We start from the raw sequence: 144179 nt of genomic DNA on the forward strand, positions 1-144179 counted from the left end.
TAAGCCTCAGTTTTGAGAAATTAGTCTAGTTTTATTAATGTGACTCAGCCAATGTTACTGGTAATCAGAATTGAAACAGGTGTTGTTTCATTGGGTTGAGGCTGTTTTTGGGGTTTTTTTTGTTTGTTTGTTTGGGGTTGTTTTTGGCTTTTTTGTTTGGTTTTTTTTGTTTTTTTGTTTTTTTTTTTTTTATGATTTACATATGCCACAGATTTTTTAGAAGATTTTTTATTTAATTTTTGAGGGGTTCCAGATCCTAACACACAAATATAAGAGGCATCATGTTGTAGGATGTATATACAGAAAGGAACTTAGCTTAAAAGAGATGTCTGGATCATAGATTCATAAGATATCCTGAGTACAAAGGGAAAGGGATCTACAAGGATCACCAAGTCCAGCTCCCAGCCCTGCAAATGACCACCCCAAAATCACACCATGTGCCTGAAAACATTGTCCAAACACTTCTGGAACTCTGTCAGGTTTATGCTCTGATCACTTTCCTGAGAAGCTATTCTAGAACCCAACCACTCTTTGGGTAAAGAATCTTTTCCTGATAGCCAGCCTAAACCTCTCCTGACACAACTTCAGGCCATTCCTTTGTGTCCTGTCACCACTCACCACAGAGAGGATATCACTGTGAGAGGAAGGATACCTCTTCCTCTCATAAGGTATTTGTAACTTCAATGAGGTCTTCCCTCTGTCTCATTTTCTCCAGGCTGAGCAGACCAAGTGACCTCAGCCACTCCTCATATGGCTTCCCCTCTAGGCCCTTCACCATCTCTGTATCCCTCCTTTGGATGCCATTACTAAACAAGATAAGATATCGTAAAAACTTCTGCAGAAGACCTTTGTTCACAGAAATATTGAATGCTTCAGTCAAGGCCACCCTTGAAATTATATTGTTTACTTCTAAGTGATTTTGTCAGAGACAAAAACAACTTCCTGAATAGCTTTTAGGACAATACATTAACAGTGAAAATGCTGTCCAGGTATTTTTCTTTCCAGTCTTGCTTTCATGGAGGTAAAGAGTGTGTTTTGGATTAATTTATTTACTGTTAAATTTGTCATTTAAATGACTTGACTGCAAGAGAACAGTTCCGTATGTGGCAGACAGATCTGTGGTAGTGTGGAAAGAATTTGAGTTGCCTGGATTGACTATAATTTGAAAGAGAAGAGGTGGATTTGAGGTCTCTGGAGTGGAAAAGCAAATATAATATAGATTTGATTAGAAATAAAGTGCAGCCCACTCTGCGTGTAAGTTTTAGGTGATGACATGGTTGGTTATCCTCCAATAAAATTACTAACACCAGCCATCACCAAGTGAGTTAGGTTTTTCTAAAAAATCAAGTTGACAATTACAATATTTTCCAAAAAATAGGGAGTTTAAACTCTTTATACTTGTGCCATCAAAATGGCTTCATGACCTGTCTTTCAACCTTTGAGTTCTACCTTAAGACAGAAAATTTTGTCTTGTGTGAGTTCTTACTATAGCAAGTAAGAGAGTCAGTCTGACTGAAGAAGTCAGCTGCACCACAACAGGTTTTATGAACCCAAAACCTCACAGATGTTTGATGGAGACATAGGTGCATTTAGGACAAAAATTCTGGCCTCTCTTACACCTGTGTGAACTCAGAGTAAATGTAATGAGATGCATCAGGGATGAGGAAGCAATGTCATGCAGGTAAGGATTCTTCTGGATTGTAATGCTGGGACAATGGCTTGCTCATTGTGTGTACAGCTCCTAAAAGTGATAGCTCATAGTTTTGAATGTACTCTCTCTTTAAAATGGTGAAATAATTACCTGTGGGTAGTGACTATTAGGAAGTATATGAGCAGCAAATAATTTACTGCTGGCATTATCTAATAATTGTCTCTAGATGAAATTGCAAGACTGAGTGGGTTTAGAGCCCATTTGTGACCCATAAAATATGGGTTAAAACCTCACATTCCACCACTTGCTTTTTTTAATTATTACTTCAAATGGTGGGAAAGTACAAAGCAATCACCAGTAGAAGAGATCTTTTAACTGCTATCATTTCTAAAACTATTAAAAAAGATAGAACTTACCCAAAAACTTGATAGCTGATCTCATTACACTAACTAGTGAGACAAAATAAATGTAACTTGTAGTATTAGTTTAGATAACTTTCCATATTAATCTTCTTCTAAGTGATAATATAATCTTTCTGTCATAAGAGACAATTAGACAGTCTAAGTCTACATTTAGAATGGAAATTAAGGCAGTAAAGCAAGGTCCAGAAGCCTATCAGGCCAATTATAGGGGAAATCAGAGAGTTTCAGCCATGTCATAAAATAAGTTTTTCTCATAATAAATGTATGTGACAGATAACAATAGTTTCTTCTATTGATTACAGCAACAATAAGAAAGCTTTCCCACATGAAAAATGGGGACAATGCTCCTGAAAGAGCAGTTTTAATGCAGAGTTTGTCAAATTCATGACAGAGACCATATATTCTACCCAGTCATCATCAGTAATATTGAATTGGAGTTCTAAATTTTTGTAATGAAAATAAAACCAGTCAGGGAATATTATGCAAGGGGGAAACCTTATCACTAGCAGTGCCTCCTACAAGGGATATTCATGCTCTTGGAAAGTTCACAAAATGTAAAATTTAGAGAATGTATCTTGGGACTCAAGATACACTCAAGAAAAATTTAGGAGCCCAGTTCTTGTGCCCTAGTTCTGAGGCTAATTTTCACTTTATTAGATCAGATTCAACAAGCTACATCTCAGGTCCAAAGACAACTTTGGACACAAAATAGGCTGCAGGCAAAGCATGAGAGAGAGATGTCTGAAACGTTGAAGAGGATGTGTAAATACACAAGTGAAATGCTTTAACCTTAAAGGCATGTTGACTTCAACCAGTAATAACCTTACAAACTCTGATGACTGGAAGCAAAAAGTTATTTCCAAGCTATCTGTATAAAAAACCAAACCAAATCCAGTTGAAACCAAAACAAATCCCTGTGCCCCCGCCCCCAGCAGAGTGAAAATAAATGGGCTGGTTTATGGCAGATGTCTGCCCTTTCATGGAAACTGGGTTCCTCTCCCTCGCCATGCTGCATCCCTATCACTGAGTGGCACTGTGTTAAAGGAGATCCACAGGCAGGCCACAAGTGTGTGCTTGCAAAGCTCTATAATCCAAAATGGTTACATGCCAAGGTCGACTTTCCCTGACTCCACAGAAAAATACTGACCTATCGATGTAAGAAAAAGTTTCCCGTGCCTCCACCTCTTGAGATCAAAAGTATTTAGAAGAAACTGGCTAAGAAGCACAGTGACTTTGCAAATGGATTCATGCTTATTTCACAAGAAATTTTGGAAGAGGTGTTACTGGGAAGTATTGAAACAGTAGAAGCATTGAGATTACTTCTTGGGAGTAACTGTAACTCATACTGACCTCACTGGGAGCATATTTTATGATAGCATCCCAAGCTACTCAGGTAGGATGAGCCAGGCAGACTCAGCAGGGACCAACATAATCTGTGTAGCTGTGGAAGAGTCTTCAGCCAACCCGCAGTAGAAACCATCTCCTCCAGACTTAGAAGAAAACATGTTTGCACACAGCCAGTGTTTTGCTGGTGAAGTGTATTGGGATAGATACAAGCCAAGTCACACACTGTGGATTTGGTTGTGTTTTTTTTTTTTTTTTTTTTTTTTTTTTGAAAGATACCTGACCCTCTCTTTTAAGAAAGGAGCCCAGTTTTAATTGAGACATCATTGAGTTTTCCACAATTTCTCATTTGATCATTATTGCTACATCCTTTCTTGAACCTCTTTGGTTTGAGCCATAGCTCAAAGGAAAGGCACTTTTGTTATACAGTTCAGTGTATGAAATTTTGACATAGTAACACCCATTTGCAGCTCTAGATACCAGAAACAGTGGATACAGTGTCTTCAACAAGGAATTTTGCTAGGCAGCAAGGAAGAGGGAAGCAGAAAGGAGAAGGAAGGAATTGGGATCCCACAGTTTTGTCTAAGCCATTGATGAATCATGAGCAGGAATCTCAGGCATGTCACCTGCAGCATCACACATGCTTTATGAAGATCCGTGTTGGGATAGACCTGTTCAAAACACATTACAATAGATGCTGTCTCTAGTGTCATCAATTACTCCATTTCTCTTAAAAACATGAAAGGACTGATATTACCTACATTAACTCCATCAAAAGAGAGTGAGATGAGGTCAGGTATCACTTATCTCTGACACTGTTATGATGAGTGCAATGAAAATACAATATCACTGTCCATGCATCATGGTCCTTGACTGCTGATTCTTAAAAGACAATTTCTGTTGCCTCATGCTTTAAAAATTACTTCATAGTGGCAATTTGCTAGCATTTTTGAACTTTTCTATCTATAGGTTCAGTAAGATAGGAAAAACTCCCAGTTAAGCTTTGTGAATAAAATATGAACCTTTAAAAGCAACACAACCCAAGCACTGCTGAAACCTGAAACAGTGCAACACAAGAGAAAACTGATGATCTCTCTTTGCACGTGAAAGTGGCACTTGACTAAACATATTTCCATGGAGGAGAGAGGAAGGATGGAACTGACCCTGACATGTATGACAGGGGCTTAATAGTCACCTATTCCACCCTCATATCTTGCAATGCTTTTTTGTCTTTCCCTGTCCAGTCTAGCTCTCACAGGAAGAATGTATTCTAGGATCAGCGTAACAGTTTCAAGAGCTCCCACAGTCATCGGGCACAAATTCCCACAGATGCTGCTTGTCTCCACACTCACTTTGGGGAAGGGAAATGGGGAAAATCCTTTCTCCAGAAATGATGCTGCCTTGTCCATCTAATTGAGAGGACATTGGAAGGCTGCATCATCTATTCCTCCTCTCTGACAGAAAGACATCCTGATCTCCCAGAGACTCTAAGTGCCACAGCTTGGAATGGGAGAGAGAAAATATTGTCTGGAAACCTGCTTCCATATATAGGGTTCTTTTGCTTTTCTGCTTTTTTTCAGTAGGGAGGGTTTGGGGTGTGTGTGTTTTTTCAGATTTACATTTAATTTTTACACCAGAGTTTTGGAATGGGCTGAGAATACAAAGTTGGCAACACTAAGGTAGCCTTGCAAATACTTTGGGGTAAAAAGAAAGTCTGAAAATATTAAAATACCTAGTTAATTTCCAAAATTCTGCATTTATTACAACCTTATTGCTACTTTTCAAACAGCTAGAACTCTCAGCCTTTCAAATCAACAAACATAATTAGTTTCTTTGGAATGAAATGTAATTCATCTGGTTTCCCAAGGATATGAAACTCACATGATTGTGTTCTGTTATCAGTTGTGTATGTTCACATTGTCAGGCATGTATGCATACTTATCTGCATGTATGCATGCTTGTCTGCACTCTTCATGATAATAGTTTACAAATATGTTACCCAGTTTTAATGCTATTTGATAAGTTGCTATATTTTTATAAGTGTTGTAGAATGAAATGGTTATAGATATTGGCAGGAGTTCTATTCCTTCCTGAGAGGAAAGGCTACAATGCAAGTACTGACACTACAGGTAATTCACACAGGAGCTGAGGTTGAAGATGTAAATTCTTAACAAATGAGACATCATCTACTCTGCTGGTTTTGGAATGACAAGAAAACCAGTTGATAACTTCTTTGAGAAACAAGTCTCTGCTATAAAGTATCTTGAGACCATTTGTCTTTCCTGAACCTGGCCATCTTTTCCATCCAGAACCCTGAATGGCCCTTGGGTTTGGCTTCATTTTAGAGCTAGTAACACATCCTTTAACATAGGACAAAAAATCCCATTAGTAATGTTGAAGGGCTCACTCCTTCCATATTCCCCCAAGACCCTGTCCCTTATTCCAGTTCAACCCCCAGATGAACTTCTTGCGGGGCAGGGTTGTTACTTTGCTGAATGGTAGCATCAAAGAATATTAGCTCCTGGTGAAGTTCTATGTTGGAACTCTGCCTCCTACGTCAGTTCCCCCTTTATCTGTAGCATTGGTTTAAATGTGCTTGCTCAGTAGCAATATTTCCACACTGTGCATGTGCATGAACACCACAACATTGACTGCATTTTCCTGTGGGCACCTCTCAGCAGAAAGCAGTTGATGCTCCAGACTAGGGAGTCCTTGAGGGCAAAATGGAGATTCGTGGTACTGAAATAAGTAGTTTATAAGTAGTTTAACAAGGGACAGTGTTGACCACAGATCTCTGTCTGAAAGGTTTCAGCACACTGTCTAGAGAGAGAAATTTTCTACCCTTGTATTTCTGACATTTCTACCAATTCCTTTACTTCACATGCTGTTCTCACCTTCCAACAGCTGACCTTATCCCATTTACCTCCCTATTTAACAAGTCTCTCTCCCTCCCTTTTGCTATCGGAGGATGTACTGCCACTTGGCAAACTGCTTGACATCAAAGCTGTGCGTGTGACTTAGGGAGGATCTGATTTCTGGCTCCATTAGGTCAGCCCAGACCCCTTCTATATTCTTCAGATACCAAGCTGGCTCACTCTTCTGCATAGAGCTGGCAAAGAAATGTTCCCTCCCTCTCCTCTTCATTTTATGTGCACATTAAAAGTATCCATGACCAAATCAAAAATTGTGCAGCTGTTTCAATAGCTGCAAAACTGCTTAGAACAGAGAGCCCAGAGTATAGAGAAAGAGACCTTTGTGAATTGAACACTCTCTGATCTAACTTGTTTGTGAAAACCCATGTATAATTAAAGCCTCTCTTGTTAGTGAAACGGAGCCATACTTAAATACACACAATGTATATCTTTATTTCCAGCTCAGATTTTTTTATGGGACATTTTCCAGCAATGCGTATTATGTGGCTTTGGCAACTGCAGTGCATCATCATCATCATCATTCAAACAGTGGAGCTCCCTGCTTCATTATGAGCATCTTTCCCCTAAAATACTTTTTGATGGACTGCAGTATAGGCAGTCTAGACCTGAACCGCATAATAAATGGATGCTATGATTCCTCTAATGGCAAGGTCCTTTTTCCCACTGCAAATGGAGATGTAATTCAGATGCACACTATCTCACCCTTTGCATGCTGAGAGACAAAATAAACAGCAGCATTCATTTGTCTGTTTCCATTTCCCTTACCAAAAAGTCAACTTCCAAAGAAAATGTTTACCAAAACATTTCCCTGAACAATCTGAATAATATTTTAATGGACCACTTACTTAGTTAGTATCTAATTAAATTTTGCATCATGAAGAGTATAGTCAAGTCACTGTGGTATTGTGAATAAGGTTTCAATAAAGAATACAGAATAAAAGAAATCTGCAAAATAACCACCATTAAACTAATGAGTAAAAATTCAGCAGCTATAATAAAATCCACCAGAGAGCAAATAAACTGCAAACAACCACATTACCAAACAATATTAGTCAGGTTTCATCTTGTTCCCTCATGCATCCCAGCACAGAACAGGGAAAAAAAGAAATACTCAGAGGAGAACATTTTGATGGAAGGGCCAAACACACATACACAGGGAGAGGCAGTAAACCCTAGCAGCTGCATGGCTTAAGGTACAAAATAGTATAACATCTCTTAATTAAAAAATGAATTAATTGTTGTGAGTATATTTCTCTTGACAAAGCACATTTTCTCTTCTGTAGAATGCAATTGTTATCACATTAACAAAATAAACTCAGTTATTTAGACAGTTGTACTTGTAATGTAAGGGTATAAAATTAAGAAAGCAAGCAATCAGTCTTCCTCTCTCACTTGAACTTGGGCTTATCACACCCCACCTGGATCCTATAAATATTTTCCTAAAGGTTGCTCGGTTTCTGCACCTCTCCACAACCCAATTCAGCAATAGACATCCATAATACTAAGCTTGAGCTGTGACACTGAAATCGATCCTCACATGCCTTAGTGCTTTACTGTGAAGGGGACTGCTATAAGGCCATTGCCCTGTCACTCCACGTGGAGTGATTTCCCTGCTGTGCAGTATAACTCTGTAAATGTAATCTGTTCAGTGCTCCAAATAAATACCTCCATTGGAACATTCACCTAGGGCTTATTTGTGATGTGTGTGGATGTTATTTATTAGAAAATGTAGACATTATTGCAGCCAATTAGAAAAGCACTTTTTATTACTTGAAGCCTTTGCTGCTGCCAGTGCCCCACATCCTCCCCCTTGACACCACCATTATATACTGGCTCACTTAAAAGGCACAGCCAGCAAGTGTGCCCAGCTCTGCAAAGGACTTCTGTCACCTGAGCCCCAGGCGTGCTGGTAAGCTGATTTCAGCGGTGCTGGCGGTGCTTAAAATCAAGCAGGCAAGAGCACAAGTGTTTGCAGGATCCAAATTTCTACAGATTGGTAAATTAGGAGTTCAACCAGCATAAGGGTGGTGTTCCCTCCTCTGAGCTGTAATTCCAAATACAGAACGTATTTCTGAAAGAGTAAAATCCTCTACTCCATGCTCCCAATTTTTGGGATGCTTTCCAGTCCACTTCCTCTTGGCCCATGTTTGGGCAAAATCCAAACTACAGATATCAGAAATACTGGATATCAGATATATTGGTTTTCTGCAGGTAAAACAGTACTTGCAGGTAAAGTAGTACTTCCTGAAGAATGTCACTTTTATTGCTGTTTGCCCAAGTTTTTTTTAAATGTCTGCTCATTGAGGAGGTAGGGGAGGCTGCCAGTTTGTAAAAGCACTGTTGCAAAGTCCTATAAAGAATGGCATATCATCCCAAAAATTTAAATACACAAAACGTATATTTTCTTTTGCATAGACATCCTTAGTTGTATAAACAAGAAAGCGGATTTCTGAGAAAAAAATCTCAAAATCAAGTAATTTGGATGAATGTTTGACCTAAAGAAGATAATTTTCATTCCATCTTCATGCATACTTATAGTCTCCTCTGAAAGGTATTGTGATAGCAAAATGCAGACAGCTTTGACTCCAGCTGTCAGCCCACAAAATCAAAATTAAATATGTAGTAAAATTATGCATATTTGTATCCCAGACTCTACCTGTAGAAGCTGTAGAGACAAAACATTAAAAATAATCTGCTTAACACAGACACTTAACTTTGCCTGAAACCTTAGTATGAGTGGCTTAATCCTACATCCAAGGCAGCTTCATTTCTCAGTAATGTCAGTGGAAGGGTGGAGATGTTTTCAAAGGATTCCAAAGGAAAGAACCCTAAATTTGGACATAATTTCCTTCTCTCTGAGACCTTGCAATACACCCGCTGCTTTCCACTGAGGAAACAGTGCACCTAACTGCTCCAACAGGCTGGGAACAGCTACCTAACTTAAGGGGACTGCTTTCTCTGCACCTTACAATTAAGTCAAGGCTAGGTGATTTCTGCCTCAGGATCTGAGTGAGGTTCTGAGCAGTTTTCTTCTGTTTGGTTTTGAAGTCTCTGTGTCTGGAACTGACCAAGGAGTCAAATTTAGTTTAGGGAGGTAGAAAGTAGGAAAAGGATTGCTGTGGATACACTCAAACCAATTGATCATGCCTGTTTGTTTGTAACTCTAAATATGTACATTAATTTGTTGCTCATTAACAATTCTGCTTGATAATACAGAACAGAATATGCTGCATATAACAGAAAGACATTCTAACTAAAAACATTTTCTATTGGTGAAAAACTTAACAGAAAAAGGAAAATAAGCATAGCTAAAAGCATATATATGCCATAAAATACATAGAAATATTTACATATAGGTACTATTTATACAAAAGAATGGATGAACAGTTATCATTCTTAAATTCTGAATTAATACTGCCTTTAGTTATTTTGCCTGTATTCTGTCTAGTTGGGTTTTTTAAAGAGATTTATTTAAATTTAGCTGAGAGCTTTCCAACTCTTTTCAACTCATTTTCCATGAAACATACAGTAATAATTTGAATCCTAATGGTGTTATTTTTGTTATACTATGTCTACACACCTCTGAAACCGCTCCCTAGCAGTACTGAGCAATGGCATAAGCAATGTTATGAACCTTGTATATTATGTTTCATTAATTCTTTGTCAGATGTGTAGGTCTCATTCTTCAAGCACTCTCCTGACCTGTTACCTTGCAGTAAACAAGGCTGAAGAAAGAGAGGAGAGTTGGTAAACTTTGGTAGGATATATCAGCAGAAAAGGTGCTCCTCCTTTACTCAGTAACCTCACATTTAGGACCTGCCAGGGTATAAGAACCCTAGGTTCAACTCACTCTTCTGTGTGGCAATATTTGACTGTCAGTCTCCCATTGCCCCAGGGTCTGTCTTGCCGCTGCAATAGTGCCAGGTTCTTAATTTCTCTTTAGCTGCTTTTTCCTTCTGTATAATTATTAAATATTAATGGGAGAAGGAGCTGGTGTCCAGATCTCTCACACTCTGGATGTATGCCCTAATCAATAGGTTACCACAAAAAAGGACAGACTCTTTTCTCTGCAAATGTATCTTTTCATGTCCTTGTTTTTCTCCTAAGCTCCTAAAAGGTATTTTATTGTATTCAGCATAAAATCGAGTTCTTACACTATTCTTTAATGGAAAACTTAAATTAAACTTCAAGCTCAGTTTAATTTAAACTTTTATTCTTGGCACCACAAAGAACCTCACCTTCCCCCATACCTCAAATCAGGGTCAATTCAAGACGAGAGAGTAGACACAAACAGAATGGGAAATGAGGGGCAGCAGCATAAATGAAGCAGCCATGAACAGAGCTCCTGCCCAGACTTGTGTCTGCATGTATGATATTTCCTAATTAAAAAGTACAGTTTCTAGCATCTCTGCCACTCACAGTAAGAGAAACGTTATTCTGCAATTGGCTAACAGGAACTGACAGAAGGATTGCTGTCACTGTCACAAGAGCGAGGCATCCTTTGAGGCACTCTACAGCCTCAGCTGAATACTCTTCTCAAGTAAACTCTGCTCCCAGGCTGGAATATATCCCTTTGACAACATGGTTGTTCCTATTTAATAAAAAAACTTATTTACTCTTTAAGCCAAAATCAAGCACAAATACTATCTGCTACTACTGTCTTGCCCAGGTGGAAAGACACCTGGGCTACAGTAAAAGAGGCAGAACTGCCACCAAACTAACTTTGCAATTATCATGTTAGATTTTTTATATGCATATATAACTGTTAGATTAGTGATTCTCTCTGGGTTATTTCTTTATTTGCTGTTCCATTGCTTTATGTTTTCATATATTCAGCTAAAGAATTTTTCCACAAGGTATGCCCTTGAGCATGTCACCCATCTTTACTGGATAGTAATCTCTGCAAAGACAAAATGATAATTACAATATGGATGGTGGAACCTCAGTCTTATAGAAAATCTGAAATGTTTGAAATGCCAAAGCAGGTGAGTAGTAACAAGAAGATGTCTTAAATAGAAATCACTCTTACTGTACAATCACCATTAGAGATTCATCTCTAATTAGCTGTTTGAGATATAAGCTGTTGAGAGGAGGGTGCCACACAGTCCAACACAGTTTCAAAGTTCTGTTTATTGTCTTTGTGAGGGTGAGGAAACAGAATTTTCAGACTCTCTCAGATTTGACTACAGCAGCCCCAGCTGAAATCTTTTTCACATTCTGGGTAAAACTCTGCCAGTGTCTTTAGGGACTGGGTGGCTTCTTCCTCATCCATTCTGTCCCCAGTAGCTACACAGTCCAATCCAGCAATAGAAATCCTGTATCTCACCAATACTGAAATTTGCAAGAAAGGTATTTGGGGTCTTTTTCTGCCCTAGCCCCTGTTTTGATGGCTTAAAATATATTCACCCGTGGCTGAAGATATTTTGGCATTAATTCCAAATCATATAGCGTTTAATTTGCAATGTAAATTGATATAGTACATGAGCAACAGCCATACTGAAGAGTTAACATAATTATTTCTCAATACTTAACATAATTATTTCTCAATACAATTTTTTAGGGACATATGTATGGATTTTTTCCTCAGAAAGATGTTTCAGTGGGAAGACAGAAAATGTAGTGGATCTGTATGAGCCTTTACAGTTTCTCTCATGCAAAAAAAGAGAAAGAGTCTCAGTTTTAATGTATATCAACACAAAATCCTACCTTTTACTTCCACTTAGCAACCATATTGTGATTAGAATTATGTAAAATCCTAATAAAGATAAAAAAGAGAGCTTGCCATTTTCACATACTAGCAGATAAAACCTTTTTGGAATATGGTTGATTTATATCAGTGTACTCAAAGACCAGAGAAGCTAACATCTTGTCCTGAACAAATAATGTATTTTATAAATAAAAACATATATTCCTAGAGTTGAAAATAATTTGTGTCGACCAATCATGGATTTGCATTGCTTCACACAGAAGAAAAGAGCACTAAGAATTTGTTTCCCCACTTGGGACATTTTCTATCCTAGTCACAGAAGAGAGCTAGTACCACTCAGTAAGCAAAACTGTATTAAGAGCAATTGATGAAAATGCTTACTTTCTGTTTTTAAAAATATACTAATATCCATCAACAATAAACCCTCTTTTATGCTATATATGCTCAACTGATGCAGTTTTGTAACCTAGATGACATGTACATGCTTTGCAGAATTTAATTCAAAATATTCTCACCCTAATTGTGGGAAGAAGGCCCTAATTTATAGAAGGACCTCCAGGGGGTACTTGATTGTTCAGCTAAAGAAGTGAATTCAACTACTGACGCCTTTAGAAGGAGCCTCAAAATACTGAATTGATTAGAAAAAAATGGAGCCACCTATAAAATGGTATTTAAGTATGTCAAGAAAAATTCTGGCAACTTATTTCTTTCAAAGAAATATTGAAATACTCATGAGTTAGAACATTTCATTTTAAAATGGCTCTTCAGAAGATTTGATATTACATCAGAATATTTTATTCTACAATTATTTTAACATGAAATATATCTCTCTCTCATATACACACACACAAATCAGCCATCACAGTAAACCACTGAATTATTGCTTACTTGGTTAGACCTAATACTTCTTCCTTCCTAGCCACCCCAGTGGATAAAGATAACTTTCCCTCTGTTCTTTATAAGCATTAGAAATATTGGAAAGTTATTTTCAAATGGAGCATTTTCAAGAACAACCTGTCATAACTGCCTGGCTTTGGAACTCGCCTCACACTTTTAACATCATTTTATATGACAATTTGCACAGAGCCTTGTTTCCTCCCTTTAATATGTCCACACTAACCATGTAAAAGCTGTAATAAACAGCAGTTGCTTATTCATGCTGCCATCACACCTTCTTTTACTGCACAAGGAGAGACCTAAGGAATCCAGCTTAAAAAATTGCTTCTGCAGTTCATGATAACCAAAGGGATCAGCTCATGTGTCAAGGTGAATTATCTACAAAGCAAAAAAACCCCACAAACCCAGAAAAATCTTCTCCCAGTGTATATAGTTAGTAATAATAGTATGAAATTAGAAAATAATAATGTGCATGATATTTAAAATAAGGTGGTAAAACTTGCTTTGATAAACTATTACCAACACCCAGTCTACATCATGAATTTGCTATGTTGGGATCCATTTTGTCTATTAAAAACTGAAAACTTACAAAGTAATACTAATGTACTCCAACCCAGATTATTATTTTTAAACATTGAAAGGAGTTCAAAGCTATTGAAAAACAAATAACAGTTCAGAAGCTGAGAATATGCTTGGTTTTCTACAGAAATAGGTCCCTTTTGCAATGGGTAAAAACTTACAGACAAGATTGACTTTGCAATACCTAACAGTGTGCATACTCCAAGAAAAGAAAGAATTTAAAAGAATTTTTATGATTTATAATGAACACTATAATGAAAATGTATCCAGTGAGATCTTTTGAATCTTATCAATCTTTGTTACAAATTATTAGATTTTTTTAGAATAACATATATGCCTCACATAATCTATAATTAAATGAATTCCATTAGTTAAATGAAGTTTCATACATAAATTGAATTTGAAAAATTATGAGCCAGTTATAATGAAACAGTTACTAATACCCACTCTATTAAGTGGTTACAATCACCATATTCAGGTAACTCAAAAGTGAATCTTTTGAGACATGAGCACTAACACAATAAAATATTGTCTTCTCTTGTAAATAACATAAATAGAAGTATTTTACTAAACTCAGTCAGCACAGACTCAACTTGTTTGCTCAGTAGATTCATTTTCTTCTCTATTTCTGCTCTTTAAATGATCTGCTTACAGGGCTACTGGCAATTAAAGACACATTTAGGGCACCTGTGGGCTCGCTGGTTGTTTTTTCCCAGGAAACAGCACAGGTGGGTGAAAAGAAAAAGAGCCAAAAACAGTCAATGTGAAAAAAATTAGTATTTTTTTCAGCCTCCCCTTTCTAAGACTATTGGGTTTGGAATGTTTTCCCCCAGAAAAAAATAGTACAGTGAAAAGTGAAGACTAGAGGTTTTACTTTTTTTGGCAGATTGCACCAATGCAGTGTCACAGGTGCTTTTTAACTCCAGATGCTCGTTGATGATATTTTGAGATCCAAAATAATCCTTTAAGGCACTGCTTGTTTCCTAGACTGCTGGCTCTCCAGCTAAAGTATGAGGTGTAATTTTTGTTGTGATCTCTCAGAAAAATTAGATGGTAAAAGAAGGTCTCTCAACCAGAAATAGGATGACACTGCTGGACATTCAGGAATTACCAAAATCACGAGGCATGAATCATGAATCATGATTTCAGAAATTGCTTCCTTAACACTGTATGGTGTGCCTCACTCACACTGTCACTGTCACTATCTCACAGTGCTCCTTTGCATTAACTGTATACTTATCCTCTATATTCAGGAAAAACTCTCTAGGAGTTTTCCTCACATATATTTTTGACTGCTTTTCCCACAGTTCTTCGATTCGCCTATATAACCACAGTAGAGTCAAGATTAAAAATTATGTGCAAGGTTTCCCTGGTGAAAGGTTGTCATTTCCCCCACATCTCTGAACCCACAGTGTGAAAGAGAAAGGTCCTTCCTCCCGTTCAGAAGCTTATACTGACCCTCACAAGAGACCCCGGCTCAAAAGCATCAATAGTGCATTCAGATAGGAAGGGGGGAAATTTGTTCACTAATTTTGATCAAGTGGATCATAATCTTTTCTTCCCTCAGAAGAGTTTTTGATTGCTGTGGAAACTCCCACAGCAACTTTCAACACTTGATTGTGATCCACAGACTGCAGTGGATAGATTTGCAAGGAAAAGAAAATTCACTAGTTATTTATTTCCAAACTTAAAGGGGAGTTTTCCTTTTGCATTTTACTTTCTACAAGGTGAAGGCTCTTGTTGTAGTAGTGAGCTGTGCAGGCTTGTGTTTGAGTTGAAATGCCTCGCAAGGATGGAGGGGGAACCTGCACGTTTGTCTCTTCCTCCTGTTGCTGCTGCAGCCAGGCATGTGCTGATTTATTCAAATTACAGCAGACGATCAGCAGTGAGCCACTAATGGAGTAATTTACGTCTCCCTTCATTCCCCTGATGTTTGTAGCAGTAGAAAGCATTGAGACAATGCAACGAAAAAGAACAGAAGAAAAGCAGGGGAGAAGCAGAAAAGCAAATGAAAAGTGAAATCCTGACTGAGGAACAGACTGACTCCTCTAGTATGTGTACCAAAACTTCTGATATATTTGCTGGGCTTCTGAGAGGAACAGAATGGTATGTTGTTCCTAATGCAAACATCATTCCGAGGCTGTTCGTTTTCATATTTAGTCATATCACAGCAAAGCTAAGGGGGTGTCAATCACACTCAGTACATCTGACTGGGAGAGCGCTCCCTTCACAGCTGCATCTGGCAGAATACACTCCATATTTATTATATTTTTAGTAAGGCATGCTATCTTGTTCATGTGTGAGAAACTGTAATGCATCTTTCACATTTAAAGTGCCCTCTGAAGCTTTCTGCCTCACAACCTCCTGCCTACTTTCACTGTTACCACTAAATTTTTTATATTGTCTTGAGCATCTCTGAAAGAATTGCAAATTCCAGCTAGAACATGATTAATTTAGTACTATCGTCTCCTACAATATAGTGTACAGCCGTCCATCCTGCTTCTGTGCGGCTGTGTCTTATCTCAGCTCTTAGTGAGAAACTAAATTAAGGCAAAGGCTGAAGTCACTCATGTGTACTACTTTTAAAATTAATTTTTGCTGACAGCACCACAGAGTCAAAAGCATGTAGTTGCATTATGAAAGCCAGAAGAGAGATTAAAATATATGTGTATTTTTGTTATTCCAGGAAAAAGAGTCTTTTGCTCCTTCTACATTAGTCATTTTCCCAAAGGACTCTACATCCTTCCTTATTTGGGGAGTAAAAGTTGAAACATCACTCTTCTTTCCATTTGCTAAAGATTTTTGCTTTTTATTGTGTTTAACTCCTTATACTTGCTATCTTTTTTGTAAGATGTGAGTGAAGTTTTATGATGGGCAATTTGGGTGAGGGAGATGAAGGACAATTTGAAGATACTAACATTGTTTGCAATGTGTCTCATTTTCAAAAAATGATTTAATTTGAGAGGAATTCTCCTTGGTCTCTAAAAGCTTAAAATGTTCCGTTCAGTGCACTTGAAGCAATTTTCTCCCTAAAATTGACTTTTATTTTAACTTTAAAGTTGTAAAATGTTCAGAAATGAAATATTGGCTTTCCAACTGAACTTTACATTTTCTCAACTTTTTGACTATCTGGGAACACAATATTCTCTCTTATCTTGTCCTAAAGCAAGTCCAGCATTGTAGTTTTTAAAACGATGTCAAAGCCCAAGTCTGTATTTATCTGGATTTATTTCCTTTTTCTTCCCTGATATTATTTTTCACCACTGTGAAGCCACTTTTCACCTCTGTGATGCAGAGATGAAACTGAAAGAAAAGCAATGGGGAAGCTAATATGTTTTCTATGCTGCAGCTGCTTCCCCGAACCTACATCATCCCTGTTGCAGCTGATATGAAGTGCAGCACAGGAAGACTCTGCCATTCCTTGTTTATTGCTCTCTGAAGCAGGGTGAACTGTATGTTCATTATTTTCCAGATTACCAGTGAGGTTTAGTTGATGCTTCTTAGTCAGATCAAAGATGGAGAGAATTGAGACAAGCTCAGCAGCAGCCTTGCTCATCCAGCACTCCCTTTTAACACAACTAACGTCAGGCAACAGTGTGGCTTTTCTCATAGTGACCACACTTACAAGAAGCCTTTGCAACAGCTCTGAAGAGTGTCTCTTCCAGGATGGTACAGCAGGAACAGCCCCTTTGAAAACATGTTTGAAAGCAGAGAGTGATGTGCCATCAAGCTGAGCTCCTCACAATACAAGCATCAAAGGGAGCAGTTAGAGCAGCAAGAAGACAGCGTTGTGAAGACTTAACATGACTGCACGGACTCCCCATGCTGCAGTTGCACTTGTCAAGGGACATTAAAAATTGTATCCTGGTATATGAGACCCTGCGTGTGACTCTACTGTAAAAAGACTCTACTTTCAGGAATGAGTAAGGAATCATAATTATTTTGATGAATAAGATCAACATTTTGCATAAGACATAGAAAACTACGTATAAATTAGGATCTGTAATAGATCACAAAATAAATGTGATTGAAAATATCTTTTAGAGAGCCAAACTCACAATGTTATATATCAATAAGAACACAGCTTTCAACACACTTCAGTACATCCTTCTGGTCTTGACAGCCTTGATAAAGCCTCTACTGTAAAATTTTTCTGCTTCCAAGTACTGTATTGCAAGGCAGATGTGGGCTAAGGCAAGAAGTGCAGTGAGTTTCAAGAATTAGAAGAGATTTAGAGAGCTTTTTGACTTCTATAATTGGGATTGTTCCATCTAAGGAACAGCAGTTCAAATGGGGACATGGTAGGAATTTCCAAGAACGTGAATTTTATTCTCATATAATTATTTTTCAGGAAGAAAAAAGAGACTTGTTTTCACATTCATGTGACCAGGAAAAGAAGGAATGCATTGCATTCATAACAGAAGAAGCTTTTAATGGCAAGGGATTTTGAAGCACTAGGGTAGTCTGTGTGCCTCTCTTGTGGATTATTTCTCTGTGGGAATCCAGGACATCCTTCTGGCTTCCCTGGCTGTCTTGAGACCCTGGTGGGGGCTCGGAGACCTTGGCACGAAGTCAAAAACACCTGTGGCTTCAATTTTATCCCGTGGAAAAGAATTCCAACTTTGTATGAGGAATTACAAGTCACAAGGGTCTGAGTAGTGTAGTAGTTGAATTAACACAGGGTGAAAAAGTAGAATTTTGGGGCCTTTTAGAATGGGGTTCAAGGGGACAAGATGGAGGGATTTGGGTGTGTCCTGTCCTTCTTCTCCTTCTTCTTGCCCTCCATGTCTTGGTGTGATGGTGACACTTTTCTATTGGTTTAAGGTAGAGACACACTGTCCAACATAAATGACAGATATTGGCACATTATTGTAAACATAGTACACATAGCTGTTGGTATAAAATGGTAACACCGCCCTAGAGGGCAGACAGAATGCTATGGCCGACTTGCTAGACAGAGCTCAGCAGGTCAGAGGAGGAATGTTATAGATAAGAGAAAACAAACAACCTTGAGAAGCCGACCCTACGCATTCACACTTCTTCTTTGGCTGTGTGGGCTGGGAAACAAGGACTTTTACAATCTTGGGGTCACCTTGACACCAGGACCCGCAGATTTCTCATTGCAGAGCATATTAGAGAAATAATGGTCAGGAATGATGTGAACAGAGCTGATCCTCTACTGCAACAATGCAGTGGACAAGATAAAGTCTCCAGGTCCTTTTCCTATCTACTTTTTTATTATATTCGTCCCTGAGAGACTGACTGTGAATATTAGGGTTTAATATTACATTGAGCCACTTCCAGTGGGTACATGTACAGGTCAAAAGTGACTGGGAAAAGTCTGCTGACAGAAAGCTTATAGTGGTATTTTGGATGAGATTCTTTTGCACTTTGTTCTAAAATGCATATCAGATTATGCCCTGGCCTCTAATGGATAAAACCATTATCCTTGTATAACAGATGGATAAAAAGCTTCCCTGAGAAAGGAAATTTTTTTCACGTATTGGAACAGTAAGACATTAGCTAACACATGCAGAGAAGCACAGATCAGTGACAAAGGCCTAGATTTTTCTTTTAATAAAACCCAGAAAACCTTGAGCAAAGCATGCAGGTATCTTGAAGCAACCAAGACACAAAAAGCCCTGTGTGACAAAAGGCTCATCCTGGCAGATGCCTATCCCTGCACAGCCACTTGGCTTCTGCTGAAGTCCATGAATGGATATCTTCCAGACCTAGATATAAAGGAAAGAAACAACTCAATCCAGAATTATTAAGGATGAAACCTTGCATTGTGTAGGTATGGGCAAGAAGTGCTCAACTCATGTTGATCTCTGTGGCAACTGGAATATATTGGGAATACACAGGAATCAAAACAAGACAGAAGACTATTTTGGAAAAAACCCTAAACTTTTTACTCATTAATCTTTGGGAATTCTCTAAAGGATGATTCTTTTTTGACTTTGAATATCTCAGTGGAAGACTGAAAACACTGAAATAAACAGAACATCGGAGCTTTCATTAAACTAATTCCATTAAAAGTATGATCTGGAACAGTAGCACTTTTTTTTGTGGACTTTTCTCTTCTATTAAAAATTATCCACAAAAATATGTTGGATTGTTTTGCAATAATTGGACAATTTTGCCAAGATACCTACATGATTTAGGAGTCAAACTCTCATCTTCAAATGCAGTGAAGCAATAATTAAAAAAAAATAGTCTCAGCTTCTTATAAGCTCATCAGGCCACACTTTGTATCTACTTGATTAAGACTCAGAGGGGTGATCAAGTATTTTTCTTATGGAAAGGAATTTGGTATTGTAGTTAGGATTTAGGAGATCTGTTTCAGGTCTTAATTTTACCTCCAAATTGACAGTAAGACAAGAAGCACATAATGAAACTTAAGGGCCCACAGTTAAGTTTTACATGCCTAAGGGGTCATTTTTCATGAGGAAACAGACTCACATAATTATTTGGAATAACAGTGTTGCTGCAGTGATTATAGTTTCAACACCGGATGTACAAATATTGAGAAAAAGAGAAGTGATTTAGAAAATAAAATAATTGCAAAATTTATGGAATAAGTGTGAATGACAGGGTTTTAGCATGCCAAATAAGTGGGGAGGGTGGGGGGAAAAGAGATAACAAACCTCTTATTTTTCTTCAGGCTGAAAAATAAAACCAAGATATTTCCTTACAGGTAGACTTGAAAAGATTTTTCACTAAAAAGATTCAAATTAAAAAAACAATATATTTCACCCTAAAAAACACTGAAACACTGAAACAAAAACTTCTCACTCGATAATTTATTTACTGGCTGCCTCATTTTTCTGTTTATTTACATCACAAGGCACTATACTGTCTATTGAACTACATCTTTTGTTGGTGTTTTACAAAGCCACAAATTAAGGTAACTTATTCCTAAATTTCTGGCCATATATTTGTTAGCTCTAGTGTGCACAGCTTTCATTACCTCCCAAAAAAACCCCTTTATCCATCAATTTCCTTGGAAAAAAATAGCTTAAAATATAGCTCCCCTGAAAGTCAATAAGACTTAAAGAGTCTATGTCACTTCCTCATTTTAGTAAATTGCCCTCCAAACTCCTGCACATACATGTGTGTATAGATTTCTCTATACTGAATTTATTATAAATGTATTAATATTAAAACAACATTATGGGAAAAAATAAATTACAAGAAAATGTTGAGATTTCCCTATCATATATATGAGCTTTAAAAGGAATTAAATATGTAAATGAGAGAAAAATGCTACCATAAGTACCTCAGTGTTAACTTTTAGGGTTCCAGATAATTTTTAATTAGCTCACTACAACCCCCTGCCCATGTTCCCATTCTCCTCCCCAGGCAAGCAGCTAAACAAGAGAAATAGCAGCAGTTTACCCACTGAGTTTGTGATTTCACAGACTCTAAAGAAAATATTATAAATGACAAATTGTCAAGAGTGAATTAAGAGTAGTATTTGCACATTTTTCTGCTTGGCTGAGTTCATACTGTTTCTTTGGGAATAAGCTATCAGTTTTTAACATATCCTTTGCCTTATTCCCCTAGCACAGCATCACTCGCCTTTTACATTTTCTGCTGTTTTATCTCTGTGAGAAAGAGGTGTAAGTTAATTTTGCTCTTGGGATAGAGATGTGTAAGAAGCAAAATTTCCAAACTTCTGATTAATGGCTGGAGGCAACCACAGGATCGTATTTGTCCCGAGATTAAAGAACTGTTTCATGCTGAGTGAGGCTTTCAGGCACTTGGAGTTTGCACCCAAAGCCTATCATTTAAATTACTGGCACCAAATTGGTTGCTTGAAAGAGAAAGGCCTGCACTGTTTCCCCACCCTTCACTTAAATCTGTAAAGAAATCCCTCAGTGTCTGCAGAAAAGTGCTGTGCCACTGGTATCACTGTTCTGATCTTTTCCTGTTAGAACATCCAGTTAGAACATCCAATCCTGTAAGTGTGTGAAATCTGTTTGGTACCTCCTAAATTTACAGAATCCTTTAATTTTTGTCTTCCTTTTCACTAATAATGGTGGTTTTTGGATAACACTGGCACAGAGGAAATTGTAGCACACGTCAGATGGGGAGTCTTCCCACTACAGGGTGTGAGAGGAGATGCATTATTCTTAGATAAGTGCGATCATCTCCACAGAGCAGAGGATCAGTTGGGAAGAACATGATGCCTTTTTGCTTCTCTGCCTATAGAATCAAGCACTTTCCTAAGGTGTTTTCCTTTTTGGGAGATTCACATGACTAGTGCAGCAAGGTGTGAGATGTTTCCCAATCTCAAGCAAGAGTTATTTCCCAAGTTCTTTCTTTCAGCACACCTTTTGTTTGAAGTGAGGGATGAAAGGGTCCAAAGTCTTTGTGTTCTTCCTCCATTCTCGCACCAGCAAAAGCATCCAGCCTTTTCAGGCCCAGGGTAGGCAGTAGAGATATTAAGTCAAAGCCACGTCAGGTCTTGGTGTGTTTCTAGCACAGCCAAATGTCAGAGGAGGACTTTTGTGTTGAATTTCAATCACAGGGACTGCAACTCTCACGCAAGGCACCTTCCTGAGCAACAGGAAGATAGCACACAGAGATGATTTTGCTCAACTCATGTTTTAAAAATTAACCAGTATGTAATAGCTTTCAACTTACTGCTGGAGGAAATGCAGAGTCCTTGTCTGGATAGGCAGAAGAAGCTAAACCCACAACAGACTTGAGGTGCTGTGCCAGAGAGGGCGCCCTCTCTCAGTACAGGTCCATTAGCACCACAGCAGGCTCTAAAAGCCCTTGTTCAATTCCAAGCAGCAAAATGTGAAGTATTTTAAGGGCGTCTTCACTTTGTCCTGTGCTGCAGGAGAAGCCTGTGCCTTTTGACCCTCTAGCACAGTTTGTGGGTGACAATGTCAGGATTTTGGCTGAGGGTCCTTGTGAGAAACATGCTAGAAAAGCAACCCTCTCATACCCAGGTAACTCCCCTTGTCACTCACCAGTTTCTCAGCATTTTATGCCTCAGAAGTCTTCAGGTCTGTAACAGGACCGGTTGTGATAACAATATCTAACAAATCCTCTGCAAAATCTCACAAAGGCAATTGGTGCTATGAAAAGTTTACTCTTCAGCTTAATGGCAAAGCAACAGATATGTGAGACAGAAAGCTACACATAAGAATGATGACAAAACTACATTTCCCACAGTAACAGACATTTCTCTGCAGGTTACCCCAAAAGAAACTCCAGAAGCCTGAGACTGTGTAAGTGAAAATGCTAATGGAATTTTTTCAATGCCTTTCAATGGGATGTACATGGAAAATACAGAAATACATATGTGATATTTAGGTCAGTGGGCAGTATAGGATGAGCATTCAGTTGTGCTGTGAGGTTGTGGTAATGATCAGTAAAATCCCATCACATTTAAACTTAGAGTTTTCATATGAATATATACTTAAAAATTTTAGGAAAGAAATCAAGAAAAATAAATATATCCCTGTCACATAAACTGACACTACAAGGCACTTTCTATAAGATTTAATGTTTGCTGAAACACTGTATTTAATTTTACATAGTTATGTGTCTTTTTAAGAGAAAAAGAAACATGTCTTTCTCTGATGGCAAGAAAACCATTTCAGTAACTGCAAACACTGAGTTGTACTTTCAATGCAGATACTACCAGATGTAAAACTGTTTGGTGCACATAGTGGGAGTTTACTGCAGTTAAAGCTAATATATACTGTTTAATTTGCCTAGTAAAATTTGTGCAATCGAGGGTGCTGTGTAGTGACTAATGTGATAATACAAAGGAATTTTATTATCTGTTTAAAATGGTCTGTGGGAAGATGATTGATTTATACAGACAAAAATGTAGAGTTGTCTGTAAGCAACCAACTTTTCACAGATGTTCTCCTCTGACAAGGTCTGGCAAGCCAGAGTCTTTTTTGTATGTAGCTTCTTGAAGGCTATGCAGCAAAATGAAGCCTGTTACACCACCATCTAATCCCACCTCGCCCCTAGAATCTACAGATTAAAAGCTAATGGTTTCAGTAAAAGCTAAACTGTGCATCCCCAAAATAAATTTGGCCTCTTTGAAATGAAGGAATCTGTTCAGAAATTTTTTCCCCAAACTTTGAAAGTATGATAAAATTTTTGTGTTACAAATGCAATCACAAAGGGAAATCATTAACGACATGTTATACAGAAGACACGTTCTTTCAGCCTGAGAAGTTCAAGTCATCTTGTTTGAGCTGGCTGTAGGTTCCCAGAAGGAAGTGTAGAGCTTTAACTGTACAGGGATTTGATAAGACTTTTTAAAATCAGTCTCTCCATAGGAGGAAGTATAGTGCTGCCTGTTAGACTGAGGGGGCAGATGTAGAAAGATTCTCCTCATTGTTACAAGGAAGAAGTGGTCGCCTTAGCTGCACCTCGTGTGTCCAGCTCTGAGGTCTTCAGCACAAGAAAGACATGGACCTGTTGGAGTGAGTCCAGAGGAGGACCACCAAGATGATTAGAGGGATGGAGTACTTCTCATAAGACTGAGAGAATTGGGATTGTTCAGCCTGGAAAACAGAAGGCTTCAGAGAGACCTAATTGCAGCCTTGAAGTACCTAAAGAGAGCCCAGAGGAAGATAAGAGAGGCACTTATTACAAGAGCCTGTAGTGACAAGAAAAGGAGCAATGGATTCAAATGAAAAAAAAGTAGGTTTAGATTAGGAGGAAGTTCTTTACTGTGAGGGTGGTGAGACACTTCTCTGGAGAAGTTGTGGATGCCCCATCCCCTGAGGTGTTCACAGCCAGGCTGGATAGATCTCTGAGCAACCTGGTCTAGTAAAAGGTGTTCCTGCCCATGTCAAGGGGGTTGGAGCTAGATAATCTTTAAGGTCACCCCCAAATCAAACCATTCTGTGATTCTGTGATTCTATGATCTGTACATCAGATGCTGCTAAGATGCACAGTGTTGTTGTCCCCCCAAAAGCAGGTGATTTGGGGCCTTCTACATGAATACACATTTAGCTTGGGCATTAAAGGTTAGTTCTCTTTGTGGAACTTTCAGTTGCATTCTTGCATGGACTAGATATGGAACTTCATCTCTGAAGTCCTGCTTCCCTGTGTAGGGACAACTGAGATGCAAATCAGGTATCTCAGTTCATCCAGAGAGATTAGGTCACGTACTTTGCCTCTTGCAGCATGTATGAAACATTTTGGGACCTGTCACTGCCAAGTGCAGTAAAAAGCAGGAGACTTTAACAGGATTGACTGCCAGTCCAAACGTCATCAGTGCTGGCAACCTGCTGATTCTTCTTTGAGGACAGCCTTTCGAGGCCTGTTTCTCCCATCAAGCAGAAATCCCAGTCTAGCATTTCAGCTAAATTAAATTTCTTTCAAAAAAAAGTTTGCCTTTACAACCCAATTAAAACACTATTCAAACACCACTTATGCATTATGTTATACTTTTGAGGCAGCTAATCATCATTCCTTGAGTCAGGTGATTCATGAAAGAGCAGATGGATCAGTTGTCTAACATTTCTCACTGAGAGAGTGTCATAACCTTGATTACACCCCAGAGCTTCTAACCTCACAACTGCCAACATTTAGCATCTTCGTGCCCACTCTCCTTTCACTCATACTGTATCATACTCATATGTATCGCAAGCACTTGGCTTTACAACCTTACAAAAGTCTGTAAAGCCAACCAAGGGCAAAATCAGTTTTTCTTTGGGCGTAGCAAAGGCTTCCCAAAAAAGTAAACCAGAGAGGGAGAGTCAAGATTGATCTTTTGACTTACTGAATAGTCATGGCCCTCCACAGAGGAGAGATGTCTTGACCAGCCAACAGTGAGAAAACTTTAAAATGGGATTATATTTAGCAAAATACCTGAATTCAAATCTCTACCTACTCGGTAGCAAGCCTGGCTTTCTTTTTAAGGAGTCCCCATAGAAAAGATGATTATTTTTTCTTAAAAATAAGTTTAAAAATTAATTGACTGATTATGCTTGCAAAGAAAAGTTTGAAGAACTAAGGCTGAAAGCTAAAAAGCCATGAAGGAAATAAAAAGACATATTTTTATTTTGTGAGAAAAGCCTTACAATCTGTATGCCTGTGTTACAGTTTTATCTGCTTGCTTGAAAAACTTGGACTGCCAGCACAATGACATTGATCATTTCTCATGCTACTTCTTAATTAGATTAAATGAAAGACAAAGTAATTTGCTTTGCCACTGTTGCAGTACTGAGGGGGACTTTTGTGCAGCTTCATTGAGAAGAGGTACAGATCATCCTCAATTTTTTTTTCCTGAAACCTAAAGTTCAAACTCTTGCTATCACATTTCTAGACCAGGCCCTAACTTCTGGGGAAATTAAAAATATTTGGATGTCTCAGAAAGTCTCTTGCAATTGTTTATGCATTTTCATCTCTACAAGTAAACTGATTTTAGGTAGGAGTAGGATTAAGATATGGCCCTCTGTATATGCCAATAATTTCAGAGTGTTAAAAAAGTTTCCATCCTCAATTTATTATTATAAATAATAGTAATAAAAAACTCAGGGCTGGAAACAAAAGAGAGAGAGCTAAGGCTATTACAATTTTAAAAGTAAAAAACTGCCAAACTACTTTATAACAAAGTTATATTGTATCAGAAATAACTACTCAGCAAGCATGTCAAGTCCACAATGTTTTTTACCTCAGAGTAATCCCCCACAGACTTCTTATCTATTTATCTTTAAGTGCTTAAAGAAATTTTGTACAGAGTTTTACACTCTTTCCACTGTGAAATGTGTCACCAGTGGTCATAACTTCACCCTAACATGTGAGGTCCAACTGCAATAACCATGGCAAAATTTTTTTAGAACATGTTATTCCTATATCCTAGAAATATTTTGTTGATCAAGCATCTTTCAGAATACTGTTTTGCAGGAAAAAAAAAAATAAAAATAATTAGAACAACTTAGGCTAGTTTTGGGAAGAAAATATCACCAATGACCACATGGCTTTTATGTAACATTTGGACCTCTCAATAACAAAAAAAATATATGCAAGTCTTAAAATTCATTGTTTTAGGGAATCCTTGCATTGCAGCCATTGTTAGTTCTGGTTCAGCAGAATTGATTTCAAACTAAATGTTCAGTTTGCTTTTATTGGTATTGCTCTTGTGCTGACAATAGCTATTTGATTTCAGTTGTCTTTTCCCTTGTTTTGGTTCATGAATACCTGTCACAAGTAACTCCCCAGGCACTTTGTTTATCTGTCTTCTGCAGATTAAATGTACCATTACTCTAGATTTTAAAAGATCACTTTCCAAGCAGAGGTCAGCAGCAAGACAGAGAATTTTCTTCTAGCATCTTTCTGCCTCTTTTAAATATCAGAGCTGAATGTCTTCATAAGGGATGTGCTATCCCCCACAGGAGTCATCTACTCTTTATAGAGTTTAATGAGTAAAGCACTCAAGCCTGTATTAATCCAAATTCCATTACATGGTTATAATAGTCCTTTTTTCAATTTTAAATGTGTGCAGTTTAATTTTCAGTAGCAAAGAAAGATCTCTCAGTCTTTACTCTCAGGCTGATTTTGCCTCAGTTTCACCAGAAGTCCAGCAGTGCAGTCTGCATCAGCAGGTGAGTCTAGACCATAACTTTCCCTCCTTAGCTGAGTGTCCATCACTCAATAATAAATGAAAGTGGCCCTAGAAAGGTGTTGCCAAATATTTAATGTATGGCTATTTCCTCTATTTAATGCAAAATTAATTCTTAAAATATCTGAAATTCTACATCTTATTTAAATCTCAATAGACAGGGATGAAGAGTTTAGTAGATAAAAGAGCATTTACCTGGGTAGTTATTTAACTTTTCAGGCTCATTAATCAAGTAGGACAAACCTCATTCAACAAACAGGTGTTTAATTGAATAGGTTTTTTCATCCATCCAATTTATGTTAAGATACCCTGTGCTAATTAGTTCACAGTTACTCCCAAGTTGATTCACAATCAATCCATGTTATTCACAAACGTTGTTGCTGTTTTTAGGTGAGAACAGTATTTTGAACAGACCTAAGATATTGCCAGGGTGCTGGAAATGTTGAGGCAAAATGCTAATCTCATAGTGACCACAGAGAGTCAAACCAGGCAGAACAAACAATACAGATTTAATTGTGTGTGGGGGGGGAGGGGGCGGGGGAAATGTCCTGCTTCACTGATACCTCTCAAAAACCATGTGGGCTTTGTAGCAGGGAGCAAGGAAATTAATTTGAATGGTCTATGAGAAGAAAGGGAATGAACAGGGATTTTGAGATGAAGGATGAACACAATCATAGTCTTCAGTATGTAAGTCCCAAACTGGTTGTGAGAGGACAGAAGCATTATGGAAGATCCTGGAAAGACTGAAGTTTAGCAATCAAAGGACAAAGGAAAAAAGCCTGGCATGTATAGAAAGGACATATAAGTGACTAGCTTGTAGGCATTTGTATTGCAGGTGAGGATACTCAGTATTCCTGCCACCTCCTCCAAACCACCTTCACGCAAATTCCATTCTTTGTTTTTGATTTTGGGAAGGTTGCTGCAAGTTCTGCTGTGAAAAATATTCCTGGTACTGGCATATCTCTCACATCTTAGAGTTTTTAGAGGACAATCAATCAGCTCTTCAGAGAAAGGCCAGCTGCTACTATGTTCTGATTTTGAGGGTTTGGTGGGTGGTGGCTCACTAATGGTTTCTGGCTGAACTCAGCAAAACTCACAATACTTCCTTTCAAAATGATTTTGAGTACAAGCTTATGGAAAGAATATGTTTTTGGACCTTGATTCCTTTTGGCTTTTAAGATGCCAGCCTCTGATTTAACCATGGTAGAAAAATGTGTAGGTGCAGAATGAGTCAGTTTCCTACTTGTGGGAACAACACCAGAATCCTAGGTACATAACCACTCTTTAGAGATGAACAGTATAGCAACTGCATACTAAGGAACACTGTGCAAAAATAAGGAATATGAAAGCTTGGTGTGGTGGATGGGGAGGATCTGGAACATCAGAATGAGTGACTTTTAACTTCTATCTCGATTTAAATTAAATCAAATTAAATTAAATTTAATTTAATTTAATAACTATGTTTGAAATACTTTGAGATCTCAGCTGCCTTAGAGAGGTAGGTGAGCAGAGAAGGGAAACCAGGAGGATGAGTTTTCAATGTCATCTTTACCTTAAGTTGTTTGTGACACAGCCCTTCAAGAGTGAACATACATGATGAAGATTTCTGAATTCTAAAATGGAAAATAAAACTGAGAGGTACTGTTTTAAGACACTAAAGTCCTCAGCTTAACACAGGCTTTTAGAGCTGCTTTTTCAGCTCTGTAAATAAGAAATTATCCATGCCAAGAGACAAGGAGACAACTCTTCTTTTCAAAGGAGCAGATGGCAGAAGCATTGGAGGCATCCTACTTCGTTCTTCTTCTGTGCAAATAAATAAATTTTAAAATGCTGAACCTGATATGAAGTTTATTTCAATAATTAATGTAAGTGGTATGCACTTGGAGTCTAGGAATTCCCATCACTTCTGGGCAGTGTCCACAGAGAGATCTTAGAACAGAAGAATCCTGTGTCCTTCAAACTGTCACAGATGTTTTTTTCATACAGAATGCATTCATTTGTTCTATCAGCATATTTGTGGAGATGTTAGAAAAATGCATAATATAAAACAAAAAAGTATAAAAGCAACTTTTCCTATTTTGAAACCTAAGAATCCCCTCAAGTTTTGGCTGTTGCTTTACTCTCCCCACCCCACCCCCCAACCCAGCTGCTCTTTGATCTGTCTCTTCCTAAGCAGATAAATATTTTTTAAATTATTACTAGCCCCAGGGGACCCGAACTGGTGTTAGCTACCAATGAGATGCTTTTAGGAAATGTCACTAATGTAGGTGGCGAAAATGGCAAGGAACTGTTCAGGACTACAACATCTCAGGTAGTTGTGAGCCAAACTTAGGCTGAAATAAATGAGTGCAAGGTTCAGTGTCTTCTTTGGGATATTCAGCCACTAAACATCTCTGAAATTTCCTGATTGTTCTGTCTTCTCATTAGGAATTGAAGAACAGGAGCTTCTAAAGAGAGCAGTTTACTCTCATATTCAACTTTTGCTTAAAATACACCAGGCTTACTGAAAGCTGGAGTCTGTGGAAATATACAGACTTGGAGCTTCATTTTTATTGCCTTTTGTCACCCATAAAATAGCAATAAGCTGTGATCATTCTAATTTGTTGACTACTCCCATCAATTAGGCTAGTTATGCCTAATTATTGCCAAAGTTTTAAAAGAAATCCAACACCTCCTTGGGTTAGAGGCAGAGGGACATGTTCAGTGGCCTATGTAGGAACATATGCACCACATTGCAAACATCAAGAGTGGATTTTTGGCCTTTGTACTGATTAAGACCTCCTGAATGAAAAGTCTAGGTAGCTTACAGGGTTAAAAGGATAGCTTACAGGGTTAATGTTTCTGAAAACTAGTTAAGGGGCAGCAAGACAGAACTCTACTCCTTTGCATCAACCACAAAGGGATGCAAAGCACCTCTGTAAGAGGGACTCAGTGTCAGGGCACTGAGCCTGGAACAGCCTGGACATAACTTTCAGGTGTGAGCAGATCAAAGGCTGAGCTGGATGCATCTCACAGAGGCATTCTCACCTGCTGGGATGCAGAAAGTTGATGGAAGATGCCTCTCAATATGGAGAGAAGAGGTTCCTTCCTCCACAAAAAATTTATTCCCAGAAAATAGGTTTTTTTCTCCTGCTGCAGTTTTTGATTTTAGAAGCAGTGGCCAGCTCAGTGCTCTTTGAGGAAGTCACTTGCTTATCAAGCTATAGTCTCTATTTTTGGTCTTCACCTTTGTAAATCCTATATGCCATTCTACACATCAGAATCAGAATGAAGAATGAAGATACATCCATCTAAGGTGGCATTCCTCTTGTCCTACAGTTGTGTACAGCTTGGTGAGTAAGGGATAGTCATACTATGCCGAGCCAAGGTCTGAAAAAATCCCCTGGACAGGAACAAAAAGTGAACCATAGCACTGGTTACGCTTTTTGAGATCAACATAGTGCTATTTCACTAATTTGCACAGAATCTGATTGCACTGAATGAATCAAACCCTCCTGTAAAGTGAAGTTTCCCTCTTCCCAACCGCAGGCATTAGTGAGCATGCACAACCTTTTTCAACAATATGTAAAAATTCTTAAAACTATCTTAAATATAAGGTGAACAACATTGTTCATTTTTCTTCCAGTTCTGCCCTCAGTACTAGCAAAAGTGGCAGCAGCTTTAACCTCTCCTTGTTTCCCTGTGGGAAGAGACCACATAGATTGAGGCTGGCAGTTGTAGGACTGCTTATTTGATATACAAAATGTTCTATGATATTGACAGCTGTGCCACAATTCTGGAGAACTGCTGTAGCTTTTTGCTAAAAACAAATGGCTTATCTCCCTTGCAAATTTTATTTCGGCTATATGAAGGGCTTTCTAATGCTCTATCGAGTACTTCACTGGTTTTCTTGAAAATATATGTGGCTGGTGGTGATTCATCTTGCAGAGAATAATTAATTGGCATCTTCAAGTGATCAATCTAGAGTGATGTGGTTGGGATTATTTGCTTAAAATAGTATTTCACTTATTGACAGTGTGTGGTTTCTGTCATTATTTTGATTTGTAGTGGTAGAATGCTCCAAATAAATACAGCTGAAGCTGCCTGTTACAGACAACAGGAAAAGATCTGTATTCTTTTGAAACAATGGGATGGTTTTCATTGAATTCACACAATGGACTCCTGGACATAATTAAACAACATGTGGAATTCATAAGCTCACGAAGCTCCCTTCACAAAGCTGTTGCCCTAAAATGTGTAGTCTTAAACCTCTTTAATGAAATCCTCAGAGCAACAAGTAACTCCCTCTCCCTACAAGTGGATTATTACAGTCTTCACAGCCTTGTGGAAGTTTTAATTGAAGGGCACTACTTAAAGAGCTGGTGTGGGATGACTCTAAGGTAAGATTGATCAGTACAGGGCAGAATTTTATTACAAGTGTCAATTAGATTGAAAAGTGTTATAAAAAAAGATCATTTGCATAGCTTTAGGGGACAAGGAGACACATTATTCTGAAATCTCCTTTGCTGATTGTTTAGTGATTCTCTAAGGGTAACAGGGAGGAAATATTCCCTCCTGCAAGTGGAGATAGTAGCCACTTTCTGACTGGCTTTGATTTAAAGCTCATTAATGAGATATGTGCAGCTAATTAAGAGCAGGGAGAATTTAGCTATATACCACCGTGGAGAAGAGCATTTATCAGAGAGGATTGGACTATTGCCCTATGGAAGTTCAGTGCTGTGCTACCGGGAACAATTCAGTTCCAGTGCTGCAGAGAAGGGCAATATAGCAAATAGCTAAAACCGGTTGAAGATATGTTTTTCCCCCTAGAAAAATAAAGTTGCACTGACAATACATTCTTTTAGTGAAAACCCTCATTTTTATTAATTCAACACAGTAAGGACAAGATCTTTCTTTTCATTTTCACCCTTTTTTACCTCTGGAGGGAAGGGACAAATTAGAAGACAGAAAGCCTTTGGCTGCTACAAGTACATTTTTTTTGTGGAACCTGAGATAGATAACATGAGTGTCTACAGTAGCATTTTAGTTGGAGCTTCTACCAAATCAAAGCTTGCTGCAGCACCCCATTTTCTATACTTCTGTTTCATCACAAAAAATGAAAATGCAATCACAGAAATGATTGTGCATGAATTAGATTTCTTTTCAGACTGAAACATGTCTGAAAGATGTGCTCCAGACATGCACCTTCTCTGCTCCAGCTGCTAGTAAGCATCCAGGCCCTTCAGTATATAAACATAGGCATCTGTGTATATTTGTAAGCTTGTTATTTATATTCCACTAAAGTCAGTGGAAATAGATGACCTAAATATCGTGCCATTTTTGGACATCCTGAGCACCTACCTGGCCTCCAGGACACCTGTTCTGTCAGCTAGTACATGTGGTGTAGAGATCACACGTGGTATAGGGTAACTGAAGGTGCTGAATCCTGCACACAGTAGAGACAGTGGAGCCTAGAGAGCCATTCAGTTCACCTGAAAGTAGATGTGTGATGGGCGGAATGAGCCAAGACCTGTGTTTAGCAGAACAACAGCAAAATGTCTGTTTCACAGACAGTGCAGCACACTGTGAAAACAAGGATAATATATTTTGTCATTTGTTCTGTCACTTCCCATTTCACTCCAAATCCAATCATCCAAAATTTTCCTCATTTTGGGAAAGGTAGTGAATATTTATTGCCAGATGGAAATCATGAGAAAGTGAAATATTCTGGGGAAAATATTCACAACAAAATATCAAACTTCTGCCTTCAGGTCCTTTTCTTTCTGTGTGTTTTTCAACAGATGACTTCCAATCAAGACCAAAATGTATGTTAAGAAAAAGTAAGTTTTTTTGTGTGACTTTAGAACTCCTCTATGCAAGGTAAAGCTAGGCATATCACATACTCCCAGCCTAGAATATGAATATAATTTCCTGGATGTATTTTTGTCCACAGATTAGGCACAGTGTTTCTTTAGGAGGATGAGATCATCTTCTTGGAGGGAAATTAAAACTAGAGATCTATATTAAAGTTTTTCCAATACAGTGCATATTTGATTTATTCAATTAAAATTTTTTTATTCATTTTTCTGTGGTAGTATTGTAGTTTATGGTAAATACATTTATTGTCAGAAGAAACTGATTTTTTATGAATATTTGCAGTTTCTAAATTATACTTTTGGCTGCTTACCTAATCTCAAACAGTCATTCCTTTGAAACTCTAAAACTTCTTTAAAATTAAACAGAGGTTAATTTGAAATAATACATTTGATATTTGTAGGTAATAGAGTGATATAGTCACACTGTGGGCAGTTGCTACATACAGGTATCTCACTTCTGTCATTTCTAGCTTGCAAACTTATAACTGTTAGAGCAGTTCTTGGTATTCACCTCTCAGTGCATCACTTTGCACTTCATAAAATTAATTTTTAAACAATTTTCTTTATTGAAATCTCCAGAGTAATTTACCTGTTTCTAGAAAATATTTCAACATTTCTTTGTATTGATGTGTGATGTGACTTCATGTCACCAGCAAATGTCTCCTCAATGCAGATAAATCTTTTGCCTAACTCAGACATTAAAATATTAAATAAGTTTGGTCTCAGAATTTTGGGAAAGCCTAGAATTTCCAGTAAAAGTATTCTTTTCCTTCTATTCCAGTAAAAGTCCTTGTAGCACAATCCTAGAGTTGTCAGTATTTTATCAAATACATATTTTTTGTTTTCTATGAAAACTTACTCTTTTGGCAATTTTTTCTCCTAGTAATGGACATAGTACAAAAATAAGCAGCTACTCAATGACATATTTGCCTCTTAAAATGCAAAAATTTGTATTGCTTTTCTCTCAATCATGGCAACTTCTTCAGTTGAGAAATTCATGGAAAAATATTGTTCTGATGGCACAGCTTATGTAGGCAAGTCAGCTCAGAGCGACTTGCTAGTGGTCAAACTAAGTGTGCTGTTCTGAGAAACTTAGCTATGCATATTCCCTTGCTGTTGGCTTTGATCATTGACTAGAATGTAACATAGAGATTGGTGTTGGGTTTTGTGGATGTGAATTTGCATACTTTTTTGTGTGGAAATCAGCTTCAGAACCACAGAATCATGCAACCATAAATTGGTTGGAAGACAATCTGGGCCAGCTCCCTGCTTCAAATGGGAATATGGTCAGTGCTGGATTGGGTCAGACATGTCTCTCTGCCTGGTCTTTGTGGATACAATTTCACATGTATTTGCTTCAGTGCTTTAACGTTCAAGGAAAGCAAAAACAAATGGGTCATGAGAAAGGGTGATATGAAATTCAGATTTGCATTTGAATGAATATTCTTAGATCTCTTTCATATTATTCCCTTGGGCCATGAAAATTACAGACACAGATTGCCGAGAAGTCTCTCGACTGACTGATTGATATGGTTTGTATTTGCCATGTAAATGTATAATGTTTAATACTGTATCTATACAAATATAATGCTGATTGACAAACCTGCCCAGAAACAGTCATCTCCTAGGAAGAGGAAGTCATTAACATTTTAAAAAGCAAAATCCTAAAGGAAGGCTGTTCAGGCACTGCAAAGGAAGGTGCTACTTTGAAATGTGCAAAGGTATGAACAGTCAATATTAAGGATTCCTTTGTTTTTATTGGAACAAAATTCAAGGATTTTTTTTCCAGTAGGAGAAACACTTGATATGCTAACTAGAAGAATTCAAAAAGGATTGTGGAATAATTAATTTTATGATATATATTGGAACATAAAAACAGAATTGTAAATTGCATATTTAAATTTTTAAAAATGAGAAAATGTACATCATGTTAAAGAAGCCTTTAGCATTCAAGCTCCACAGAGAACTTCTAAAGGGGAAGGACACTAGCTCTAAACATAGCCTACTTGCTCACAAGCTTCCAGAGAGCAATCCTCTAAGTCAAACAGTATGCTGGTGCTCAGGGGAAAAAGCTAGGCACAATTATTAGGTAAGGTTTTTTTGGCCAAGGTAACTTACAGCACATGAGTAAAATTCCAGTTGAGATAGTCACCATTTATTGTAGTGCCCTGCCTTGAAGAATGTGAAAGTAGTTTCCATTATAATGAGCAGTGGTAAAGGAGGATGTTAATTCATATAGGGACAGAATTGCTGACACCATGAGCAAGAAGTATAATGAGTTTTGTTTTTATCAGCAAAGTTTGCTGCATCCTTCAGTTTCCTTTTCAGTCCCAGTGCATTGTCTTTTCAGAAAGGGTTATGGAACTTTTCTGGATGTCCACAATCTACCTTGCCCCTGTTGATCCTATATATACCATCCATTTACTTTGGCTTTTTGACTCCCTTCAACATTTGTCTTTTTGCTGTTTGCCTTCCCACACACTGCTTTCTCTCCTGATGGCTAAAATGGATGGTAGCTTCTTCAAGGGCATCCCAGACACCATAAATTTTAAAACAATGGAGTTTGTGAACATCTTTCCTGGGTTTTGCAAGTCAAAACAGAGCACAAGTCTTATGACAGAACAGAAGTCTTATGATGAGTGGCTGAGGGAGCTGGAGTTGTTTACCCTGGAGAAAAGGATGCTCAGGGGAGACCTTATTGCTCTTTGTTACCAGAAAAGAGGCTATAGTGAGCTGAGGACTCGTCTTTTCTCCTGGTTAACAAGTTATAGGACAAGAAGAACTGACCCCATCTTGCACCAGCGGGTATTTAGACTGGATATTAGGAAGAAATTCTTCACTGAATTGATGTTCAAGCTCTGGAACAGGCTGCACAGAGAAGTGGTGAAATCACAATCCCTGTAAGTGTTCAAAAGGTGTGTGGATGTACCATGGTTTCATGGCAGACCTGCCAGTGTGAGGTTAATGGTCAGATCCTATGATCTTAAAGGTCTTTTACAACTTTAATGAGTCTATGATTCTATGAAAATGAAAAGATTAGCCCAACTATTTCGATCAACTGTACAGAACACTTTCATCTTCCCCAAAACACTGAGGAGGATGATCAATAGCACATCAAAAGCTGTGCTTGATTTAATCTGCTGCATGATCACACAAACCTATAATACACATCATTTATTGCAGGACTTATAATTAGCTTTTAAAATTGTAACTTTGTGAGACTGCATAAGCCAGACATGGAGCTCCAACAGAGGTACAAAGTTGATCAAGGGATGGGATCATCTCTTTTAAGAGGAAAGGCTGAGGGAACTGGGCCTGTTCAGCCTCAAGAGGGGATGACTGAGAGAGGACCTCATCAATTTATACAAGTATCTGAAGAGAGAGTGCTAAGACAATGGACGCAGCCTCTTCTCAGTGGTGTCAAGCAATAGGACAAGCAACAGGACAAGCAACAGGGAGAAACTGGAACACAGGAAGTTCCACCTGAATGTGAGGAGGAGCTTCTTTACTGTGCAGCTGAACCTGCTCTGGAAGACATTGCTTGCAGCGGTTGTGGAGTCTCCCTCACTAGAGATATTCAAGAACCCTCTGGACACAATCCTGTAACTTTTGTTCTAGGGTGACCCTCCTTGAGCAGAGAGGTTGGACCAGATGTCCCACTGTGGTCCCTTCCAACCTCACTCATTCTGTGGTTCTGTGATGAGTCAGTTCCTCACTTTGCTGTAGCACATCTGAAACAGAACACGAATGCCAAGCAACAGGCCTGCTACATATGATGCCTGCAAGATCCATTTCCTTTCCAAAAGCAGGAGATGGTCCTGTGAGCCTTGCACACTAGCTCTCTGCAGGGTGGCCAGCAACAAGTAACACATGGCATCAAAGGTCACACAGGCTGTGCTTGAAGGTAAGTTGCTGTCCTTGCAGTTCAGTAACAACTAAAAGTCGTTTTGAAACACACCAACCCTGGAAAGTGGAAATGCAATGTCTAGAAGGCAACATCATCACTTTTTCTTTCTAGAAAGAGTAGCATTTTTCTGTAGCACAAGGACTTCTTTATTTTCAGTGAAATCAATGTGTTGACTTGTAGATAAGATTGATAATTCTGCTTCTCAGTCAATAAGTTTCCTAAAAATTTCAGCCTTCTTACCAGGAAATCACTGAAGGTGCAGTTTTGCTTCCTGATTTCTCTGGTAGGCACAGTTTCCAGAGGCAATCTATTTGCTCTTCTTCTGCATTTGCTATGAGTTATGGCATAAGCAGCAGTATTTTTTCTGATGCTTGCACAGTTATGACCTAAAATGAGTCACTGTAGTGAACACATGTTTTACAAACCTTCCAGAAGACTGGGGCATGATGCCAAAGCTGATTTCTTAGCATTGGTGACTAGCATATTTATTCAAAGCCCATTCATTCAATATTATTTGATACTTGCAATATTCTAGGCTTAATGCCAACCAGCTGCTTGCTGGTTCCAGACTCTCATAAATACCCGTAAAGTTTTCTGCTCCACTCCTGCTTAATCCTTCAGTCTTCCCCCCTTATCTTCTTATCTTATGCCCTTCTCCTTCTCATCTGATTTTAATACACATATTACCTCTCCTTCTTGAATTTCAGGTCCTCTACTTTACACTGTTTGGCCACTTATATGAGGCTGGCACAGGAAAAAGCCTTTCCTGTAGGAAAGGCTGAACTCACAAAGAAGAATGCAACTTCTTTTTCCACCAGGATATTGGTCCTTGACAGCCCTACTAATTTCTTACACATGGCAGACTTTTTTTTAAGAGTGTGTCATGGTTTGACACTGGCGCAATGCCAGCGCCCCCATGAAAATACACCTTCACAAATAAATGCTGTGAGATGTTATCAGGAACAGAGCAGAGCAGGCCCAAGCTTAATAACAAAGGAAAAAAAAACTTTATTAAACTACTGCTACACAAGACACACAGACTAAATCCAGGATGAAGACCTTTTAAAACACACCCCTCCTCCTCCCAATTTCCAAAACATCCTCCATGAAACATCACCTGGGATTCCTGATCAAATTACCACCCTTCAGATAATCAATACTCAATCTATCAAGGGAGAGAGAAGTCTCTCTTGTGCCACAGACCCCCCAGGAAACACAGTTGCCACCTCCTGTGTTTCCCTGTCACACATGGCAACCGCCCGGAGAAAATCTGCCAGTGTGACACTCTCCTTTCCATGTCACAGTGCTCTCACCACTGTGCATGGACAGACTGCTCATAGGGCTCCTTTAAGAATGCTTTGCCACGGACCCAAAGATACAACAGTTCAGCTTCTCATCTTGGGACTACAGTCCCCCCCATTTTCCCCTGGGGCCAAGGGTCCAAGAACAGAGATCATCTTCTTCCCGAAGACAGAGGGCATCACCATTCCCTCCTCAGCTTTCTTCTGTTCTTGCCATTCCTGTGCTTTTAGAAGCTGAAGCAGGTCTCCTTGGGTCACCACTGCATCCCCATAAATTGCAGTCTCTATTGCAGGAGAATTTGGTTCAGTCCATGGCTAACAAGAAAAGTCCAGCCAAAAGCTATTTCATCATCTCCTCCCCCCTAAATATTTCTTCTTCTAACATCTCAGGTCCCGGACTGTCTCTCTTCCACTACAAATCAAGGAGAAGTAATATTTTACAAAGCCCTCATTTCCTGGAAAGGGTTAAAAGTTCAAACTCCCTGGACAGCTGAAATCTCTGCTCAGCATTCCCATCTCCCACACTGGGCATCATCCCCGCCCCGTTCTCTTTCTCCTCTGCCAGCAAATCTCCAGGTGCCGTCAGGTTCTCTGTCTCTTTCTCTCTGGGGGCGGGGACAAAGGCATCTCCGCTTCTCTCCACCCTTCCGTCCACAGGAGCTGGCTCGGTTCCAGACCTTCAGCCCCCTCGGCCTACCTGGACAAGGCCGCGTGGCTTCCCCTCCCCCACCCAGCCCATGGCTAGGCAGGGGAGAGTCTGCACTCTCTGACGACTGGAACCAAAGAGACAGTTCCCCTGGGAGTTCTTGCTTTTAACCCCCTGTGTTCTCAGAGGTGTGTCCATACTTTCAGTGGTCACTCCAGGTATCCATATCCAAACCTGACCACTGATTGGTTTGACCCAACTTCCTGGAAAAAAATTCACTTCCATGTCAAACCACGACAGAGTGGCATTTATTGTTACATGTAGAGCAATGGATAAGGATGCAAATCAGTGAAATATCCCATTGGTTTAAGACAGAGAGAGCTCCCCAGTGATCTGTGTGCAGGAACACAAAGTTTCTCCAAAGACCACTTCATACCTGGCTCTAAGTCCACTGGAGGCAGCTGGAATCTTTCAAGAGGAGTGGGATCAGTTATGGCAGAGGACAAACCTTTGTTCCCCTTGGTCTATCTGCTCTACTTACACATACAATTTCAGAAACAAAGGGGTAGCCTTGCACTGTTTGATTACTTATTGCAAATATAGGTATTTTAGATTTATGGGTGAAAAGTATTAATCTCATACCAGGTAATCTTGTTTATTGTGATTCAAAATTACAGAAAGTAAAAAGAAGTAAGTAATTAAGTAAATAAGTAATTAAGTAAAAAAAGTAATTAAGTAAATAAGAAGAAATAAGTAATTAAAATTTATTCTGCAATAACGAACTACCTAGAGACAGAAGTTTTCTTAGGATCTATTTGCTGCAAGAAGCTTAGTGTAGCAGGTCTAATGCTGTTTAATGGGACTTACACCCACAGATATGCCCAATATATTTTAAATACAAAATGAGTACCAACTGAAATATGAAATCTATTGCTTCTTCCTTGCAATTTCAGTTAATCATATAATTGAATCTCAATATCTGCATTGTGGGTTTGTCTCAGTTCCTCCCTAAGAGTACTGGCATTATAGATGTTTTGAAACCAAAAATCTTAATATTTTGATGGCATCAATAGATATCATTGAGTTTTGCCAAAAAATAAATTAATATTTACCTTATTTAAGTGAGCTCCCAATGAGTTTTATCTGTTGTGAGCAGAATATACATTTGTTTATATGCTAGAATCATCATATTTTGCAAGGGTGAAAAGAGTTTAACAAATAATTTTAATTATTTTTTAAAGAAAAAATTGATTTTGCATTTTTGCTTGCCACCTTAGAATATTATGCCAATTTCTATGAGGCAGATATTCTAACAGCTCTTCCCTAATAAGGTGAAAGTTGTAAAACACATGCATTTGAGATTTTGTAATTAAGTACTCAATTTGAGCACACTTGCAAGTGCTAGAGGTAATGATTCTTTGAAGTTTATTGTTCATAGTAATCTTTTCATACTACAAAAAAAGGCAAGTAATACTGTGACCAAACAAAATTAGAACCATAAATCAGATTAGCCCCGTGCTTAGTTTTTCACCAAACAACCAGTTCAATAAATCACTCTGCATGTTCTATACATTATGCTTACCGCTTTTCCTGTATCTACATCAGCACAACAGTGGCCCACAGTTATTTGATATCTGCAAAGTCAGTTAATGGGTATTTTTAAGAGAAAAAAAAGATAAGAGAGAGACTATTTTTTTACTATTTTAAAAGCAGCACTGTTTTCAGATGATATTGGGTTGGAGAATATGAACTGGCTGTAGCTGTGCAGCAGGAGCATGCAGTAAATCTCTTCACTGTCATGCTTCTACAGATATGGTCAGTGACTGGCTGCTACCCTAAGCCACAGGGCCAACTTCACCTATCTATGAAGGTTAAACTCTGTGATTCCTATAGGTAAACCTGGAATGAACCATCTACAAATTCCTTTGGAGATTTTTGTATTTGGAATGTTCCTGTTGATCTCTGGTTCCACAGGTAGAGCCTGTCCATGACTATACTTCCCCTCTTCCATTCTGCAGTCCTTCACAAATGATTAGCATGCTTGCATTTCGCCGTCCTTTGAACACAGCCCTGCATATAATTCTGCATGTTTCAGCTCACACTTTTTACAAAATGCAATACATCTGTGCATGTGTTTTCCTGGTGTCGTCTAGAGACAGCAGGAGTGATCTGCAATGCTCAGTGAAAGAGAGAGGTTAGGTAGTGTTGGAAATGGTGGTCGGTAGTTGCAATCAAAATCAAAGATCCATTTTCTATTCTCCATGCTTCTAACAGTAAACAAATTGCAAAGACCTCAAATTTAACTGGCAGTAAGGAGAGTTGAAAAATTACTGTCTTTCAAGCATCCCAAGGTAATAATAATGGATAAACAAATAACTAAAGAAATAAGAATTGATCCTTGATGCATTGTTGATTAGATCCCTTGTCTCCTGACTATTTCTATGCTATCTAGTTGGCGTCTCTAAATAGTTAGAAACAACAGTAGACACAACCTAAGTCCAAACTGAACTGATGAATACCTTGGTGTTGTAAATCAACATTCCTTCTTTTTGAAGCTGAATCATTAAAACTGCTTAGCATGGAATATTTTTATTTATAAGCACTGATTTTTATGTGAGTATTTTTCTGAAATCAAAACTATTCTTATGAACAATGATTCTGATATGGCTTTTTTTGGAAAGGTACCAAGATAGAGCTTGAGACTATGCAGCAGCTCAGCACTAGCAAATACGAATTATATGAGCTATAACTCACCACTAACTATCAGTCTCAACTAAGGACAATGGTAAATTGTTTATTTAGATTGCAGGAGATCCTTAATCTGCATTTGTCAAAGCAGGGACTTACATGGTGATTATGCATGTCTTGGTTTAAGATCTTTGGATTACAGAGGATTTTTTGTCTCATGTGCTTTCAGAAATTTTTGTGAACAGATCTAGATTTTATTCTGTATAATTTTTTTAAACATTTAATTCTAGAAATACTTCACAAAATTCAGCTTGTGTTTTCCTGTTACATTCATCTGGAAATTGTCTCAAGAAAGAGACATTATAGACACTGTGAGAAAATGGAACATATTCTCCTCTCTAATATGCATTTTACTTATTGAAGATATTTATAACCAGAGATTAGAGTATCAAACAACTTGAACAATCTTTAGTAAAATGCTTTTTGTTAACTATGCTACTTTTATAACTAAGCCTTTTTATGAATTACTCAGTTGTCTTCCCTTTGTTTTAGAAACGAGGCAGCCGGGAAGTCACTTACTCTTGGTTTGGTCCTGGCTGGAAATAGAAGCCAAGACTGTAAAAGAGCTGACCTGTGTATCATAGTGAGTCTTCTTGAGTTATACTGGGTATGCTAAATCTTGATATTATTGATAACCGTTTTTTAATCTTGAATTTCAGAATGCTCAGGGTGAAGCCTAAACAGGCTAAACTTCTGTCTCACAGCAGTTTCCCATAAACTGATTTCTTAAAGACTACATGATCCCAGTCAACAGCTGTCCTGTGATATGCTTTGCTAAATAGAAGAGCTGAACCTATCAACAATTATCACTTGCATTACATTATTTTAACCTTTTTAATACAACACATTATATAAATGTTTATTTATAAGACTCCTTTTTGGTGCTTACTTGGGAAACATGGATTTGTTGACATTTACTGATTAATGCAAACTAATTTTTACAGTCCTTTTGTTCCTTCATGACCAGAAGGTAACTCAGTCATTTGAGATTTGAAATTAATCATTTCTAATGAGACTTTGATCACTGTGACCTCTTCAGGAAAAAATTTGCTGGCTTCAGATTTTAGATCTGTGTCCTAAACGCACTGCTGTGGCTGAGATGTTTGGCACAGTGCTGCTCCATACAAAACCAATCAAGTTCATTTACCAGAGTGTCAGTCTCACCTCTTTCTCTAGTGTTAGAATTTTTCTTTAAATAGCAGATGTTTATAGGCAGGTTTTTTTTTTTTTTTAAATATTGTATAGTATTTAACAATGAGAGCCATAAAATATGTGAACCATTAGAATGAACAAATCACAAATTTACAGTGTAGCAAATTCTTAGTGACATGGTATATTCCCGCTAGGATTATAATGTACTAGGTGGGTTGGGCATAAAAATGTCTGAATATGGAAAGGATTCTTTATCCTTATTTTCATTTTTTCATCTATTTGTATAAGGCAAAATACTACTAATTATATAATAATTGGAAAATGTATATATATATATATATATGTATGTATGTATATGAATATTGTTAGTGAAATAATTTTAAAAACAAGAGATTTTGTTGTCTAATACTGCCTAGATTCCTAGATACTTGACTTTTTATCTCCCAGTCAGTCAACATGAGCCAAAAGTGGCCTAAAGGCTTAGATGTTCCAGTGGTTACTCCAGCACAATCTAATCTGTGACCTCTATCCCTTTGGTTTTTATAATGTCCTTATAAAAACATAATACATTTAAGTATGCTTAAAGTGCTACTGGCTATAATTAAAGTTCTGTCAGCCTTTCCATTATAAATCCCTCTTTTCAAGGTTTAATATCTCAGCGGTTTCAATTCCCACTGGGCTAAACTTGATACAGAAGCTGTCAGCATGAACACAAATCCCTCCTACCTTCAAAAATATTTTCAATTCATAAAGTTGCTGGTTTTTATTGTTACAATCCTACAGATTGCAAGAGCATTTCTGATAAGATCCCCTCCCAAAGTCTCTCACACTGCCCTGTCTCATCTCACACAAATCGAGACAGAAATGTGTCCTAACTTTGAAATACACAAACAGAATGATGGAGTTTCCTTTTCCCATGTTTAGGCTATAGGTTCAGTGCACCTTCTACCCATTTTGAAAACTACTGACTTCATGTTAGATCCCCAGACTCCTCCAGACTACGTATGCTAGGATGTGGAAAGCAAAGTTGATCACCTTTGCCATAAAGCAGTATATCACACATCTACCGTTCCCATCTTTATTTCTAAATACTAGACTGCATTTGCTAAACCATTGATTAAAGGGAAATAGGTGTCTCTTGAAGAAATTAACAGGTATCCTCTTTAGTGAATTCTTCAGTCTGGGGATAAGTCTAGAGCTATTCAGCACCACTCTGCCATACTATCTTCAACGTTATATTGCAAGTTGTATTTCCAGATAAGAATCACGGTTCTTGATCTTCAGTATCTTTGAAACTGAAGTGCCTTATGCAGAGTACCTTGGAACTGGCCTAGACCAGAAATAAAACAATTGTCAACAGTTCAATGATCTTTCAATTTTATTGATGCCCACTTGTCAAGTCACTATAGAATATTATAAATAAAAAGTGTTGGATTTCCCAGTTTCTTGGAGATGAAGCATGTTCATTCTCTTTTATGTTTGAACTCCTTCAAGACTCTCAAACAATTGAGGCTGTAATCAAAAAATATTGCATCATAATTTCTTGTTCTCTTCCATTCTGGGTCCATGAATATTACATTTCCGAACAACAAATATACTTCTCTCCTTCTCCACTCTAGGCTTGTGACTGGAGTTTATTTCTGGAAGCAGAGGTGATTTATGGGACTAAAGACCTCAGAAATAGGAGGACTTTGGTCATGCCACTCTGGGTGACTGCTCAAACTTTGGGATCTTAAAAGAAAGGACCTGTCAGTGTGGAGGACATCAGGGTTTGGAGCTCAGTTTCACAACCAGAAAATCTCTCACTGAATCTGCAATATGTTATCACATACACAGATTTTTGAAACTGTATTTTTATCTGGTCTTTAATTGGCTTCCCTTGGCATGCCAGCCATCATGAGCTCTGCTGCTCTGAACCCCATTCTAGGCAGTGTGTCCAAAGACACACCAATGAACAGGATTCATGGCTATCTGTTTAAACTTAAATTTTAACACTGTAAAAGAAAGAAAAATGCCTTTTTGTGCGTGTGTGTGTGTGTGTGTGTGTATATATATATACACACACTTGTGAATGTGGCTTGATATTACATGCTTATACATACTTACATGCTTACATGCTTATACACATGTACTTTGAAGCATACTTTGCCTTAGAGTTTGTTTACACTGTGGCAGATTTGAAAAGGGAAAACTCTGTAAAAATAACTCAAATGTTATCATGTTTCTTTTTTATGACTGTCTTAGATCTAATAAGGACCTGCAATTTTGACTAAAACTATGGACTAAATTGAAAAGACTACTTGTTTGCAAAAGAACCCCTAAATTTTCTTGCATTGCAAGTCAGGATATTTTCGCCAATTATAATTTACTGGCCAAAGTTATGTACACTGTGTGTTATAGTAAAAATTATCTCTGAAAAATAATAGAACATTCTGTTAGAACCCAAAGATAACTGACATTCCTGAATAAGAACTTGAACTAGGCTCATATGTGGAGCCCAAATTAGCTGGGGAGTAGCAGTAGTAAGAGAAAAAGATGCAAGAGATGAAAAGGCATACACCATAAAATAGTAAGGAGTGAAAATGAGTCAGAGGGACGGTCAGACCAGTTAGAACTAATGCTTGTTAAATCTCAAATAAAATATGCAATCAAGAAAAGTTCAGCGTCCTACTTTTGTGAAAGAAAAGTTGAATGCAAAGTGTTGCTTTTGGTCGAACACAGCCCAGTGCCAGAATACATAGGCACATTGTCTGCTCAGAAGCCTACAGCTGTTGTGCTTTTGGTTCACTTTGGTTCACTTGAGTTCCTTTGTCATTCAGGTGCATTGCCTTATTGAACTAAATCCCCATGTATTTGAAAGTCACTGAAAAGAGGCTACATTTGTAGGCATTCTAACTGTACTTGTTATTGTTTGTGACTTGAAATGGGTTCATAAGATGGTGGAATAAAATATTAATGAAAATGCATTGGAAATGTGTTAAAGCAACCATTTCTGAAATATCTAAAAAGAGAGCTTTTTTTTTTTTGAGGGGAAGGAAGCAATTTAGTTTCAGTTTTTAAATATATTTATATACACATAAATATAAACATAAACACATACAAACAAATGCACAGCCTTCTAAACAATTATACTTTTGAATGTATCCTTAGATATCCAGCTGCAATCATAAATATTTGTTAAAAACTATATAATTTTATTTGATGGATAGATTAATTTTGTGATCTGAAAATAATTTAATAATTGTCATAGTAGCGTAAGGAATATAGCACAACAAACACATTGGATTTTTGTAAATCACTTTCATATTGGCAAGATCTAACAAAGATGCATGCTCCTATTACAGGATTTACACAATGCTAAATATTTTTAGATTGATTTCAGTAAAAGTACTCAGAGACAACTCTTGAAAGAGTCCCAAGAGGATCTAATTTATCAGTAATTCTACACAAGTGAAAAAATACAAGAAATGTAATAGAATTTGAGGATTTAATCTGTTTTCCTTTTAACCTTAATGATATGTTAGACCTTGCATTTTCAGTGTGTAATAAATTATTTGAAGGAATGTAAATCTAATATTTTTTCATAACAATTGATTCTGCTTTAGTAATTTTGAATCCCTCTCATACAAATGGTGGAAAGAGGAGTAACATGAAGGAAATGATCAAATGTTTGTGCACATATTATTGTTGCAGCTAGTTTTTCTGTTACTTGCAAATATAAGTGTGTTAAACTAGAATAATGCACATCAAAGTGACCCAGAGCTCAGCTCTATCCAGCCTTTTTACTTCAGCAAAGATCTAAACATTTGTCTCCTATGAGACAAAATACACAGTAAGACAAGGACATGCCAGCTCATACAAAACCTAGCAGGATAAGCTCTCTTTATTTTATGCAGCTTTTGTATTTGAAGGAAAGTAGCTGGTAGCCAGTAAATGTTATATTTCTCCCATGCTGTCTTTTCTCATATCTGTATTTTCACAGTGCAATCTTCATTTACTAGAAAATACAACAGAAAGTTGTTTTGCAGGAAGCAGGCAATGAGGCTAAGAATTTAATTTTCGAGCTTGGATCTAAACTCAAATGTGTTCCCCAATTCAGCTCTTACCCACATTAATAAATGTCTTTGCCAAGGCTATGCGATGCCCATCTGGGCTCTTGGCCCTCCTGTGGGTGGAGAAGAACTGGGCTAAAGTTGTGATTGTTAACTTTATTCTTTTTGTAGCATAACTAGATCAATGTGAAGTCAAGGGCTCTGGTATTTCAAGAAATAGGAAAATGAATAAATTTTTTAGTTCTCCAGTTTCAGCTCTCTTTGAGCTGTTGGGGACAGATGAATTAGCTCAATTGCTAAGAAGATAAAGTCACCAACTGAGATAAAATCTGTTTGCTCAAAGCTCTTCACTCAGCTGTGTCTTTTCTGTGGGCACTCTGCAAGAACATCTATGTACCTTACCCCCTTTAGACCCTTAGATCTGTACTTTATGTGGCTGAAGAGACTGATCTTATAACATTTCTATAAGTAAACCTGCCACATTAGGGCATAAGCTTACATGGTCTATATACAAATTTATTGTGATTAAGATTTTTCTAGAGAATATAGTTTGTAGGACTGTACTTCTAATATTTCATTTCTGCTGATCCTGTGCAGTGTAGTAAACTTGAATGCTACTTGATTCCCAGTAAACCTGAAAGTGTATCCAGTGCTCTTAAATCTTGCAGCTGTTCATGGTTTCCGTGCAATCATTTACATTTTGTTTATCACCATGATGGCAAGTGCCTTACCAGTGTGTGTGTCCAGAAGATCGTTGTGTTCATAATTCTGGATCACATGTTTTAGTAGTTACCAAGGTTTTTGAGATTTTCCAGATAAGACAAGGTAAGAGAAAATAAACTTTCTTTATATATCCTCTGAAGGCAATTTGGTTTTTCAAATGACTTTTATGATAACAATGAACAAAAAAGGACACGATGGATTTTAGCCCTGTTACTAGAAACACTAAACAATTTTTTTGTTCTAACTCCATGATGGAAAAGAATCAGCCAACTTGTTTTGTTTGCCCTTAGGTCATGGTAAAGTGTTTTAAGGCTCACAATATAAAATTGGCAATGAATAAGCAACTGAGTAGTTTCTTTTGTGTTTCCAGAAATTAAAAGTGGTTTATTTTCACCAGCCTAATGTTTACCCTCCATTTGTTCACTTAAATTACTCTCTGACAGAGAGTGCTTCATAGCTTCATAGATGTGGCTCCATTTTCTGAGACTATAGAAAACTGCATCTGCAATTTTTATTGTAAACTGTGGTGAAGCATAAGGTTTGGCTTACTAATGAGACTACTCACAGTTTGCTAAGACATAAAAAGGCGAAAAGCACAAGGAAAAACAAAGTTGTCTGGAGACAGACTCTGTGCCTGGATTGAAAAAAAAGGAGTAATAAAAGAGTAAGAGAATGTTTTCAAGAGAAAACTAAGGAAAAAGCATAAAAATTCAAAGGAAAATATAAGGCACAAGTTATCACACAGAAGAGAAGGGCTCAGGTAATTTTTTCAAACAAGTAAAGACTTTATAGAATGGAATCAGCTTTCATCACACAAAATTTTTCTCAAAACAAAAGGTATTTTTCATTAAACCAAAAGATAGACTGCTCCATGTGAAAGTTGCCTCTCTTGATTCTGTTGGATTCCATAATGCAACAAGAATAAGGATTTAATGTAAAACTACACAGATATAATTAAAAAGACCTTATTTATAAATTTGCTTTTCAGTTAGGAAAATCACACTGGCGTTATTTGGTCACCAAAATTGTACAACTTTACATTGCATTTCACAACAAAATAATTTAAAGATACAGTAGTGTAAAGAGTCAGATTTGTGTTTTTCATAAAATATTTTGCAGCTCCTTTAAAGTCTATATTAAATGCTTAAGATCAATTGTACATGGTCTGAAAATTAGGAAAAATATTTTGTTGGCATAAAATTCCTTATTATCTGAAGATCACAGCAATAATGAAAGATATTGTGCCTTGAATACTAATTTCTCATCACATACTTCTGGACAGCCTTAATGTAGCACCTGAAGTCACCAATTCCATTCTCTCTAGACCAACTGATCTTCCTCAGAGGAAGCAGCAGTAGACAGCAGAATTCAGGCTTTTTTTTTTTTTTTAATGTTCATACCTTGACCTTGCTGCAGTTGTGAGGGTATGAACAGAATAGCAAATTATCACAGTGTTACAAATGCATTTATGACACCTCCACTTTCCCATGGTGCATAGGTTATGGACATGGATAAGGTGCTATGCCTTTAGCTTGCTAAGCTGTGCTTACTGTTGAAAGAAGGTACAAGCACAAAAAGCTAACATGAAGTAGCTGATGCATGGAGAAGCATTTGCATTCTATCATTTTTCACTGGTTTGTTATGTGCAAGCACTTACAATGAAGGCATCTGTGCCATTGCTCCTTTGAAAGGGACTAACCAAAGATCCAAGGTATTTCAGGTTGCTCTTGTAAGAAGGCTGTTAATCCTAGAGTCTTGTTTCTCTGTTATATTTCTATTCTTTCAGTTTTTGAAGTGGAAAGAAACAGCAAACCCAGGCTCATAACTTTCAATTTATTTTGGTTAGCAGACACCAAATTTTTTTCTCTGTCGGTGTTTTCTTCTAGGGTTTCCTCCAACTCTCTCTGGACCTATGCTTTCTTTCAGCACCTGAATCAAGCTCTTCACGTGTGTTTCAACAGCTGACTCCCAGCACAATTTCACACATTGGGAGATTGAATTCTTGAGTAGGCCTGGTGAAATGGAGTGTAGGCAGGTGAGAGAGAGAAAGGGAAATAATCAGTGACATGAATCTGTCTCTAGCAGCTGTGTTCAAGGAAGCTTGGTCTTCATGACCCCAGAATGAGGAGTGAGAGCAGGTCAATGGAGAGGCCAGCAGCTCCTCTAGCCCCAGACTAAAGCAATGCACAGATGTTCTCCTGACCTAAAGGCAAACACATCCACTGCTATGGGGACTTTGCAGCAGCAGCAGATGTCAGCCATGGACTAGTGAGGCACCACTTCAGCTCCTTTGGATTCCAGGTGTGTACATCTGTGGGTTTAGTGAAGAAGGACAGAATTTCCTTCTCTTGCTGGTGCTTCGAAAAGCCACTGTGCAGACCTAAAGAGAATTGGATTTTGCATTTAAAAAACAGGAAAGGAATTATGAGTTTTACCATACTTTTGACCATTCTGTTCAAAATGAGTTAATTAAACTCCAGAGATGAGGAAGACTTTTGAAATGTTGGGAACATTGACCTTTTCCTTTGACTGTCACCTTATTTAAATAATTCCAGGTTTAATTAACTGACTTAGAATGAATTGATAAAGGGTTACTGTCACTTATAATTTCTCCTCTTTGAAATGCAACAGTTCTGTAGAATTACTGTAGCCTCTTATAGTAACCCTAATTATTAAAGTGAATAGTTTTAAAAGTTGCAATTTTACTTTTAAATGTCTAATAATTGGCTTAGAAATACTGCTGGAAACATGTAATGGGGTAAATAATACTTAACATATACATAAACACACATACACCTCCAATACATGATGGTCTAAAACTTTTATCTAGATCAGTCACTCTTAAAATTTAGGATTTTTGTTGAAGATGTACATAAATATACAGAAGAGATGTTGGCCTTTTGGAATTTTAGTAATGCTTCACAAAGATGAAAAAGTCCCAGCTTCTCCATGTTGGTAAGAATCCTAGCTTGAGATACTGTAAGTTGAGAAATGCCGTTAAAATACCTAAGGAAACAATTAATACATGTTGAACAAAATAGTCCATAGGTTAAAGTTACAACTTTATCTGAAAAAACAAATGTTTTTTTTTTAACTTTCTCATTTTAATATATTCACAGTAATCTTTAGCTGGTAAGCCAAGGAATGACAGAGAAAAATTCTTTACTCTTGAGAAGTGGAGGAATATCTTTCCAGAAACAATGAATGATGCAGCCTTGGGTATTGTGCACTGAGACTGGCACAGTTCTGCTGACAAAGACCTCTAGGGTAGTAGTAGCAGCACAACTGCCCGTATTCCAGTTTGATGTAGTTCACTTTCTTAATGCAAGACTAAAATGCTGTTAAGCTGATTTCACTGGTATAAATAATATTCACAGGCCAACTGTTCCCAGGTAAGGATCCTGGTACTGTGCACTGCCAAAGAAACCTTAATGCAGACTTGGCCTAAGGTACCAAACTAAAGCATACATCATTAGGTCATATGCTACTGCAATCCACTGTAGAAGCTCTCTAGTCTTTGTCTGAGTCTCTGAGGTCAAGCTGCATAGTAATTTTGTGGGTCATAGATAACACCACTGCAAAAGATTTATCCAGAAGCAAGACATGAAAAGGATCCAAAATATGTAGCCACTCTTAAAGCTGGTTGGTCCATCCAAGGTGGAATTCTATGGCCTTGTGTGAAATGGGATGGCACACACCTCTTCCCATACTTACAGTAGACATATCATTGGGATGCTTGTCAGCTCAGGGGCATTCAAGGTAGCAAAAATGGTTCTTATGCATATGCAAGTAATTTACAGAAACCACATCTGAATGTGTCAAATCTATTACATTTTTACTGAGTACACTGCTAGTGCAGAGCCATGAACTGGGCTCTTTTGGTGCACATTCAGTAAAAAGTTGTCTAAATATCCTTCTGTGATTTGTATATCCTGCTAAAAAAACCTGCAAAAACAACAACAACAACAACAACAAAGACCTCTCCCCGACTCTAAAGCCAAGTGGCAGGAGCTGGACATCATTCATAATGCTGAGAGCTAGATATTAGAACTGAATGTCACTCACAGGATTCACCAATAGCATCCTCTAGATCAGACTGGCTATGGCGACATTATACCTACTTGTGTTTTCCCTTGGCTTTACATACTACACCTTGGGCCATAAACCAGAATATATTGTTTATGTCTTGATTTCTAGATAACTATTTCCCAAATTGTGGTTGGAAGAGAAGTAGTTGAAAATGTTGCTGGGAGGCAGACAGCTAAACTAGACAGTTACTGGGAGATGACACTTAAGTTGTGTGGTCAGCTAAAGCAAAGCGCCCTCATCCCTCTGTTCCTGTGGCCTCTTTTATTTTGCTGTACAGCAAAGCTTATCAGTACAGTAGTCAAGATTTCCAAAACAAAATAAGCAATTCTCCTCACTTTCACTCTCTTACTCTCTTTGAGTATACATACATGACAGTGTATATGTACATGTATATAACTATGTGGTATGCTATTTATAAAGGATAACATCGATGTGCATGCTGCTGTGTGTGTAAGTGTTGATGTATATGCATGCACACGTGTAATTTGCTAGATTACTTTGAACTGTCAAATAAAGGTGCCTGTGTTTATTATTCATGACTCAGAAAGGCAAAGAAATAGCCTAAGGAAGAGCAAAGAGAAATGCAGAGCTTACAGAAAACACATCTCAATTTTATAGATGGGGATTTCAAAACATGCTACTTTCTTTATAGTATATCCATATCATGAACCATCAATTACAATAGTCAGGAAAGTGTTACTGCAGCTTAATGACATAGCACATTATTATCTGACCTAAAGAGCTGTGAGACATAACCTCCATCAAACCTACTATTATTATCACTTTGTACTTTCTGATCATGTGGAATGGATTCTCTGCCTCCTTGTATATCTTGAAGGGATTCGTTTGTAATTTTCTGGTGTCATTTGCTGTACCTCATCATTTGCCTCATGAAAGAAAACAGAAAACCAACTTCATCAAACAGTAAATATAACCCAGGATGAAGACAGAACATCTAGGATGGATGCTGATAATTACTTTATTGGTGCAAATTAATGTTTTGAAGGAATGGCTTTATAGTTATGTTTTGGGTTGTTGGGGTTTTTTTCCTTCCTCTCTAATATTTTTCTGGACTTGAATAATGATGGGGTTTGAGGTTATTAGAACTTCCATTCTGCATCTTTGGACTGTGTTGCAAGTAATATTATTATGATTTTTTTTCCTGCAATGCTTACCATCTTTGTTTGCAACACATCACAGAATGTCTTTGTGCACAATACAAATTAAGTTCTGATCATGACAGGAATTTATGACTATCGAAATGGGATTTAGTTGCCTAAATAGAGGTGTTCAATGACATACTATGTACATAGGGTACATAGTATGCACCCTATGACCCCCACACACCAGTCTTGTGGGTCCTGTGTAAAATGAGAAAAGTAAAGATTCATCTCCAATGCAATGGTGTAAAATGTTAATCTACAATGTTAATGTACAAAGCTCCAACTGACCTGGAGCAAAAGGAGCTATTCTAGACAATGAGATCAGCTCCCTCACTGAAGTCTGAATCCAAAGAGAAGACCCTCTGGCTATAGATTCATTTCAAAGTCCACCGAAGCTATCCAGTACCATAGGAGATCAGCTGCAGTATGAGTTGATAGCCAAACTGCATAGGTTAATTGTGAATGGACACCAAGAGTAAGGAAGACAGGAGTTAATTCTGCTGTGAAAGCATAGTCACAACTGGCCAGTGCTGCGTCCTCTTCAGAAGGACACTATTCATTCCCATGTCCTTGACTCCAGAGTCAGATCTCCCATCTGCTCTGTGTTTATTCCCTCTGGCCCAAGGAAAGCAAGATATTTCTGGATTTTCACCTTTATTTTATGAACGTCTCTTCCTTGGTATGAACCAAAGTGTTCAAAGGCATGGCATCAGGCAAAAGGCTGCAGGAAAGCGCAGTTTCTGAAGCAGTTGCAATGCTGTTAGAACTGTATGAGACTTTGTTTCTTGAGCTTAACAGAAAGAAAATGAGGAATTTAAAATATATTTTTGGGTCTCTACTGTATCAAGTTTATATATACTCATTTTTTTTGTGGCCAGAGGAAGCCCTCTGCTGCGGTAGTTTTCCTTAAACTAAAATGCATCTCTAAATAAAGGGACTGGGTAATTTTAAGGAAGATCTTCACTCTCAATTGCTTTTTGGACAGAAACAGTACTGCTAGCAGGAGATGAGATTCCCAACGGGTTCCTGGTGACCTGGCCTTATTAACCAAGTTGTAAAATACAGTGATGGGGGAAAAGAGTCTTTCCTGCAGAGGCAGTTCTGTTCTGCTGGCTAATTAGTCATTCACCAGGGAGGAGCTGAGGTACCCAGCCTTCCTCACAGGCACCCCAAGAATTAGTCTGACAGGTTCATTCTTATTCTTTCAGATCTCTCAGACAAAATATTGGTTAAGTACATACTCCCTCTGCAAAACTTTTTTGCTGTGTTTTAACTCATCATTTTAAAAGGATATGAATAATATTTTTACTTTCTTTAACCAGTACACAGGTAGCAGGTTCCCTAGACTATAAAAAGAAGTAATTTTAACTTCCATTTCACTGTATTAGTAGATGGTGATGATGATTTTTACTACACTACTACTATTAATGTAATTATTACTATTGCTTTTTATACCAACTGGATAACTGAATTCCATTTCAGGAATAAGCACCTGAAGAATAGTACAAGCTCAAAAGCTTTCCAATGAACATTAATATTTTCACCCTATTTTGTGACCTTCTTTTTCCAATTCTTTACAAAACAACTATCAGTATTTGATATGTTCACATTGGCAGCTTGTTTATGTAAGCCATAACTTCTGTAGAAGTCTCTGAATAGCCTTATATACTTTTAATATGTCTGATCTTCAACCAAAAGTCCTTTTTTGATTGTGATCTCTGTACCCCAGTTCAAGCTGAGCAGCGTAACTGTCAAGACCTTTTTCCTCTTGGACAACTCATATTCCACTCGTACCCCACAGGAACTCGAGTGACTGCCTTGCATTCTGTCAGAAAGAGGAATTTTTCCACAGTTATTTGGCTCACCGGGATGCACAGCAGCATCTGTGTGTGTGCATGAGGCAGTACACAGAACTAGTTAAACTGGATGACTCTGTGGGGCTTAAAAGATCAATTGCCATTTTCATTTGGGACAGCACTTGAAATCCTAATGAGAACAACAACACTTGTAATTAGGAGTCTACAAAATCCTCTAAAATAATCACTTAAATTTAAAATGTAAATGTGGCTGTAATTAATTAGTCTATTTAGAATAAAGTTTTCTAATTAACAAATGTAAATTGGGAATTTTTTGCAGATTTCATAAGGACAAAAGTGTTTCTCATGGGAACTGGAAGGAGATGTGTTTCCGTCTGAATGCATATTAAACCCTGGTGGCTCACACCTCTGCACAAGCCTGTGGCAGTAAGAGGGACTATGACAGGATCATATTAACACCTGAGCCACAAAGATTTTCTTACGACCATGATATGAAACTTTACTTTTGTAAATAGGAATATTTTAAGCTAAGGGTTATGTTTTTCAAAGATGAAAAACTGAATTCTAATCTGTAAGGATGACTGACCACTACTTCTCTACTGAAGATAGCTACTGATTATGGAAGTTTAAAAAAAATCATCAGGAAATTTAAACTTTTAAAATCTAATTTTATTTCACATCAGGATAATACAAAGAAAAAAGCCAAAAAACCCAAAGTTATTTTGGTACTTACTGCATGACAGAACCCTGAAATTTTACTTAGAGTTTAATATATTTTCATTTCTTTTTCTATTCTATTATATTTAAACTCTTTCACGCTATTTCAGTAATACTGAATTAGTGGTTACCCTGTTTCTTTCCAACACAAGCAGGAGAATTGAATGGCTGAAAAGCCAGGTAAATTATGTGTAGCTTCACACTGCCATGACATTAGGTACTTTCAGGCTGCACTAGGTATCCAAAGACAGTGGAGCAGTCAACACAGTCTATGCTCATCTTCACATGAGCTGCTGGATGGCTTTCCAGATCCCTCTGACTGTGTCTTGCTCCCAGCTGACTCCAATAAGAGCTCTCCTTGAACACATGCCTTGTAGTGCCTAGATGTGTCTAAATGTAGATGTCAAGATCTGCAGCTGCGTCCCAATGTCTGACTGTCCATGAAACAATGTCAGCATGAAAAAGATATAAAGCCCAAAATCTCCAAACTGAAATAGGTCTGAAGCATTGTCCTCCTGCAGGTTTTAGCATCAATATGAGTGCTTTGTTGCTGCATCTGTTTATGCTGAAATAACATAGGAAAGAAAGAGGGAGGCGAGGGGGACAGGAAGAGGGAGGGAGAGAGGGAAGAAAGAAGGAAACAAACAGAGAAAGAGTGAATGTCAACAGAATTTTTCCAACATGTATGATGAGTATGCACTATCTATAATGATATTGTTTTGGTGTAGTTTCTATGTGTCCTTTAATAAATAACTTTTTCTGTTTCTTTGAGTTAGGCAGACAACTGCCTTTCAGAAAGGGATGATTCCCAGTTGTTACTGTCCAGAATCAAATTAAAACAGTCCTTTAAAGATAATGGTACATCTCTCATTATCATTACCTTTAGTTCTAGCATGCCAACCCACTAATCAATACATACCTTTTAAAGCTGTATTTGTCACAAATTAGTGTTTTAAGGTCACTCCTCAAATGCAGCCTGGGGGGCGGAGAGGATAATACACCACTACAGCATCATACTAGTGATTCCAGTATAATACAAACAGATACACATCAGTTAGAGAGAGATCAAATGGACAAAAATGCATTTAAGTTTGAATGTGTGCCTCCGTTTAACTCTCTGATGTAGATAGACACTTTTCGCTTTTCTCATGCAATAGGAACATTCCTTGGCATTTCTGATGCTGTCCAACAGTACAGCTTGTTGTCTTGTGACTGAGTGCTATTACAGGGGTTTTGCATTAATTCTTTAAAAATAAGTCACAACATAGAAAATATTACTCTTTTTCACAATTGCCGAATTGTGACTTAAGTAGTATAAGAAACTTAGATTCTTGAACACGTTGAAAGTATGATTGTGATATGTCTGCAAACCTCAAAAATTCCCATGTGAAAAGCAAAGATTAATTGTACAGTATTTACACCTTTTCATTGATAACTAACACCATAAAACTGTATAAATTGCAATTTGTTTCTTTTTCCCACAATCCCTTTGGCTTTTAAGGGATGTTCCTCAATTAGTTGAACTGTGTTTCCTCTTGCTTGCTAAGCAGTTTTGGTCAAACAAGGAATGGCAGAGGTTCACAATTAGATCAAAAGATCAATCCTAATGTACCATTTTCTCCTCACCCTCCTGCTTTAATAAAGTGGCTTCAGTTCTCCAGGGGACAACTCAAAATCCAAGTACTGATATTTCTAAATTAGCTGACTCTGTGACCTTGCTAGTAATTGCGTTAGTTTATCAATGTTCAACACAATTTATTACTCTCCAATATGTACCAAAACGTTTATCTCTCAACACTAACAATATTAAAAACCTAAACAATATGTTGAGAAACAAAGAACTATTCAATAAGAAAGATGCATAATAAACTGGAAGAGACTTATACTGATGGGTAAGAGGATTATTCTAGGAAGTATCATAAGTGAAGTAACGAAAGAATATTTATGCGGTATTACATTTAGAGCACTTTTAAAATCTGTAAATAGCAGATAATTTAAACAAAACCTTTCATTTTGTTCCATTCATCCTCTCTCTCTTTTTTTTTTCCCTTTCTTTTAAAACCAGGAATGAGCTACTGATTTTTTATAACACTGAGCATATTACCCAGGCTCCAGTGAGAAAAATGAAGACTGATAAAATCTTATCTAAGCATTTAAAAGTAATTTGGACACATTGATCAAAACTCACTCTGAAATTAAACATATTAAATTTAGATGGAGGAAGAAAGGCATTAAGTTGATGGAACCCAATTTTTGTATGAAGCAAACAAATGGCATCATTTCACCGGCCTTCTCATCTTGATCACACTGCTATGCATTATTTAAAATATGCACTTGATTTGGGTAGTTAATAAGCTATCTGTAAACTTGGAGTAAATTTGATCGTGGGCAGTGCTCTGCTAGTTCCTACAGAAGGATTATTGATTTGTTTTTACTTCTGTGAGATGTCAGTTTGTGGCATTGTGCCACCAACCATGAATCAGTGTAACTATCTCTGCTCATGGTGAGATAAGAACGATAAAGTGCAGAAATGCACAGACTATGTGCAATCTTTTAAATTATCCCATTTACTTAGAGCTGTCAGCAGCTCAGCACTTTCTCTTTGCCAGCAGCAGACATACACAATTCTGCTGTTGTGGGCATTGAATCTTCTCTCCTTTGGGGGTTTCAACTGAACCCCCAAGTCAAATGGAAGAAAACAACTAAAATTTAAGCTAATCTACAAGTTAAAACAGTGAAAATGACCAAAGTGATGTTTTAATTTCTGCTGTAGAGAAATGCTGATCAAGTCTGATAAAAATTTAGAATCTTAAAATCATATTTGCAAGCTTCTGCATTCCTCTACAAACCAGTCATCTTAATTTACTTTGAAAAAAACAGTTCTTTGTCCTTTTTGGCTTCTTTGGGACTACACCTGATTTAGAAGAGGTATGGAGCAATAGGAGCAGACCCACAGGAAAAATGGTTGTGAGTGACCCACCTGCAGCAACAGCCACACTGACCCTTTTGTGGTTGGAGTTGACTTTGGAATAGTTCTGTTTTCATTCTGCAGGTTGCCCACCTCAGCTGTCAAAGGATGTAAGGTGGTTCCTGAAGAACAGCTCCTTCTGAAAACGATGTGGCTCCCTGCAGCCACACCACAGTGTGAATCAAGACAGCAGGTGATGATGACCAGGGAGTTCACTTCAGCAATACATTCCTGTTCTGACATAAAACAAGGTAAAATAGATGAGCTTGCTAAATACTACCATGGAATTCTTAAAAGCCCTTTGATTTAAATTGTTAACCACATACCACACAATGTTAATAAAGAACAAAGGTGTTGGGTGTTTTTTTTGCAACCTTCCTAATACTTTCACAGAAAAACTGTAGTCTGAAAAATGTTTTAAAAGTGGTATTTTATTCACCTGTTTATTACCAGATTGAAGAGCAGGGTCTTAGAACAAGGGTAAAGCTTCTCCATATTCACATGATTTTGTACTTTCCCTTTTCCAAAAGAAATTGCAAAGAGAAGAGAGTGTTATGAGGAACAGTGGCGGGCATATATCCCAGTTTTGAGTGTTGCTGTCAGCTCAGAGAGATCTGAATCCACATTTAGTAAAAAGCAGAATTAGTTGTAACGGCACAGAACTAATTTGTATGGTAAAATTAATATCAGCTAACTTAAGGTTTCTAACATGCGTGGCATGAGCTAAACCCCAGAGGCGGTCACTTTCCTTCTTGGACAGAATCTTATATAATTGGCTTAGAAGTCAATGAATAGATTTTAAATAGTGAGATGAATCCTAGACTACAGGGAAGTGCAAAAACCTTCACAACAGGCATAGTTATTCCTTCTTTCAGTGCACTGCCTCAGAGACCTTTGTGCACATTAGTTCTTGTGCATGAACATGTCCTTGTTTCTCCATACTGTTTTAAAAGGGAATTTATTTTGAAGAGTATGGATTTTATAAGATGTAATACTTCCCTATGCACATTAGTTCTTGTGCACATTAGTTCTTGTGCACATTAGTTCTTGTGCATGAACATGTCCTTGTTTCTCCATACTGTTTTAAAAGGGAATTTATTTTGAAGAGTATGGATTTTATAAGATGTAATACTTCCCTATAAATCAGATTTGCACAACTCCAAGGTTCTCCAATAAATTGTTTTACATGTGTGCTAGGGAATATTCTTACTTTTACTGTGAAAACTTTTTTGCTCAATGTATGCATCTTATTCCTGTGAGTGAATATTATCTCTTTTCTAGAATTCCGTACTACATACAGTCTTCTTCACAAATCATCGTTTTATTTTGCATCTGGCTTAAGATCAGGCTTTCTCTCCATCCTGCTTAGAGTCAGTTGGTCACATTAGGTTACTGGGACTGGATATAATAGGACATAACACATTTGAGACACATGATACATTTGAGAAATACACTGAAAGCAAATGTGTTGTGGGTTTTTTTTTTTTTGTTTGTTTGTTTTTTTTTTGTTTGTTTTTTTTTGTTTTTTTTTTTTTTTTTTGAGATAAAAGCCTCATGCTCTGTAATTTCAGTCTATTATTTGCTTCCATTGCCATACTTTGTGATCTGGTTTGGGTTGGAAAGGACCTTGTCAAGCCTGCTAAGGTATTTCTGGGTGTCATCCCTTCCCTCCAACATGTCAGCCACACCATATATTTTGGCAAAGTTGTTGGAAAATATGCTGGTGGTGAACTCAGTTCCACTGGCCTTGTTACTGGCAAAGATGTTACACAGAGATGGTCCCAACACCAATCCCTGGGGAATGACAGTAGTCTCTGGTCTCTACCTGGACATAAGTCATTGGCTGCAGTTCTTTAAGTGTGACCTCCAACAAATACCTTATCTATTGAGTGTTTCCTCCATCAAATCCATGTCTCTCCAATGTAGAGACTAGAATGTTATGCAGAACAGTGCCAGATGCTTTGAACAAGTCCAGCCACCAGGACCCTAATGAAAGAACAAAAAAGGGAACAAAATAATATATCCTGCTACATATACCTCTAGTAAAGAGTATTGTGTGGGATTCACTATACCAAACCTTAGGCAATCAGATGAAGTACTTGTGTTCCTAATCACCCCAATGTCCTTAAATAATTCCTGTCAAAGAGAGATGAACTGTCATCTTTGGAGAGCAGCTAGGGCCTGGTCTACCTGTTTCTTTTGGTGATGGAACTAAATACTCTGGCTTTGTACAAGCACTGTATAATCTTGAAGACCTCTTGAGAAAACCAATTCTTTTCTTTCTAAAGTGAGTTACTGAGATGTCAGCTGAAGTGGTCTTTGGAAATAAATGTTTGGCAGGTTAAACTGCTTCAGGATGATTTGTGCAAGCAGGGTAGCTAATGAGTTGCACACTTGTGTCCTGCTATGTTTTATAACCACTAAGACTTTAAGGGGTACATTCAAGGTCACACAAAAGCTTCATACATCTAGTCGGTTTTGGTGGTGATAAGATCACTAGAAAGTATGTAAGAACCAGAGTAACTGGCATATATTGTTTAGGGAATTTGTGAAATCTTCATCTCTGACATTTTTAAAAGCTGGCTGAACTAATGACTGTCAGGAGGGATTGAGCAAAATTCATTCAGCCCTGCCTTCAGTCATATCTGTGGATCTATAAATGCATTGACTCACTATGTTGGAGTTCATTCTAAAACCTGTCTCTTATTAATAGTAAAATAAATTGTAGCCTGGATAACCTAAAGCTTGACTTGGGGGGTTAACGTCATATTTGTGAAAGAGATTGAAAAATAAAGTAGAGCTTTGTGGATGTATGAAAGCAATTCTGTTATTCTTTTTATGCAGAAAGTGTAGCAGACAGTGTAGGTAGATTTATATTACTGTACCCTTGCCAAAAGCATGGGTAACAGAGACTGATTTGTGTTACAGTGCTGAAAGCCAGCTACCTCTGGAACTAATCTGAACATCTGCATCACATAGTGTTTTTCCTGGATCTCCTTTGGGGTTCCGTGGTGTCTCACTTCTATAAATCTTGTGGGGTGTGGATTTTTTGCAGGTGAGTGTTCAGTTGCAGTTTTCAGGAGAAGTATGAAATTAAATGCTCTGGGACTGTATGAGGTATAATATCACATGAAACGTCTAGGACTGCAAAATTTGCTGGGGTCATGCTGTAGGGCTGTAGGGGAAGAAGGAAGCCAAACCTCTCCTCCATTCTGCAATCCATGTAGAGCAAGAGATCTCTTTGAAGGCAAGGAACTCAGATATTCTTGTGTTCCTCCTCCATCTTCTGCCATCCACTGTACATGACTGGAAAACGTCTGGTCATTCCTAGCAGGCATTGGAGGGGACTGATTATGTTCATTGTGTCCAAAAGCAGGAATTCAGTCAAATTAATAGATTTTTCAGTTGCTGTTCATCAGGAATCACTTCCTAATCACAGATGCTACTTCTGTTTTCTTTCTTCTGGTTCTTATTTGCAAGAATCACTAAGTGTTTCTCCATTATGTTCCACTCATGTCAGATCTACTGGATGTGTCTCACCAAGACCTAAATGCATTTCAGGATTCACAGATGGAATTGCTGGCTACATTGATGAGGCCGTGGCTCTGCTCCTGTAGAAGTCAGTAACAGTTTCACAGTTGACTTCACTTGAAAGAGGGCTCAAATCAAAGCTCAGTGCTTTTGAAATCCACACCCTACATATTTAAATTCCTCCACTCCTTCTTCATGAATTTGATTTTCACAATAGTTTTCCTCTTCATGAATTTGATTTTCACAATAGTTTTCCTTTTCAGTTGGGAAGACATAATATGTCCATGAAACATTATAACAAAACAATTTTAAAAATAATGACACCTGTGTTCTTTTATCACTACTACAATTTATAAATTATTTCTGCTATTGCTTGAAATCTGTACTGTCTCATAATGTTCTGTCTTGTCATTGGTTTATTTTGTCACTTTCCTGAATGTATAAACACATATATGTGTGTGTGTGTGTGTGTGTGTGTGTGTGTGTGTGTATAACGAACTTCATATTTTGGAGTGCTTACTTCTGAGCTATTGTAAATCAAACCAGTATAAAATCAGAATGAATCAACTGAACAATTCTTGATACACTAAAATACTAGTCCTGCAAAACTCATTCACTTGTCTTGTAGTATCATATTAAAAGCAAGATGACACGCAGCATTCATTTTCTTATGATGTAAATAAAAGTGTAATACTGCCATATTTGTAGCATTAGTGATTAAAATAATATGGGCTGAAAGCAGTGTTACTTTTTGTGTTAATTGATAAATAGCTAAACACAGTTCAGGTACATTCACATTTCTTCCTCCCAAAGAAAATATTATGTCATAGCCTATAATTTTGTTTTATTGGTCTCCTGAGAATCAGTAAGAACAGCCTGAATACAGCCAGAGCTAAACTGCCAGGGAAATCTTATAAGTGCTCTGTGCTGCTGTCTGTTGGTCAAATTGTAGAATGAGACTGAAAGAGTTGAGTTTGTGCCCATGGTGGGTAAACAAGCTTTCTCCTCTTCATCCTAGAAGCTCAATACCCATGGTTAAGCTGTTTAATTTCAGATGTCTTGTTACAGAGGCTACAGCTGCTGCAATTTAACTGAAAAGCAATTTGATTTATTACTTCATATATTTGATACTTAATACATTACTCATCATATTGTGAGTAGCTCACCGCAGCTGAACCCGTCTGCATGGTGAAATCAAGGCAGAAGAAGTACCAGAAGGTCTTTGATGGGTTGGGGGTGGTGTGCTCACTTCAGGCTCAGTGTGCCCCCAGAACTCAACCTTCCATACTGTCCTGACACCTGGCATCTGTCACCTTAGTGTCACAAGACACAAATTCTTTCAGTGATTTGCAAGAGATGTGCTGAAAGACCCAAATTCCTTTCTATTTATCTTAAAGTCACTGTGACAAATAGAATGGTTAACTTGAGCAGGGGGACAGCATTGCCTTATCCCAGGTAAGAAAAGAGACTCAGCTCTCATGGATAGAATCACTGAGGTCTTTGGACTTGCCTAGGCTAAGAAGAAAATGGTGTAGGGTATGGCAGAGTTTCTCTATTGTAGAATTTAGCAACACTCCCCCTTCTTCAAATTAAGGTGAACACATTTTAGAGGATTCATGGGCTCTAGGACTTCAATGTGCTTTAAGAGCAAGCCCTGAGATTCACACATGTGAAAGTAAAAGGAAGATAAAGTGGCCCAAAATGCCAAGAATGCTGCATTTTTCAGTTGGTTCTGCCTCCATATCCAGTTCACCCATTATTTTCCAGATGCTGTTTTAAAATACAGTTTTCATGCAGGAGATTCATGTTTTCATTTTTGTAAATTTAATTGCTGGTTCAAACATTCAACATCAGGACCCATGATTTACTCCCTAGTCCAGTGAATTCATACATCTATATCTATCTGTCTGTCTATCTATCTATCTATCTATCTATCTATCTATCTACATGTGTATTTATACAATTAACATGAGGTAGGACAATTTGAAAAGGTGAAATTGAGAGAAAAGATCTGAAAATATGCCAGAACAGTGCACAGCATGCTCCTTTAGAAAGTACTAAAATCACTGCTTCTGATCAGAGGAAGAATATGGGCTTGACTATCCCTGAAATACTGAATAGGATAGCAGCATTTCACCTCAGTTTACTTCCAAAAATGACTGATTTCATGCCTCAGCCAAACTGAGAGCTCAGGATTATGAATAAGAAATAGAAATAGATCTCTCTCTTCACCTTAGAATTAGACATAAATTTTTCAGGCCTGATGCATCCTTCTCTTCAGTAGTTCTTGACTACTTTAGTCCTCCCCCTTTTTCATACAAGAACTTTCCTCATATTCTGCCTTAAACTCATTTTATGTCGAGCAGAGTGGCCCAATTCAGTGGTACAAATATCAACTGGTGTAAAAGCCAATAGGTGCCTACATGTTTGAGTTAGCCCCTGTGTCACTATTTTTCAGATGGAGAGCAGAATTCAAGGAAACTGCTAGCAAACAAAATACTGTCTAGGAAAATCTCAAGACTCCTAGGAGGAATCTCTGCTCAGAAGAAAAAACCTCACCCATCCCTCTGATGATCAAACTTTTTGTAAGTGGTAGCTAAACAAGAGATTTCAGATGGAGTTACAAATAACTTAATTTTTTTAATGGATGTGCTATCTCAGCCACTATGCAATAGGTTGCAGAGGGACTGGAAACTCCCCGTTACTGCATCTCAGAGTGGTCCTTCTAAATCAGGAGAAATTTGGACCTAAATTTTTTTGGTTCATCAGTCTTCTGTCTCTGAATTGGTAGCATGACTGGGGGTCCTCATATTCTTATAAGGACATTGTGAGATGGCATTCATTAACATTTGATTGCCGCAGTGATGGAAAATCTGATGACAATGATAGTTCTGTCTTTAGACAAGTGCTGGAAATTTCAAAAGCAAGTTTTTAAGTGCATTTTCACCCTGCTAGTACTTTCAGGAAAGTTCGATACCCTTAACGTGCACACATTTACTTTGCCATGCTATTGCAGGGTGTTATGAGCAGTAGCTGTGCTCCACTCAGTAAGAGGTGGCAATTTGGCACTATAGAGTTACCTCAGAGAAGCATTGTAGACTGTAATTACTTCGTGTTTGCTTTTGTGTTTTGACACCGCCAGGTGAGATGTGTTGGTGGTGTGCATGGCGAAGTTGTCATTAAATATAGCCAAGTTGAATGTTTGATGAAGTGAACAAAAGATACAGCAAACTAGGCATGCAGTCAGACCTTCAAAAACAATCTTGATGTAAATGAGGAGAGGCTTTGTTAGCAGATCAGCAGACTGCAGAACTGTTCAATCCCCAGTTTGCAATGAAAGCCTTTCATGCTATGCTACTGTATGCTACTGTAGCATGATAATTTTTATCCTATGGTTTTATTGCTGAAGCTGTGATAGTGTGTGTGCATATATACATACCCATGCAGGCAAAATTTGTGTAATGAGATTAATGAAAATAACAATAAATATATTTTCAGCATTATGCAGCTTGTAAAAAATGAGGATTGTATCTAGAAATGCATTAAATCTATAAAAATAGATTAATTTTAGAGCATTTATTGTTATTATTTTTATTGCTATTATTTTTATTTCTAAGGCTTACTAGACTTCATTCTTTCAGACAAAAACATGCATATCAGCTTTGCAGTGTGATTGCCTTATGGGCATAAAGCTTTGCATATTTACTGCCCATGAATCATACAAGTATGTGAAATCCAGTGAAGATTCAATTTTTCCTGCTAGATGCACCTCTAGCCGTTTAATTAAAATATGTATTATTAATAAAACTAGATTTAAGTCATATTTTTTACAGATATGACTGAAACATTAAGGGCAAATTGTTTGATACTTTCATAGTAATTTGCTTTTAATGTTTTGTGCCTTAATCAAGGTAATCCTGGGATAAGGTTTGTACTGCTCGTGACTTCATGATGTTCAAGTTACAAAAAAGAGATTTAAGAGTTTTCCAAGACAAAGTCACATTTACTTGTGAAATTCGCTTCAAATTTTTGCTGCAGAGGGAACCCTACATATTGGCAAAATGCAGTAAAACATATCTATTTATAAAACTCTGCTTGTTGCACAGATTGCAGTCTATTATATCAATCTTCACTAAATAAGTGTCAGGTTATTGTTTTATTCCAACTCTTGGGAAGCTGTAGATGTCACAGTTCCCTGTTCACCGAATTTATCTTCCAATTTCTGGTAAATGTTCCTGGATCTCCTCTAATGTTTGGTATGCACATATACTGATAGCTGTGGTAGTGCTATGCATGCCTGTTGGTAAAGGATCAATAAGACTCTCAGCTTCATCTTACCCTGCCTACCATTGAATTCTGCATAACTGTGGTTGTTTGCATCTAATGAAGCTTTCGGCAGCAACAAGCTTATTAATTACTTTAAGAAATATTTTAATTTTTAATTCTTAACTTCTAAGTCATCTCATAATCGTAATGGAAGTGTGGCTAATAGGAGTTTGAGAGGATATCTTCCCTAAGAAAGGAATAAAATGTAATTAAACATATCACTCAATTGTGATAAAAATTGCAGATATGAAAGTCTTATGAAAATTTTCCAGTCAGAGAGGAAGCAGCAATTAAGGGAATAAAGAGAAGCATTTATATATTTTATATTAAATTATCTCTTTTTTTTGGCTGTAAAGGATCACTCTATTCTGCACAAGTCTATTGGAACCTATGGTATATAATTTCATCACATATTACTGAAATCACTGCACACCAGTAAGTTTCCTGGACATTACAGGTGTACATAGCATTTGACAGATGAGAAAAAATACAGGGAAATCTGTGGGATGCCTCCAGAGAGGAAACCACAGCTCTGTCATGAAACCAACCTCCAGAGGACTCATGAAAACTACAGGACAGAGGATTCCAATTTTATCTCCAATTTAGCTCCAAATTTCAAAACTATTGGGTAAACAAAAGTAAATTACTGCAGCAAAATCAATTTTGAAAGTCAAGGACAGAAAAATCATTTATATTCTAAAGTGTGTCTTTGCTACACAGTTATAGAAACATAGAGTGGTTTGGGTTGGATGGGTCCTTTAAAGATGATCTTTTCCCAGTCCCGGCAATGAGCAGGGACATTCAGCTAGATCAGTTTTCTCAGAGCCACATCCAACCTGGCCTTGAATACTTCCAGAAATGGGGTACCCACCCCTTCTCTGGATAACCTGCTCCAGTGTTTTGCTACTTGCATGGTAAAAAATTTCTTTCTTATAACTGCATATAGAAAGTACACTGTACATTTTTGATATACTAATATATCTCTGATTTTCATAACTATTTTCTTTGTTCATTTAAAGACTTATTTGAAAACATAACATTTACCAGAAAAAAAAAAACAAAAACAAAAACCATATACTAGTATAAGAAATAAAATGTTTAAAAAATTTTGACTCATGCCTTTTTATTAAAAGTACAGTTTGCTAAAATAGCCACTTAGTAAAAAGCAGAAGAAAATGACAAATATATTTTCTTTTTGTTTGCCTACTTGTTTTTGAACCTCTGAGGGTCTCATATTCAAACTTTTTTACACAAATGCATAATTAGGAGAACCTTTATTTTAGAAAAGGAAAATCAAGGTTACCATATAATGACTTCTGAAACAGGGGCTTTAAGAAAGACTGTCATGAGAATGACAATAACATTTTAAGACTAGTAGTGCTGGCCTGACAGGTGGCTCTCTGGTAAAACATTTATTTCCATAACTGAAAGAAGAGTGTACACTCTCTATGTGGATAAAGTATTATAGAATTATAGACACCCCAAAGACAAAATCTACTCAAGAGTAATCAGTTTGATTTGTTAGTGGCAAACTGTTCTTTGCTACAGGGAGTCACAGAGTAAAAAAGCAAGACACAGTCTTGGAATTGTGAAACTGTGGTGCAAATTAATCATAATCAGAAGTGATACACAAAATGATATACATTTATTATATAACTGTGTACACTACACCAGTATATTAACATTACCATATTTTGCAAAAAATGTAAAATACTTACATGTTTTCTGAACTGACTTGTTTAAAGTAACACAGAATGTGCTACATTTACATAATACACTGCATAAATACAATACCTAGTAAATGTGTCATAATATTCTTAAATATATATTCTAACATTTTTATTCTAAAATCAAGAGACATTTAATGTGCCATAGCAGTTCCTAAACTTTCTGTGTTTCTGTATTTGAATGAATAAGTTGATCCCTCATGGGTACTCAAGGATGGTGAAAATTAAAATCACATGCCTAACACCTTTTGGGAAATTTTAAAATAAATCTTTCATAGACATTAATTTTATAATTTTTTTGTTCTCATAGAGTGTTGCAAAGCAAACCTCCTTCTTAATTTTTACTTACTGCAAAAAACAGTCTTTAAAATGGACTTGTTTGGAGTACAGGAATAACACATTCTCCATTCACAAATCACCCGTAAAAAAATCCACATTACTCTTTTAGTATCAGTGCATAAATTCAAAATTGGATCAATTTGCAAATATTTGTGCTATATTTGAGGATGTTGGTTAAACAGGCATACAAAAAAGAAAAAGTTCAATTAATTATATATGTTCTACAGAGAATCCAAACCTACTTTATGCTTGATTTATCATTGTTTAAATTAGTGTAGAAACTTCAGACCTTTGTTCTAAAGCAGTAAATATGTTATTTTCCTACCAAAAGTAAAGGAGTAAGACAGAAATCCATGATATCAGAAAGAGCCTATGCCATTCTAATCACACCAACCAAGAAAGACTTTTCTTTCTGTTGATTTCTGCACTGGATTAGAAGAGACATCAACTTCAAGTGTCCCTACAGTTCATGTTTTTCATTGTGAAATAAATGTAAGAATTTGATCACTTCTATCAAGATATTTCCTTAGCAATAGAACTGAAAATATAATGTTATTTTACTGAATCTAAGTACGAATTATTAATTCAAACTACTATTTATGACTTCAGGAACTGCCTACTGATATAGTTACAGACTGAAAATTCTTTTATCTTAGAACTTCTATTTTACAATAGATGTTATTCCTATGGTTCTGGTTTTTGACACAAGTATGATATGTGAAGAATCAGATCCTACTTATCTGTTACATTCATCATTCCATTATCTGAAAACTTAGACAGAAAAAATGAACTTCTAAAATGTATAATATTCTGGGTAAAACTACCTGGCTACAGATGTCTACATCCTAACAGTCCTTTCTAGATCCAGTGAAAAAAAAAAACAAAACAAAAAAAAAAGGCACTTCCAGAGTGAATTTAATTTTTCTTAAAAAGACATCTATCTTAGGTCAGATGAGCAATGCCCCAGAGTAGCTTATTCAGACACTTCTTTGTAGACATTTATATAAACAGACATGTAAAGCCAGATGGAAACAGTGTCCTCCTTTCTCTTCATACAAGACAGAAACATCTTCATTTTATTCAATATTTTAACGTATTTTCTTTACTGTGAAAAAATGAAAGACAGACTCTTTCTCTCATTGCAATCATTCACATCTGGAAATACAGGAGAGAGCAGATGCAGAGAAAAAATTTTCTGGGACAGAGAAAACTTCACCCTCTTACAAAGGAGGAGTGGGTGTCTCCTGCATTTTGGATTTTGTGCAATAGTCCCTGTAGCTCATTTCTCTTTAAGCAGAGCACTGCTGAGAGGGCAGGCTCTACCATGAGGTCATCTGGCCAGAGGGGATGTGCCGTGGGTCAAGGACTAAAGTGGTGCTGGTTGCTCATGTTCAGTAAGCAGAAGGCATTTGTACTTTGCTGAAGAGATGTCCACTGCTACTGATCACACACGGGTATTGGCAGTGAGTACACAAATCAATACACACACTATTTCTCCTTGCACAGCAAATTTTATTGCACTGCTTCTATGTTGAACCTCTAGGAGTGGTTTAAAAGTGGTTTAGAACTAACTCACAGTGGGAACAACTGCTGTAATAAAACATACTTCTGGTAAAATCAAAGAATGTCCACTCCAAACATTCCTACACAGAAAAAACAAACTGTTCCATCAATAGTGGAACTAATGAGTGTATTTTCCATTGATTTGTTTTCTGTATACTGCACACCTTTCTACTGCAATAATCTTCTGTCCAGGTGACACTCTGACCATAATACCTTATCTGTCCCTCCTACAGTGACAGCTCTAGAGCATCCACAGTTCCACATTGTGCCCAGTCCCCTTGCCAAAGCACTCTGTGAATTGTCTCTTAAGTCCTGCTGGAGGAGCATAAGATTCATCCCTCTGCTCTTTGTCTGCATTGTACATTCATGCTTGTTCACTGATCCAAAACTAAGGCTCTCTGTTCCTTTGTGGACGGATTCCTTCCTTATTTCTACCTCTCCTTTCTCACTGTATGAAAATTAGCATATTAATTACATGTTTTTACATACTTGAACTTAGATTCAAATGTCAGAGGCCAGCTGAAGGACAAATTTTAGATTAACATATAGCAGAGGGTTTTCCTGGGAGAATGGGCAAGGCATTGAGAGAGTTCTGTGGGATGTCTAGTTGCCACCTTTTCATCTTTTCTTATCATTCTCTTCTTCAGCAGAGCGATTTTCTACCTGTCTCTTCCCAGTCATTGTCACAAAAAGAATAGCTTTCCATGGGTTGACAGACCATTCAATGGTTATGTTATGTTGAGTACAGCAATTTCAAGGAGCAGTCATTAGGGCTATATTCCATTTTGTCTGTGGGGTTATGGAAGCACTATGAAGTCAAGTATGATTATAAAGAGATTTATCTGAGCAGAAGTAGATACATACCCCACAGATACATAAATATAAGACAACGACTGTAGGCTTCCCATATATGGAAATAAATCAGTGCAATTATCTTTATTCTAATGCCAGCACCAAAAATTTTCTGATGTACAGAAGTCTGGGGTGCCATTTTTTTACTACTAGCTCTGAGGTGCCACTAAAAGTCACTTGCAAATTTAGATAGCAGGAGTTCAATCCTGACTGTCTTCAATTCTTGTATAGGCAACCTAAACTGAGCCTGACCCCCACGCAATATAAGAGTCTAATTTTTCTTTGTGGCAGGCAATGCAGGAGAACTCTTAGGTAGAAACTTCAAGCCAATTGATCTGACTAGTAGTGGCCAGGTACTATCTCTTACCTTGAAAACTCTTCTGAGAAGAAGAATCACAGAATCACACAGTCATTTAGGTAGGAAGGGAGCTCATGAGAAAATCCAGGTAAAACCCACTACTCAAGCAGATTCACAAGACCATCTTGCCCAGGACCATGTATCTCCTCAGGTGGAGACTCCACTGTCCCTGGGGAGCTTGTGCTAGTGTTTGATTACCATCATATCACACATGTCTTAGGCTAACATGTATTATATTAGGAGATCTTAAATTTTAATTGATTTGGTGGCTAAAAGGAAATAAAGTAATTGTAATCTGACTTTTTTTTACAGGGAATGCAAAAAAGCAGTATATATCTGTTTCTTATTGGCTCAAAGTTTTAAAAGTTGCTGCTGAAAAGAATGAGAAGGCATTAACAGAATTCCCTAAGACAAAGAAATTCACGTTGCCATTGAATTCATGGCCTTGAACACTTCCAAACTTGGGCCATGCACTTCAAATGAGAGAAAAAGTGGTAGTTCCAAGACCTTAGGTTTCCATCCAGAGCCTGGCCATGCGTGCTTCAGGAGCATTCAGTGGCTTTAACAGGTTACTTTGATGATGCAAAGAGACAGGTATGCCTCCTTCTTAAGGATATGTCAGTGTTTCCTGGATCCAGAGATTCCTTTTGCCACAGCTTCTGGACTGCCTGTTCTTCATATGGCTACAACTTGCAGTGTTTCCAGGGGTAAATTATTACAAAGATGTGTCCAGCCCAGTTATCTGCCAGTAGATGCAGGTTTAAATCTGTTACTTACTGCAAACATTGCAGCAGCTGTTACCGCACTCATCTCTGGACCAAACGTCTTCAATCAAAGAATTCTGAACTTTTTGTTGTATATGCTTGTGTCTGATATTTGTTGTTTTTTCATTCCCTATTGTAGCTAGGAATTACTCAAAACTGAATTTACTTTGCATTTGTTTGTTTATAGAGTAACATGGTAGAAATTCTTGTCCTGTTAGAAGTGTTGATATGCAGAATTGATAATTATAAGGTCATCTGCTCTCCTGATGTCACTGAAGAAGCATCCACACCAAAAGAGTAAGGGTTCAGTTTTACAAAATCTTGGAAACTGCTCATTCCCAGAGAATTTTGCACTCATCATAGGGAAGTTAAAAGCCCTGCTATGTCACTGGATATAGCATTACTCTGCAGTCCAGAGCAAGATTTACAATTTCCAGAAGATTAAATTAACTTTCCTCTCATAAGAGTTCAGGGACAACTGATCATTGAACACATGAATGTTCCAACATTTTTGTTTTCCTTTGTTTGCCCCCACTAGGAGGCATAAACACAAATAAGAATTATGAAAAAATACTTTTCAAAGAGAAGTGCTGAAAACAGAGTACACTGCAATAATGGAAATACATTGGGTTAATGTGATCTTTAGAGTCCTCACAGGAAAACCTGGACAGCTTTAAAAATAAATAAATAGAAATTTGTTTTAGAAAGAGGATCTTAACTCTAAAATCATCACTGTATTATCAGAGAATGATAAATCCACCTAGTAAATGCCCAGCTTTATATTTCTTTAATAGTTGGAACTATTGAAAAGCCTGAATTGGGTCAGAGTACTTTTAACCTGGCTGAAAAAAATCTAAAGATGGGATTGTTCAATTCTATCAATTCTTCATTTCCTATTACCAGAAATCCTGTTTGGGGGTTTCAATAAACGAAAGGTAAAAAGATCACGAGGCAACACTGAAGCAGGTAAATATTGACAGATACAAAGCACATACCAGTGTCCTACTGAGACTTAACACAACTGCCTGTGCTGCTCAGGGACCAAGTCAATCCTATGGATGGGAGCTGTCAGGGTAAAACTTTCACAGTTTTCTCATTTTTTCTGTATAAATGTGTTCCTTCTATTAGATTTCTTTATCCCTTTTAGCCTTTCTAAATGACAATTAACTCTGCCTATCCTATCAATAGTAGGTAATTTATTTGTTTTTACAGCTGAGCCTGACTGCCATTGATTTTATTGGAGTAATTTGCTGGAAATGATTTTTTAATGTTAGATTTATTACAGAGGCACTTCATTGTCCGATAAATGAAGTCAATTGTATTTTAAAAGTAGCAAAATTAAAGAACCACTGAAATTTGAATGAGTTTTTTACAAGTGTATTAGCTCAAAAGGTCCCTTATGCATCTCTTGTATGGACCCCAGTTTCCATACAAGAGATTTTATTCTGGCCTTGTGTGGGTTCCCAAAAGCAGAAGCCTAAACCACACAGAAGCAGACCTGGATGCTGTAGTGACTCAGAGAGGGATTGTGCCCTCCCTGCTCACTCCAGCTGGTGCTGTGTGAATTCATCCAGTTCAATGGGACTGATGCTCACTACAAAGATAGATATTGAAAATGAGCCTTTTAATTTATTGATGTATTTCTCCCTTTACTGGCTGTCTTCCTCAGTTTTCAAACCTCTTGCTTACTGTGTTGTAACCAGCTGCAGTTGGGAGTAGGATTTGTGACTTCTAGATCTGCCCTCTGTAGTGTTTCAATTGCTGTGCATAAAGATGCTGCAATCCATCCTGGAGAACAGTAAATTACAGACTATCACCTCTGCCTCTCAGTGTAGTTTACAATAAGATTTTTAGCTTAATGTAACGTAAGTTTCCATTGTATTTAGAGTGAAACTAAAGGATTTGTTATGTTGTGTGCACTTCACTTTTCAGGGTTTTTTGTGTACTGAAAGAGTGGCTACACTATGCTGTACTAAGCAAAGGACATTTTCAAGAATTCCTTCTGAGACACAGCCTCTCTGTGCCTCTGTCCCAGTGAAGAGTTCTGCCTTCAAGACACAATTGCAGCCCTGCAGGATGGACAATGGTGCTGAGCAGTATTGGCACATCCTGCACTCCAGCCTAACACCTCCCTCCCACTCTCATCATTGCATTGTGGCACAAACATATGACATTCACTGTCACCATATCGTGCATGTCACTTAGTAATACTGGTGTACACACAGCTTTTATCAGCCTTGTTTATTTAAATTGCAAGCTCTTTAGTACATGGGTTGTCTGCTAATATGTACCTGTACAGTGTTTAACATGCTGGACACAAAAAGTGAAGGGACACCCTTCAATTCTTTGTGTGTGCACTAACAGGATATAACATTATTATTAATAACAGCAATAATAATATTATTGTAAGAATGGCTGCAATTATAACAATTTGTATGAACAAGAAAGGCATCTCTTTTCTAAATTTGCACATTTTTGTTTACTTGCAAGTTGATTTTACATTTCTCAAGGCAGATTGCAAAAGTCAGTCTTGTAAAAGCTGTATTTGGACAACCAAGTAAAAATACCGTGTCAGCATTCACGGTGCCAGTTATTCTGACAGGGTCCTGAGTGCTCTAACTACTAATTTTTTGCAGTGGTCAAAGACACCATTTAGAGTTTAAATGTTTTCTTGACCAGGTGCCTCTGAGACCTTTATGTGGCATTTCAAAAGAGGGAGTCCTCTTAGTACCCCACTACAGTTTTTTTATTCACCTGGCCCCCAAGCCAGCATAATTCCTCTCAAACAGAAAACTGTGTTTTACACATAGAAATTGAATCTGAGCAGGTTGGACCTGAGGGAAATGCCAGCACTAGTGAGAGCTGGCTGTTTCTCTGCACTTCTACAAAGGATCCTATGAAAAATTAAATCTCAGGTTTCATTTGAGAATAAGGGATTCAAATCTCTGATATTTTCAATTTGAACAAGAACTGTGAAACAGCATCCCAGTTGAGTGTAAACCATTGGAGTCACAAACCTCTTGCTGATCTGGGAAAGGAGAAGCAGTTGGGTTTTTTAGATGTTGTGGTGCTCTGGACATACATGCCTATGATCTATAAGTGACTGATGAAGTTTCTGATCTCCACATTCTACTTTGCACTTCTTCCAGGTTAGATTGGACATCTTTCTGCTCATTTTTCTTCTGAGGATCCTTGATATGGGTGCCTAACTGCCCACCTGCCTGGATGATGCATAAAAGAAAACTTATTTCTGACTGACATGTCTGCTGCTCTATCAATGCATCTGGAAGAATTGTGCACTCAGTATTTTTGTAAATAAGGTGACTCTAATACTGAATCTGACTTGACCCTAACTTTTGGCATCTAGATATGAATATTTTTAGGATTTGCAGGTATTCATAAAAAAAAAAAAAAAAAAAAAAAAAAAAAAAAAAAGGAACAAAACTCTGAGGACTACCTGCACAATAGGCAGGCCTTTTTGGTATTTAAACAGCATTTGATGCAACTTCTACAAAGTGTATGCCAGTGGTCTCACTTTATTTCATAATATGCCTTTTTTGAATATCAAACCAGTGTGTGAAGCAAAACTTAAAAATACAAAACCATGAAAATATTTTAATACAGAACCTAGAGTGCTTTCCTTTTAAATTTCCTAGCTTGTTTCCTGCGTCTGGTTCTGTCACTATTATTGATATAAGGAATCCATCAACATATTTTTATGGATGATTAAGAAAGGCTGACCTTTCCTTTGCAGGTACAAATAGGTAGTTCTTCAGAGGCTGTAAATGAATGACAAGATAATTCTATCCATTTAATATTGAAGTGATGTTGATAGTATCATTCTTCTCATGTTTGAAACGGGGAAGTATAGAGACCTTTCTCCCTCACTCTGTTCTGCTTTATGTGATGGATTTTCTCTCTGACTAATCGCTGTCACATTAACCTGCACTATTTCATCCTTCAGAGCTGTCAAGATAATGACGATAATCGAAGTGGCTCATTGTAGGTAAAGGAAATTATATGAGCAAAGTAATATCATAAAACAGTGTTTAAATATTTTAATTTCATTTGTCAGGGCTGCCCCAACACTTCATTACACATATAACCATCTCTCATCAGTGGAATTAGTGCATTATTCATTACTGTTAATTATTTTCACATAATGGCTGCCCTGATATATTTAACCTCCACATTATATCTCAGATAATGGGCCTGTAAAATTGAATTGTGTGAAGAGAGGAGTTCTAAAGCTCATTTGCAGAACATCAAAGAACAAAGAAGAGAAAAAGAATTCTAAATGGGACATTTCACCCAGCTGGGGCCAAACATTTGTTTCTGTCTGATTTGCATACGGAAAATAGGTGGTTCAGAAGTGGTTTAACATTGTACATGCTGTCTGCTCCTATTACATAGCCAATTAGAATTTGTTAATGTCCCAAGTGTTTGAGACAACTTGCAAGCCAATCTATTGTCTGGTGATCACTGGCAATGAGCTGGAAAGTCAACAGAAGAAAGCAGACCTTTCAGAAGGACAGACCACGAAATCACATGGCAAATTAAGGTGTCACCTACACCACAAGTTAATACTTCTTTTGACAAAGGTCTGTATTATAGAAAGATATTATAAAAAAGTGCTGCTCAGGACTGAGAAGATCCAAGCCTGAGGAATTCCAGTAGTACTCTAGTAACTACTTGGTTTTCCCTGGGACAAATTCTCTGATGCTGTCTGTCATGTAGGATGTGGAAATGGGTGAGGAGGAGAATGCAGCATCCTGAACAAGATGACGGGATCTGCACTGAGTGCAGCAAGCTTGGGCTGCAGCCCTGATGGATTCAGCACCACATAGTACACAAAAAACCACCAGTTATCAGCAGTCTCTGCCCGGTGGGGCTTAGTGATGCTGAGGTTGAGGTGTCTGCACTGCTCTTTCAGAGGATGGGAAATTCCAGACTCCTTTCCTCTGCTTTACCACATCCCTTTAACATACACCCCAATCACACAAAGTCAGTACAGGTAAAGGACTTTGCATTATTTAGCATTTGAGGAAACAGTTGAATCACTAGAAGTAATTTTGGCTCTAAGCTGCAATTTAGAGGACACAGCTTGTCCACTCTAACTGCATAGATTTAACTAAATTGTTGTATTTTTTCTCATTTAGAGTCTTATACATTATTTACAGATTTCAATGGACCTGAGAAGGCATTGAAATCAAACACTTTATAAAAAGAACTTTTATCAATGGTTTAACATGTTATAAGGCTAAGGTCAGTTCAGAAAAAAAATTACTTTTTAAACAGAAAATAAATTGGAATTTTCTTTAAACTTTAGTCCCAGAGTGTTTGTGAAGTTTTCTGTTAAGTTCCCACACAGCTATACGAAGCAGTCTTTTGCTTTTTGCAAAACTTCAAGAGAATAGCTGTTCTGAAATTCATGCGTAAAATATACCTTTGCTCTGCTTCATGTCTATAGTAAATTTTATACATCAAAAAAATATTTCAGACCTATTTCTTGGCTGTTACAGAATAACTTATGGCTGATGATGGGACTATGATCTCAGAGGTAACTCAGCAAATCAGAAGTCAGAAAATGTTTAATGAATAACAACACAATTCACTTGAGGTCATTAACATACTTTAGTCTCATTGGCCAAAAAGTCATAATTCACAGGAATGACAAATGTCTTTTTGCTAAGTGGCAGCAGGTTTTTGGCCATATCATTAATTATTCATACAACATATACATAAATCTTCCTCCACTTGGCATCATCTGGGATTCATTTGGAAGAGACCCATTTTTTTCACTTTGTAATGTTTCAAGTTTTTTGCAGGCTTTAGCCTCAGCCTCCAAACTCTAGATCCAGTCCTGTTAGAAAGGAAAACAAGCATGGTCCCTTCTTAGGAGGAAAAATCCTCTCTTCTTAGTCTGTCCATTCCCAGACTATGATTTTTTTGTGGAATCATATACAGTGTTTTATTCATCATACACGTTGCGTGAACAAAACCTGCTGATGTTCTCAGCTTTCTAAACCATTTTTTTTCATACAATATTTTCAGGGTACCATGGAATATGGATAAATAGAGAGATTAGAGAGATCACTACATGAATGAAATAATTTATCCATATCTAAATACACCATATGGACTTTGGTCAAAGACATGAGAAATATTTAGTCTTCCCACAAATATTTGGGTATTTTCAACTAGGAATAGACTGACAGGAGTGGTCTGTCTTTCTATTTCTGTCTAATCAGATTTTTTTTCTCTCTCCTGAAGCAGATTCTGCTTGGAGATTAAGCTCGTCTTGCATCTGGATTTCACTCCAATAAAATTCTCAAAGTCAAAGCCCTCTATTCAGATGAGCTTTTCTCCATGTCCCCTATATCATGTTCTGGTGAGACAAAAATATGAAACTTATCAAAGATACATATTTTGATAGGAGTACCTTATCATATTCTGCTCTTTTCTCTTGATTGGGAAAAAAAAACAACAACAAAAAACAACAAACAAGGGCTGGATGAGTAAATCCAAGAAATTCCTCAAAAATTGGAGGATACCTCAAGAACTACAAGTCAACAGAATAAAAATAACCTGTGATTTTACTTACAGTGCCTTTATATCCTGCACATTCATACTGTATCAGATATTCTTCTCCTCAATAGTGTAATGGAGAGCCAAGCAAGTAAGAAATTGAGTTTTTCCTCTATAGCAAAATGGACAAAGCAATGGATGAAAAATTATGGCATCAAAAAATCTCTTTAGACTTTCTGATGTGGTACAAAAAGCCAGTCTCAAGAAGGGTTGTTGACATGTCTTGATTGAAGCCTGGTGGTCTCAGCATTTTTAAAGGTGAGATAATCTTTTTCTCTGGAGGTTGAGGTACTAGAAAATTTTACATCATTGAAAGAAAGGCATGCATGGGGAACATCACAATTGATGGCAATAATTAAACATACAATAGTATTTTTCTTATAATAAATATTGATGCATATGCACAGACACATACACACACAAAATCAGGGTAGTTGTTTCTGTTAAATTGTCTTGAAACTGAGTTACTAATTAAGTGAGACTGGAATTTAAGGAAACAGAATTTCAGTTGTAGTCTAGGATATATTTCCTACCAATTAATGCTGTTGAAGTATGACTCTGTTTTGAAATCTGCCAGAGTCAAGGGTTGCAATATCATATTAGGTACTAAGAAAGACTTCTGTCTACTGAGTCTCAGCTCCATAACTATTAGAGTTTTTCCATGTTGGCCATCACAGGTACAGCTCGGTTCCTGTTATAATGTGACCTAACATAATTTCCGAACTATTCTTAACCTAAGAAATGCTCTTTTACAGTGGAATAGCAGTTAGGTGACCTAAATATTTTGAAAGCATGAATCAGCTTCTATTTTCAGGATATTAATGGTATATCTGAAAACATCCTGTACAAAAAATTTAACTATTGCATAGACATATTATTATTTATATGAAATTGTAGCAGATGTCAGATGTTGGGATCCTTCCCTAAAGAGGCCACCAAATGTCAGCATTGGTGCTTGGCACCAGTCGATGGTGGATGGGAACTGACTGTCACTGTTAGTTTATTATCTTACTGCAAAACTTTCATATCTTCTCTCTGTGAGTTCTCATGGGCAGCTCCTCGCAGCACTGACTCCTTTTCCTCAGCACAGCTGGCTGACTTCCTCCTGTCCTTAGCACAACTGCCTGACACTTACTCATCACAGCCAACTGACTCCAACTCTCCTCTTAACCAGCTAATCCACTCTTTTATAACACCTATCCTTACTGGACACAGCTGTGACCTCTTAAGGGCAAGGCTGTTTCTACTTTTTGGTAATTAGTACAGCCTTTGATAATTAGTATTGCCTTCAGCACTATCTCTATTCTCTCACAATCCATCCTCCCACAGTTAAATCCTTTGAAAATTTGCAGGATATCTCAAAACCTTTCATAAAAGGTTTCTAGGAAGCAGCAGTCAGTATAAGTTTAAAAGCAAAGGCTAGAGTTGCATTTGCATGGTGATGAAATATGTCACTTCTTGCAATAGAGATTTTTAATTAGTTTTGAGTAAAACACATTTTTTTCCAAGATGAAGAACATAAAATCCCAGATCCTTTTTCCAGTCTTTGTCTATAGTTATGTCTGTTCAATCTTTTTGTCATACATTGCAAAATATTTTTGCAAATGCCTCATTTTCTATGATGGATTAATATAAAAACACATCTGTGGAAAATTAAATGTACAAATTTTACAACCAGCTATATTATATGGGCTACCAATGAAACTACCCAGCAGAAGGGTATGAAGATAGGAAACAGTTGTGTCAGAGGTGAACATCTCAAGATTCTGGGACCCTATGACAACAGCACTCTGCTGCTAGAGGTCAAATCCTTCTTTTTGTATCGCAGAATCAGCAGGGAAAATGCATAAACAGCATAAACAGCACTGGGAGAAGGTAAAGATGATCTTCAGACATATCTAAGGAAGTGAATGACAGAATCAGGCTTCCTCTAGATGTCTGTGTCTTCTATATACACCTATTTGTGCAGGATCTCAGCTTCCATGGGTAGAGGTCCCAGCAGATCCCACAAGTGATCTTGTCCTTGAGCTGTGCATCTCTCTCAGGCCCCATGTATCATCTGCAGCTCTGAACCTTCTCCTGAGTAAGTTCTGTCATTGTGTTCAATCATGGAAAAAGAAGCAGCACTCTGGTTTGGTTTGGTGAGTATTGTGCAAATAAAAAATCCAAAATTACCTGTTCTATTCTGAGAGGGGGACAGGAGTCCGAATACAGTCCAAACTGTACCAGAATGCAGAACTATATATGGAATGAGACAAAAAGAAACAAAAAGGAATACTTATTGGACAATTTCCACAGACACCTCTTCCAGTCTATCCAGCTTACAGGAATGGAGGCACCTTGCTAGGTGCTCTGAATTTCCAGGCTGTGTGTAATCTACTTTAGATGTTTCTATCAGTCAGTGTGAATCCTGTCACAAAACCAGGATTTCTGAAATTGGCAGAAATTTGTGTCTGCTCATTGCTAATAATTCTGACCAGATTTATTCCTTAGAAGAATGGGACAAGCTTCAAATATGACAGAATGGTTCTTCAGAGATGGTTCTTTAACTTTTATGTTTCAGCAGAATGAGGACCATCCTGACTATAGATCTTACAAAACCGAGTTGAAAGAAATCTATCACTCCCATCTGTCGTCTAAACAAAGACTGTCAGAAAAGGAAAATTGTGGAGAACTTTGTGTGAAATACCTTGCAAACTGGAAAAATGGAAACTTCAGGGGATGGCTGTGCTTTGAAAACTGAATATAACCTTGAGAGGTTTAGAGACAGTAGTGAACTTGCAATCTCTAAATGTTATCTGAAACACAACCCCCACCACACCCCCCCCCCCCAGCCACCTTTAAATTATAATTTAAAGAGCCTGGTAGACACATTCTTAAAATTATCCTTTTTTTTATTTTTTTTTCTCCAAATAAATCCCAGCAATTTTATTGTCTTCCCACATTTCTATTATAAGGGAAGATTTGTAAGGGGAAATTTGCCTCATGGAGGGATTCAGATTTCATGTAGTTCATATATCATCTTAAACAAGAGGATTTTTATAATCCAAGATAAGGCGTGTACTGTGCACTCCTTAGGTACGTGTACACTCTTCCTGCTACATGCACATCCTCCTAACTGCCCAGACAAAACATGTCCTAAGGCTACCTCTTCAGACAGTACGGTACTTGCTGACAGCTCTGGGCTTTGAGACAAATTAAAATAAGCCAATTTTTCAGTCTGTAGGTCTAATAAAGCTTCTGGCTTTCCATTCTGTCAATGACTATGAATAAAATTCCCTGAAAAAAGAGAAGACAGGATGTTTAGTTTTCTGATGAGGGTGAATTTAAGGTGAAGATCAATTCTGCAGTTCTTATTTCAGCTCTCATCAGTGAGAAGCTCCTGTCATTAAAGCAGGAACAAAAAGTTTTCAATTCTTACTTCTCCATTCTGACTACTCAACTCTCTTTTCACTGCTGCCCTCTGAAATGAGTCCTATTAGAGGATGTGATGGGGCAGTTTTATAAAGAATTAATATAGGGCAGTTTTTTGGTCTTTCAGAGTTTAATTTGGTGACACCAATGTATAGTTGTAAAAATTTCATAAATATTCTTTTACAAACACTGTGTTTGTTTTGTTCAGAGCTTCAAAATATGCTTTCAAGTTAATATTCTCTCAATGATGTGCATTCTCATTCCCTTGCCAGTCATGTATTCATGTCTGAATGCTTCCTTGTTTTGAAAGATGTTGTTATGTCCTCAAATCAAAGAATCTTGTAAGCAAAAGTAACTAAACTATATTTGGAGAACAGAAAATTAATTGAGAAGAAGGTTTTACCTTTCTTTTGGTACTAGAAATGTTTACACTACTATTTTATATTAAGATATTTTTGAGATACAATGGAATAAAAAGGTTTGCAAATATCTGATTACCTTTTTCCTAAAAAAAAAAAATTCATTTCTGGAATTTCCTTTTTCCTTTCCTCTCTGTGATCCACATGAGAAATCATGTGGCTTATTTTCTTGTTAGTTAAAGACTCCTCTTTGCAGACAATGCAGTCCAAGACAAAGGCAAGGAACTGGCCACCCATCCTCTGACATGTGAAAGGTATGTTTGTATTGTTATTTTAGGCTGGATTGCAAATGTACTGGAGGAAATTTTCCAGTCATTCCCACATAGCATGCTTTTGTTTGCTTTACAAGAAAATCTTAAAGCACATGAACTGTGTTCTTCTTGGATGAAACAAACTGAAGTTTTGAAAGGTGTCTGAGATAATGCGCAGTATGAATATCAATGTTTCAATGATTCACCATAAAAACCTGTTCCTGTAGTTCTTGATCAGCAGAGAGAGGAAGCCAATCTGCACTATACCTGAAGACATAGGTTTGTACGCAGACCACGTGGGGAACTTTGTGGAAAATGAAATTAAATAATTATGGTGGAACAGAAGCAGCATTATTTAGGATGCAATGTAAAAGACAAAAAGGTTCTACTTTACTTTGTAACTGTAAAAGAAAATGTTTTTATGCTGACTTTAATCAGTGCTTTCCTACCTTCACAAAGATAGGCTCTACATTCTGCACAGCTCCTTTGATTTCTTCAAACTCTTCCCTGATGGCATCTATGCTGACTTTCCACTGGCTTCTACAGAAAAGAGTAAAGGTCTCATTGTTAGATGTTCATCATGCTCACTCATCCAGTAACAAACTGCTGTGTATATCTAAATATCCATTAAATAAACTGTTGATTATTTCTTTCTTGCTCTAAAACAATTTTTTCTGTAGATTAAAAAGTTTGTGCTTTCAATACAAACACATACACACATATGAGTCTTTAAATTGGTTTTACGGGCTGCAAAAAATTGTAGAAATTTCTGGGGATAACCCATCCAAGAAGGGTTTTTAAATTTTATTTTTTTACAAGTTAATTTTCATGTCAGGCAATTAATACATTTTAGTGTTTAGTCCTGTCCCTTGGTATAGAATTTTTATGAAGAGAAAAATCATCCCACCAATTGTACTGATGAGAGAATTCCTTTTTTGGGAAAATACCCATAATCTGAAAGCATGAAAGTAAGTTTATATGTCTGAAAAAATTAAGGCCATATTTATATACTTGATTTTGTCATTAATTATGTCATCTAATGGGGTTAGGTCTTCAAGTCAGACAAGCTATAGTACAATTTGTTGCTAATGACTCCACATATTTATGGAGCTTCATAAATTGTTTTTAAGCAAAGTGAGCTTGAATAATTCAAGCATTGCCATGAATGTTAGTGCTTGCAAGATCAGTAAAAGCATGTCTCTTAAACAAATGGTCAGTGGAAACCGAATTTGCTGCAATTTGTGTTGATCTAAAAATAAAAGAAAAATGGATTGCAGCTGTTTAGCAGTTGTGTCTCTAATGTAAATATAAGGTGCGGGGAGAGTAAATTCCTCTTTGTAGTATGGAAGCAGTCCAGCAATATTCCCTCACTTCAGCCTACATACGCTTAAATTAATGTGAAAATAATCCTATGAACTTGATAAGAGAGTATGATTCTTAATTTTAAAAAATTTAATAAAATTAGTGCTTTCATTTTAGTTATATAATCTCTCTTGTTTCATTGTCCCATAGGACTTTGAAATAGTGATTTATTTTCACTGCAATATTTTAACCTAAGAGTAACCTCTGTCAAATATCATAGCCTCTATGGGTGTAGGGAAGCTCAGGAAGCTGGCTTACCCAAAGTCATGCATCTGGTGACTGGCAGGAACACGGTGTTGCTTGGACATCATGTGTTCCAAATACCATTAAGTAATGCTTCTTTTAATGAGTGGTTATATTGACATGTCATTCTACATAACCTAGAATAAAAAAGGAGAATTTCAGTTGGAAGGGGCCTAAAAGGATCATTAAGTAGCACTGATTGACCAATCTAGGGCTGACTAAAAGCTAAAGCATGTCATTAAGAGCATTGTCCAAATCCCTCTTAAACAAAGACCACCTCTCTAGGAAGCCTGTTTCAGGGTTTGACCACTCTCCTGGTAAAGGAATGTTTCCTAATATCCACTCTAAACCTCCCCTGACACAACTCTGACCTGCTCCCATGCATCCTACAGTTGGATACCAGGGAGAAGAGATTAGCACCTCCCTCTTTACTTCCCCTCCTCAGGAAGATGTAGAGGGCAATGAAGTCATCCCTCAACATCATTTTTTCCAGTTAAGACTAGACCAAAGTTCTTAGCTGTTCCTCATAGGACATTTCTTGTGTCCTGCTCACCAGCTTGCTGGTCTCCTCTGGATGAATTCCAGGACTTCTACATCCTTCGTAAGGTGTGGAGCCCAGAACTGCACACTGTACTCCAGGTGAGGCTGCACCAATGCTGAATACAACAGGATAATCACCTGTTTTGACTGGCTGGTGATGATGTTTGATGTGTCCCAGGATGCAGTTTGTTCTCTTGGCTACCAAGGAGCACAGCTGGCTCCCACTGAGCCTGGTGTCAACAGCACTCCCGGACTCTTTCCTTGCTTGCTCTCCAGCCACACTTCCAAATCATTCTTGTGCTTCATGTTACTCCATCCCAGTACAGAATCCAGTATTTGGACTTGTTCAAGTTAATCCTTTTAATCATAGCCTAGTGCTCCAGTTATCAAGATTCCTAGTCTTATTAGAGGGTATAAAATTGACTAAACATGGCTTTCCCTTTGTGAGCCCATGTTGATTGTGCCTGAGGATCGCAGTATTTTTTAAATGTCTTCCAGTAGTACCAGGTATAATATTATACATATTTGTTCCAGAAATTGAGGCTAGACTAACAGATCTGTAATTTCTTGGGTCTGTCCTCATACCCTTTTGTATATGGGAACAACACTGGCTAGTTTCCAGTCAGTAAGGACCTCCCCAGACTCCCAAGATCCCTGGTAGATGATTGAGAGGGGTCCTGCTATGATATCTGCCAGTGCCTTAAGAACTCTGATTATTTCTGGTTCATGAACATGAAAGAAACACTACACAGATACTTCTGGATTACCCCAGAACTGTCAGCAGCCCTGTGGGAATAATCCATGTTCCACAAGACCAACACAATTACTTATCTCCCAGCTCTGTCAGTCATCGATTACTGACATATTTTGGTAGAAAACTGGAACAGGCTCCTACAGCTCAACAGCTGAGCTGGGAAAATCCACTTCCTGGGCTGGAAGGTGATATTTCTTTGCATGGAGCCCTCTGATCAAGAGTTTCTCTTTGTTTTTTCTTCTCTCTTCCCTGTGGCATGATCAGGCAAGCTGATTGAAAATGAAACAGAACAAAACATATAAGTTTGACACTAGTTTTAGACTGAGAACTCAGTGTGCTGTGTGACCAGAGAAGTTGTGGGTGTCTCCTTCCTGGAAGTGTTCATGTCCAGGTTGGATGGGACTGTGAGCAATTTGTTTTAGTGGAAGGTGCCCCTGTCCATGACACTGGGCTTGGTATTAGATTATAAATAAAGTCCCTTCCAATTCACACCATTCTATGATTCTGTATGTTTTTTTGTGTGCTTGCATACGGATGCTGACTTCCCAAAATGAAGCCCAACAGGATGGTTCTTCCAGCTCAGAAATCCCTCTGCTTATTGCATAGTTATTCACTTCTTATAAAAAGAATTTTTGCAAAGTTATCTGAGACTTCAACCTCGTCTTCATTTCTGGTGAGAAATGAACTTGAGTTCAAAAAGAACAAAGCAATTCCTGTCTAGGTTTATCTGGCTCAAGTATTCCAAATAAATATCACTACTGAGAAGGATACCACCATGATAAGGTGAGAATTTGGATTTTAGAATTATCCAAGCCTTTCTTCCCATATGCTTGTAGTCATTTGAAATCAGAGACCCCTAGAACAAAGAGATGATTTGGGGCCATATTCAGCACTTTGGAAATAAAATGTGCAACATTGATATGTGCCTTGCCTGATGCAGCACTGGTACTGAGGACAAGTATCAAAGCTAACCTTCCATGCACACACAGAGAACAAGTCAGGCACTCCAAAACCTCTCTCATAAAGAGGTTTCTCTGGAAGAAAACATTGACAGTAATGGGGCTAGAAAAGCAAATTAAGTCTTCTCAGGAAATGAAATCTATCTATTTGTGAAGGAAGAACAAATCCCACTCCTCCATCACAACTTCTACCACTAAGTGTGTACATGGCATAAATATGATATATGTGTATATACAAGGGATATTTAAATTTTTATATATATACATATATATGTGTGCACACATGGTAAAAGTCATGATGGAGAAGTGAGATTTGTTCTTTCTTCCAAATAGACAGAGATATAGATATATGGTAAAATAAAATAATTCTGAAATGTTAGCTGTCTGGAAAGAAGAGGGAGAGGGAGAAATAATATATCTTCTATATATGTTTTATAATACTGGGAGGTACTCAGGCTGGAGTGATGGGGTCTGTATAAGAAGTGGCACCAATAAATAAATTATAGTTTTGCATATAAAGATGGGAATTTCGAATACACTGTTAAAGTAGTTTGGGAATCACTGAACAATTTCAGTGAGTTGCTTTATGTCCAGCAACTGGAGCTATCTGTCAATTAAATGACAGCTCTTCTGGTAAACATAAACAATGCTGTTATTGCAAATGTATGTGCCAGCAGTGAAAGTAGATGTCTTCAACAGAAATAGATTGTATCTTCTCTAAATTCATATAACTCATGGCCCTATTATCATTGCAGGGAAAAAATACCTATCACATTTTGATACTTACATGGCAGTATTCCTTATTTATGTAATTGTTTAACATCACTTAAAAAAGTGATATCGTGATTAAAACAATCATATCTTCAAACTCACAAACTATTGAAACTTTTACTCCTTGATGAAAAATACGGATCTATGAGCTCAACCTGAAAAACAAAGCATGGAGATAACATATAATTTAAAATATCATATATGATACAAAAATATAATATATTTTGCATTCTTATTCTATTCATTAGTCTGTTAACTTTTTAACTTGTCTTGAGTTGCACCAATAGCATTTCAATCCATTTTGTCATGCCTTGAGTTGAATTTTTATAATTATTACAACATAATTTGTAGTAAAATTAATTTGATAAATTATGTTGGATAATTGGCTTTTCACACAGTAGTTTTTAAAGCAGCTTGTAATTTTACAGAAATATTTATCTGTAATAATGACCTAAAAATTTCTTGAAACCTGTTGGTTTTTACCAATACCAATTGGTATTTTACAAAATACATTCACCTATGATTTTGTCACTCCTTATTTATTCATACTACTGTGTGAACAGTCACTGATACACTATTTTCTCAGGTGAGACTTTGATAATAAACAAGAGCAAAAAGTGATAAGTGTAATTCTGAAGAGAGAGAAGGAATTTGTATCATAGAGGAAGGCCAGCAAGGTTACAGATGCTTTTGGATATTAAAATAGTTACCTTTACTGGTCAGACCTTTCTTCACTACCAAAAAAATAATCTACTATGACCTGATACCTGGTTGATTTTTTTCCTTATTATTGCCATTAGGTAGGTTTCCAGGGTTTAATTGATAGCAATTGTTAGAAAATCTCTCTATTTGAAACCAGATGTTCATATAACCTTTCTCAAAGCCTGTTTGATAAATTTAAGGAAAATGGTAAAATTATCCTAGAGGCCAGTACTGCACACTTGTAACACTGCAAGGAAGTGACTGAGCATAAGTGGTGCCAGTCACTGTTGAATTCCAGGGATGTGTGCCACCTCAGAGCTAGTGGTGAGCTAGTATTTGTTACCCACCTGGAAACAATCCCAATACTACCCAAGGTGCTTTACAGTTTAACACACTGTACATTAAAGTTCAGATTCTTGAGGTAAAATGAGGCATTCACATGCCATTTCAAGAGTTTAAATCCAGTGTGGGAAAGCATTGCCAATAATGACACTCAGGCCTGATCCTAAAAGGAAAGAAAACTGAATATTTTGTCTCCAGATATATCCATCTGCATAAGCCTTGGCATTTTCATGCTGTACTGGTCCCTTTCTTTCACCTTCCTAATTAGGCCCCTCTGGGAGGCATAAAAGAAGAGTTTTCTTGCTTGAAGTGCTTGAGTATCCAGCTAAGCCTCTGACCCCACCACATCCACATAGATGAGAAAGAACTTTTCTCCCTTTTCCTCTCATGGCTTCACCACAATTTTGTCAGATGGAGGCTGTCCTGTTGCAGAGGATCCTATTTTCTCAGAAAGCAGATGAAGATGGATGTGTAGCTGAGTGGTTAGGAAACTTGGGTAGAAGGTTCCCTCTTTGTGTTGAAGGAGTGTTTGTTTTATACAAAGGGAAATAGTAAGAAGACTGAGAGCTCCCAGCTCCAGAATACTGTTATTTGCTGATGAAGGCATTCTTCATACGGGTGGGAGGCATGGATTACTGTTCCTTGGGCAGAGAGCAGGGGAGCTTAACTCAGTGGTGTTAATGCTCTAATCACTCAGGAGCTGGTCCCAAAGGATATCAAGTCTTTCAAGTATCTGAGCCAAATTTAATACCTATAAGAGGAGAAAAGACACCACCATGGAGTAAGTCTTCCTATTTTTCTGATAAATGGTGTTGAAATAATTGCCTAGAGAAGAAGCTGCTAGGTTAGAGATTGTGTGTGATTGAAATGTCAGTCTTCCTAAGTCCACAATTATTCTGGAATTTAATGCTAACCTTTTTTATCTTTTCTTTTAAGAGGCACATAGGATTTGACAATGTGGTTTGAACCCATCTTCATCTCTACCTTTGACTCATTGCCATTTTTAATAGACTGAAGAAAAATTCTTGTGCAATACATCCGTTATCTGTTCTAGTTCACTTCCACTTGTTTATTTCCCACAAAGCAGGGCTGTAAACTTGGTTAGCCTTTCACCTTTTTTTCTCTATGATCATGTTGGTTTACAGCAGGTACACCGAAACTGAAGAGGGGAACCATGGGAAACTCCCATTTGTTATTTAATTATAAACTTGACATTACACATCATGCAAAATTAAAATCTCCAGCTTCTTCTTGCCCCAGTTATTTTGAGAACAGTCTCTTCAGGGTTTTAACAGCCCTTTGCCATAGATGGCACAAATGCATGCTCTTTCCAGCTGGAAATATTCAGTTGGAAATATTCAGTTTTGACTGTGGCCTTCATTTTATTTATCAGCTCACTCTAGTAGAGAGAAAGTCACCACCTCTAGTTGGCTGAGTTTCAGAGAAGGCACTGTGTGCAGGACTGTTTCACATCTGAAATATGGTTGTAACAGACATGGGAAGTCCAGGCCCAGAGGGGGCATAGCTACCTAAACATCCTCCGATCTTACATGTATTGAATCATAGAATGGCTTGGTTTGGAAGGGACCTTTATCATCCAGCTCCAACCCTTCTGCCAGGGGCACAAAGGGGCAGGGGCCACTAGACCACATTGATCAGAGCCCCATCCAGTCTGGTCTTGAGCAGTGCCAGGGATGGGGCATCACATCTTCTCTGTGCAACTGGTCCCAGTTCCTCACCACCCTCATATTTGCTATGGTTTAGTCTAGGGCAACCCTAGTTCAGGCACTGGGAGGTGTCACCTCCAGAAGAAGCAAAAAGTAAGGTAAGGATGGAACTACTGGAAGAATATTTGACTCTGGTAGGAATGTGGTTTCCATTATATAATTGCAGTTATAAAAAGTGCTAACACTGCAAACTGCCATAATTTAGTTTCTACTAAATTGACCTTCATTTTGGACTTTGCCAGAAGGCTTGATTCATTAAAGCTCATTGAGTTATTAGAGATATTTGGTTGAAAATTACTTCAGGAATAAAAAGCAGGCATGGCAGGCTGAATCATAACTTCAGAAGTGAACCTTAGTAACTCAGAGGAAATAATGTTGACTGAGATTTCAGCCCACTTCTACCCATAAGTGTTCATGTTAAACTTCTGTGCTGTAGGAAGTAGAAATACCTTGTATTTTTTTATTTGTTTCAATCTGAGAATTCTTTTGATGCCTAAATTATTTTCTCTTCTTATCTAAAGCAAGTTCTGACTTCAGTAGTTTACTATAAGCTAAGAAAAATGCCTTGTACCTTCTTCAATCATTAGATGCAAAGATTGCGCTACAAGAATTATTTCTTTTAAGCTTTCATAAACATTTACTCTAGCATCACACTTAAAAATATCTAAGCATTCTATTATATCAGTGCATGCAGCTCTGTGCTCTTATTAAATCAAGTGTGTCATCTTGTGCTCCTGGCCACCTTAGACACACAGGAGGCAGTGCTCTGGAATTGTCAAGGGACATGAGAATGTGGCCATTATATTTTATGCAGCATGCTAAATGATTAATATTTGTAAATTAATGCATTTAAATTGTATGTACATGAGACACTGAAAGCCTTGCAAATATATCTGAGAGACTCATTTGAAAAAATACACCTGACAACTTCTCTTTTCCTATTGGATTATATTTGGGCTAGTCAAGTGAAAAAGCAAGAGTGGCATGTATGAATCATAATACACAAGGTATAGAGTATTTCTGAGCAATTATAACATGCCTAGGAAGGTGTTGCAGAGGCATAAGGCTGAAAGGCCAAATGACTTTACCCACTTGAGAAATGCAATAATTCCCTGGAAATGCACCGCCTGGAGTATATTATTACTGTTATGAAATAGAATTCATGAATAGAAAGAAGGAAAATGGTGAGGAGGGGGACAGGCATATCCATGCATGTTCTGGCTAGTATTGAAGTGGATATGACATCAGCCACAGCCAATCAAACAGGCTCAGTAATGTCCAAAGTACTGCAGACATTTCATAATTAAGTAATAAGACATGACAGGGCATGAATTGTGTTGTATTAATTCTCGCCGAGTGTGTTGTCGGAAGCCAAGAGGATGAGGGCTGGGTGCCATCGGTTCAGCCAACTGTGAATTAATCCTTTCCCATTTTCACAATGGAACCTCTTATTGTGGTTTTATGAAATGTTAATTTTTAAAATATTTATATTGTTAATTAAGTGATGAGTTTCTAAGCCATGGTGGCAATCAGCACTATTCTTTCCATAATTCTGAGCAGAGAATTGTGGTATCTGCTACTCCCTACTCACATCTCCACACTCAGTCAAACCAGCTGTTTTCTATTGTCCATTTGCTAATGTATTCTAATATCCTGCCTCCTAATGCCTACTCTCATATTTGCATTCATTTGCATATAAGAAGCATCTAGATATGCCAGTAATGGTTAGTGAAGTCCTTTGAGTATATAAAGTACTATGGAAGTGCTAAATACAGCTTTTGTTTACTATTCATAGAAAACACTGATGTAGTGGGGGGTATTGCGGATGTCCCTTGTCACTCAGAACTTTGTTCTGTATATTGTGATTGGGAGCAGTGGGTTTTAAAACTAAAAATAATGCTTTTGGGTTTTGTGCATTTGCAAAATTAGGACATCTGTCTTTCTTTGTTACTACATGACTCCCAGTCAGATCCCACTTACTCAGGTTATCTGTTTTCTACAGTATTTTATGTGGTACTCTACAATGTTCTTTAATTTAGTATAAACCATTTTCTTTGGTGATCTGAGACAGGCTTGGGACCCAGTGCTGGTGTTTTACATCTCCAGTAAATATTTTTGCTTTGATCTCAATAGGAGGCACTTTCTAGGCTTATGGAATCTACGTTCCTGAACAGACTGCACAAGAATTATCACCAGAGGCATCCTGAAAAGTACATCATGTTTTGCTATATAAAATTATGAAGGGAGATACCTAGGCAAGCAAGAAAATCCACCTGGGCATTTGTCTGTGATTGCTGTTCTGCTATTATAGTTAGAAATGCTCAACAACATACAAAAGTCCCCGAAGTGCTACTGAAATGACAAATATGGATTTGCGACATTCATGTCAGGGTGTCAATGTGACCTACCAAATGTCCACACCAGGACTGTCAGGGTCAGAAAATACTGACAGTGAGAATACTTGAACTTCTGCAAAGAAATTGCAGAGATGAATGCTAAGACACTTATTTTGTAGACCAACATAAAGATAGAAATGTCTAATATCACTGGGACAGGCATGAAAATCCTGCACTGGCTAGTAGATAAATGACATGCTTTTCTGACCCCAAAAGCAGTTACTTTATTTTGTGAGCAAAGATATGAAAAAGTTTCCTTGGTAAACACTAAGCAAGCAGACACTAATTAAAAATGTTAACAGAAATCACACTCCTATATGTCATACCTTCCCAAGTCCCTCATATATTTAACTTGTCTCTGATGATCTGTTGATTTGGGAGAGAACAAATACTTCATGTAATAACCCAAACACATAATTGAAACTTGAAACAACTGAAGGGATCACCCATATTTGAAACTGCCACTGTAACCACAGGTAGAAAAACTATAATTACCAGGACTGAGATTGTTATTCATTATTGCCATCATCCTAGGATTTGAGCCAGGTCATTTATCAATGGTGTTCCTTCAAGCAAAAGAAAAAAATTTCTTCTTATTGTATGATGCACTTGAGATTCAGTACTTGGGTCCTAGCATTTTTTAAAGTCTAGGTTTATTTTTACCTTAACAGAAAAATGTTTTCTTTCTCACACAGACAAACACACATTTAACTTTCTTCCAAAATCAAAATATGATTAAAATTTTAGAAGTGTCTCATTCTGAAGGCCATTGAGAGATATCCTTGGAGTAAGGAACACAACAATGGTCAGGTAATAGTATGTCATATTGAAAATTATATTATACAGCCTATATAAATGTATATACAGGTCCATATACAACTCAAAGAGATTTGTAAAATGTTATTAAGATATATTACACTAAATTATTTGAGTAGCTCTTCTCAGACCACCACTTTGTTGGACCCAACTTCATCCAGTCACTTTGCAAGGACATGAAGCAGTTTTGTCTTGAAGCAGGCAGTCATGAATCAAGGCAGAGCAGCATTTCTCTGTAAAAGGAAGCAAAATATTTCTTCTCAATATTGGGTGGTTTGGACTCTCTTTGCATCTGGACAGTGCCTACTGGTCCTCTTCTCCAATGTGTTTTTTAGTATGCCTTTTGTGACTAAGGCTGGAGCACACTGCCAGTGCAGGGTCATTCTGATCCAAACCTTTTAATTTCCATCATTTACCCCTGTGGGCAAATGAAGTCAGGCTGATGCCTTGGCATCTGGAATAGTACAGTATCTGTGAATTATTTTATGTGTGGCATCAAGATACTTTTCAGTAATGGCCGTGCAGTAAATTATTTAAACAAATAAATTAAATAAAATTAAGAATTTTTTTTGTATATACATGAGATGAGAGTTCCAGACTAATGTGTACTTACTGTATATACTTTGTTTTGCTCTATGGTTCCTCAATCCTTTAAGCTTTTCATCAGGTTTTCTGGGAGGGTAAATGACTTTTAAGGAAAGGAGCACTATTTATTTGGGGTTTTATTTGTTCTAGATTTGCACTAAGTTGAACAGTTACCAAACAGTATCTGATTTGATTTAATATCAAGTGCTTGATAAACTTTTACTATTCCTAAAACACTGCTTTAGAAACATGCCTTTTCTGTTCAGTTTCTCCTTTATCAGAAGACAAAGTAAATATTTTCCTCTCCTAAGTGATTCCTGCACTTCCAATTCACAGCTCAAGTCTGTTTCACATATGTGGGTATTTCGTGCCACTTAAAACACACTTGGTTTCAGCTTCCTAGGGTATGATTCAAAAGCCTAAATATAGGTGCCTAATACCATTTAAATGCCTGAGGATAACCTGCCTGGCAACCAGCTGTAGCTTCAGCAGGGCTCTGGTCTCCCACAGATCTTGTGTTTTCTTTCTCAGGCTAATACAGATGCTGTGAATACCCCAGGATGTTTAAAACTGTCTAGAACGACAGTGCTGAGCCACCCATGCTGCTCTTCCTCGTGCTCCCTGCTTTCTGCAAGCATTCCTGGAGCAAGCAGCACAGGATTATGTTCATGTTTCAGTATTTCTAAATGCCCCATGTAGGGGCAAGCCACGAATGATCTGGAGTGTTTGAATAGTCATGAATATTTACATCATTCTACTCGTCGTACAATAAAGCATGAAGCCTCATATTCTCATTTCTTAAACAATCAAAACATACTTGTAGATCAAATTTAATGCATATATTTTTTCCATTTGAATACATCGTGATTAAAAGTTCATGACCTTGATTATATTATGCAATTTGAAAAATCGCCAACAATGTCCATGGTGATTAAATATTCCACTTTGTAATTATTTTGTAACTTTTGTTCTGCTCTTTGCTCACTCCAAAAATTATCATAAAATTTTGAAAGATGTCCTCAGTGCAGAATATGTCCATAAAATATTAAATATTCAATTTTCCTCTATCATGGCTTGAAAAATTCATAATTACATGATGATCCACATAATAACTCATTCTGAAAAGTCATATATGGCACTCCCCCTGTGACTGAGTTAATAATTTACTGCTGTGTGGGATTTTCACTCTGCACTGTTAGTCTTGGGAACATTTATTAAGCAAATGTTCATTTGCAAAGATCAGAATGTGAATGAAGAGGGTAAGAATTTAATGAGGAGTGACAGACAGGTGAACTGATTCCATATAGTTCTTTACTACAGGAGAAAGCAGATAGCTTTATCTTTCATAGCCTCGATAGACACATGAAATGAAATATAGAAGACAGGGAGCAAAAGGGAAAAAAAAGATACTTTCCTAGAAGGGCCAATAGAAGGATAAATCAGTGGAACTCCTGAACGTGATTCAGACTGATTGAAATGGTTGATCTTAGTCTATGCCTTTGGACTTACAGAGAAGTGATATTTAGATGTTTTAAGATATTTGCCCATTTTTTCAATAGAGTACTTCTAGCGTTAAAAAAAAAAAAATAAAGAGCAAGACAAGTCTAAATTTTGGTTTTAAAATGCATTGTAGTTTATGGCTAACCTTTATAATTTTCAGATGTAAGAAACACAACCAATATAATATGAGAACAGATGTCACAACTTCATCTAATTTTTTTTTCAGTAAATAATAAAAAGATTTGCTACTCATTAACTGTATAGCTTCTTTCTATGATTTTTGGGTGTTGTCTCATCAAACCTAGGTTAAATAATGTTGACCCTGGGTTTTATTTGCACAATAAATTCAAGAAAAAAATGAAAAGTCACCGAAAGATTTTATAATTGATTAAGAGTTCAGTTTTACAAAATACTGAGCATGCTGTTCCTGATACAGCAAAAACATAATACATTAATTCAAGAATTTTGAAATAATCTCTTGTTTAAAGGCAGGTGATTACAAATTTGGGTGTTTTACTTACTAAAGAACACTTCATTAAATCTGAGATAACTAAAACAATACTCAGTCTATTGTCACTGGATGGGTAATAAAACTGTACTTCTGAAAGATGCCTAAATATAATGTGCCAAAGGTTAAAATTGATAATATTTTATATATAGGGAAAAAAATATTTGGCACAAATCTGCATTTTCCAGTCAACTTACTTTATTTATTTACTCTTATTCCTGTATGGATGTTTTTTCAGTAGACTTCTCCATAAAAATTTAAATTGACTTCATTATGATTGTTCTCCAGAGTCCTGAAATATCATTTTTGACAAGAGCAACATTTATTTCTAAGATCATTGCCAAGATAAAAACAACTCTCGTAAAGATAATTATATATTTGGTGTGTTATATTTCTTTTATTAATTTCTGGGGGGCTTTGGTAAATGATTGTATAATCAATGATGCACAGTAAATTTCTATTTTTGAAAACTTAAGTACTACATCAAAGTAGATGTAGGGGAAAAAAAAATCCAAACAATAATTTTCTGAAAGAAAGGTACAAAAATTAATTTTGTTTGAAAGTTGCACATTTTGAAAGACAATTTTCAGTCAGTGTCAGAATAATTTTCCTGGATATAAAGGCTTCATCTGAGGATGTTCAGATTTGTTTAGGCATTTGACTTGAATATGGCTTTTAATTTTCAAAGGTTGATCCACGGATATGCTGAAAATGAGACAGGACTTGGGCCTACATTTCTGATGGGGAATACTGACTTCCACCTTTATTAGTGGACAGTTATCTGACAAATTTATAAATGAACAGACATACAAACGAAAGATTTACTTCAAAGAGTTTGAACAGGGAAATCATAAAGGGAGAATGAGGTGACATTGAGAACTGAAGGAAAAAAAAATCAGATAAAATTTAATCACACAGATTAAGATGTGTAAGGAGAATTTTTCCTAGCTCTTATTCCCAGAGATAGGAAAGACCTAATCACTGATTGCAAGAAAAGAAACTCATTTGACCAAAGACAGATGTACACCATTACAATCAGCTGAGAGAATTAGGCAGCACTTTTATGGCATAGTCCATTTCACTCTGAAATAGAAATTTGGCAAGATTAGTGATCCCTTAGTGCCTGTTTCTGTAAATTGGCCAGAACAGAACCCTGTGTTGCCTACTTAGATATATCTGTGTACGATTAATTTCATCTGAGGGAACTATGAGCTGCAAAGATGATGTGGCCATGAAAAATGTGCAGTCCTTAGGTATGTCTGTTGTGGTATTCCTCAATACAGACAAAAGGGCATCAATGCCTTTGTACAAAAGGTAAATTAAATTTTGTCTGCAATACCCTGGACTGCTTTCATTATTCATTTTCAGGAAAGAGTAAGTTCAAGCTGGAAAAGGTGTAATGAAGAGTAGCTATGGCAGATGCATGGGGAGTCTATTTTGTATTACTTTTGGGGTCCATCAGAGGTTAGCAAATGGTTTTTAAATGGAAGCATAACACTTTCTCCAAAAATATCATCACCCTAACTTCAGCAAAGAAAAAGTGGTTGAGAAGGGAGCTGAGCCCTGTTTGGGGGGAACCCCCACCCCTTGAAGTAAGGTCCTGGGGAGAGGTGACTGGTGATAATGCTAATTGTTTCACCTTGCTCCCAGGTCCAGCTGTCATTGGGGTTGCATGGTATTGTAAGAGCAACAAAATTCCTTATTTCCCGAACCATATTACTTCCCACCCAGGGAATCATAACCTCTCTTATCCTGAAGTCCCTCTCACAGAAATAGGGAAAAAAACCCAAACACATTCATAAAGAAACAAAATTGGCTGAAAAAGAATAGTGGGTAAAAGCTGTACAAAATGATTTTTTGATGTCATTTATACCTAGTAATGGGACTCATTGATCCAAGATTCCTCATCCAGATCCATTTCTCCAGTATTTGTTTTAAAATTTACTCTTACATACACATATTTTTAAGCATCACTTAAATGAGTGAGATATTGAGGCAGACAAAGTTGTTGCAAGTATCTGGGATTAAAGAAGAACACTAACATTAAAAAAAAAAGTTTAATTTTCTGATAGCTTTGATTGGCAAATATTAAAACAACAACAACAACAACAACAAAGAGTAATTTGAATTTTATTTACCTAATTTGAAGACTTTACACTTAGTTGCTGGAAGAGACTTCTGCAGACATAAGCTCTTCTTCAGCAAGCCCCTTCTCCTCAGCTGTTTGCATCTAAGAAAAAGGTTAAATATAGCTGAGTTTTGTCGTTTATGTATTTTGAAATAATTTTAGTTATTTGCACTAGATGTGTCTTCAATGCTACATTACTGAAATGAGATTATCCTCTACAGGGCCAGAAGTTAGACTTTGATGATCCCTAGTGGGGTCTCTCCCAGTTTAAGATATGTTATGATTCTTCTTCTTCTTCTTATTTTTTTTTTTTTTTTTTTTTTTTTTAATGCACAAGATAACAATGGGAAAGGAGAAAAAGGAGAAAAAAAGATAGGTTTGATCCTAAAATTTTGTCATAGATAATTCTTTGAAGTAGAGCAAGCATTCACTCTTCTTTCTTGTGCAGACTGGGAGCAGTAGGAACTACCAGTCCCTGTGCGAGCTCTGAGCACTGATTTCTGCGATGGGAACAACATCATTCAGACCACCTGGGCACCCTGTTGTAACCAGGTGTTCCCCAGAGACTCGGGCAAGGCCTTCCTAGTTCCCATGGCAACACTGGAACAGCTGCTGGCTCTAGCTGAGTACCGATATTGAAATGTTAATTAGCTAATTGCTCTGTTTGTTTTCTCTAAACTACCTGGAGATAACCTGCCTCCTTCACTCAGCCAACATTCTGGAACTAAAATGCAAATAAATACCCTTGGGATTATGGGAGTATTTTTAGGGGATAAAGACACCCCTAAATAAAGAACAAAACCCAGTAAAGGGGGGCTAGACAAATGCCCTAGCTGAGGAAGAAGGAACACATCCCCTGACTGACTTTTGTCCGTCACCATCACCTAAAAAAGACTAGACTAGAGTAGGCTGGGGGAAGCAGGGAGACAGAATGGCAGAGCTCCTGGTGCTGCTGCAAGGGAAGAAGCAGGGACAGCTGTTGTCCTGCACTTCAGCAATAGACTCTGCACGCCTCTTCACCCTTTGGCTACCAGTGTGCCACAAGGAAAGAAGGGACAACTGCTGCTCTGGACTTCAGCGACAGATTCTGCACGCCTCCTTCCCTTTGGCTACCTGGGAAAGCTACATCAGTGGGGGCGAGCTCAGTTTGGGCCCCCTGCCCAGCTGATCTTTTTAATAAAGAGCTGAACATTAATAAAGGCATTAGCCCTGTTCATTTCACCTGTCTCCTGAATTATACAAATTGTACTATTCCATGGCTGATGTAAATCAGTTTTGCTACAAGGTCTGAGATTCAGCTCTACTTTTCTACTGAGTCTATGTGCCTACAGAAAGATGTTGGCCTGTGGGTTAAGCACTGGTTCCCATCACAGTCAAAGGACATCTAGTGCTGGATTCAGTTTCCTGAACAGAGGAGTTTACAGATGGAGCAACTACCAGGCAGGTACATGGTAGGCTTGTAACTTTCTGGATCAGCAGCTGGAGGTCATGCAATCTATACCAGCTCTGCAAAGTCCCTCTCAGGCTTTATTAATTGCACAGATTAGATCCCCATGCTTAGCTCACATTCATCTACACACACTCCTAAATGCAGAGCTTTTAATTTCAACCTGAATCTTGCCACTCAGACATACTTCAGCTACATCTAAATAAAGATGGATCCAGCTATTTTGAGCTGGATTCCACTGGCTGTGACTCAGGATATTCTATTTCATCTTCAGATTCCACCTGGCATATTCCGGGATGTGCCATAAGTTGTGTATCAGGTTTACTATACTGCAAGTGACTTAAAGTTTCATACCTCAGGCTGTGTAAAGTGGCAAAGAGTTTCTGTGAAGTGACAAAAAGTTTCCATATTTACACAATTAAACCAAGCCCCAAGTGTTTCTTGGTATGCATTTGAGAGGAAAGAGTGAATAAAAAGCTCTGAAGAGAGTTTAACCTGAATTTCAGGTGTCATAGACAATGAAAATAATGACTTGTAAAATTTTCAAGTATTTTCAATATTCTTTTTTGATTTGACTTTTTTACATCACTGTCATTAAAATGAAATGTTTCCGAGAGATGCCAGGGATTAATGTTTTCTTTCTAGTTCATTGTTGCATCCTGGGTTTTAGGTTCAGATTTGGGGTTCTGGTCTTTGTTAGCTTACCGGTTCCATGTATCCTCGTGCATCCCCTGTGTTATCCCCCGCCACGGAAGTTAACCCCAGGCTGCCGGCCATTGGGTCTTCTCCCCTGCCACTCCTGTGACCACTCCCCCATCCGGTCCCCGGCAGTTCCGTGCTCGTCACTTCATTCCCGTGGTCCCACTGGCCCTGAACCCCCATGTCCGCCCCCGTCGTGTCCCCATTGGCCGTTGTGGCAACGTCACAGCCACGGCGTCTGTGTTCATTGGGTGGAGAGCTCCAGTCCTCCCCTGTCCCACCCCTATATCCCTCCACAGCACCCCAGCCTTGGGGCCAGATTCATCCAAGTGAGGCTGGGAGCGGCCGCAGTTTCTCCATTGCAGCTCCTGCGACCAATAAAGTGTCCAGCTGCGACGCAGACGAGTTTGGACAATTCCCTGCCTCTTCGTTTCTTCCCTTGCGCCGACGACAAAGCACGGCCAGCCCACCCCGGGGAGCAGCCGCAGAAACGGTGGCATCGACCCTGATGAGGAGCCGAGGTGCCAAGCCATGTTTTCGGGAGCCGGTCGGGGCGGGAAAAGTGACGCGCCGCCGGAGCTCATGGCTTAAATGATACACAGCTTCAGAGAACACAGTAGGCTTTGTGTTTTGCCTGTAAAAACATAACAAAACAAAACAAAAGCCAACATCTTCTCTAAACAGCTTTAAATTGCTTCTTTTAAAAAGATGCTTCATTATGCCCTTCATGTACTCAGGTAGTACAAAAGAAAAGCAGTAGGTCAGATCTCCCTAGTAGGCACAAAACCTGTTCTGCTGCTTTTATCCCACCTTATAAATGGCTTAGCACAGAGTTCCTGGCAGAACTTAGTGCTTTGGGCTTTCTGTATGTAGTAGTGGAATGTGCCCTGGGACCAGAGGTCAGAACATCACTACTGAGATTTAAAATCCGCCAGGGTGAAGGGAAATGTAAAATGTCAAGATTAGCATTTGGCAGCTCCATTTGTTTGTTAAGTGTGAGAAAAACCAGGCAGAAGTAGGAAAAATAGGCTTGCTGATTATATTGGGATATTTGTTATTTATACTGTGGCATTTTGCAATGGCATATATAAACAGAAGTTTGGTAGAGGTTTACTGAAAATTTTGATTGGATCTGTTGTGCGTATAAGAGTATCTGGAACTTGGACTTAAGAATGAAATAAACATGTCAAAATTCATTAGAATTAAAAAACCCCAAAACACTACTGTTAATAGGGCAGTAAAAGCCATAAACTATGTATTATTAATAGGCTTGAAATGTTCATAACCTAGATAGCAGAACCACAGTCATATATACTGCTCTTAAGTTTGTCACACCTAAATTTCCAAGGTATTTGTCAGGTTAGGCCTTGACAGCATCATGATTCCCTTAATGCTATAATGATAATCAACACATAGGTGTACTAAGGGTATTCTGAAGTACTTCATCAAGAGATTTAATTTACAAATACGTGTGAAAACTACATAGATGAAGGGAAAATATATTTAGTGCGAAGAACAGCTTATTTCAGAAGAGCCAGATAAAGATATCTCAGATATTCCCAGATAAAGAATCTACTCTCAGTATGGGACATGCAAAGCCGTTAGAAAGTTTACTCAATAATTAGTATTAATGCATGGTGTAGCATTTTCTTTCTTAGATGCAATGTCACAAAATTTCCAGGAACAATTATCATGAGACTTTTAGACCAGCTAACTGTCTATTTGACCTATCTTTATCACTGTTTTAATCTAAAAAGCTACAGACCATATGATTTAAAATTACAATCCACTTTTGAGCTCATAACTCCCTTTACTTAAGAAATTAATAGAACAAAATCACCACGGTCTTAAATTACCTTGCAAAATGTAGCTAAATAAAACATGTTATTAAATACAATAATAAAAGAAGGAAAGAGCTCAAAAGTCATTTAGACCACATGGATGTCATGAATAAAGATGATGCACTCAGATGTTTTCAATCACAGAATAAAAATATTCCTTGACATAATGAAAAACTGTCAGTTCTAAAGTAAAGAAATTCTTCAAATTAGATTGCACTAAATGACTGTCTTTGGCAAGATAAATCTTGTCTTCCTTTGATCTTCTGATAGTGCCAACATATACTTTTGAGAGGTCTGGAAAGAAACCCACAGAGGATCCTCACTTGCCAAAATCAGTAACATTCATTTCCATGCCTGAGAGACAGAAATGCTGGCTAATAAGAGAAACATGCTCGCTGGAGGCTGGAGGGACACTTGTTTGTGCCTAGTTCAGTATCCACAGTGACTGCTGAAGAATGATTCAGTCTGGTAAAACTCTTAGGCGTAGGACTGTCACACTTGCTTTCTGTATCTGCCAAATTCAGTAAGGTTCCATTTTGCAAGTCAGCTCTGCCTGGGGGCTTGTCTATCTTGAACATTCAAATTTCCAAAACAATTCTATTGCTTTCTTTCATGAGCCAGTATTTGTGTTCTATCTTTTCAATTTTACTTTTTGTCTCATTCTTCATCTCCTTTTTGCCTTGTAACACGACTTTGGTACATGCAGATCCAAATGTGATGTAAAGCCAAATCCATGCTTTCAATTTATGTAAGGCAAGTTATGTATTTTCCCTTTGCAGAAGATTTTTTTTTCTTTTTCTCTGTGCTAAGCATGAAATAAATTTGCTGGGGAGGGCAAAATCTCTCTCTCTCTTCCATATGCCTTGTCTGGTATGTTGGGGTTTAGAAGTCATGAACTGGGTTCTGTGAGGTTACCACAGGTAAAAATAAAGTGTGATTACATGGAAAAATCTTCCTTACTGTGAATATCACAAAATAAAACTTGATAGATTTTGCAAACACCTGAGAGCTATTGGCCCACACAATGTCATTTAATTCACTTGTGCATATTTTTAAACAAGGTAAGCTTAAGGATCTGATCACTAACTGTATTTTCCAAGAAACCTGGACTCATCCTGTGCATAGTGCAACAATGCTCCATCAATGAACATCTGGTTGGTACTTTTCCTTCTCCTTATACTACAACCACAGCTCAGAAGATAATGTTCCAAATTTTCTTGTGGGCTTTTTATGTTGCTTATCTACATGGTAACATACTTTGAATTTTTTTTAATTTTTATATGCAATATTTATAATAATTGAGAGATGTTTTACCAGGCAAGACATGATTAAATTTTCCAGTAATCTGAGATGTCTAGGATCTTCTGTTTTAAACTTTTAGCCTTTTACCATGTTCTATTTTATAAGTACAATGGTATTTAATTGTATCAGTGAATAATCAGATGTTATACATATAATGTTTCTTTCCTTTTCTCTTTTCCTTACTGCAGAACCTTTAATACCTTCTTTGTATTTTCACCCAAACTTCAGCATCCCTTTCCTCAGTTTCTTTTCCCTGTCACTTTCCGCAGTCGAGTCTGGGGGTGCTGGCTCCTTCTCAAATGCACTCCCACACTCCATTTGTTCCACTCATTCTCCCCAATTTATCAGCTGTCACCTGGCTCCAGCTCTCAGACAACCTGGTTACATACATCCCTTTGTTTTGACACTTTGGTTTCCTGTAAATGTTCTAGATGTTTTGCCTGAACAGCCTCAGCTTCACTCATCCAGCTCTTGAGTAAGTTTGCAAAGCAACCCTTTATAACTTCTGCTTGCTTTGTTTGGTGCATGTTAGTAGAGCTTGCTCCGCTGGTAGGAGGTCCTCAAAAAAACTCTGAAGAGGTCTGAGCTGGGAATTTTTATTGCAGCTTTCCAAAAGTTTATAAAATGCCCAGATGGGAATAGATGCTCACAAAGACAACTAAAAGCTCATTAACATTGCCTAAAAAAATGTAACTTTCCTAGCTGTGCTTTTAGAAACTCATAAAGCCTTCAGCAAAAAAAGCAACCAGCCAGCCACAAACCAACACAACTCTGGGCTCAGTCGAAATCCATTCACTCCTTACCAACACATTAGGATAAGCAGTGAGTGAACAGTGAAATACTCATCCAAGTTTTGCTAAAAATGAATGAGCCTCTGCAAGGAATGTGAAGTAAACTTCCCATTTTAGGGTCAACAGTCCCTGACTACAATCATGTTAGACCCCAGCTCAGGATTAAAATTTGGAAAAACTAAGTCTGTGAGTCTAGAGTGGGAGTATAGAATAGAAGAGTTAGCCTGGAATGAACTTACAGCAATCATTTGTTTCAACTGTAATTAGATTTGTTGGAGAAACTGTTGGGCTGAGATCTCAAGGACAGCAAGAAGATATGAAGACAATATTATCAGGTTAATTTTACAGCAGAAAAACACAGTATTCATCTCCCTAGCTGTGAACAGTCTCAGTGGCCACAGGACTGCAATATAGGGACAACATGGCCAGGGCATAAAAAATTGTGCTTTTATGTATTGTAGAGCTAACTTGCAGAAGGACTGGCATAAAATCCCTCAAACTGTATTTGGTATTGCTGGCTGTTTTGAGAGGATGAACATCAAAACAAACCACACAAAGCATGTAGGTCAACAACCACATCAACTCTTTTTGTTCTAAGGACTAGTTCAGAACTCCAAGGAGATCATGGTCCAAGAGAGGACAATTTTATAGTGTTATGTTGTCTCCAGAACTCTCTTGAGCAAATCTGATTTACTCAAGCTTGGCACTGAAGCCAGAATCAGAGCCTCACTGTACAACAAACAGGACTGTTAAATGATTCATGGCTTATTGCAAGGATTCTCTTTTCAGGATTAATACTGTTAGTCATATATTTATGGCTAACAGCATACAAAACTGAACAAATCCCTTCAACATAATAGGACAAAGCAGTTCTAGAGAGCTAGAAGCCAGTTATAATGTTCAGAAAATCAATGTATACATGTTGATATAATGGGCTGATTATAGATGTTATAACAAAATATAAATGTTGAAGAGGGCAGGAAAATAATTTATGTATGTCATCGAGAAGGTATATCTAGAACTTTCTGGGTATATTTATGCTATATTTTTCCAGAGAGAGATTTTATTAGTCACAGTTAAATTTATTATGTAGACAAAATAAAATAGTTTCTGACACATTCTGAATTTGATTCAATTTTCATACACCATTAATTTTGTTTTGTTTTGCTTGGAGTTTTGAAAAGTTAGTTCCAATTGAGACATGAGTTCTAAATATTTAGTTTTTAGAAGCAAGATATATTGCCTGTACAAAAATGTAAAGTTTCTGGCTTTTGTGGAGTTGGCACTGTATTCTGCATTCACATGGTTACAGCTGTAGATCACCGTTTCTAAGAAATCTCCCAGAACATATAATTGGAACTCCCTAGCTCTTATTTTTCCTTGCAAGCAAAACATCTTCATATTTCTGGAATGATTGATGCAGAGATTAACCTAATTTACAAAAAAAAAAAAATATTTCTTGAGCTTCAAAAGAAGGAGGAGTTCTGTGGGGAAAAAAAGTAATAAGAGTAAATAATTGTAAACAAATTACTGATTATCCAGATCTCTCTACTTAATGGTTTGTTGGTATATTTCTCTATATATTGAGTCCCAAACAGGCAAAAAGGAATTCAGTGTCAAGCAGCCTGGTTAAATAATTGAGGTCAGAAAATATATATATACAAGTGCTAAAGATCCTATATGCAATGTACAAACATTAAAATTTATACCTATAGTGGAAATATGAGATATATGTAAATTGAAGACCAATATGTATAAACCCTATATTTACATAGATGCATATGTGTAACAGCTTATATATATTCACATACATGTAAATGTTTCACCAAAGATTTTATGTAGAATAAAGCCACAAAATAAGCTGTGTTTCCAGAAGGAAAATATTTTGTAAGATATGTAAACTGCAGTGAAGGCTGCATTGAAGTACTCAAAAATTATTTGGTTAAAGGGTAAATACACTTTGTACCTCATAATGAAAATCTTATAGGTAGGGGTGGAGATTAACACTGCAGGCTGTCTGCAGAATATTAATAAAACTCAATACAGTTTCTAAAAGGTATAATTTATATTTTGTGGAAATGAGGCTCTTTTCTAATAAAATTCTTCTGTCCTTCATTCTGTTCATATAATTTTTCTATAAATCATCCTGTAGGAATTTTTTCTAAATATTCATCTCAGAGAGAACCTATTTAAATAAGCCCTCTTAGCAAGGTATTTCAGAATTAAAATTACACCATGAGTGATACTTTATCCAATATGCTTCCTTCTATAGAATTTTTTGTGACTAAACCAATATTTTGCAAAATTACATTATGTTAAAATAGCTGATCTGAGGTGATGCTTCTAGTATATAAACACTGTGTAAAAAAGATCAACAAATTACCTTTAACCATTTTAATTTAACTGGTCTCTGAACCTGTGCAAAAATAGCTGATTTTCTCTCCACATCTACATATATAGTGATAAAAAACCTAAGGGCATTGCACACAATGAAAGAATAAGAAAGGAGAAAACTGCTCCTGGTTATACTTTATTTTCTTGGATTTGTAGTAAACTAGAACCTTATGCTTTTTGTAGTTGTGTGGAAATAAAGTCTGTTATGTCCCTGGAATTCTTGGGGTTGTTTGAGCAAAGAAATGGGTAAATTGCATTTTTAGAGTGAAAGGCTGGAACCAAAACAGAAGAGAAAACCTGGCACCAATTACTAGATGGTGAAAGCTTATATTCCAGTACTGAGCCCTATTTCATAGTAACTTCTCGATTCTTAGGTTAGGTATTTGCATGAAGCAGGAGAGGGCTTGTATGTGCTTTTCTGAATTGAGATTCACTAAAGAAGCCAATTATTGTCACTGAAAGACAGAAAGTAAGTAGCAAATGGAGGTTAAAGTTTCAGAAGTTGGGTCAAATTTTCTTTTCTTCTGTAAGTTCATATTTCCACAGTGTGTAAAAGAAGCACACAAAAGGAAAGGAAAAGATCATATTTATTGGAAGAAAGGGCAGTTTTTCCCATGCCATGCATAAATCCTACCAGAGAATATGGTTGCTGCTAAGTTTCCAGGAAACTTGGAAATGGAATAGAGTAATACTGTAGATGCAAAATGTGGGGCTTGCTAACAAAAGACAAACTTGAGAGGAAACTGACTGATGCATAAGAGCAAGCAAACAAATGTTTCACTACACAATCTGGAGCACAGACCAACATTTCTGCTGAAGTTAGATATCTCATAAATAATAATGTTATTATTTGGCAATATACCATATTTATACAGCATTTACTACATTTAATAACACAGCAATATAATAATATAATAACAGTAGTATATAATGACACAAAAATATTACTACTAAACATTATAACAAATACAAACAGCTTGCTGCAGTCAATTCTACACTCTATGAGGCTAAATGCACACCTATTCCCATATCTAGTGCCTGTAAGAACAGTCAATAAAGGAAGAAATGTAAGAGTGGCTGTGTGCCAAATGCAAATTAAGCTACTTCTAACATAAGCTCCCATGCTCATTTTTACTACTTGTAGAATTGTCCCCAGCTTATTGGCCTGTAGGTTTAAGGCACAGAACAGTACATGATGGGCCGTCCAGGATTTATTTGCTCAGAAGAGGTCTACATATGAGTTATTGTTTTAGGATGCCTTTAAAACGAATGAAAATGACAAAAATCTACCAAGAGATTAACTTACACTAAAGTGAGCTTTTCAAATATGCCAGATGACCCTCCCTGAGGAATGTGATAAAAGAGGTAGATGCTGACCTTATGCTGCCAGACAACAATTCTGTGAAGGTACATGGGCAGTATGTCTGGAGGAGGAAAAAATTAATAAATAAGTTTACAAATTTATATTTGATGAGTGGAGGAGAACACCTGAACCCCAAGAATTCACATCAAGCTGAGGGCATTTTTCTATTTTTACTGTGCAAAATCCAAATACTTTTGATATCCAATTCTCTCCCAAGCAGTGTTACTTTCTGGACAGTGTTTCTTCAAGTACATCTCCTCCTGTCAGATTTTGGGGTCTGTCCCTATTAATGCCTTTGACCACCCACTGTCACTTGCATTATGACATTGAGCAAACAGATATGGACCACATTTTTTCTCTCTACCTTTCCTTATTTTATTGACTTTTATTGCCATAATCTCATCTTTTCTAAATAATAATTTACCTATATACACCTTTTTTCCCCCAAGTTCTTACCATCAGAAGGTCTTTTTCTGAACCTTTTCTAAGGTCCTACCTTCTACTGCTTCCAGAAATGTCCTGTCTTCACAGGACTGGTAGATTTGACCAAGGACTTACGGAATGCCTGTGCAGGAACTGGGAGGTTGGACAAGCTACATAGAAGCACCTCAAATGACAATAGGTGTCCTTGTTTAAGCAATTGAACTTGAAATGTGGAGGTTAAAAGCAGTTGCCATCTTGTAGGAACCTACTATCTATATTTTGGATGTCAAAAATATATCTCACATGTCTGCATAGTCCTGGCAGACGTGACAATCTTAGCAGTAGATGCGTACTCCTCTGGACCAGCAGCTTGAGTCTCTCAAACATCATTGAATGTCAGTGTATTGGCAATTAAATTGAGCACAGAATCCTCTGCCCCAATTTAAAATCAGGTAAATTTTGAGTGTTTTAATTTAATTCAATTTAATTTATTTTCCTTCCTATGTGCTTTTCTCCTCAGCATAGAATTCTGCTAACTTCTCTTCATGACTATAAATGCAAGAAGCTGACCATAAAATCTTTATGAGAAATTGACCAAAATATAGTGAAGATCACAGTGGGTAAAGTTAGGGTTTTTTGTGGGAAGCATGAAATGCCTTAACAATTACTTTAAACAGTATCTCATAATATTCAGCTTATGCTCTCTAGATGAAGAATTTGTACACACAGGTATTTCATTCTATTATTAATGTTTTTTCAGTGTCCAATGGCAGCTTGGTCTTGAAGGTTTTTATTTCTATTTTTATTCTTGTTTATTGTAAGAAACAATTATGGCTTTGATATGCATAATTTGGAAGGAAATATTCCTTCTGGGAACTATTTTAACAGTCCATTTAGACTTGTAACTCCTTGGTGATTCAATATTCTTGTCTTTTAAAATGCAATGTATCCTTCAGGTGTTTTGACTCAACTTGAACTTTAGATTTGACAAGTTTGGGATTTTTTTGTAGACTGCTTCTGTTAGCTGTATCGTTTCAGTTTAAATAATAATAATAATTTGGTCATTATCGCAAAGTTATTATCTTATTCCTTAGGGACTAGTGAGAAAAGAAACTGAATTTTGAAATTTGTATTAACATTTTTAATTTGTTACATTAAATTAAATTAAATAATTTGTTAATCCATAATGAATTAGAGACTCTTATAAAAAGTTGAACACTTTAATTTTCTTTTGAACTCCTATTTATATCATGTAGCATTCACCATGGTCACTCAGAGAATAGTACTTTGCTTGTTGTAAATTCTGTGCCTTTGGATATTTTCCTTTCTGGAAGACCCCTTAATAAGGCATTCAGTATATGATAGAATACTTCAGGAACTGATTATTTTATATTCCAAAAGACAGCTGTAAAAAGGTAGCGATAGCTTTTCCTGTGTCTGTGGAAAATTGCAAAATCCTACCAGCATGTCAAATTTCACAAAGAAAGTAAACCTTAACAGTTCAGCCATTATCCCTTCTTTACAAGGAAGGTGCAACATTTCAACTTCACACTTTCCTTTGGGGACACACTATGGGTAAAAAAGGAAAATTATCTGAGAAAGATGTTAAAGAAAAAATCCAATCCCTTTGCCTTTTTTTTTAGGCTTGGCTATGTTCAGAACAATTTAAAAGAACAATTATAAATGCAGAAACATCCCTGAAATGCCTGTGTTTGGAGAGCTGATGCTTGGGCTTGTCTGTGTAGTCTGTTTGTATGAAACCCATGCAATTTAATTAACTAATCCACCTTTTGAGATTTGTGGCTCAACTTCATAAGCTGCTGTTTGGTTTTAGTTCCTCCTAGCCCTTAGCTGTTCTCCATGTCAGGCTTCCACCTTCTCAAGAGTACTCTTTATTCTACAGGACAAGGTACAGTAGTTGAAACACAGTCATGTATCACCACCTCACCTGCACCTCAGTCAGACTTACCTTTGCCACAGTTGTCATGCCATATCTGTCAACTACATAGGTGCAGTGGCACAAATACCCAAAGGGAGATAAAACACCACCAGCAGATCGAGTTTATGTACCTGAATCCACCTCTGTGTTGAGTCTGTACCTGTCCTTAGTGAGCTCTTTGACACAAGGCACTTCCCCCAAGTGTGTGTTCTCCAACAATTACTGCAATCAGTCATCCTGACTTTATGCAGCTTTCTGGTTGCTTGGCACACTCTATATTTATTCACGTTTTTGTTTTTCCCTTTGTCTGAGAACAATCTGGGGATCATACCACGTGCCATATCCATCACCCTCTACCTGATTCCTGTTCTATGGCTTTGGTCTTATAATTTCTTGCATTATTTTGCCCTCACACATGATTCTTTGTAGATTTTGCCATCAATAGCTTTGCTGTTTCACATACAAATGCCACTGCCGATATTGCATGGGTTTTTGGAGAAATTTTTAATTGCACCATTTTTGTTCTTATTTGAACAGAGGGGAAGCATTTTAAGAAAATGCGTAGGAAGCTCAGCCTTCTCACAGTTTAAAAAGTGAGCAGGAACAGAGCCCAGAGTACTCCAGAGAAGAATTTTTTTTTTTTTTTTTAAATAATATGCACTCCAAGTATTTCCCCTTTTACTTTAAATGGCTTAAGAGATAAGCAGCTAGTGCAAAACCCCTTCTACAATTTAAAAGTAGAGATCGGTGTTCCTAGAAGACAACTTGTCTTGAGAAGCTGTACCTCAATTCAATTGCCCATGTGAAAAACAGATCCCCAGGGGTTTTCACCAGACCTCCAGGTAGCATTTCTTTCCAGTTTTGCAGTGGTACCTCCCTTAGCTCCTATTTTAACCAACCTGGTGGAGGTAACTCCGAGCATTTCAAACATGGATTGCTTGTGTTGGTAACCTTGTTGTGTCACCTGTGTCTACTTTAGCTGACCCCACCCCCTGGAAGTACCATTTACTCTCTGTTTACTATAAGGAGGCCTAAATAATCACATCAGGTCTTTGAAATGGTATAATCTAGTAGAGCTGATATGTGCTTTTAACTAGTGGCACAGACAAGCATGAAACTTCAAGGCAAACATAACTTTTAGAATAAGTATTAGAATTATTTTGCAGCCTTCAAAATAACACATGACTCTTGGAAGAGATTAAAGCCTTTTTGTGGTAGCATCTGAGCTTTAGGCACTGGATGTTAGAGATGTAGATTCTCTGAGGAGGTGTGGTCAGTTTCTAGCTGTCCAAAACAGCTTACCAATTTCTCTGACAATTTTCCCCACAGCTCAAGATAGGATTGGTTTGAGATTCAACGTATAATTAATCTTTTTCTTCTGAGACCCATAAATAAAAGGACCAAAGAAACCCCAACAAAAAAAGAAAGGGTGGAGTGGGAGTGCTTGCTTGGGTTGGTGTTTTCTTTCCTTTTGTTCTCTGATTTTCTAGCTTTTAGAGATCCAGAAATCTTAGTGTGTCCTATTCAAACACCTACATGCAAATGTCCTTTCAAAACCTTTGTTTCTGTTTTCCTGCTGGAGCTGAGAGGTGCAGTTCTCCTTTGAACTTCAGCTACTTGCTAATACGGAGGGTAGCTGTTTTGGTTTTTTTGGGTGGTTTTTGGAGAGTATTTTTTTGAGGTTTGTTTTTGTTTTGGTTTTGGTTTTTTTTGTTTGTTTTTTTTTTTTTGTGTGTGCATGGTTTTTTTTTTGGTTTTGTTTTTTTTTTTAATTAATATCTCCATCTAAATCTGGGCTTCCTAGAACTTAGGAGGTGTTAAACCTCCTAACTTATTCTTTCAGTATTCTGTTAGATTTCCCTCATCCTGAGGCTTGCCCTAAAGTATATGTAATCCTTATTCAGTGTCATTTTCTCTCTGGAAAAACCATTCAAATGTTCTTTTCTAGCAGGGAGCACATTAACCTTTTGAAACAGAACTAGAAACTTGAATTAAATAAGAAGATATTTACCAGCTTAGCATTTTACATGCTCCCTATGATATTTATGTAACTGATATTCAACTTTTTTTGCTAATTTTATAACTACTATTTTGCATGGTTTCTTTTATCTCACTGGCATCTCTTACACATTGATAGATTTTCATTCTCCTCTGATTTCACTGCCTTTTAATGTTCACTTTATATTTTGACATGCTTGCTCTGGATTTCTTTCTGCAAAACCTTTCCTCTTTTACTCTGTGTCATTAGCAAAATACAAAATGCCGTAAGTGTTATTCCAATTTTTATATTAAGCATGAATAAATGTTAGATTTAAGTCATGAAAGACATAAACTACACTTATATAATCTCTATCAAGGAACACATTAGAGTAGAACAAAAACAATCCAGCGCTGTTTGCTGTCTACTTCATAGGCATATATTTAATTATGTTACTCCTAAAATTCAAAAAAGCTTAATCTTTTTCTGTCCTTAAATTAAACTCCCTGTGCTCTACAATGACCAAAACAAATAATCTATGACCTACAAACAAGACACTTGCATTCCCTGAAGATTTACTTCATCTTCTCCTCTAGGTTATACATCTTTGAACCTCTCTTTTCTGTAACGACCTTCTGGTACTCATTAGCATGCTGATTACCATTAACACAGCTATAATCAAGCAATTTTCTTGGTGTATGTCGGGGAGAAATGCTCATCAGAATGCAGCCAAGGGACAAAATTAACTGCATAAATCTACAGAACAAACTGGATCTCATCCAACTTTACATGAGTCTTCCTCCTTCTGCTAAGTGTGACATCACCTTCTTGCTCCCTGCTGATGGCCTAATAAGTATCCCCAGGTTCCACACTATTTAATTTACCCCTTCTCTCCATTTTACAGTTCCAGTGATAACTGACCACCTTGCAGTATTTTCTCTTAATATGTGTCTGCCTTTATTTTTTTCTTCTGTCTCTTCTAATTAGTCATCAAGCTACAGGTACATTTATTAAAAAGATTACACAAATGTATGTGTATGCATTAGTTTACCTGTGCATCACTTGTTTCATGTTCTGTAAAGTAATTTACAGGGCAATGGAGCTAGATATTTTCTACGAAGGAACATATTTACAGAAATAAGATTTTGGCTTAGATATGCATGTTCTGATTATAAAATAATTGTTCCATGTAAGAGGTGGTGGATATTGAACTAACTATATTGCATACTTTGAATGAAAAGATTTTCCTAGAAAAAAGCTAAGACAGCTTTAGAACTTCAAAAATTACAGAAGTAGACAGGAAGAAGATGATTCAGATAATGACACTTATTTAATTCAAATATCCTTTTTCTTTTTCTTAATTATTGTTATAAATAACAGTAAAACTGTACAGTTCTATATTTACACAGATCTTACTTTAATTCAATTATTCTGTACTACTCTAATTTGGAATAAGAGCATTTATTTCTCAAAGTGGAAACATAAAAGTAGAAGAAAACATGGCTTTGGATCAAGAAAAGGTCAAGAAAGACTGTAACTGGCAAATGAGGAGGTAAACAAGAAGAAGGAGGGGAAGAAGAATTGAATCAAGAAAAGACCTGAAAGAAAAGACCTGAAAGAAAAATGCAAATCAGATGGGAAGGAGGAGGAAACAAGAAGTAAGGATTCTACTGAAGGGTACTGAGGTCCTGGTACCATCTGTGTTCAGAGAAAAGAAGTTTTTGAAAGAGTCAGTCTTTCTTGTAAATCTTAGGCTCAGGATTCCTGGGGCAGAGATAGAAAAATGCTCATTCTGTCAGTGAAAAAAGGTCTTGGCAGGAGCATGCATCTAAGTCTGGAAACAAGTCATTTCCCAAGCCTCCTGACTGAAATATGACCAGAGTGAACCGTGGGAAAGAAAGAAGTCAGTAAAGAAAAGTATGTGTAAAACACCAAGGCGTCTCATCCCTTACCCTTCAGGGCAGCACATCCCTCCTCTCCAACCCACTCTCAGGCGTGGCACTGCACTGCCACATCTCTTTGGGAAAAGAGAAAGGGTAGGTGGATGGCAAGGAGGAGAAAGCAAAGCCTTACTTCAGCAGTGCAGTAGTATCACCTCGTGATAGGTCTCTGTTGCCTTCTGCTGTGTGTCTTTTGCATCATGACACTCTTGTGGTATTAATATAACTCTTGTGAGTGGTGACCATAATTCATGCAAATTTAATAGACTCCTCAGGGCAGGTTCAGTTATAAGAGCACCAATCTTGGCAGAGGTTTGCTCAACCTGTTCTTAAAAACTTCCATTGATGGAGCTCTTGTGGCCTCCCTAAGCAACTTAATCTACCACTTTACTGCTAGAAATATTTCCCAGATGTCTAACTGGAATCTCATTAATTTAAGCCCATTAATCCTGACCTCTTTCAACATCTTTATGTAGTTTAAAAATATTTCTATGGGTCTCCTAATTTTTCTTTCGACTTCACCATTCAGTTTTCCCTCATGTTGCTACTCATCTACCTAAAATATCAACATTTAAGAGGAAAAATAGGATTTTCTAAAAAAAAATAGTGAGTAAAATAGACACCAGTGAAATTTTGTTGGATGAATTCTGTCCTATGAATTGTGAAAGCATAAGCTGGCCACTGCAAAGAAGAGGATGTCTTAAGAAAAGTCAGAGAAATATCCAAATGAGAAGAAGAACAGTGGATGGGCATGGCAACTGGTTAGAATGGAAAAGATGAAAAAGTGTGGAAGCACCGAAATGGCCTCAGAAGTTACCTATGAGCCAGAGATATACAGTCAAAGGAACACACATGGGCTTTTGCCTGGTTTCCTTAAGAAATTATCAGTGTCACCCTCCCCTAAACAAGACGGACATGAAGGTCCACTGGCTCTGTATGTCTGCAGCAGAAATATCTGCATCCACCTTAGTCATGGTGGGCTATTGTAGTTAATAGAAAATTATTTGGTGTGGGATGTGATTTCTCTCACCTATCTCCATGGCCTACTTTGTGATGGCATGAATCTTTGTCTCATTAGAAACACTTCCTACTTTTCAGGAGCAGAAAAGGAGGTCAGACAGCAAGCTCCAGTGTAGATGTCTGCAGCAGTTCAGGTTATATGAATTCCCTGTGAACCATGTGCTCAGGCTGCCCAAGTCCATTTTCTGCCCAGGCAAAGTCAGAAGAAAGGCCCTGACTCTAACACTGTACTTAAACCTTTTACTCTGTTCATCACTGTGTTGGAGAAATCGCCCTTAAATTGAATACACACGAGACAAAAATTTTTCAGTGTTAATTTTGCTGCTCTTTGAGACACATTCATATAAGAAAAGTATCAATATAGTGATGACTATCTCTTTGGGAATTAGGTAATTAGCTTTGTCATCATTTACAGTTTATATAATTTTAATCATACTTGTACTTACTAGCATTTTATTAAATCCATCCTTTTTAAAATTTTTCTTTATAAGAAGCAAATATCTTCATTTAGCTCTCTTCAAGGATGTTTAGAAAAATCTCTAATTGTTCTTTCCCTAGTGCTTACTAAAACACATCTTTTTGACCATCTAACAAAATTATCTGTTTACCCACCTCTTTTGATTAGTGTAATGTTGATTTCAGGAGTTTTATTTGAATAGAAAGTTGATAGCAGTTTATCTTTTTACTTGATGCAAATTTTTCTGATTATAAAGAACTAATTTGCTGTAAAAACATACAAATGAAAAGATATCATAATATAAAGGATGGGGAAGGGGGAAGGGTGGATATTCTAGGAAATATAGAACAGAAACAAAACCAGAAATATAAAAATATTTTTTAAAAATATTAGAAATGTGTCATGCTTAACAAGTATGAATAGATTATTTTCTATGACTGATGGTAAGCAGCAGGTAACACTTCCCTTGTTGCTAGTAACACAGAAAACAAAAAACAACAATAAGTTTAGTAAGCTCTATGAAAAATAGAAATCAATATCATATTAAGTCACCTAGACATGAAAGTCCTTCAAGCACTTTCTAAACACAGAATGGAGCAACAGAAGGAGGATTGTGCACCATGCTGCCAGTTAGATGAGAAGACTACAGAGTAATCTTTTATTCTAGTTGCTATGAGATTTGTGCAGAAATATAGATCTCATGAAAGCATGGGGTATCTAAAGTTCAGGTGAGCTTACATCTATGGTAAAGGTTGTAAAAATTGGTTCCCGAGGATTCTGGCTGTACACCTGGCTGTGTAGCACTGCTGTGTATCAAAGGAAGCCTGAGGATCTACAGCAGCCTCAATTGAGCTTTTGCTTCCAAGGGATGGAAATTCAACACAAGCTGGACCAGTACACAGAAAGGGACCATAAGGGATTTATGGAAACTAAGATGTGCTATAGCTTGAATCACATCCTTCACTAGGAACTCACTTGTCTTTCTGCTGAAGGGATAAAACTGAGGCAAAGGAGAAGTCTTTGCTATCCAATTTAGATTCTTAACATGGAGCTCTGGATACTGAGATCTTATCTGTTCTCTGATTCTAGATAGCTAGATCAAACACTGTGAAATGGAGGGGGGATATCACAAGTTCAGGGGCAAACTGAGCATTAGGATCAAAAGAAAAAGAGGAAAATGCAGTCATACTTTACTTTTACAATAACAAAAACAAACACTAGTGCACATGTGGTAATAGGGAGAAAAAGGCACTGCTAATGGCAATCAGCTTGTCCTACTGGTCCAAAGAATCCTAATTATTACACTTGGAAAAAGCTGTACAATACTCTGGAGGACTCAGTTACAGCAAACTCAGCAAAAGCATCTGCTGAGCAAATGCTGGCAGCTTTTCTGTTAGAGCTTGTGCTGAGTGTGGCTGGGGATACAGTGGATGCAGTATTAGCAGTACTGGAGGACAAATAAAGGTTTGGGTGCCTGGTCCCAGAAGTGGAGCATGATGCACAAAAGCCTGCAGACACCATAGAAGTATCTGAGACACTAAGCATTTGGTTTGGCTATAAAATTTATTTGAGTTACTAAAGTCTATTGCCTGGTCGTGGCTGCACCTCCAGGCATCATAAAGCCATTGAGACATCACCAGCTGAGTTTCCTCTACTTAAGTCCCATACTAAGCTTGACATGTTAGATATGGGATCACACTTGAACTGTTGCAGCAGCAACACTGAATTCCACAGTCATTGTCTTTCATAAAAAGTAATTTATCCCTCTAGTTAGTTAATTATTTATTATAGTACTAGTTCAGAAACTGGGAGATCATAATTTAACCTGTTTGGCCACATGGCATGCAGCCTCACACCCTGTATGTGTGAGGTATACGTGGGAAGGGAGACCACTGGCCTTCTTCACATGCACGGCTGAGCCTGTGCCACTCTGTAGGAAATGTTCAGTGTTTTGTAGAAAAGCAATAAAAGGAGCAAAACTTCGACCTTCTGGAGGATGCACTTCCTAGGAGATGTCATTCCTACTCCCTTTATACCAGTTAGGCTAAGCGAGAGAGATATCAGGCTGGACAAACTGAGGCAGTTCTGGCATGAGTAACTTCTCACCTGTGAGCCTGTTCCTGGATTTATCCTGATATTTTTATTAGAGGTTTCTATTTGAGGGATCATTGCTGTTGAAGAAATAAATCACTTTCAGAGGTAAACAAATAAAATATATCTAAGGGTCCCTGTCTTTTTCTCACCCCTCACTGCCATCTGGAATATGGGATCACATGCATGACATCAGCTGCCCTGACTAGTAGTGGAGTACAGGTGGATTGCAAGGCAGAAGCAAAATGCTCTTCAGCCTTTAGCACTCAGCTCCTGCATCCCTGCAAGCCCTCCCCAAGCTGCATCTCAGCCTACCCAGTCCCATCTCCATACTATCAATCCAGATACTCATTCCAAAATAAATAGATCCCTGATGTGCTGCCTTTAGTGTTTTGGTTTTCTTTACCTCATGCAGACCTCACCAAGCAAGGACTTCTGTGTCCTGATGAATCGCCAATGTATAGTGAGGCAAGTCAACATTTTCTCAGATGAATATCAGTCTTGTGCTTTGATATCATACATATGAATCCTATATTCTCTCTCTTTCCCATTCTTTTTCTGCTCAGCAAAAGTAAATCTTAGCTTTTTTATTATTATTCTGAAGAAGACACAGATATTTAAGATGTCATAATTTATTAACCATGTGTTTATTTTCTTAAAATCTGATAGGAAATTCTAACTCAGATGAAGATTGCATACAACATTAGGAAGCATATGTATATATATAATATATATATTTATTTTACATTTGATGATGAATACCAAAATCAGACATACATACTGGAAATGAGTTGCAATTTTAAATATGGATAAGTTAGTGTTTCTCAATAAACTTATGTTTGTTTACTACTATCAAAGTATTAGGCGCTTGTGAGATACACTAACTTCAAAGTACTGATTATCGCTGTATAACACAATTAAAAAGAATTTGATATGAGCTGAATGGAATAAGAAAAAGGAATTTTTGAAGTGAACCAACAAAAGATACCCTAACAAAATTACTTGATTGGTACTATACAATGTGAGTAGTAACACAGAAAAGGCAGAAACATTCAGTAAGCAAGTCTTTTTATAGATGAGAAAAAAACAGATGATAGAACCTCTTTAAATGATGATGAAACACCTTCAAGTGCTAAAGCAAATCAGTTAAAACACAGATACTAGTATTAGTCAACAATAAATCAACAGGTGGCTGGCATACAAAAAATAGAATATTTCTAAAAGAGCATCTCCCTGAGCCATAGGTGCTTTCTTTTCAATAGCTCTTAAACTACTTTGAAGATCAAAATTCATAGAAGAAAACCTAAAATAAAAGGCTAAGATAATAATAGACTTATAGTTCTAAGATAATAATTAGACTTATCGCAAAGTCACAGATTATAGTCAACTTCATTAGAAAAGCGTTAAAGCACAATAATACAATTAATGCAAATCAATATAGGCTCTTGGAAATTTGGTCTTGATTCTGTAATGTGATTAGAAGTTTAGCTACTAAAGGTAATTGGGTGAATATAATACACTAAAACTCCTGTGAGACATTTGACTTGGTGACTTGTGACATTTTGATTATGAAATTAGAATAATATGTTATATAGCACATTTTAAATAGATTAAAACCAGTTTAATTGATAGCTCTCCAGATGTAATTGTAAATGACTAATCATTGTTGACCTGGTGCATTTTTAGCTAAGTTCCAGTGGGTTTATTTCTACTTAACATTTTTATCAATGAATTGGAATTAAATATTAAATCATCACTAATAAAGTTTTCAGATGACATAAAGATGGAAGGAGCAGCCAGTAATGAAGAGAAAAGATCATTGATTCAGACTGATATGAATCCTTTCTGGTCTCAGCCTTAATGTAAAAAAACCTGCATGTATTTGAGCACGAGGAATCAGAAAAAGCCGCTAGATTTGAATTATCAGAATGGGGTTAATTAATGGCTGGAGTGTGGTTTGTATCTGATGTTATATGGAAGGAAAACAGCCCCAGTGACCCTCTTATAAAGGAGTAGGTACAGATGGACATCTTGTCAAGCTGACCATGCAACGTGCAAGTCTTGGTCATCTTTGGTAAGGCACCCAGAACACTTGTCCTGGTCGTGACAAGTGTACTTAAACATCCCTGCTTGGACCCAGGTCTCTCCTGCCCGGAACAAGTAGCAGCATTTTTCCATCTCCTGTGGTTACATATATGACACCGAAATGCCCTTTCTCTTAAAACACATCACTTCTGTGATTTTTCTGAGGTTAAAAAAACCAGAGAGAGAAGCTGATCTGCTCAGTTATCATGCTTACTAGGTCAACATACAGGAGTTACTTTGATCTTGGCTCATGCAAGATACCAGGAAAAAGAAGCCTCCTATTAAAATTTCATGTCTTATAATTAATGATCCCTTTCATAAAATTGCCTCTAATATCTTTGAATCTTAGACAGACTGAGTCTACCTGGAGGGAGAATTTTCTTTGCAGAGATGCATGAAGATCATAAATTGCCCTGTTTTAGTAATTTATTGGGTCTTCAAGGGGCTAAAACTTCCTTTTTCTAAAGAGCAGAATTCAAAAGAAATTTCCTGCTGTAATGAAGTATGGAAACATTAAAGATCTGCAACAGAATCAAGTATTTTACATATAACATCTCACAAAGAAACTTTGGATCTAGGGAAATTTGTTGTAGGATTTATTATTTAGGGTGACAAAAAATAAAAAAAAAAAGATATAAAGTTTTCAGTATCAGAATGCTCTGGCTAAGTTCAAACCTGCAGTATTAGCTTACTATCCAAAAATTATCTAGGCAGTTGCTATGGAAAGAAATCAAATTAAGCAACATGTGCACACACCAAAAACAGAAAGCAGTGCCCTTGCAAACTGAAATCTAAGCTGCAAAGCACCTTGCAGTGAACAGCTGGGAAACCCCCTCACTGAAACTGTGTAAGAACAGTGCTGTGAAACTCAGAGTACTTGCTTGTGAACAGGCAGGAAGCTGGCACAAGATTCCAAGCAAACATCTGAGCAGTGCCTAGAATATAGGAGCCCAGTAGAACCATCTGAACATCCAAGTCCAGTGAAATACGAGCATGGATACAGCAAGCTGGAAAAGCATTCAAGCTACAGTAAAAAATCGGTTCGTTGTTTGTTTGGTTTTTTTTCATTGAGATTAAATGGTTAGTAACTCTAAGCCTATTGCAGTTTCAGATAAAGTGAGGTTCCCCTTTTCTTCTGTTGGCTCACTGGTCAAAATTATACCAGTACTTTTTTTCATTTCTGTTTATTAAGAAGCTAAAAATTAAAATTCTGCTTTTCTTTCTTTTCTTTCCAGCTGTGTACAGTCTAACTACTGGTGCTATCAGATTCAAGGAGACCTTCCACTGTTACCCCTCAAAGGCAACCAGAATTATTACTCCAGTTTTTTGTGTGGTTTTTTTTTTTTTTTTTTTTTTGGCAGAGCAAAGCCTTCTTTGAAATTTTGTCTTGGACTTCTAAAAGTACAATGACTTTTAAAGAATTTATTCAGCTCAGATAAGACTGGCTGCATCCTAAAATTATGGTTACACCTTGTTTTGGGTGATGTCATCAAATTGGGTGGGTGTGAAAGCCTTGTAGATTGAAACCTTTGGGTCACATATTCGGGTGAATATTGGGTCACATATTTGGGTGAATATTCACATATTCAAGTGTAAGTTTGCCCAGCTAGCCTGAGCAGTGGGCAAGACTCAAAAGAGACTGTGGCCCTCAGATCTACCAGATTCCTGGGGTTTGTGGGATTAAGTGTAGAAATCACAGCCAGAAGCTCATATTAATTCTTTCCAGTGTTAGTATTTAACTTAGAGACATGGCTCTTCTCATTAGTTTGCACAGTTACAGAAGGAGAAAACAGCTAAAATGCAGGAGGTCAGTGGACCATGTGGGGCATCTGGAATCTCATGTAGGTGCCTAACTTCATATCTTCCACCTTTTATGCCAGAGTGCATCAGAACCTCTTTTCTGGGTTGTTGGGCAGAGCAACCTTCAGATGCCCCAGGCCTCAACTCCCACTGAGATAGGCTGGAGACACCACAGCCCACTATTTGTCCCCCTGGCCATCTGGGGCCTGAGAGTTAGCTTAAGCTCCATGCTGACCTTTTCATTCAGACTGCAAGTTTCTCAGAGGTGTATCAAAGCTAGTAGCTGAAGTGGCAAACTAATCACTTGTGTGTAATGCACACTGCTGCAGGCACCGGGGTGATAAATTGTCCAATTTTACTAAGCAAGGTTGCTCAGATAAAAGCGACTCACAGTAAGGGTATGTACAGCTGTCTTTGTTATGGACTAAACAATAACAGGCATGGTTCTGATGCTTTTTTTGGTTTTATTTTTGATTGTCAGAATCTTTCTCAAGAATGGGAAACACCTTCACTGAAAAGATTTTTAAATCTGTAATTTGCATAAATATTTTAGATCATTTTCAAAGTAACAGCTGTCATGAAAGCTGTATTTCCATTTGTTTACAAAAATAGGAAATCATTACCATTTTGATGTCCCATGAGAATTGAAAAACACATGTGTAAACACAGAGCAGATTAACACGAGAATGAGTGTGTGTCCTTGTATTCACAATGGCTTAGCTGCCCTCACTGCAGTTGGCAGACATAGGTTTATACTTTTTCATTGCACTCCATAATAGTCTCACTTTCATATTTAAATTCTTCAATACTTTAATTTTCTTTAAAACCAATTGTTGAAGTTTTATGGGTTTTTTTTCTAACATATTACTACAGTGCTTCACGTTCAGTTGCTCAGAATATTTGCAGATAGTCTAATATTTCCGTCCTTTTTATTAAAAATATTTATTCCACATATCAAAATGGTTTTCATACATGCAAAACAAACATAATGTATACTGTATACTTAGTTCTAATAAGACAAGAAAATTATTTGCACTGAAGCCTCACACATGTATTTCTGACCCTTACAAGACCTACATGAATATGCATTATCAAAATTGCGTGAGCATCCTCTCATAAAAGTTGCAGGCAAACCAGACAGGCTTGCATCAATGCCTGCAGCAGCACAGAGCTCAGGACAGCCTACTTGCTAGGAGTTTGCCCTAGGTTGATTTGGACTCCCTTCTGCCATAACTACATGACTCCTGGCACAAGTGCCAGCTGTCTCAAGGCCAACTCGGGGAGTTCCTACTTTAGTAGTAGTAGTAGTAGTAGTAGTAATTTATGTCCTGATTTTTGTTGACATCTGGATGCCTTAGGTGTCATTTAAAGCAACATAGGTAACGAATATCCCTTGTTGTAACAAAGGTTTGACTCATAGTTTCTGAATCTGTAGGAGTCACTGCCTAGTGAGGAGCAGATCTGGAAAAGGATTGCAAAGCCGTGATGCTCCATGATGCCATCCTTACTTTTTAAATGTTATCTCCCTGCATAATACTCACAAAATCAAATTATGGTCCAAAGTTTTTTTCCACCATGGCATGGGAAATGCTTAGCAACTAAGACTAGGATGCACAAGAGCAGCATATTGGTAAGTGGCAAAAGGGAAAGTGTTCAATGCCTGAAATAGCCAATGGGAAGCATGAAAGGGAAAGAAATATTTGAGCTCCTGTCCTTTCCTGGAGTTAGGCATCTTCACAAAGAGGTGACGGAGACTACCTGAGACCACTGTCTTACTCCTTACCCTGAATTCCATATGTCCCTTAGGGGAATAATAGCTGGCCGTCTTTTTTCTTTTAAGAGCAATCTAGAGGAACCTTCAAACTGTGATGGTTGAGAAACTCACACCAAACAGGTTCTGTGACCTCCTCAGCTGTAGTCAAGTGTACAAAATTCAGAAACATTTAAAATTGATGACATCGGACTTCAGACATAAGGCAGAAGAAACCTGTTGCCAATGATAACAAAAATCAAAACAAAATGGAGGGAGAAGATTACCTTTCTCTAGGTTGTCATTCCTGCAGTCATTTATATCACAGATCTTGCTGCATAGCACATAAACAGTCATAGGTCAACAGGACCATTTTGTTTTCCCATTTTATAAAGTTGATACCTCACCAAGACAGAAAACTAGAAAAGAAGCTCTTCTGGTCTCAGAAGAAAGGAAAAGATGCAGAAACAATAAACAGGACCAGCTAACCCCTTACTAAAGGTTTTATAGCTGCTACTTAGTAAAGGTGCACGCAATGCAGTTCCTCTTGTAGTCACTGGAGAGAGACAGTTCTCTTTAAAAACACAAAGGGAGCTGCCTGAACTGGTTTTACTCTCCTCCAAATAAAGTAATAATGGAACTACTGCATTTTTCCATAAGCCTTTTTTATTGAATCTGTACCAGATTACATCTTCAGGATCTCACATCCACAATATCTTTGCTTTTTTACATTTTGTCAATAACAAGAGGTTTTCCTACTTAAAATAAGTAAGATACATCTTGTAGCTGAGTTTAAATAGCCCCCTCACTTTCTCAGGTTCGTTCTGTAGCAGCACAAGAACAGAACATGAAAACATCAAGCAAGGAGCCAAAACCGGCAAATGTTTAAAGATATAAAATTGTAGACAGGAACATATAAAACAACTAAAAATATTCATTGAATTGCTGATATAATCCAGGCAGCAGGGCTTGCACAGAATCATAAAATAATTAGGACTGGAAAAGAACCTCTATGACCATTGAGCCCAACCATTGATCTGCAATCTCCACCTTTATGGCTGCATTAAATTTTGCACATTGACTCCATGGAAGTTGTTGGGTTTTCTGGGCAACATCCAGAGCAGGTAGGGAAAGGGAACTGATAGGGCAAAGATAACAGAGGGTTGAGAGATATGATAAATTAAGCTGGGAAAACATATTGAGTTAATTTGAGAGGGTAAATGGGGATATCAAATGTGAGTGTCTCAAGGAACAGTGATGCTGCAGGGAAGCAAAACAGTGCATAGAAAAATAAAACAAGAGAAAGGATGAAAGGATGAACTGGTGGCTTGTGGTCAGGGTGTACAAAGCACCTGTGTATGACAACCAAGAGTGACCTACAGACTGGTGTGGTAGTTTGGGGTGCTCTGTCTAGGAAATCTCAGGATATTTTGCCATATGTGTCTAGACCAGTCAAGCTTAACCTTTAAGGCTGAAGGATCTACTTGGATCATGAGTAGGGTCTAAGGTTTTGCCCTGAGTTTCAACATCTGAATCCCCTTGACAACAATGTAAAACTGAAAAGTGTATTGAAAATTGAAATTTCATAAATCAATAAAATCTGTTTTGATATTGAAATCACTTTCCAGCCACAAGCTCCTAAGAAGAAAACATTTTCTGTAAGAAAGGTTTCATTTGATGTGGCTGTAGGCAACTACTTATGAAGATTAGTGCTTGTCAAGAATGTACTTTCTTTGTAATAATAAAAAAATATATATTTGTTTGGGTTTTTTAATGACTGGTTCTTAGAAACAAACAAAAAAGCCCCCAGATTATCCCACATTTAAGTGCTTTAGGTAGAAACTTGCATAATTTTCAGTTCAGAAGTTTCAGTTTTTCTCAGGTCACTAGTATAAAATATAACAAGAGTGCTCTTGCACTCCCACATCAGGCTGCAGGATAATTTAATCATAAAAAATGTAGCAATACTGCCAAGCCTTTTCAAGTGCTTTAAATAAGCCTAATTCATACATGTTATAAAATGTATATGATCCCTACACATAAATAAAATTTGAAAGGGTACATAATTCATTGACAAGGGGCCTGAAAACACATGTCTAAGGCTGGGCCATAGTCTCTCAATCTATATAGATGATAGGATTGATGCATCTCACCTATAGTTACTGTTAGAGAAATTACAATTCTTCCATGGTGTCGGTAACATGAAAGGAAATAAATAATTGGATGATACAGCCAGTATCTACAATTACTCTTCCCATAAATAGAAGCACTGAAATTGCTTTTTACTGAAATTCTATTCTGTAAACAATAATGTAAATGTGGCCTTGGTGCTTTAAAATATGGACTGAGTCTGCTGCATGCACTATTTTATGGGAAATTAAATCCAATTGATGGGACAAACCCTGGTCATATTTACACCAGGGTAAATCCAGAGTATTGGAAAAGGGGCAGCGAACAGGAAAAAAAAGGCTTCATATAAGAAAACCCCAAATGTCCATCAGTTAAGAATGACGGAAGGAAAGACAACACAATGTTTTATAATCTGGAGTATTAAATTTGCATGCAATTAGAACATATTAGGAGATTAAATACAGGGATGTGCTGATTTAGAATATATTAGACTACTGGACAAGTCACAATTTCTTGCATCCTGACATGTTTTGCTATGATATTGGCATGGCTGGTAGGTAAAACTTCTTTGCACATTGTATATAAACTGCACAACCTTTGCTGTATCAACTTTATGCTCCAATAAACAAGACAATAATGACAAATTATCAAAGCAGTCCTCAGATGTGACCCTCAATTGGAAGAGCAGCAATTTAATGAAGACAAAAGCTAGGTGAAAGCTGCTAATATCATTTACTGATAAACAGATTTTCTCAAGAGCCTCCTAGCTCAATCCCCTGAGGCCCCATAAACCTGCATAATTCCATTTAAAATATTGTGCAATTCACTAAATTAGTCTTTGAACATCCTTACTATCCAATTACGAAGCCCCAGCATGGACAGAATAATGAAATTTTTCAAACTGTGGAATGCATGTGGCCTTAACAAACTTATGACAAACACTGAAATTATCTTTCAGTTTTGAAGCCCATGTAGACTATTGCTAATGCTGCAAGTCAGAGATAAAACAATAAAACACTATTGCAGTGTTTAAGCAGGATGTAAAAAAAAATTAATCTTTGAGTTATACAGAATTCTCAACACGGCTTACCTTCAGGTAAAAAATCATAAGAACTTGAATAATGTTTTTGCATTTGCAAGCTATTTGGCCTGCTTAAGTTCTAGTAAAAGCTTTACTGAATAAAGGGTACAAAATAGCTCATGGACAGTTTTATCTTCCAGGCAGGCAGGAAAAGGCGAGAGTTTCAGAAGTGAAATTTATTTCTGTTCAAGCATTGCAAGCTGTATTATTAAAGTAATTTGTCATGGTTTGAATATTTCTGCCTGATTCACCATTAAATTGGCCTTCTAATTACCAACTTTGTCATGAAAAGCAGTTGGACTTCTTCATTCACCAGAAAACTTCAATCCCTTAATAACATCTTGGTTCAAATAGTGGGTGAAATGCTTTTATGCTCAAAATTTAAAATGAATAGGATAGACATTACAAAAAAAAAAGACTCCAAGCTGAAACAGAATCCACTAATGATGGCTTCAAATTCAAATGCTACCCAGAGAATATTTAGAATATATTTTTAATGAAAGTATTATTAATTTGGATGGTGAATATTTTACCTTTTAGAATGCAAATTCATTTATTTTGAATGTATATATAAAGCTGAAATGAATTCATGTGACTTAGGGCAGTGAATATTCATTTAGACAAAAAAATCACAGTCCTGGTTCCTAATGTTATAAAGGTTCAGGACAACGTGCAGAAGTGATTGTGCAATTATTTGTGCATCTATTTAGAGTGATCATGCATGTTGATGATCATGCAAATAAATAATTAGGCACTTCTAAATAATTAGGCAGATATCAAACTGTTTTATTTATCAGGTGTGCTTATGAAACTGTGACAGTGAGGTTGTCTAAAAAGTTCTGAATGATGTCCTTTGATAGCTGTGGAATGCCAGGTGCTTCCACCTGTAGTTCTGTACAGTGACACTCTGGTCTCACTGGAGTTCAGTTTATATGCCAAATCATATTTAAAGATTTTTTTTAAAAGTCAAACTTGGATTTTATTATCTAGGTTTTTCTATCTGATAAAAATTTTGTCTTTCCTCTGACAAGAATTTTATTTTCACAAATCAGGCCTGTATATTTACATGCAGTCTACACCTACCCAACTATATATTTCATTTAAAATTCCAGTTATTACTAATCTATCTTGAAAAATCGGAAGCTGAGGGTTAGTGCTCTTTTCTGTAAAACATATACTGATCGTTACTTTAATTTGCAGAATAAATCTGGAAATCTTTTTAGTGTAAGCTTTTAATCAAGATTTGCTATCATCCTACTCTCCTTAAGCCCTTTTTGCCCTAGCATAAAAAGAAAAATTGCCACACTAGGTTATGGCAATAATTCCATTATTTCAAAAAGCTCTCTTTCAATATTTGACAAAGTATCAGGTGAAAAACTTTCCGTGTACCCAAAGATTTAAGACTTTGTTAGCTATATCTAAACCCAGGTTGAGATATCATGTTGACCTTGACTTCTAAGGGAAAGATGATCTTCACTTAAAGCATGCTCTAGCAGGAGTTAAGTTGACTTGGATCCTTAAAAATCAGAGTCACACATTAGGTTTCTCAGATTTTTGCCACTGTATCCTTTTGGGGCAAGGAAGGAAGGGCTACCAAACAAGTCCAAAAAGACACCAGTATGACATCAAAATAGGTGACAGGATGAGGAACCAAAATGCAAACTCTAAGGATTTTCTATCATTTTTACTCAGTATTGTTACTGGCAAGAGAATGATGTGTCTGAGACAGTTAAGGAAAAGGAACCAGACGACAGGGAGAAACAGGTACAACAACAGGAAGATGGAAAAAGAATAAATGAAGAATGACTCTTTGCTATGTCTTTCTGTATTTTCTGAACAATTATGTTTGGGCCAATGTGTTTATGGAGCATGATACACTCCCTTTTTTGAAAAAAAATCATGAAGAAGAAAACACACTTAAAAAGGTGTTCAGGATCTCAGTCAAAAAAAAGTTGAAGTTCTTCACATTTCAAACATTTTTTAATTGAGAAAGAGTGTTAGTACACTTCCTAGGTCAGGCTGTATAATAACCCACCAGTGCCCTGTTCTGCTGTAACAAACTTTAGGTCCTTCTATAGGCTGCCGCCAAAGCATGTGTGGTGAAACAATTTGTTCTGACTATACCTGTACAGAATCCTGGATCTAGTTCTCTCCTCAGCTACACACTGTGAGACCAAATATGTTAATGACAAAAATATCATGGATAACAGTTTCTGCTGAATCTTTCTGTTTCAATAAGAAAATGGATTTAACTGCAGGGTACTTCCACAGAGGATGTTCTTGCTGACTGTTGTACATAACCCAGGGGATTACATGCAGGAAATTGGTGCGGATTACATGAAACTGAAAATAAGATCTGGTTTGAGACAGAATGGATATAGAGATGTGGTACAAGTGAGCATTCAGAAGGCAACAGTGAGATGCCTATAGAAAAAGAAAGATAAATAGATAGGAACCCTACATATCTAAGGACAGACAAAGGACTCCGTTTCTTGGATTTCTTTTTGCCCTTGCCCAATATAGTCCTCATCTGTAGTCCTTTTCCCTTGTTCCACTGTATGTCTCCATGAAATGCAAAAGTTGTAGTTTGATTGCTCTGCTCTGTTGGGTTTCTACTCTTCAGATTGAAGGAGCTGAAACTAATGGCTTCTGGGTTTTTGAATGTAAGATTTGGGAGCTGGTGTGTGGGCATCCTTTCTGGACAGGGCAGTTGGTCTGCTCTGTACTAGGGTGGGCACAGGAATCCTGTGGTGGTGACAGCTGGGTAGTTTGGGCTACAGTGCAACTTTGAGACCTCAGCTGACAAGAGCATAGACAGAGCCAAGGAAACCAGTGTGTCTGCCAGAAAAGCATAAATGTAGGATGTAATAAATGGAGCTGTGGCACACAGCTTCCTGCAGTCAGGTTTCTAGCATCTCTGACCAGATGGCTAGAGAATGCCTACATTTTGTCACCTGAAAATCAGGTGTCTGCAGAAAATCAGGAACTACATGATCCTGCAGAAAATTGCTTCATAGCTGGTGTTGTGAGTTAGGCTTTTTTTTTTTTTTTTTTTAAGTGAGACTGGCAAAAGTATCATATCAGCATCCTGGAGGAGATATGCTTGGGGTCTATACTGTGTAAAAAGGGGAAGATCAAGGGAAGAAAGAAACTCAGTAGAAAAAAGAAAACAGAAACAAAGATATTTCTGGTAGAGATGTTGTCATTGTACAGTGTCAGAACAATGGTGTCCTGACTAGATATCAGCCTAATACAAATGGTAAACTAAAATTATAACCGATAAAAAGACAATGGTGGAAGGAAGACTTTCTCAGAAATAAAACATATTGCCATGATTGTGAAAGATTAACATTTTTCTTATTAAATGATGAGCTTGCTTTTTAATATCAGCATTATAATAGACTCTACTATGAATCTCTCTATCATACCTAAAGCACTGTTAATTTATCTTTCATGAATACATTACAAGAGAGGGTTTTCCCATAGGCAAACACACCATTCCATATTTGCAAATGTCTTACATAATGATGCAAACACTATGCATAGAGAGTAGCAGTATTATAGTGGAAGGGAGAAACAGAACATGCACAAAAATACTTACATTCCATTTCATTAAATACTTAAATAAATAAAATAAAGTTCAATTTACTGTGTAGAAATTTTGCAGTTGAGGAAAAGGTTGCTGCTTAAATTTATTCTTTACCTTAAATTCAGCTATTTGTAATAAGAAGCTGATGAGTGTAGGTAGAGTGAATGATTTCTTCACTCATTGATTGCATTTGTTCTTAAAATACAACACCGTTCATTTTGCAGTTATATCTGCTAACAAATTCTTAAATATCTACTTACTTGGGAAAGACTGCATGCACTGTACTCTGCTTTAAAAAAAATCTTAGTGATATACTACAGTATGGAAATTAAATTGGAAATCACAGTCACAGACACAAAATAAATAGTAGTCATTTTATTTAGCTTGTTACCATCTAGTCTAGTCCAAGAACATTACCTTAACGGCAGACTCGGAATTCATGAAGAGTTACATAAGGGCCCTGTTGTCAAACATAAAAACAACCCATTTAGTGTCTCTTTTGCATCTACACAGGAAGTTTTCTTTCATTATCCACCAGCCCCTAGATCTTATTATAGCCATTGTTTAATTTGTGCTCTGTTTTACGAGTGACACTTGTACAGGCCTCATGGGGCTGCTGACAGAAGTGTGGCTGTCTCCTTCCCTTGTGTCAATTCTTTTGTGAACCTTTATAATTAGCCACTTAACAAATTGAGGAAAATGAATCTGTGGTTGTGAAGTGTTCACTGGTGCTAAGTCAACCATGTGACAGTCCAAGCTGATATGCAAAAAGTCATGGTAATCAGCCGTACAAAGGGTTAACAAAACCTCATTATGGTAGGTTAATAAACAGAAATGAGGTATGTGATCACCAAGAGACACTAGAAAAGTTAGAACCACTTCCTGCACTCTTAATATATATAATTGTTTCAAAATTCTTTCAAAAGCCTTTCACCCCTTGTGGCTTTTGGGTGGGGGAGCTGGGAAATAACCAAATTACACAATAGTGTAAAATCACATATCATGGCTTAAAGCCTATTCTTTCCAACTCCCAGTGTTTTATCTACGGCACTTTATAGGCAAAACAACTCAGTAGCTGTCTCCCACAGAGAAAAATGTGTCCCAGCTTTTAGCACGTCAAATTTCCTATGTTTCCCTAAGATACACCAATGTTGTTGGTGTATGAAGTTAATTTCATTACATTACCTTCAATAAGTAATGCTGTTTCTAACAAAAAATATAGTCTGGACCCATGCACATTTTTTCCCTAAAAAATATACTTTTATTTACTTTTTTAAAAATATTCCCTTTTTTTTTGTCATGTCAACTGAAAAACAAGATCTTGTTCCTGTTTTTAATAATCAAAACCTGACATTTTATTTTCTGTCTTTTTTTTCTGTGCAAAAGTTATGTCTTAAAAAAACAGATAATTTTTTTTTGTCACAAATCTTTATACTGGTATTTTTTAATAGGATTATTGTCTAGTGGTTCTATTGTCATATTTACATTATGTAAAAAGATTCAAGGGTGTAAATTTCATGTCTATACATACATATATATATATACACTCACATTCCCTTGCATGTATTAACATGGATCTGTAGGTGTTCACCCAAAGTCCACCCTGCTCACGGCTCTTAATGTTCCTAAAGGTGTGGAAACTGAGTCACATGAAGTGCATCTTGCTTACTGCAGAAGCAGCCTTTGAACCAGGAGGAGGAACCAGAATCTGCCCCGTTCTCAGGTGGGTGATTTAGCTACTGAGCTCGATTAGTCATGACATCTTCTTCCACTGTAGTGGGAGGACACCAGGAAGGGAAGTGGAGGAAGCCCTCCCCTGCTTATCCTGAACAGATGGTTGCTCATTGATTAGGGTGTCCCTTGAGAGGTGGGAAGGGTGGGTTTGAACCTCTGCCAATGAAAGGGGAATTAAATCCACGTCTTCTTTAAAGTGGGTACTAGCTACTGAACAGGAAACCTGCACTGCGAATACATTTTGCAAGAAAGACTGATTTTTGAAAGGGATATAATGCAGTTATCTTATGAGTTCAGGCTGATGTTGGCCTTCATTGAGCAGGGCCTTGAGCTTCTGGGACATAAAGCACATTTCTCTTCTACGTGTTTCAGTTTAGCCAGCCAGGGCAGCGTGATCCCCGGTAAACTGGCTCTGGAGGTTTTTGTTCTGATCATACTGTTGACATGAAATATCTAACATTGTTCAGGTACTTTGGAAGGTTTTAAATCCAGAAGATGTCTCTGTGGATTTCAATTCAAGCTCTTATATATCTGAATTTTACATTTCCAAAATTAATTCTATGCTATGGGAAAGCTCATCAGCAGTGAATCCAGCTGTGGAAGCGCTCACTTTTATCTGTATATATTATGTGTGTTTGGCCAGCCCCATACCAACAGAACATATATAGATTTTAATAGCCAAGACCTGTATTAAAGAAATTCCATCTGGAGCAGAGAGAGATGTCAGTTTAATAATACAATTTTGTTTGTCTTGATTGGGTAGCAGAAGAAAATCTAAGGGGCACTGTTTCCATGCAGTGTCTAGTGACTCCAAGAAGTTCTACAAGAAGCTGGAGCACGCTTCCCAGTGCCCATTCAAGTTCTAACCTCGGTGACTGCACAGTTCAGTGGGTTGTGTGCTGTTACAGGAGACATTTGACTCCTGGACACATGCAGCAGCAAACAAGGGTAGGGGCTGTGCATGTCATAAAATAAGCTGGCGCATAACAGGATATGCAGCATTTTAGCTCTCTTCCAGCCTTTCAATGACTCACACTGCATCATCACCTGTCATGATGATGACACCTTGGTCACTGTCAGCTGGGCAGCCCTCATGGGCTGGAAAATGCTTAAAACAGACGGTGCAGTACATATAATTCCTAATGTGAAAACAAGTGGTGGACAGAGGAAGCACATATATGAGACTGTGGACTTGTTGGGGTCGGTCGTGGCAGAATAGACACCTAGACAGGTTTTATCACTGATGATAGCAGTGAACATGATGTAAACAGCTCCACATGTTGAAAGTATGAAAACAAAACATGCAGGTGAGCAAAATACCACCCACCACTCTACAAAACGACTTGGTATGGACATTTGAGGAGGGATTTAAGAGAGCAGAATCTGAAGCAAGAAAGAGATGAAGAACAAGACTCACATGCCTCATTGGCAGTGGAACACATACTAGGGAGCTATGTAGGGGATAGCAGATTCTCATCTTAGCAAAAATCCTGCCTTACAATCTCCTTCTGGAACACAGCCTTTATCGTAAGTGCTTTCCACATCTATTCTCTTCTGAGTCATAAACTCCTCTGAGATTAATGAGGGAGATAGAAGTATTATTTTCTCTGAATGCAGTAGGTACCTACATTTTCTAACTTGGTGTTATTCTATCTGACTGCAGAGAATTAAATCAAAGAGGCTTCTAGGGTAAAAGCAAGCTAGAAACAAAACAGTGGCAGAGATGAGCTATCTCCAGAGAAAAGCCATGCGACAAGGAAGAAGGCAGGGAACCATAATTACGAGACAGGCACCTGCTTGTCTCCAGCCAGGATAACAGGTGTGTTTTACCTGACCAAACCCTCAGAGAAAAAGAAAACCAAATTGTTTAGAAAATAAATAAATCCATGGCTAAAGAAGGGAGTGTTTATTTATAAGAAAATGCTGCAGAGACAAAATGAAATTAGGGGATGCTGTAATTGCAAGTATCTCCTAGGCTGGGAAAGGTGTGTCCACTAAGAAAGAAAAAGTTAACAAAACTCACAGGAATAAGAAACAGGCCTTCCACTGTTTTATCTCTCTTCTCAGAAAGCTGTGTACTCTGCAATGAATAAATAATGCCCTGTTTTGAAGAAGCAACCTTGCAGGTGCCAAATATGGCTGGATTTGCTACTTTTTCACAGGTGAAAAACAGAGGGTCGTAGCCCAGTGATCTAGTCTAGAGACTGTGCCAAAGTGTATCGAAAGAGGGGCTGAGAAAACTCACTATCTCGATGCATTTGGGAGAGATGAAAAGGATCTAAAATACAGCTAGCTGTAACAGTGGTAGACACACTTTTAACTGCTGAAAGTTTTGCTGTTTTGCTTCTCTCAGATTCTGGTGTGGACCTGAGAGAAGCAGATGCCATATAAGCTGGTAGCAGTAGCACTTTCCATGCTTTTGTAACTGTACAAATTGCCAGGAGGCATGAGAATATCACAAAAACACAGAAGCAGCAAAAATAATGCCTTGGTTTCCCACCTGCTTTGGAAATAACGGAAGTCATTCAGTTGGAGACTTGCAAAGATTTGGGGGCCTTGGAAGATGGAAGATATTTTAATGAGAGTTCATTAGGGCTTTGAACATTCATTGGCCTGATAAGCACCTTCACTTCTAAACAACTATTGAAATGCACTGCAAATCAATAATAACCAAAAGTGGCTGCTGATTTAGTGCCATCTATAGCCTACAAGATACATATGCATCACTGGGGCCTTTTCTGCACTTATATCTTGGAAGCCTCAGCATGATTAAAAGAAGAGAATAGTAACATTTGAATCCTAAATATATTCTCACTATGGGAAAAAGCAATATGTTTCAGAGGATGACAAGTTGAAGCTTCCTCTGCTATAAAACCCCTCATGCTTATTCTGTGATTACAGAGTATTTATACCATTTTGATCCTCAAACTGTCATATAAACACTGAATTCCTGTCTAAATAAATTAAAATATAAACACACATATAAAATAACTATTCACAAATGAACACACAGACACAACTAAACGTATAGTTTCACTTTCCCCATTTAGTTGTTGCATTACTGAACTGTATTGACTCCTATCTCTACTAAGTGTGCAGCATACATGTAACTTATAATATTCTCTGTGTTAATAATTCCCCTCGGCAAGTTGAAATTTTAAATAAAATGGCCAGAATACATGATCATGGTGAACTGATAGATATATTACTCTAGGTAAGAGGCAGTACTAACCAATTCAAAAATGCTTTATTTGACCAATTTTAAACAGAAGTATCACAGCAATAGATCAGCAGCTGTTAGAATGCATCTCACATCAACACGTAAGTGTATTTTTTATATTGCTCATTGTGCTGATACAAGAGATAATCTGCAGCCAAAAATTTTGCTCCACCCTCCTGCACCTAACTTTTATATGTTTATCTGCTGATACTGAGATGCAAAGGGAAATTTCAATTCTCTGGACTTGATTCTACTGTCAGTGCTGTTAGTGGAAATTACTCAGAAGGAAACAGGATTATTCAGCATTCACACTGGCTAATCAAGAAATGATGAGTGTCCTTTGTGCTTCCTTTCAGAAGGAACTCTGCTGTACTGGGTAAGATTCCCTTGTAGTTATATCCTTTAGAAATAACTTCCAAAAGTCAAGCAAAAAGAAGGAGGAAAATTAAGCTTTTTCTGACTGCTCAGCTGCATCTGTTCTGCAATCTGTACTATTTGTGTGACTACTCACATTAAAAAATCATTGAAAATCTTCAGACCACAAAGCTACTCAAAATCAGAAACAAATTATCAAAATCAATGTATTTGCATTGCCAGTAACAGGAATAAAAGCATTTGGCATATTCTTTTAAAAATGCAAGGTAACAACGGTCATTGTTTATTAATCTCTTTATGCACTTGAATTAATGGTCTTTTAGAAGTACTTATAGTCTCTATAAACACACAACCATTTCTATTAGTTTCTTTCTAATTTCTATCAGTTTCTCTCTAATTTCTATCAGTTGAAAAGGTTGCTTTGCTTATAAGGATAATATAGAAGTAACCTCTTTGGTTAAAGATTAAAGGGCATCTGCGCTAGAACTGCGTGAATAAAGGCATAATAGTTAAATACACTGGATCCAGTTTTACTTCACAGCTTTTTACACACAAATAAAAACTGTATGTGCACATACAAATTTTAAACGTGCCATTAAAGGCATTTTTCAGCTAGAATGAGTTGTATTTGTCATTTGGTACAAAGCCCCTTTCAGAGAAATTGTTGATTTTTTTCCTATACTTTTCATTCCTTTTGTATTATTTCACTCAGCTATGGATATACATCTTTGTTAGCCTAATTTGGGGACCTACAAAGCAGGAAGAAGGAAAGCACAAAGGAACACACTTGACATATTGGTCTATTTGCTACCTCTTTTAAGCTCAATGCATACTAATGAAAGTGATCCAAACTATTTTTCTCCACTCCTCACTTAACAAGCATAATAATAAATGAATATTTAAACTAGCTGCAAATATATTAAGTGGAAACAAATAGGTTTCATTTGTAACAAGTGCACACAGGTTAATTAACAAGAAGGAGCTTTTGTGTTGAAACAAGGCTCCCTGATGCTGTACATGCAGGTGCCGTTAAGGGCCAATTGAGCTCTATAGGATAATTATGAAGTACCATTGTGCTCTACCGTTTGTTAACAAAGTGCTGCCTGCAATTTGCCTAAACCTATAAACCATCATCTGTGATCCTCAGCAGCAATTAAGTGACAAACATCTTCTCATCGGAGACTTGGGAAAACAAAAGAGACATGATAGCATTTAAGGAGCCAGATGGATATTTCAGAATGTCAACCCTGACAGCCTCCCTTTCAACAACAAAATATAAAACGGGAGCCTGCTCGGTACCATGCTTAGGGGAAGAAGGGAGAAGTCACATCCAAATTATTAAGAGGAGGGTGTTAGTAATCACAGGATTGCTCATTTGAACAGCTCTTGGTGGGAAAGCCTTGGACTGGCGAACAAGCAAAAGATAAAACCCTTTTCCGTCTGAAAACAGCTGTGGCTACAGCTCTGTTGAGTCTGGGTTGGTTTTTAGGTTTGGGGATTTTTTTTCTCTTTTTAATTCTTCTTTCTAATATCTTCTTCCTTCCTTCTGTCTTCACAGAAGAGGATTTTCTTCCAATGAATAAAAGTATAAAAATTCTCTTTTCTAAGAAGAGGACAAACCAACAGACAGAATTTTCTCCAGGGCATAAGTTACTAATTAGTTCTGCAAAAATAGCCTATATTAGGAAAAATGATGGATCAGCACAAAGAGGCATTTTAAAACAAGAGATCTACTCCTACTGTAAAATAATTGATCTAAAAGTTTTGAGGATGTAATCTTTAAAATGCTTCTGTAAGCTCAGCAATAATTCCAGAAGCTATAAACTTTATACAGGCTTGTTTGAATTAGTTCAATTAATTGCCTGGTTGGGAGACCCTCCAAAACTTGGGGAAGGTCTTGTTTTCATAGATAAGGATCTTCTGGGCATTTTGTTGCCTACATTAAATGATGTTGTCTAGCTGATCTGTGTAATTGGTAGAGCTAAAAGGCTATTCAGTAACATGAAAAAAAATTATAAATGCATGAGTTTCACTTGCTAGCCTACATTTTTTCCCCTATTGCCAAAACAGCAGCATTTACAAATGTTTTCTGTAACCATTTTGAAGCTACAGCTGAGTGTGTTTTAATATACCATCAGGTCAACAGCTCTCTTGAAAGAAGAAATCAACCCAGGGCCAAACAGTCAGACGGGCCTAATTAAGTACTTCAGGAGTCGAGAAGTGCTCAGATAACTACAGCTGACTTGACCCTTTTCTTTGTACTTCACTGGGCTTCTGTATACCTTTGCCACTCTCCTTTGGATTTATGTTTTTATGAATTATTTAAAAAAGGCAACTTCAGATCTACAATTAGTTTTCAAGGAAACAGATGTGAGAAAATAATCACAACTTAAACAGCTTAAAAACGGCTCTGATCTTGACAGAATGCAAAATGCCAGGATTCCAAGACTGCAGAATTCATCACTTGGCAAAAGTGTCATTAATCCCTGCCTGCTTTCTGGCCTTTTCTTACAGTGCTCTGTCAAATGTCACAGATCACCTGGAAATCTCACAGTCATGACAGAGTTGGGTTTTTTTTTCTTTAATGGAGAGGGGGGAAGTGAACTGGTTCAGCTTTAAGAAAAGAAAAAAAAAAAAGAGGTAAAACAAAGATAATCCATGTAAGCATGTTTTAGCTTTGTATAATATTGCACTATGTTGTGCTGGGAAGATCACAAAAAAGCATTTTTGTCATGCTGGGGATTTTATATTTGTTTTCCACTCTGTATTTAACAAATACAAGAATGAGTAAACGGGGAGAATGGAGTTCTTTTGTCACCTCTAGTGGTATCCTCAATGATCCAAGATTCATGAGCTGATTTCTGCTTTTCCTCCTGAAAAATTTTACCCCTTACCTCAAGAGAAAGCATAAAATTTCTCTCTTTTTGAGAAGTCCTGCAATGTTTGAAGATGCATCCTGCAGCTTTTCTTTAGACAGATTGCTGAAGGCCTTCTCCCAGCATCATGAGCATCACTGGGCAGTCTTCCATCAATTCCAGCAAATGTGCAACCCAGCCTAACCCACTTGGCACAGTAAGGCTTTAAAATTTCATTCAGGGACACATGGACTTCAAAGTATATATGGGTAAAAAAGTCAGTCCCATGTAAAGGGAGAGATGTACCAATGGAAGTGAAAGTTGTAGCCACCGGCATCACACGCAGAGGCACACAATGTCTGAGATTTCAAAATCTGGGGACAGTAAAAACTAAATAATTTCAAAAATTTCATTTTACTTATTTTACTCTTGTAGAGAGACAAGGCCTTCACTGATATTTTTAAGATGCAGATCACAGAAAGTGAGATTAAATTAACACACTTGATCTAATTATTTGCTACATGAGCAGAATTGGCACATTTTGTCCCTATATTTATCTTTTATTCTTTGCATTTCACCCTGATTATGTGTCTTAAAAGTGGGTATGTTATGATCCATGATACTGATGAGTTTAGGAGAACTACAGACATCTCAAGCTTTTGTAGGATCTCATGTAACTGGAAACAAAGCATTTCAGGACAAGTTTGCAAAGCCTGATTCCATATTCAAAAATTATAACAGAGGTGTATTTGCTAGAAAGTTCTGACTTTCATTATGATTCTTCATCTTAAATGACCTTGGAGACTAACTCCTGTTTCAAGCAAATTCTAGGCAGATCTTCAGTGACCTGGCTTTGTATTAATGCAAGGCTGAGCTCTAAATACAATTTAGAATTGCATACACCTATGCAGCAATACAGTTACCTCAGCAAACCTCTCTACCTTGGCTAAGGACACAACAAAAATGCATAATACTGAATAACCATTATTCATATGTAATTGTCTCTGCTATCAAACTTTTTACAATTTAGTATGTTCACCACAGGATCCAATATTTTCCTGAGCAGGGAATATCTTTTTGTATGCAAATATCACCTAAACTTTGATAAGAACTAGATTCATTGATATATTTTTGGAACAATAGCTGAAAGAGTCATTCATCTCTAAGTCACTAAGCGAGAACAATTTTGAAAGTCTAATGAAAGAGATGTGTTATTTAAACATCTTTTTCGTATTTAGTTTGCGACTCTACTCAATTAATTGCTAGTTAATTGAGTAATTCTATTCTGTCCTTACAGGATTTTTTTTCCCACTCAAATGAAATTCAAAAAATACCTACCATTATTGTTTTATCCTCTGCTGGCTAGACCATTTAGAATATTATACCCCATTAATTTATAAACATATGATCATCACAGCCTACACAAAATAAATTTCAAACACTGTGAAAGAAAAATACAGCATACAACTAGACGTTTTTCATGTAATTAGCATAACTAAGCAGAAAAAAAAATAAATGATCAGAGAGTAAAATGTGAAAAATAATTGAAAACAATGGCTACATTTTAGGACTGTACAAATCAGATCAATGGTTTGTCTTACATCATTAAGGTCTGAAGAAGAAGGATGGTAAACAAATGGGAAATAAGTATTGCAAAGATGTGTTTTGGGAACTTACATTGAGAGTATGCAACCCAAATTACCCAAGTGGATTTAAATATTTGAATTTTATTTAGATCTCCTGCCTATATTGGCTAGGAGGAGAGTTAATAACAATCCATTCATGCAGTTTTTACACATAAGAGTAGGCAGCACCGCTAGACAACGATGTGGAAGTCAATTAGTGGTAACATGCACAGGTACTGTGTTTCCCCAGGGGTTCCTAACATCTCAAAATGCAGCAATGAGAGCAGAGAAAGGTGATCAAGACCGACAGAAGAACTTCTTTAAACTGATTGGTTGATATAAGCATAAGTAGAATTTGAGAAGCCTGGCATCATGAAAACAAAAGGAAGCCAAGAGAAAGAAACGTTAGGTCTGGTCTGGCTCCTATTTGAAATGATGCATAAATCATCTCTCTTGATATATAACCCTCCAACTGGAATCAGGATAAAGAACATTTGTCCTGAAGACATTTTCCAAATAATTCAGTCTTAGAATTTCTGCTTTGGGATCAAAATCTGTACCACATTCTACCATGTCTTAGGGTTACTTACCAGAACAATAATTGAAGATGGTGTGATTTTTTTTAAAAGTAATTTGCTTCCATGAGAAAAAAAGCATTTTTTCTAGGAAAAAAAACACAGCATCTGTTATTCCCTGCTGTTTGTACAAAACAATACTGATCATTAGAGAATAGCTATGGAAAATTGGGCAGCTAAAATGTAATTCACCCAACTCAGAATCTGAGGAGAGGAAGCTCAAATGGAATTTACCAGACTTGGAATTTGAGAAGAAACGTATATTTAACATTTGTCCGGGGATTAATGCAGCAGGATTGTCATGTTATTCAGAGCCATGTTCTTCCAGCTTAGTTGACTTGAAGATAAGAAACAGATGTTGGGCCAATGTTCTGCTCAGTAAACTTCCCCAAGAGGGGGAAAAAATATCCCATTTCTTTGTCCTTTGCCCGAGACAAAATGCCTTACACTGTACTATCCTCTACGTCAAGGTGTGGGAAGGCATTCAGTCGGAAGCAGTCGCTAAAGGACATTTCAGAGAAAGAGTAAGGAAAGAGCAGGACATCTTTTGGGCCTGAAGAGGAAGGAAGTTCAGCATCAGGCGCTGCCGGGCCGGTGCCGCGAGCGGAGGCGCCGGGAGGTGGCGCGATCCCTGCGCGGATGCGCTGATCGAGCGGCACGGCGGGAATGCTGCCGGAGCGCTCGGGCTACGGGCGCACAGAGCTGCGCTCCGGCCCCGCACGGGGCTGCCTCTCCTGCTGGAGCCTCGTTACACCGCCGCCAAAGGCGCTTCTCGGCTCTCGGCAGCTTCAGCACTACCACCTACTTAGGTTTTAGTGTCAGTCCTCGAACGCATCGTGCAAATTTTTTTTCCTTAATTTCCAATACGGAGGTTAATAATTTCTATTTATTTTTTGTCGCAGAGCAAAATAATCAACATTGTATTTCATTGTTAACTGAGTCATGCTGCCTTGCAGTCATTATGGACCTGATCCTGGACCTCTGGAGTCAGTAGGAATTTTGCACAGCTGTCCCAGAGTGGTTAGGTTCGGTCTTAGAGTCACTTGATACTAATTTGTTCCACTTTGTCCACTTCAAATATGGGAGTATTTTGTGAGGGAGCTGCCAAGCTATTTGTGATATACAGATTATGTTATACTGTTAAACGAAGAGGCCTCACTTTGGGGTAAAAAAGCTGTTACCTTGTGCCAGTCTTGTGTATTCCCAGAAAATTTAAGGTCTGATTCTGAAACTTGTCATCAGTTGCATTCACATTTTTCCCTGATCTTTTCCTGCAATGACTAGGATGTAAAAAGCATGTGTAGTTGTTTCTTCTCTTACCTTTGGAAGTTTAACATAAAGTATACTGTTTAAAAACAACTCAAGCCTACTGTTCAATGGCCCAGTCTGTTCCCTACAGAAATAGGGATCTTTTAATTTGCTCTTAAATTGCCTTTCAATGAAATATTACCTTTATGTAAGAAGAATATAGTGCAGGGAATGGCAACTTCATTTTGTCTCTGAATTTGATTTCTTTAACTGCACTTTTGTAATTTGATAATCCTGTATGCATTTACAGAGTTAATTTACATTTACAACAAGGGGACTTTGGATCATTCCTCTAGATTTCTAGATTTTTTTTTTTTTTTTTTTATCCTTTAGAAGATTTAGAGGAATGGCTTTTTGAGTGTCACTATTTTCATTTAATTATTGAGTCTCTAGATCAACAAGAGATGTTTCTGTGCCTTTCGCTGACTCTTTCTGCCCAGCTGTTGGCATAGCCCAGGTCTGCTGAAACCAGGCAGGAGGTCTCACACCTGTGGGGACAGGGAAAGGCAGCACAAGGGGCACAGCAGGCAACAGAGGAAGCTGTTTACACAGTATTTCTGTGTAAACTCCTTGGCTTTAGTAAGACCTGCACAGGAGGACTGCTGCTGGAGGACTTCCCTGCACTGGGTTCACCATGGAGCAAAATCTGGCAATGAAAAGCCTTTAAATGAAGGAAAAAAAATTGCAATTTATTATCAGTATTCATGGCAATGGGAAAAAGTTATCCAAGGGTTTTGTAGGAATGTCTGTCTTGCTTTTTCTCTGCTTAGCTAGCAGGCATCAGAGGCAGTGGTCACCAGTACTGCCTTTTGTTTTCTGTACAGACTGGATACATATCTGGCACAGTGCTATCACAGACATTAACCAAGCAAAGAGTACTTGAGAGGCTTTACACTGGAAATCCAAATCACATTTCACTAGTTCTTGTGATATGTGGTTCAGTTTTAAGAAAAAAAAAAAAAAAAAAAAAAGATAATAAATTTAAACATGTTTTAGCTTTGTATAATATTGCACCATGTTGTGATGGGAAAATCATGATAAAACCCTGAACCCTCTAGTTTTCTGTAGAAACATGGGAGACAGAAGTTCCCTTTTAAACCTGCCCACCTCCTAAACTATTTAATAGATGTTTCTAAAATTTCTAGTATTGACTTTCTTTCCTGCAGGTATTTGTCAAAATAGGGAGGGAGAAGTAAATGAATTAGACATTTTGTCAGCTTTTTTTTTTTTTTTTTTTTGTTCTGCTGAACTAAAAGCACATGGCCTAATTTTAAATTTAAATGTTGAAATTTTAGGTAACATAACCATCAAAACAGCTGGCAGCTACGTATATGCTGTATTTTACCTACTCTGTTAATAGAATGCTGAAAGACAGTAAAAACTTTCTTTCATTCTTCAGCTAGCCTCAAATGCAAAATTTAACCGTGGAAAGAAGAAAACAGGTGAAAACACAGGTGATTTACCTTAGATCTTAGATCGGATTGAAGGACTCGACAGAGCCATCAGTGGGCCCAGGTGGCCAAGAAGGCCAGTGGCATCCTGGCCTGTATCAGCAATAGTGTGGCCAGCAGGACCAGGGCAGGGATTGTCCCCCTTCACTCGGCACTGGGGAGGCCACACCTCGAGTGCTGTGTCCAGTTCTGGGCCCCTTAATTCAGGAAGGACATCGAGGTGCTGGAGCAAGTCCAGAGAAGGGCAATGAAATTGGTGAAGGGTCTTGAGCACAAGTCTGGTGAGGAGCAGCTGAGGGAGCTGGGGGAGTTCAGCCTAGAGAAAAGGAGGCTCATTAGGAACCTTATAACTCTCTACAACTCCCTGATAGGAGGTGGTTGCGATGTGGGGGTCAGTCTCTTCTCTCAGGTAGCAAGCAATAGGACAAGAGGAAGTGATCTGAAGTTGCACCAATGGAGGTTTAAACTGGGGATTAGGAAAAGTATGTCACTGGAAGGTTTGTCAAAGATTGGAACAGACTGACCTGGGAAGTCACCATCCCTGATGGTATTTAAAGATGTATATGGGGCCCTTGGGGACACATTTTAATGGTGGACTTGGCAGTGCTGGGTTCATAGCTGGACTCACCCTAGAGGTCTTTTCAAGCATAAATGATTTTATGACTCTATGATAGAATGACCTAAGGAATTAAAAAGTTGTCTTGCAAAATTATTCTACACACCTATTTCCACAATTACTGGATCTATTAGAGACATAAAAAAGAAAAATTTAAATAAAACTTGGTTGTAAGTATGAAATAAACAGTCTGAAATTTTTGTTTTGAAATCATAATGCCTGCCATATGAGTTCTTTAGGAAAAGAAAAAAAGATGAGTTTATTCATCAAGTAAAAGCCTGAGTTATGCACTTTCAGACTGTTTCACTCAGTTTTAGAAAGTCTTACATTTATGCCATGTAAAAGTTTCTCTTTACAGCCTGTTGAGATTAACTGTTTAAAAGTATGAGGCACTAAGTCAGATACTCCGAAGTCCTTTATCTTCAGTTCTGCTTGGCTTAATTGGAGTAAAGTACCATTTTTTCCCCTATAATCCCTCAAGCAATTCCATGTGGAAAACATCTCTTCTGTTTTGTGAATAAATCTTGAGGGTTCATACTGTGAAATTGAAGC

The sequence above is a fragment of the Vidua macroura genome, chromosome 2, assembly GCF_024509145.1.
Source record: "Vidua macroura isolate BioBank_ID:100142 chromosome 2, ASM2450914v1, whole genome shotgun sequence".
Classification (NCBI taxonomy): domain Eukaryota; kingdom Metazoa; phylum Chordata; class Aves; order Passeriformes; family Viduidae; genus Vidua; species Vidua macroura.